This window comes from Erythrolamprus reginae, chromosome 3 (assembly GCF_031021105.1).
Source record: "Erythrolamprus reginae isolate rEryReg1 chromosome 3, rEryReg1.hap1, whole genome shotgun sequence".
NCBI lineage: Eukaryota > Metazoa > Chordata > Lepidosauria > Squamata > Dipsadidae > Erythrolamprus > Erythrolamprus reginae.
The window spans coordinates 39,966,339-40,088,234 of record NC_091952.1 but is presented as its reverse complement, the minus strand read 5'-3'; the positions used below and the strand labels follow the sequence as shown (position 1 = coordinate 40,088,234).

Here is a 121,896-nt window from a genome sequence, read left to right as displayed (position 1 = left end):
ATCCTCATCAAATCCCACTGAGACAACCCAGATTTGGTTGTTATATTTAATTTGTATGACTACCCATTCACCAAGAGCATGATAAAACATTAGAATGACATTTAGACTTATATACCCCTTCACAGTGCTTTGGGCCGGGAGTTTGGCAGCCCTGATCTAAAGCCAGAGTCTTTGAATTCACAGATAATTGCTTGAAGAATTACTATTCAAGATACTGTAGGTAACATGTTCTTCAGCATAATAGCTTCTCGGCTTCAGATATTTTGGGATTGCAATTCTTACTTATTCCAACTTCATGTGCTGGTAATAGAAATGCAATTTCAGCAGGCCTGGAGGGAATTAAATTGGGACATCTACTTTATAAGCACTTATTATTCCTACTCTGACACTGAGTAATACACTGGAGTTATTGAACTCTCCAAAGTTTCTTCCACCTGGAATTCTGAGTTTATTCAAAATTTAAGATTTCACATGGGCTGCTAGATCACTGTCAGTTTAACAATATAAATCCATTTTCTTAACACAATTTTGCAAATCAATGTGGGTTGATTTTTCTTGCAATAGGGGAAAAAAAGTCCCTTTCTACAGTTGGCACATGTATTCTGGAAAGAGATAGGGATGTGTTGATAACTGGACAACCTACTTCTAGCTTTATGTATAACACTTGAGAGCTTAAGATGAAGTATTGTTTGGCTGCCTTATCTCATGAAGAATGACTGCACAGCTGCATCCTAGTCTAATCAGGCAGACCCAAGAAGACAGATGATGGATGTTAATTTAATAGCCATTGATTTTTCTATCTGTCTTAGAACCAGGACGCAGAACAGACGATGTATCTCCTAAAAAGATAACGTTTAATGGCAAACATTAGTGCTACTAAGTTGTAGAACAACAGATTCAATATGGTTGAAAAGAAAAATAATTTGTCAATGACAGAATGTTTCCGGACCAAATAGAAGGGAATAATCTTTTCTGTGCTCCTTAGTAATTTTTGCATAATGTATTAATGGTATATTGTAATCTGTTTTGTAAAATTATGTTTTGTAAGAGTCTTCAATTCTCCTACCTAATCTCAGGATTTTGGAGAACATTCTTTTGACTTGTGGTGGAGATTTGTAATTTATTATTATTGGAGCTGTTGGAGAGTGATGTTATTGTTCCCTAATGGGAGAAAATGTGTCACAATAATTTCTCTTGGATTTAATTACCGTGTGGGAATTCAGGTAGGTGATCACAGTTTGAAAGATGTTTGCGCATGGAAACATAAATATCTATTAACACAATAGATGACACCTATTCAATTCATCAACAAACTATCTTAAATATTGAAGATTGGTTGGAATGAAAATGTTTAGTGCAGATCTTAAGAAGTCAAATGTTTGCCCATCTGTCGTTTTGACCCAAATAGAGAAAATCAATATGTCTTCAAGAGAAATGATTTACAAAAAATAAAATTAAACAAAAAACCCCAACAACTTTCAAGCACATCAGCCTTTATTACAGAATATGAAACAGCATTTTGGGGAGAAGAAATTTCATTAGATTTTTGCTAGCTGCTATTTTCACATGAAGAAATTTAGGAAGATTAATCAGAAGGAACAGATCAAAATTTAGCCAGGAGTATAGAATTGTTTATTAAGAGACAAGGAAAGTGGAGGATACAACTGTGTTTTGATTACTGATTACAAATGCAAAAAAAAAGGTTAAATAATCAGGACTTTATTATTTTTACAAAGCTGTTTTATGTCCTTGAATTACAACTTATTTTGTTTGAAAATGAACAATTTCCCCATTTTTACAGCAGAAACACCCATAGAATATAAAACCATTTACAAATGGCACAGCATCCAAAGTACATTTCTGAGAAAGCAATTTCTTTCTTTCTTTTTTACAATAGCATGCACATTTCTTATTTTTAGCTTTATTTTCTTTATAATAAATAAATATAATAAACTATTTATAATAGTACAGGTAGTGCTTGATTGCACATTACAAAGATCAGGCAGTCTGAGATCATGAGCATATTCCACAAGATTAATCTCTTTCCCAAATGTATCTAGAAATTAAAATTTAAAGCGTGTGCTGGGTGTTTTGTTGGAGACACGTAGCTTTCATCTCAAAAAGATGAAACCGCTTTTAATCTGCACAAGGCCGCTTGCTTGTGAAATTCTTACCAGCTGTTTATTCCTTCAAATTTATAATATTTCATATTATATTTCTTTAAATTTCCAGTTTTATATATCTCAGCTAATATTTGATGTAATTTTGCTAGCAAAAATATGTAATGTAATATTATTCTATTAACATGCTCGGACAGACTGCTCTGTCAGACTATAAAATGAAAGCCTTCCTACATTCAGCCTACATTTTTGCTTTTGTTTTTATTTTATTTATTAAATTTATTTGCTGCCCATTTCCCCAGTGAAACTCTGGGAGGCTTAGAGAGCATAAAAAGATAAAGATAAAAACAGCTAAGATTTTAAACAATTGGGGGGAAACCCAGGAATCAAAAGGTAAACTGGAAAATACAAAGGATTTCAAATAATGGCCTAGAATTCACATCTGGGCTGCAAAACTTCCAGACTAACACTGTGCCAGTGGAATCTACCTTCAAACATCATTACTGAAACTTATTATCTGCTTTGCTTCTGAATTCATACACATTTCAAAATCCAAATTCTGAATTTTGAAACTTGCACAAGCCCAACTATAGCACCCAGTTCGAATCTGGTAAGAGATCTGGAAAAAAGTCAAATTCCAGACAGGAGGCACTATATTAACTGATGGGTCCATTTCTAGTGAATTTCAATGATGTGGGAAGTAGATCCTGCTGTATCTTCTTGTGTTGCCAAAATCACATAATGATGTTTGCCCATTTCAGCCTTTACAATTACCATGCCCAAAAGTTGTAAGTTTGTTCCCTTTGTGCACCAGCACATGTGGCCAAAATTGGTGCATCACTATCATGCTTTAGGGATAGTCTCTTCTTACAGCCAAGAGGGCAAGCAGAGCTATTATACAGGTCTGACTAAAAAGGGCTATCATACAGGTCTGTATGTTAGAATGAAAGGAGGGTATAAATCATGTTCAAGAAAGATGACAAGGCCATCTTGTTTGCATGTCTACCGTAAGAAAGGAAGCATTCCACACTTATACAGAAAAAGAAAACAACATAGCAGATGGTAGGACAAGAATGGGCACCTCTGAATGGAAGGCTGTATTGGAAAGATGGTCCTTGATCCATCACATGCTGGTTGCTTTGAGATAATATTATAGGGAGCTCTCAGTTATTATTCATAATCCACCAGGAAGCTAAAGAAAGAAATGAAAACATGTGCAAAATTTAAAGAGGTGAACCAGTTTACACAAATGTTATAAAACATGATTCTTGACCTCGTAATCTACTTTAGGTTTTAGACTTAAAGTAAGTCGAATCTGCGGAGAGGGGCGGCATACAAATCTAATAAATAATAATAATAATAATAATAATAATAATAATAATAATAATAATACTTATTCCACATACCCCATTTCCCCCAAAATTTAGACATCCCCTGATAATAAGCCCAACCAGGCTTTTGAGCCCATGGCAATAAGGCTTATTTCGGGGTTCAAAAAATATATAAGGGTCTTATTTTGGGGAAAACACAGATAGGTACAATGTGTTAAGTTTAACATAGCTTAATGATTATCTATCTATCTATCTATCTATCTATCTATCTATCTATCTATCTATCTATCTATCTATCTATTGGATTTGTATGCCACCCCTCTCCATAGACTCGGGGCGGCTAACAACAATGATAAAAACAGCATGTAACAATCCAATCCAATACTAAAATAACTAAAAAAACCCTTATTATAAAACCAAACATACATACAAACATACCATGCGTAAATTGTAAAGGCCTAGGGGGAGAGAATATCTCAGTTCCCCCATGCCTGATGGCCGAGGTGGGTTTTAAGAAGCTTACGAAAGGCGAGGAGGGTGGGGGCAATTCTAATCTCTGGGGGGAGTTGGTTCCAAAGGGCCAGGGCCACCACAGAGAAGGCTCTTCCACTGGGTCCCGCCAAGCGACATTGTTTAGTTGACGGGACCCGGAGAAGGCCCACTCTGTGGGACCTAACTGGTCACTGGGATTCGTGCAGCAGAAGGCTGTTTTACAATCTGGCTGTGTTTTTATTTAGTTACTAAATTTATTATTCCGCCCATCTCACCAAAGGTGTAAAATCGCACAATTGTGACCATAGCCTGAAAACATTGCTAATTCTTAAAATATGGGTATCAAACTGAGAATTGTCACAGGGTCGAAACTTGTGTTTTGCTCACCAGAAGAAACAGATAATCAGCTGTCTATTAAGCATTTCCTGGAGAAAAATCTATCTATGTGGTTGCTAAGAATTGACGTGGATTTGATGGGACATAATCAATCATTAAGCATTATCTTACCTGGGAACAGCATAGTGGTCAACAGCTCTGGAGCATCCAAAAGATCAGTAATGGCATGCTGAAATTTCTTACAATTATCTGATTGTAGATGGCTAGAAACAAACAAAAAAGATTTAAAAAGATAAATTAGAACAGAGTGACTTGGGCACTTTCTTCATCTAGGGGCAACAAGTAGCAGGTTTTGTATATTTGAATGTCTGAACTTTGCTAAATTTAACAGGAATCTTTCACAGGCACATCCCCTATTTTGCTCATAAAAATGCAAATCACTTTTTTGGAATTGTACTTGATATAAGTTGTTGATAATTATTTAGGAATCACCTTCTCCAAGATACTACATCTTGCCATAATTCATAGAGGATGAAGGAGGTATCACTGGCCAGTTTATGGGCAGACACACTACAAGCAAAAAAAGAGAAGATGTTAGGAAAAATATTATTACTATATATCATAAACCATGCTGAGTATGTACATAGGATGCCAGTGTCTATCATCAGCTGGCGGTCAGGCTGAGGCCATTTGATTTGGGAACTTAGGCCTGCCATGCTTTATGCTATTCTATTATGCATTTTCTATTGTGGGAAAATGGGAGGGGGTATTGTATGAGGTTGTTAGTGTATAACCATAACAAATTCTTTCTAGCAAGCCAGGGTCATCCTTTGTCTCTAAACCTGCATTGAAGGGGATGGGTGGATTCTGCTAGCATGGTATTGGAAGATTGGACTTGTGGGTGTGGGGGCAAGGACTTGAACTTTCAACTGGGCAGTGAAATCCGGGAAACTTCAGATTCGGGTTTCAACCAGATGTGCCAACATGGCTTTATTAATAAATTGGAACTTTGAGGAATACTTTGACTCAGACTCTGATTTAATTTTGGATGCTATTTGGATGCTATTTGGCTCTTCCATCATAACGTCTCCTCCTTTCATTGGCTCTTAACCTTTCTAATGCTGCAACCCTTAATACAGTTCCTCATGTTGTGGTGACCCCCAACCAGTGAAGGGCTACCAAAATTATTACTACCACACTGTGGGTGTGGCTTATGCAGGATGCCCTGCATTTTCTTTCAACATCTTTCAGTGCAAATTGGGTGCTCTGGGGCGGAGCTCCATTTTTGCTACCCCACTGCGTTCCCCCCCAATCCGTGCAGTAGCCCACCCTGCCACCAACAATAAGTCTAGTGCCAATTTTCCCAACAGAGCTTTAAGCAGGAAGCTCAGAGGGACATACCTACTGTAAACACCTGATTGGTCAGATTGTAAAAATATGTTCCAAGGTGCCAGAATAGAAGCTTTAGTACCTAAGACCATGGGAAATTTGTCTTTTCCCATGGTTTTAGGCAACCCTTGTGGAATAGTCTTTCGATCCCCAAAGGGGTCCTGACCCCTAGGTTGAGTAACCACTGTCCTAAATGATTCATTAAAGAATTTCTTTGACTGCCCTCAAAGAAAAGATCATTATTGTCATTTTTTATTATGTATTATTTTAATTATACAGTATTTCATTATTGATTATTTAAAGAACATGTAATGGTGGAGAACCCCATTAACCTTGGAGCTCCCTTCTTCATCACCACCATTTCAGAATCCAGCCCATGCCAGCCCTCAATTTGTCCTCACTGCAGTTTCCTTTGGAACATTGAACTCCAAGTCTTCTGCTTGAAAACTCACACAGGAGCTGTTTCTCTTTTGCCATAACTGAACCAGAAAGAAATTGATGGCATGGGATGGCATGGAATCACGGGGGCATGAAACTGAAGCAGAGGCATGTCCATGGAGATTCTCAGTCATCCAGGTCATGATACAAATATGTGATAAGCAACAGAATCTGAAATTTGTATCCGAGAGGCTGCCTTTCACGTGCTCTCTAAGAAAATGAATAGATACAATAATATTCCTCATTAAGAGTAATTTATTATTCTGAAACTTAACTTCAGTATGACCCATTAAACAAATGGATCACAGTTGCTATATTTGTCCCAAGACTACTGCTAAAAATGCTACCCAACACATTGCCCCCATCGCCTCTTGTCTCCTGATAATGTTTAGCAATTTTTCTTATAGTGTCCTAGAGACTGGCAGAGAATGGTTACGAGAGAGGTTGATGCCCCTGGGAGACTGGCAAATGTACCTAATAAGGGAAAAGATTGAGGGAACAGAATATGATACTGAGCTGGTGTTTTGTTCAGTATTTTTATGTTGAGCGCAGATGTAACTCTACTGTAGAAGTTAGACATTTTATTTATTTATTCCGTTTGAGTGCTGCTTCACTCCAGCTGTCTCTGGATGGCTCACAGCATACACAAAATGAACCAAAAACAAGCACAGAAAATGCTCAAAATAATCATAAGATAGCAGCCCAACAACAAAGCAAACATCATGCATAATTAATTTTATTTTTATTCACCATTTCCATACGGAGTGAAATTCAGCATTTAATTTAGTTTCTTCAGAATGCATAGAGACTCTGAGTTCCAGAATTTCTTTTGTCCTACAATTGCTAACTGTATTCTGAAAAACCAAATAAACTATAAAGATGGGGCAATATCCCATCAGATTAATTTTCTTCATTTCAATGTGTGTGTGTGTTTAAATGGTACTAAATTGGTTATGTTGGTTATGACCTATAAAGCCCTACATGGCATGGGACCAGAATACCTCCGATACTGCCTTCTGCCGCATGAGCCCCAGCAACTGGTCAGGTCCCACAGACTCGGCCTTCTCCAGGTTCCGTCAACTAGACCAGTGTTTCCCAACCTTGGCCACTTGAAGATATTTAGACTTCAACTCCCAGAATTCCCCAGCCAGCAAATGCTGGCTGGGGAATTCTGGGAGTTGAAGTCCAGATACCTTCAAGTGGCCAAGGTTGGGAAACACTGAACTAGACAATGTCGGTTGGTGGGACCTAGGGGGAGAGCTTTCTCTGTGGGGGCCCTGCCCTCTGAAATCAGCTCCCCCTGGAGATTCATACTGCCCCCACCCTCCTCGCCTTCCGTAGGAGTCTGAAAACTCATTTATGCTGCCAGGCCTAGGGCCATTAGATTCTTGCCCCCTGGCCAATGACTATGCTGAGAGAATGTTGAATGTATGGAATGATTGTTATTTTTATGCTTTTTTTGGAGTTTTAGATTTTTAATTAATTAATTGGATTCAAGATATTGTATATTGTTTATTATATGTTGTGAGCCGCCCTGAGTCCTTGGAGTGGGACAGCATAGAAATTCAATAAATAAATAAACAAACAAACAAATAAGATTGATTCTTCCTTCCTTTTTTTTTTTTTGGAAGGTCACACTCTATTTGCAGCCATATTTCAAGCAGTTAGTGGCATGTTTCAATTGCTAAGCCTACTCCTGAGCAGCTCTTATAATGATAGCACTGGGAAGAACAGGATGGGACTGAACTCAAAACCATATGAGCACACCCTTATGAGCCATATACAGTATTTGTTTTCCAAGTTTTTATTTCAACTACCAGTGTACAGAAGCAAGAGTCCATTTTGTAAAGAGTCTGCCTCTTGTATTTAAGTATGCATCTACTTTATGGAGCTGTTTGCTGGAAAGTGAACTTCATAATATCGGGGTTAGCGTATAAAACAACACTCCATAAGCATAAATAATTTCCTTCAATTACTGAGAATAAAGTAAGTTCATAATGCTGAAGAAAGGCAGCCCTGCTATATTTTTCTAAATACACATCTCATCCAAACAACCTATTAAAAAAATCAGGGTCTTGGAGACTTACTGTAGGCAACTGTTCTGTCCAGTTGTGGTTTCTGTGTAGGTTTGGAGAATTTGGCAAAATACCACTAATCCACTTTCTGCCACTGAGATCTGTCTCTGGGCCACCAAGATGTGCTGCCAAAATGGGAAATGAAAATGAGCCAAAGGAGGGGAAATTTGCAATTTCTATTAATGTGGACTTAGAAATGCTAAAGGCACACCCACTAAAAGTGTGTATTCCTGACCCACATCCAGCCTTACAATCATATTTTATTAGTATCATCTCTGGCTATCAATTGGCCAGCTATTCCACCCTCTCCTTAGAATTCTAATGGAAGACTCAAAAAAGTGGAATCATACAATATATGAATTACTTTATCTATCTAATTCATATATTAATCTCTCTCCCTCCCTCTCCCTCTCTCTCTCCCATCCACCCACCCACGCATCAAACCATCCATCCATCCATCCACCCACCCACCCACCTACCTACCTACCTACCTACCCACCCACCCACCCACCCACCCACCCACCCACCCACCCACCTACCTACCTACCTACCTACCTATCCAGGGGTGGGTTCCACTTACCTTTGCCACTGGTTTGAATCTCTCTGCCCGTGCATGTTTCCCCTCAGGCGATTTCAGTTCTGTGCATGCTCAGTAGCAGGATTCAGCCCGAAACACAGCTGAAGAGCTGATCAGCTGTGCTTCGGGTGAAGAAATAAAGATCAGTATTGACCTTGGGGTGGGTGGGAGGGCTCGTTTTCAAGCAGCAGAAGAGGAAAAGCCTTCCAAACACAGAAAAATTTCCAAACAATTCTTGACAAAAGATGGTGGTGCCGATGGACCAGCACTGACTGCACTGGATCCGTGATGCCATTCTGGTGTCACCAGTGGGTTGCTAACAGTTCGGGTAATCTGGTCCGAACCAGGAGGAACCCACACCACTGTCTGTCTACCTGTCTACCTGTCTACCTGTCTACCTGTCTACCTGTCTACCTGTCTACCTGTCTACCTGTCTACCTGTCTACCTGTCTACCTGTCTACCTGTCTACCTGTCTACCTGTCTACCTGTCTACCTGTCTACCTGTCTACCTGTCTACCTATCTAGCTATCTAGCTATCCATCCATTTAGAGGTGGGTTCCTACCAGTTTGACTGGTTCTATAGAACCATTAATAACTTGGTGGCCTGGATCGCTGGAACTAGCAGTGACCAAGGCCTGCCACACCCCCAAGTTGGTTCTCTCATCTTGTTTTTTGCTTCTGCACATGCACAGAAGCTTTTATTTTAGTACTGCACATGCATGTGCAGTGCACGCATGCCCGCGCAGTGCATCCCTGAGGAAACCAGCAGTAGAAGACTCCAGAACCCACCCTTGCATCTAGTTATCTATCAACACTTCTATCATTATTTCTATTAATACATTTCTAATATACGAATTGGCTTGTTTCTAGTGCTGCCACCACAATCCACAATCGTATAAACACGAAGCACAGTCTGGAAACTCACAGAATCTGTTCCTTTGCAGACCATGTTATATTTCAGAGGTTCCAGCCTTGGATTCTAAGTGTACAAAAATGCAGAATTATTATGAAAGGAAATAAGTTACAGAGTGCTTGAGATATATAATTGATTTCACATAACTATCCTCTTCATTAGGAATTCACAATCATTTCATTATTCCTTATTTCACACTGAATACACTGTACTAGTTTACTGTATTGTAATGTTTATATGCTACTATTGACAAAGAGCTGCATAAATAATTCTGTACTCTGCAAGCAACATTTCTTCATCCATGGTCAATTCTGGCAATCGAAGAAAAAAACCCATTTTGATACAACCTGATTTTAAAATTTCACTCCCAGTTTTCCATAAAACATACAGTACTCCACTTGAGAGATGGGTATTCTTTATGTACAGTATATCTCTTGTAAATCTCAGAAATTATGTCTGAACATACTAGTTTTACACAGATGTTTGAAGCTTCCTTGGTTAATTTTGGTTGCTTTGAGCCTATTTGAAAACTTGAGTTCATGAACATTTCTTTGTCATCTAGCCTTTTGCAGGATTGAAGGTAATTCTTAAAAGTTGATCGAAAGAGGACATTAAATTTTAGTTAATAATAGAAGCTCAGTATAAGGACTAATAAAACTGTCAAGCATCTCTGAGGAATTTTTAGGTTTCACAGTAGTGAGAAAATTTATAACATAAAGCTAGGTAAGTGTTACTAGAGACACTTTTACTGCATTTGATGCTCAAAGGTCTCTTTGGTATATTAAGAGAAAACTAGGACTCAAAAAAATGAGAGAAGAGCATGTTAACTATGTTGTGGGTTATTGAGCTTGTTCAGATCCAATTCCAAACACTTTAAACAATAATAAGTGTAATGGGAAAACGCTTCAAAATAAAGTTTCCACTTTATCCATTTTTATTTGCTAGCCCACCTTACATTCCAGTTTGCCAATAAGTTGTTGAAGCTGGGTAATTTCAGATGGCCATTGGCTATCAAGTTCCACACAAACACCTGAATGTAATGGCAACAGAAAGAAGACTCAGCCAATATCATAAACAAGTACATTTTCCAGCCAAATGATATATAGAAAAAAACCATTATAGTAAGCAGCCAAAACAACTGCTACTACAATGGTGCTACATGGCTATGATCAGGTACCCTACTCTACTAGTTCCAGTTCTCAGATAAAGCACAAGGGCAGCTCCACACTGACCATTAAAAGAGCCCTTCAGTCTTCAAATGATGGCTATCCTATGAAGCTTATGTGTAAACTAGCTTTGATGTTGATTGAATTATTTGCGTATGCCACTGATGGTGAATCTTTATCCCCTTAGGTGCCAAAAGAGCATGCGCGGGCACTATCGCACATGTGCAAGTGCTGACCCCCATAATTCAATGCCTGGGAATGGCGAAAACACCTTCCCCCACTCCCAGAGGCCCTCTGGAGGATGGAAATGGCCTGTTTCCCAACTTCTGGTGGGCCCATTAGGCTCGTGTTTTGCCCTCCCCAGGCTCCAAAGGCTTCCCTAGAGCTGGGGAAAGATAAAAATGCCCTCCCCCACCCCCCTAGAGGCACTCTGGAAAGCAAAAATGCCCTCCCAGAGCCTCTGTGTGAGCCAAAAATCAGCTGGCAAAAATCAGACATGAACGTTGGAGCTGATCTAGGGCAACGGCTCACGTGCCAGCAGATATGGCTCTATGTACCACCTGTGGCACCTGTGCCATAGGTTCGCCATCACTGGTGTAAGCCATTATGTTACTGTTTTTCCTATTCAAATATGTTGAGCCTTTTTTACTTGAATTTTACAGTTAAGGCTCTGCATCAAAGCATGCTCATACTAATGCAAATACAGGAATCAGAATGACGAAACCTGTCAATACCTGTGGTTAGCATCCCAGAATATGGATCTGTAGGGGAATAGCAGATGTTCTTTCGAATTCTTTGGCCACATTTTTTTGTAGAGTGTTGACCAATTAAAGCTTCTGATTTTTTCATATTATTCCTAGGAAACATAACATCAAGACAGTACATACACTAAGAATAGTTTGTCATCTCTGATTCTGCATACACAATTCCTCATTTTTCATTATAACAATACAAAGTGAGAAATAAAAGGCATGACCTAAATATACACATGGGCTAAAATAAGTGGGGTTTTCATTCTTCTTCCTTTGTTTTTAACTGTTTAATTCTCCACTAATGCAAAACATTACTGCGGAAATATTGCCAACTGCAGTTTTACTTCAGGGAGATTGATGAGAGATACTAAGGTCCAATTCTAATGAGATTTGATTTGATTTGATTTGATTTGAATTCATTCATTCATTCATTCATTCATTCATTCATTCATTCATTCATTCATTCATTTATTTATTGGATTTGTATGCCGCCCCTCTTTGTGGACTCAGGGAGGCTTACAACAAACATAGAATATATTCAATTTATCATTCACTCAATAAGTCACTCTAAACACATCCGTTGGTCCGTGGGGGAGAGATCTAATGGCCCAGGCCTGGCGGCAAAGATGAGTTTTCAAACTTTTTCAGAAAGCAAGGAGGGTGGGGCCCCCACAGAGAAGGCTCTTCCCCTAGGCCCCACCAGCCGACATTGTCTGGTTGAGGGGACCCTGAGAAGACCAACTCTGTGGGACCTCACCGGACGCTGGGATTCGTGCGTCAGAAGGTGGTCTCAGAGATAATCTGGTCCTATGCCATGTAGGGCTTTGTAGGTCATAATCAACACTTTGAATTGTGTCCGGAAACCAATCAGCAGCTAGTGCAGTCCACAGAGTGATGTTGAGATATAGGCATGCCTCGGGAGGCCCAATACCATTGGCGCGGCTGCATTTTGGACAATTTGAAGTTTCCGAACACTCTTCAAAGGTAGCTCCATGTAGAGAGCATTGCAGTAGTCGAACCTCGAGGTGATAAGGGCATGAGTGACCATGAGCAAAGACTCCCTGTCTAAATAGGGCCTTAACTGATGCACCAGGTGAACTTGGTCAAACGCCCTCCTCACCACAGCCAAAAGATGGTGTTCTAAGGTCAGCTGTGGATCAAGGAGGATGCCCAAGTTGCGGGCCCTCTCTGAGGGGGACTAATAATCCCCCCCAGGGTGATGGATGGACAGATGGAAGTGTCCTTGACAGGCAGTACTCACAGCCACTCCGTCTTGTCTGGATTGAGATTCTACTTATCTGTTTTCCCCAGCTACAATTAACAAGTTGCACAATTAACCAGGATTCCTATTGGTGATTTACACTCTCTTATAGTGCATTCCAACATTATTGAGTCAATAAAACTACATTAGCAACAAGCTTTACTTCTTCAACAATGCACTCATCTAGAGAATGCCTATTTTGTGAATAGTAAAGAAGCTCACGCAAACAAGCAAACTCCCCCCACCCTAAAATTGGAGATATGGTAGCACTAACCTTTGTAGCTTAGATGAGGAGACTTAGAAAATGATAGAAACTGAATTCAACCCCACTCTTAATTCTTTGGCTTCTCTTTTGCATCTGCTATATTGCCCAGATGGTTGTTTTACCTTTCTCGGCCACTCTGTTCTTCAATAGTATCTGTAGCACACTCTAAAGAGACTTGCAGAGACTGTATCTGGTTCATCGTCTCCCTCAGAAGGAAACGGGTCACAAACTGCTCCATCTTGGAGGAACTCTCATACGCCTGTAGGGGTTAAAGAGGCAGCTGAGTACTAATACATAATTTCTCCCAGGGCTGCTAGAGTAGGGAAAGATAATGTTTTTAGGTCAGTCAGTAGGTACTTTCACAAAATGGCTACCATGCTAGAGGAAGGAAATGTTGATTAATCACAAGCTGCCTGTTAAAATGATTTTAGTCACCACAAAACACCCAAATTCCAGACTGGTGATACTGCACCCTGACAACTCTTCTAGGCTTCCAGTGTGTCCGTTAGACCAATTCCAGCTTGTTTTCTGGATAAATAGCCATACCTCAAAACAGGACTGGGCTACAGCTACTGCCACTCTTATTTTCTCATCTTTGGGGGAACCGACAGACATTTTTGGAAATAAATATGACTTTGATGTTTCACTTGGTAAAATGTTTCTTTTATTTTTGAAAATACAGTGATACCTCGTCTTACAAACGCCTTGTCATACAAACTTTTCGAGATACAAACCCTGGGTTTAAGATTTTTTTGCCTCTTCTTACAAACTATTTTCACCTTACAAACCCACCACCACCACTGGGATGCCCCGCCTCCAGACTTCCGTTGCCAGCGAAGCACCCGTTTTTGCACTGCTGGGATTCCCCTGAGGCTCCCCTCCATGGGAAACCCCACCTCTGGACTTCCGTGTTTTTGTGATGCTGCAGGGGAATCCCAGCAGCACAAAAATGGGTGCTTCAGTGGCAACGGAAGTCCGGAGGTAGGGTTTCCCAGCGAGGGGAGCCTCAGTGAAATCGCAGCATCGTAAAAACACAGAGGTCTGGAGGTGGGGTTTCGAGGACTTCGGTGTTTTTGCACTGCTGGGATTCCCCTGCAGCATCACAAAATCACGGAAGTCCAGAGGTAGGGTTTCCTATGGAGGGGAACCTCAGGGGAATCCCAGTAGCACAAAAACGGGCGCTTCAGCTGGCAAAAGGGGTGAATTTTGGACTTGCACGCATTAATCGCTTTTCCATTGTTTCCTATTGGAAACATTGTTTCGTCTTACAAACTTTTCACCTTAAGAACCTCATCCTGGAACCAATTAAGTTTGTAAGACAAGGTTATCACTGTATAGTCTTTTAACGGCAACCCCCCAAACAAGCAGGTGGAACAGGGCACTTTGGTGGTTTTCACAGAAATGTCAGTAGGTGTATTGGTGCCCACAGGAACTGTGTTGAATATTTCTGTTCGGTGTCTCTGACTCAGCTTCAAAATTCTAGCCTTTAAAAAAAAAAAATAGAACAGACAAGGACATATCCTTCAGTTGACATACATTAAAACATTTCAGCTATTTTTTCCAAGCAAACCAATAATGCTGTCAAGGTTCCAAATAACACTTGAACTAAATCAGGATCTGAGTCAAAGTATTGTTGAATTTCCAATTTATTTCTAGAGCCATGCTGGCAACCACCCCAGGAAACCTGGATTTGAGGTTTCACCCAGTTGAAAGTTAACATCCTTTCCTGCCCCCCACCTTGTCACGTTAGCCATTCAGATTGTGCCAGCATGGCCATCCTTCCTGGTGCATTCCATCCTGGTGGAATGCAATTGAAAGAATGTTTTGTAGTTGCCTCTGTTCCCTTTTGGAATTCACCCCTCCTTATATATATAATGTGGCAAGCTATTAATTTATCACCAACTTCTGCAGCGGCTTGACAAATGCCTTTACCCTTTCTCTTGGAAAATCCTACAGCTGTCTATAGAACACAAATAACATAAATATAGTACATAAATAACAAACAGGATTTAAAAATGGTAGTGTTAAGTATGGGTGTGAAAGAAAGAACGAGACACAGGAACAGTTAAAGCACCTTTTATTCTCCTGGCTGTAGCAATACGAATTGCCGGCAGGCTGCAGTGATGCTTCTCTTATAGGCATCCCTGTAGCCTAGCTGGCCATGAGGTTCATTTTCCCTGCCGCTAGAACAGCTGATCAGGAGCAGCTATACAAATCCATACTACGTATGGCAGTATGTAACAGGTAGACTCCTAACTATTTGCAGCTGGGAAAAGAAGTTTATGTTTTAAAGAGTTTAGGGCAAGAGTTATGCTTGACCCTTGCATATTCAAAAGTACTTATCACATATGAAGCATTGCCTAGTACTTGTGTAAATCCAATGCCCTGAGAATTCAGTTCCTGTATACATCTACTTGGAAATAAGAAGAATACAGTGATACCTCATCTTACAAATGCCTCGTCATACAAACTTTTCGAGATACAAACCTGGGGTTTAAGATTTTTTTGCCTCTTCTTACAAACTATTTTCACCTTACAAACCCACCGCCGCCGCTGGGATGGACCGCCTCCGGACTTCCGTTGCCAGCGAAGCACCCGTTTTTGTGCTGCTGGGATTCCCCTGAGGCTCCCCTCCATGGGAAACCCCACCTTCAGACTTCTGTGTTTTTGTGATGCTGCAAGGGAATCCCAGCAGGGGAATCCCAGCAGCGCAAAAACGGGCGCTTTGCTGGCAACGGAAGTCTGGAGGTGGGGTTTTCCCAGTGAAATCGCAGCATCGCAAAAACACAGAGATCCGGAAGTGGGGTTTCAAGGACTTCGGTGTTTTTGTGATACTGCGATTTCACTGATGCTCCCTTCGCTGGGAAACCCCAACTCCGGACTTCTGTTGCCAGCGAAGCGCTCATTTTTGCGATGCTGGGATTCCCCTGCAGCATCGCAAAAACACAGAAGTCCGGAGGTGGGGTTTCCCATGGAGGGGAGCATCAGGGGAATCCCAGCAGTGCAAAAACGGGTGCTTCAGCTGACAAAAGGAGTGAATTTTGGGCTTGCACGCATTAATCGCTTTTCCATTGATTCCTATGGGAAACATTGTTTCATCTTACAAACTTTTCACCTTAAGAACCTCGTCCTGGAACCAATTAAGTTTGTAAGACAAGGTATCACTGTATATTTAAACTTTTGAAGATTCTACATTTTATATAATTTAGTCTAGATCCAATGTAATTAAATTTCCTTCTTTAAAAATATGTCTTTATATCTTTAGTCAATACAGTTCTATATAGCTATTTTTTTCTCTCTTTTTTGGTTAATTTGATTTCCACTTTTTTCCACATAAAATAAGGCTTATTTATTCCACTCAACAAAGGACCAACAGTTACTCCAAAAGTATTACACTTTTTGTTAGCTTTGTTGCAAAAGACTCCACCTTTGAAATTTTTTGAAAGAAATCTACATGCAGATTTTGTGTGCTATAAACTGTGCTCATATTATAAAGTACCTAAATATAATTTGACAATTTGTTATACTGACTTTTCCTGAAGTTTTCTACTGCAATGAGAAGTTTTCTACTGCACATAAAAGTACTTAACACTGAGCTATGCTATAAGCAAAGAACTATTGCTTTCATGAAGGTTGAAACTAAAGACCTTTTTAATTAACACAATTACAACCTGGGCAATAATATACAGAAAGAGTAGGAAGCTTTTCTGCTGCCCTGATTTCCTCCACTATGAATCAGCAACATAAAATAGTTACAATTTTAATCCATCCAGATAAATTACTATCACGAGCCTAATTCCTATTCTTGGGATTGTTTTTTTTTTAATTAAAATGAATAACATTAGTTGATTAATCTAGAGATTGTTTACATTTCTAATTTAGGAATCTAATTCCTCAATAAATCTTTTGATGTTTTATCTTTCCTAATTCATGAATCTTATAATAGTAATAAATAGACAACAACGTACCCAACTATATTTTTCCTACATGGTTAAACGTTTTATTTGCCATTTTCTATTCATGAAGATACAATATGAATCCTTATGTCTACTTAAATAGAAATAGCAATTGTTTTCAGTTATTAAATGGAATACATATTAATGTAATAGAAATTCACTATATGCTCGAAACTTTAAAGAGTTATATTATGTAAGTCACAGAACATGGGAAAAACGATAAATCACAGGACGGGTTCTTAACTAATAACATTAATTCATCTAAACAAGACCACAATGCATTCATCTCCTAAACTGATATTAATAACTGTGTTCTGGAAAAAGATACTGAGGTAATAATGAGATGTTGCAAGCCAGATCAGAAAGAATGAGACTGTCCTGCAGGAGATTTAGTTTTCAATTTTATCTCTGCCAAAGTATATCTTTTGCTTTGGATTAATCATGAACTATGAGGCATATTCTTCATTTGTAATTTGGTCAGGATCCATAAAGCTACTTAGTTTCTATAACAAAATGGCGGCAAAATGGCTATTGCCTGCAATTACAGTAAGTCAGCCTATACAATAATAACAATAAGGATTGATAGTAATGAATAAAAAGAATAATAGAAAAGAAATAGTTGATAATAACAACAACAACAAGTGCTGCTGATGCTAATTTTCATCATTGTAGTAAAAGGAGTGCAAGTCCAGTCAATGAGCATAGCATATTAAGGAAATTAATGTTCATGAGTCATATTTTCCACCCAAGAAGTAATGCTGACAGAGGATAAAAGGGAAGGGGATTACACCAAAATGTTGAAAAATAGGAATATCGATTGAATTATTATATGATACACAGTAAGGAATCAGTGTTGGTGCATGTTTGCATAGGGAATAATAAAGTATCAAGAGTTTACAAAACAGAAGCAACTGAAAACTGAATTAATGCCAGAAACTCAGACCAAAATGTACATATGGAAAAGAACCTAGAACACCACCAGATAGCCTGATATCCACCGATTGATATTTATCTGGGTGAAAAAGTAGTATAATATCGGTACAGCTTGGAGAAACAGCTGGCAGAGTTGGAGGAGACCATTTTGGAAAGGGAATACAACAGTGTGAAGTGAGTAATACTGTGATTGTGATGTGCAAACCAAGAGGTGATGGGAAAGAGGGACTAAAGTTGCTGAATCTTTGAGAAAATGTTCTTCCAAAGCAGAGGTCTTCAAACTTGGCAATTTTAAGCTTGTGGATTTCAACTCCCAGAATTCTCCAGTCAGCATAGCTGGTTGGAGAATTCTGGGAGTTGAAGTCCACAAATCTTAAAGTTGCCAAGTTTGGGGACCCCTGTTCCAAAAGAGAGAAGCAGCAACACGGGAAGCATGTTTCTTGAGTTTTCATCAAGACCTTCAACCACTATACTATTTCAGCTCTCAATGGCATGGGCTGATAGCATATATCAATCATGCCATCCGCCTATGCAAATGTCTAGAGTAAAAGTAGTTGGCTATGTAAATTGGCTGACCTCCAATTTCATGGCTGCCACTCATGATTGATGACCAGGATCTTTAGAAAACACCACAGTTGAGAATGATAATGAGAAAATGGAAATAACAGTTGGAGCTAACAGAAACCGAGGTTCCAAATTCTTCCACATAACTGTGAGTGAGGAAGAAAAACACTCCACGAATGCTATAAACCAAGAGCATTACTGTATATTAAGTTTTAGAATAAATTAGTGGCAAGGCAGCAACAATCAATTACAGTGTGCTGTAATTAGAATTAAACATTCCCTAAAAATCAGTCACTTATTTAAAGCTACCTTGGTAAGTTTAAGACTTGCAGACTTCAACTCCCAGAATTCTCCAGTCAGCATAGCTAGTTGGAGAGTTATGGGAGTTGAAGTCCGGAAGTCTTATAGTTGCCAAGTTTGGGGACTTCTGCTTTAGAATACTGTACTTGTTTGTAAAGGTTAATTAACTATAAGCAAGCCCAATGCCTGAAACCAAATCTAAATCAAATCTGCCTGCCTGCCTGCCTACTTACCTACCCACCCATTCTGCCATATGAGTTGGCCTTCTCCGGGCCCCATCGACTAAACAGTGTTGTCTGGCGGGCCCCAGGGGAAGAGCCTTCTCTGTGGCAGCCCCGGCCCTCTGGAATCAACTCCCCCCGGAAATTAGAACTGCCCCCAATCTCCTTGCTTTTTGTAAGTTGCTGAAAACCCACCTATGTCACCAGGTATTGGGTAATTGAGGTATCCCCTTGCTAATATGATTTATGTATGGTATGATTGAGTTGCATGGTTATTTTAAAATGTCTTTTTAAGTATTGGATTTGTTACATTGTTTATTATTGTTGTGAACCGCTCCAAGTCTTCAGAGACTCAAAATCTAATAAATTATTATCAATTATTATTATAAATATGAATAAAGAAGATAAGGATCAAATGAATTACGAAATACCAAAAAGTATTCTGAGTTAAGGAATAGTATAGGGTTTCCTGCCTAAGCAGGGGGGTGGACTAAAAGACCTCCAAAGTCCCTTCCAAATTTCTTGTTATTAATTATCATTATTATAAAATGTCAAAGCGCTCTCAATGATTTTTTTTTTAAAGGGGAGGCATTTCCACAAATAAATTTTGCCCCATGTAATTTGTTTGCAGTTCTTCATCAATCATTAGCATTTACTTGTTAATTGTTCTGAACGCCTTTATATTCAGGAGAGCTAGAGGAGGAAGATATCTCTTGATTTATTTAAAGGCAGTGCACTGCCAAGCAGCAAATGGCTAGATCCAGCATACTTCGACTGTGACCACAGGAGCTTTCCGTCCTGCTATTTTTAGCCTTATAAATATGCTAATTGATCTTTTCTTCCACCACCTCTCTGCTTTCAGAATTCTATTTGTTGAAAATAGGATAAACATACTGTACATTCCAGCAATGGATACATAACAATCCCAACTCGCAGAAGCATTTACCAAATTGCTGCTTATTTTTCTCATTGATGGTGGAAAAGAAATGGAGGAGGCCAGGGAAGTTAATGAAAAATAAAAGAAACACAGAAAATGTTTGTTATGTGAATACATATGACAGAATGTGGGTGCCTGGAAAAGTGGTATTTCATTTGAATATTTAATAGGTTGGGGATGGGTGTACAGGCAGGCAAAATAAACCATGGAACAGAAGCAATTTCCAACTTCCTTGTGATTTTCTAATTGGCTTTGCTGCATTGGAAATCACAATCACGTCACCCCATCTCACTGTGATGTTGTAATTGAGAACCAAGCAGTGAGTGCCGAGATCATAACCACGTGATCCTGGGAATGCTGTGATGGCTGGAATTCCAAGTCTGATCATAAATCCCACCCCCACCCCACCCGTTCTACAATGTTATAATTTTAAATGGTTCTGAACAACTGGTCATAATCCAATGACAATCTGCACTATAGATTTTGGTAGGTGGTGTATAGTATCCTAAATCAACTTTTTACATTTTAATGCACAGTTTTGTATGGTGAATACCATACAATCATAATCATAAATGTCTAAAAACTCACTGTTAAATACTTGATAGGCCAACAGATCCATTTGGAGGTGTGTATGTGAGAGGCGGGGGGGTAGAGTCTCTAGCACTACTTAATAATGGCCAGGTTGACTGGAATGCTAAGAATGAAATGTTGCAATATCTTTAGGTTTATAGTTTATCCATTTCTAGTGTATATGATCCATAGCATTAACTCTCTGCCTCTCTGTCCATCTGTCTCTCTCTCTCTCTCTCTCTCTCTCTCTCTCTCTCTCTGTCCCTCTCTCCCTCTTTTGTGTGTGTGTGTGTGTGTGTTTTGCTTCTCTAAAGCAAAATGTTTTGTATGCTTTAGTTAAAAGTACAGTATTACCAGAGAAGAAGCTGCACAAGATTAGGTTAACAACTCTTAATGCTTTTTTGCCAATGTTGCTACAGTGGGCTTTGCCATTTAGATAATTAGAGATGAGTACTCTAAGGTCCTTAACAGAGTCAAAGTTGTCTAAAAGGTCATGTCCACTCAGCTTATATTTTGTGTTTTGATTTTTTTTTTGCCAATGTTAGAGTATTTGTTGATTGAGATTTGAAGTTGTTGGATAACCATTTGTCTGAGGTACTGTAGAGTTTTCTGCCTAAACTGGGGTTGGTTTAGAAGACTTCCATTGTCCCTTCCAACTTTGTTATTCTATTCTGTTTTATATTCTAAAGGTGTTGTTTTTCTAAACTATCCAGTTTTTTGCAGCTGGAACTTTTACCAGCCTCCAGATACTTTGGGACGCTTGTTAGTACGTGGTACATACTGTTAGTTGGGATTGCCATGTCTGTTAAACTGCCTATTGTAGTTAATATATTTACAGTTGTAATACCACTTTAAGGACTTTGGCTGGTTAGCCATAAGAGGGCGCCAGTACTCTCTCCTGACGATGATGCTGGATTGCTCATTCACCTTTTGCCTTTACCTTGAGGGGGGGAGTGTATTTTGCTTAGTGCTTGCTATGTGCGGTTTGTAGATTATTTTGCTTAGTGTTTGCTATGTGTGGTTTGTTGGTTATTTCTACTTTATGTATACAGTGATACCTCATCTTACAAACGCCTCATCATACAAACTTTTCAAGATACAAACCCGGGGTTTAAGATTTTTTTGCCTCTTCTTACAAACTATTTTCACCTTACAAACCCACTGCCGCCGCTGGGATGCCCCACCTCCCGACTTCCGTTGCCAGAGAAGCACCCATTTTTGCACTGCTGGGATCCCCCTGAGGCTCCGCTCCATGGGAAACCCCACCTCCGGACTTTTTGTGATGCTGCAGAGGAATCACAGCAGCACAAAAACGGGTGCTTCGGCTGGCAAAAGGGGTGAATTTTGAGCTTGCACGCATTCATCGCTTTTCCAATGATTCCTATGGGAAACATTGTTTCGTCTTACAAACTTTTCACCTTAAGAACCTCGTCCCGGAACCAATTAGGTTTGTAAGACAAGGTATCACTATATATGTAAATAGTACTTATTCAGCATACTAAGTCTGTGTCATTATTGGCTGTATCACACAGCCACACTCTTCCTTAATCTCTGCTCAGCATATGTCAAAGGTCGGTAGCCTAGCTGCACCGAGACATACCAACAACGCTAATCAAGACTATTATGTTGGGAAGGCCATTTAGCAATGGTGAAATGCTCCTGATTCGATTATGCCTGTCAGTCGTCAGAGAGCCAGATGTGAAGGCAGCACAAGGCTCCACCCACCCACCCACCCACCCACCCACCTAGACACTGCCCTTTGGGTTCTTTTACCCTCTGCACATGCACAAGGCATTCTGTGCATGCACAGAAGGTAAAAGAATCCAAATGATGGCATCTGGGCAAGGGGGTGGAACCTTGCACTGCCTTCGTGGCTGGCTTTCCAATGACTGATAGGCACAACTGAACTGGGAGCATTTCACCCCTGCCATTTAGCATAGTTTACCTAGGATTTGCAGCCATAAAAGTGCTTGGTAATATATATACTTCAACCATTGTAAGATCATCTAGTGAAGTTGCATGACATCATAATTGTTCCTGATGTTAGAGCATCTGGTTCAGGTAGAGCTGGTAGCAACACTGCTACAATTGCTTCCCAAGGAGGAAAGACCACTAATTTGGTGGGATGATGGGAAATAACACCTCCCACAGGAATGTTAAAAGAAATAAGCCTGAAAAGAACACCGACCAAGAAAAAAAAGAAAAAAGAAGGTTTCTCATTTTCCTTAAAAAAGACCAGGCCACTGTAAGTACTAGCCAATCTATTTATTTAGTGTGCTTTGGACTTGTTATTTCTAGTTTTTCATAGCTTCCACACAAGTCTGCCTTTACCTGTATGCCCTACATTTTAGATACATGGATTTCAGTTCCCAAAATTCACCAACCAAGATGTTTGTACTGAGAATTCTGAAAGGCGAAGTCATGCACCTTGAGAAAGCATTGTAACATTGGCCTAATCCAGAGTTAGGCAAAGTTGGCTATTCCATGACTTGTGGACTTCAACTCCCAGAATTCCTGAGCCAATCATGCTAGCTCAGGAATTCTTGGACTTGAAGTCCACATGTCATAGAAAAGCCAACTTTGCCTACCACTGGCCTAATCAGAGCAGAGAATTATCATTGCTGTTGGAAGTGATGCGGGTGGATACTGTGGCTGAGAACTTCTTAGTGATAATCAAAAATCTCCATCAGATATATACTTCATTGTATAGAGGACTACATTTTTCCAAGCTATTTACATTATGCCTACAAGATTTGGGCTTATGACTAATTGATGCATCAGAAATCCAGAATGTTGCAGCCCATGTTTTGTAGCCCAAGTCTGGGTAGATTTTTAATATTTCTAATTGTTTGCACTTGGCTTGTAAGTTTTGTTGCCTTTTGCATTTCATGACTCTTATCTTTTTTAATTTTTTTGAGGCTGACCTTTCTCTTGGAAGTTTCAGTGGAATGGGATATGCAAAATAAATAATTAAGATGTGCATTTATGCTGTATAGAAAATGAGATAATCCCAAATCATTTTTGATTCAACAAAACATCTATACTGTAACGTCTGTAAAACAACTTATCTTTGTCTTGATCAAGGCAATTGGGATGTGGAAGCCATACAATTCACCCTTTCTAAGGCAAGGAGGCACAAGATTGAACAAATAAGCAATATTGTTGCTTATGTTTCCTTTACACCATGTCTGGCATTTCCATTAATTGGAAGCAACGGAGGATTTTTCTCTGTTTTTATAATTATAATTATACTGGAACTCCAAGAGAAAGCCCCCGAGCAAAGCACATTGCTTTTGAAACATCTTCAAAATAGAGGGTTTTGCCTGAGCAATGCAGCCTATTTTACAATGCAACCCTTCCCCAAGTGCAACAAGCTTATTCCTTTAATGAAGGCCCCAAAAGAAACATTGTATATATAGTATATAGCTGGAATACTATCACCTCCATTAACTTTGTTGTTGCTAAGACTTCCTAAGGCCCATTTGACTTCACGTTCTAGGATGTCTGGTTCGAGTTCAGTGACGTGGTTATCATGGATGTTAAGCTCATTCTTCTGTAGTTCTTGTGTGTAATTTTGCCATCTCTTCTTAATGTCTTCTGCCTCTGTTAGGTCCCTGCCACTTTGGTCCCTTATCATGCCAATCTTTGCATGAAAGTTCCCTTCATCTCTCCAATTTTCTTGAAGAGATTTCTGGTCCTCCCTATTGTTTTCTTCTATTTCTTTGCACTGTTCATTTAAAAAGGCATTCTGATCTCTTCTAGCTATTCTCTGTAATTCTGCATTCAATTGGGTGTATCTTTCTCCCCTGCCTTTCACTTCCCTTCTTTCCTATTTGTAAAGCTTCCTCAGACAGCCATTCTTGTGTTTCTTTTTCTTTGGGATGGTTTTAGTTGCTACATCTTATACGAGGGTTGCCCAGAAAGTAATGCACCACAAGAAATGCAAAATTTACACATGCACTCCTGACAATTCCAGCAATCTAAAGTTTTTCATTCGTACCATTACTGTGGGCTGAGGAAAAAAATGTGATGCATTACTTTCTGGGCGACCCTCGTACAATGTTGCGAACCTCCATCCATAATTCTTCAGGCACCCTGTCTATCAGATCTAATTCTTTGAATTGCTTGAATCTAGTTGTCACCTCCACTAAATTGTCAGCAGGGGTATGATTTAATTCATACCTGAGAGGCCTGGTGCTTTCCCCTACTTTCTTCAATTTAAGCCTAAATTTTGTGATGAGAAGCTCATGATCTGAGACACAGTCAGCTCCTGGTTTTGTTTTTACTGATTGTATAGAGCTTCTCCATATTTGGCTGCAGGGCACATAATCAATCTGATTTCCATGTTGATCATCTGGTGATGTCCATGTGTAGAGTTGCCTTTTGGGTGGTTGGAAAATAGTGTTTGCTCTTATCATTGTATTCTCTTGACAAAATCAGCCCGTACCCTGCTTCGTTTTATAGTCCAAGGCCAAATTTGCCTGTTATTCCAGTTATCTTTTTGGTTTCTTACTTTAGCATTCCAATCCCCCATGATGATAAGGGCATCATTTGTGTGTGTGTGTGTTAATTCTATAAGGCGTTGTAGGACTTCGTAGAACCAGTCAACTTCATCCTCTTCAGCGCCAGTGGTTGGGGCATAGAATTGGACTACTGTGCTGTTGAATTGTTTGCCCTGGATTTGAACTGAGATCATTCTGTCATGCCCGTACTGCTTTTCCTACTCTTCTATTGACTATGACGGCTACTCCATTTCTTCTGAGGGACTCTTGCCTGCAGTAGTATACCTGATGGTCACCTGAATTAAATTCACTCATTCCTGTCCATTTTAGTTGATTCCTAAGATGTCGATGTTCAGTCTTTTCATCTCTTGTTTGACCACGTCTGCCTTGCCTTGGTTCATGGATCTTACATTCCAGATTCCTACTTTACAGCATCGGGCTTTCCTTTCACCACCAGATACACCCACAGCTGAGTGTCCTTTTGGCTTTGATCGAGTCACTTCATTTTTTCTGGCCCTACTAGTACTAGCCCAGTAGCATATTGGACACCTTCCGACCTGAGGGGCTCATCTTCCAGCATCATATCTTTTGTTAATGTCCATGGACTCCTCCATGCTAATCTACCCAGGCTTCATGCTCTGGGGAATCCAGAGCATGATACCATGGTCTTTTGAGACTGAAGGATGCCAATGCAACTGTCCATGGGGTTTTCATGGCAAAAATACCATGAAATGGGTTGCCATTTCCTTCTCCACTGGATCAGGTTTTGTCAGAGATGTCTGCTATGACCTGTCCCTCTTGGGTGGCCCTATGCGCCATAGCTCATAGTTTCATTGAGCTATGCAAACCGCTTCGCCACAACAAGGGGCTTTATCTATGGAAACAGTTAAATGACATCTTAATACTTTATACTCATGCTACGGAGAGCTAAAAGAAAAGGTCAGGGATAGATTATATATCCATCCACACATCCATTTGTTAGGGCTAGTGGCTAAAGCATTTGGCTAGAAAACAGGAGCCTGTTAGTTCAAGTTCTTCCTTAGGATAAAAACAGAGAGAGAGAGAAAGAAAGGAAGGACGAAAGAGAGAAAAAGAAAGAAAGAGAGAGAAAGAAAGGAAGAAAGAGACAGAAAGAGAGAGAGACACACACACAGAGAGAGACAGAGAGAGAGAAATAAAAAGAGAGGGGGGAGCAAGAAAGAGAAAGAAAGAAAGCGAAAAACATGCTGGGTGGCATTGGAGCAGCCATTGTTTCTCGGCCTAACCCACCTCACAGGGTTGTTGTTGGGAAAATAGGAGGAGGGAATTTTGATTATGCCTGTTGCCTTGCGTTATTAGTAAAAATGAGGAAGATGAGATATAAAATAAAAAGTAAATTTTAAAAAATTGCTAGGAATTAAAAACACCATGGCCTATAATCAATCAAACTCATGCAATCACATTTTGCCAATTGTTTAAGCCTGTTTTCTTGTATTACATTCCAGTTGGTGGGCCACTGTGTGACACAGAATGCTGGGCTCAATGGGCTTTGGCCTGATTTCATCATGGCTCTTCTTATGTTCTTATGCTCTTATTATCCTGCAATAGAGATTTATGGACTCTTTACCTAGGCTCCCCATTGCAACAAAATGTTTGTCCATCTTTGCATTACAGATTCTGTCATCCTATATCTGCACTGCTTTATTCTTCCTATACATTATTTCATTCTTCCTTTATAAAGCTGTTTTAAACATTTTCCATACATTCCTCATCTCACCACTTCCTCATTTTCTCTGAATCACAGCAGATGGTAGCATTTAGCTTACCTTAATTAATTCCCCAAAAGTTAAATAGAGTTGGATCTGGATTACAGAGATTACATGGAAATCACATGGCTACAAACTATTTGGGAAGTAAAAAATATCCAAGAAAAAGCAATGATAAATCATTTTCCTAAATTAAGAAGAAAACCGTCTGGATCAAATACCAAGTCACCCAGATTAAAGTTCAGTTTAAGGAATCTTTATCTTTTTACTGTGTGTGTGACCAGTAATTAAGTTACTGGTTTAAAATAATGCTAGATGGGATATAAAAATGCCACCCAATTACTAAAATCATATTATAGTGCACACTAATGACTTAAAGAAGGAATTAAATATTGTATGGAATTTTATACAGCAGAAACAATTTCATACTTCACCAAGTCATCTGCTGAAGACAAGCCATGTATACAGGGGTAGGATTCAGCCAGTTCCGACCGGTTTGAATGAACCAGATGTTAATTTTACATCTGGTTCAGCAAACTGGTAGTTGCAAGGATTGGCTGATCCTGCTCACCCCAACCCACCCCTCCCAGGAGTCTCTACGTGGCCCATTTTGGATGCCAGGTAAGTGCAGGGCCTGCATGGAGGCTCTGGGGTGTACTGTATATGTGTGTGAAAAATGGGCCTAGCAGAAGTAGATGTCTGGAAATGGGCCCATTTCCAGCCTCCAGAGGGCCTCCAAAGCCTGGGGGAGCCCATTTTCATGCTCCTGGAGGTTTTGGGAGGGTGAAGAAATGGGTGTCCCGGAAATTCTGGAAAGTCTGGAAATGGGCCTATTTCTGGCCTTCATAAGGCCTCCAGAGTCTGGGGGAGCCCATTTTTGCCCTCTTGGGGGCTCAAGGAAAGCTTAAAGAGGCTGGGGAGGGTGAAAAATGGGCCTACCAGAAGTAGCAGAAGTCCAGAAATGGGCCCACCCAACCACCAGGCAGAGAACTGGTTGCTAAATTTTTCAATCCTACCCCTGCATGTATATGTATAAATACACATTTGCGATCCTGCCGATTACAGATTAATTGGATGCATGTGTAAATAAAAAATCTGTTGGTAAAACAACCAGAATTCAGACATAGATTATAATCTACCTTCTGCCTCCTCTGTCCTAAATCTTCTAATTATTTCTGGTAGATGTTAATCAGAAGAATCAGATGTTAATCAGAATCACCACCACCACCAAAAAAATGTGAAAGTAGCATGTTGGGGGGGGGGGGGGGAAACAGGTTAGACCAGGGGGGGAAAACAGGTTAGACCAGGGGTGTCAAACTCAATTTCATTGCAGGCCGCATCAGGATTGTGTTTGACCACAGGAGGATGGAGTGGGCATGGGCAGGGTGGGTATGGCCAGCTCAACATCACTTATTTCATGGGTGCCTGTGGTACCCCGAGTGCTTTGCCTGTGAAAATGGGCTCCCAAGCTCTGTTTTTGACTGTGAGGGCTTCCTGCAACCCTCTGCCAGCAAAAATGTAGCTTGGGAGGGCTGCCTGAAGCTCTCCGAAGCTCTGTTTTTACTGGCAGAAGCACTGTGGACCAATTTTTCACTGTATCGGGCAGCCTCCCAGGCTAGATCTAAGCACCCTGCAGGCTGGATCTGGCTCATGGGCCTTGAGTTTGACACCCTGGGTTAGACTCTACCTAGTGCAAACAAAGTGTCCAGTCCTAGCTGTAGCACAGGGTTAGAGAGAGGCTCATGACATCTGCGGAAAGAAGGCCACCGTTTATTAGGAAGATTCTGTTTTGCTTACAGGTCAAGGTAGTGCTGCTGCCTCCTCTTGGAAAACTGTCTCATGGTTCAAAAGTCCTCCCCCTGTTCTCCTTTCCCCTGGGAAACAGGGTTAATATTTACAGCCGGCCAGAGCTGAGAGGCTGCCGTGGCGACAAAACCAGCCCCTCATTGCCATTTCCCTCAGCAGCACGACGAGGAGGAGGAGACTGTGAAATGCGGAAGATGCAGAGACTACTCACTTTGTTTTTCTTGCTTGAGTCGGAAAAAACAACCGCAGATGGAGATTCAGCGATTGCCAAGAATAAAATCAAACATTGGTACACCATACATCCAATAGGCATGAGGGGACAACCTGGCCTGTGAACGGACATCTGACGTCACCAAGTCAGTGGCTGGAAATGAAAACCTCCAGAACATGGGAAGGCAATAAACCATCTTGAGCAGCTCCAAACCCTTGTAGTATTTTGTATAATTTTAAAGCAGCGGTCCCCAAACTACGGCCCGCGGGCTGCATGCGGCCCTCTGAGGCCATTTATCCGGCCCATGGGTGAGTGACACAACACAGTGTTCCATCTAATTTTCTATGAATAAAATGCGGTATTTTGTTAGTAACTAATATCAATCATTAAAAAAGTTGCAAAAGTTTTTTTTTCTAATTTTGTCATCCAGTTACATTCATTTTCTTTTAATTAAATTCCCTCCTTAATGTTCCTTCAAAAAGTACACCAATTATATTTCTAATTTATTAACCATTATGCCAAAGTACTTCTTTCTTTCTTTATACATTTTTCTATAAGCCAAGAAAACCTACAATCAGATGTTAACAAAAGAAAATTAAAAACAAAACATAAACATATATGAATTTCAGACTTCTTCCCCCCCCCTCTACATAATACATTCCCATTTTGTTTTTAACTTTAAAATAAGGTATGTGCAGTGTGCATAGGGATTTGTTCAGGGTTTTTTTATAGTCCGGCCCTCCAACAGTCCGAGGGACAGTGAACTGGCCCCCTGTGTAAAAAGTTTGGGGATCCCTGTTTTAAAGGGTAGGGGGGGGGATGCAGGTTTTTTTCATCTCACATGCATAAATTCATGTATTGACTGTTAATAATAAGGTGACATAACTTTCATTGTGGTCACTGATGTACTGCAATATAACAAACAAAAACTGAAAGGGGAGAAAATGGTAAGACTGGTCCTATAATTACAATATTTTTTCTGAGTATAAGACGCACCTAGATTTTAGAGGAAGAAAACAAGGGAAAAAGTATTCTGAACCAAATGCTGTAGTAATATATTATTCAATAAAATACCAGTGTAGCAGAATACTTTTTACAACCATGTACACTTTTTATAAACTTCAAACTTGACAGCTTTAAGACTTGTAGACTTCAATTCCCAGAATTCCTCCTCCAGTCATTCTAGCTCAGGAATGTACAGAATGTACATCAGTACATTTGAAGTACAGTGATCCCTCGATTATCGCGAGGGTTCCGTTCCAAGACCCCTCGCGATAATCGATTTTTCGCGATGTAGGGTTGCGGAAGTAAAAACACCATCTGCGCATGCGCGCCCTTTTTTCATGGCCGTGCATGCGCAGATGGTGGAGTTTGCGTGGGCGGCGGGGAAGACCCAGGGAAGGTTCCTTCGGCCGCCCAGCAGCTGATCTGCTCGGCAGCGCAGCGAGGAGCCGAATCGGGGTTTCCCCTTTGCATGGGCAGCGGGGAAACCCCGATCTTCGTCTGCTCACTGCTGCTGCGGCCGCCCAGCAGCTGATCTGCTTGGCAGCGCAGCAGCAACGAGCAGACGAAGATCGGGGTTTCCCCGCCGCCCACGCAAAGGGGAAACCCCGATTCGGCTCCTCGCTGCGCTGCCAAGCAGATCAGCTGCTGGGCGGCCGAAGGAACCTTCCCTGGGTCTTCCTCGCTGATGCCCCCACTCGCTCGCCCGCCCGCCGCCCGCCCGCCCGCCGCCCGCCGCCCGCCAGCAAGAGGGGGGAGAGGTAGAGAAAGAGAGAGAAGGAAAGAAAGAGATGAGAGAGGGAGGAAGAGAGTGTGAGAGAGGAAGAAGCAAGATAGAGAAAGAGAGAGAGAAAGAAAGATGAGAAAGGAAGGAAGAGAGTGACGTCATCGGGTGGGAAAAATTGCGATATAGCGTTTCGCGAAGAACGAGATCGCGAAAATCGAGGGATCACTGTACAGTACTTCACGAGAAAAGGCTTGCACTCTTCTGTACACAATAGAATTCCTTATACATGGCAACACATGGCAACTCCAAATGCTCTGTCCTACACATCGGCAAAAAGAATCAGAACTTCAAACAGTGTTCCCTCTAATTTTTTTTGGGGGGGGGCGGAAAAGTATAGTGTCTGAGCGGCAGTCCCTTCGGGACTGGGCGGCACAGAAATAATAAATGAATTAATGAATGAATTAATGAATTAATTAATGAATGAACGAACAAACAAACAAACAAACAAACAAACAAACAAATAAATAAAAAACCCATTCTGTTTTGCCTCAGAGAATTTCAAAATAAAATACTGTACTGTGTGTCTATAACAGTGAGCTCATAATAGGGCAACTCTATCAATATCAAAATGCCACTTAAATAGTTGAGCTAGTTTCAAACTAGATTTTGATTTTCTTTCTCTCTTCCTTACTCCCATTCTTTTTCTTTCTCTTTTCCTTACTCTCTTTTTTCTATCTGTTTCTCTCTCTTCCTCTGTCTCTCCTTCCCTCTCACTCTTTCCCTCTTGGCTTCTGGGCAGGTTTGGAAAACTCTGAGTTGATGATGATTTTTAAGTGAGCGATTGCTCACTGCTCAGCTTAGAGGGAACTATGACTTCAAATACAAACTTAATAAACAAATTATCACAGATAATCCCCACTCGGTCAAGGACTTCAGAATACTAATAACTAAAGATCTAAGTGACAAAGCCCACTGTATAACATTCATTGTGGTCACTGATGTACTGCAATATAACAAACAAAAACTGAAAGGGGAGAAAACGGAATCTCTTATTGCAACTACATAGTCATATATTAGAGATATTAAAGATACTAAAGGTTAAATAGATAGAGTACTGATTGAGGTTATTGTTCAAGGGATACATTTTATATGTTCCTCTTTGTTGTAGTGAAGAGGCTTCAATTCAGTTAACACTTTTAGAGATAAACAGCTGGTGATAAAAGCTAGAAAACTCTTGGGAATTATATTTCCTTTAGGTCTCTTCATACTGGATTATATATTGTGTGGTCCTTGGTATTCTCTGAGCTTGGTTGTTTTCTTGCAGATATTTTATTATCAAATTAGGTAGCATCATCAGTGCTAGAAGGGAGTGGGATTTGCTGTCATATACCAGTGGCATGATCTGTCACTGTTGGTGGGAGTGGTCTTAGTATTTCTTTGTCAGTCTGCTATTTACTATAAGCTTTTTTCTCTGCATTGGTAGCTTTTTGATTGAGGTATTTACTTCTTGTTTGTTGGTCTCTTGCTAATCTTGGTATTTGTTGTGAGTGCTCCTTGTCCACCTCTGGTGATGTCAAATTCTGAAGAGGATGAGGCAGGCCCCTCTGGATACCTTGGGCCAGTGGGGTTGCCAGCTGATGCAGAGAGTCAGAATGAGAGGGAACGTGACCTGAGTGAACCCCAGGAACCATCAGAGGGGCCTGATATAACAAGGGGGTCTCAGTGGTCTCCGTCAGAGGATGAAGCAGACATTAGAGTGGACAATCCATTATTAGATGCCAGATATCTGAGATTTCTGAGAAGGCAACAGGGCTTGCATAGTAAAAGGAAATAAGCTTACAGTTTTACCTCTTTGGGGTTTGATGTCACTTTCAGTCAGTATAAAAGCAAAGGGTTTTGGGTAATTGGGTGTGAGGTTTCAACGCCATTCATGGAAGAGGTGTTAGAGTGGGTGGGGGGGAATGCCTGAAAAAGGCTTCAAACGATATGATTCCTTCTTTACAAAAAGACATTCTTTGCTAGACGATGTTTGCCTGAGATTTTGGTGAGCTGTTCTATTTTCTTGTATGATGAATTACCCTATCCTATCACAAAGGAATGCAATTAGACCAAGTTGGCGCCTTTCCCGGACTTTGTTTATGTTTCACCTAAGAGAGAAAAATTACTCCCTTCTGTGTGGCTTTCAGCCTATTTTTGCTTTATGCTGTCTTTTGCTAATAAAGAGTGTGATTTTAATATGAAATAATGGACTTTTCGGTTGGAGGTTTTGCTCCGAGAGGCCGTGCACAGATCAGTATTTGGTCTTCTTGTTTCTCTCTCTCTCTCTCTCTCTCTCTCTCTCTCTCTCTCTCTCTCTCTCTCTCTGTGTGTGTGTCTCTGTCTCTGTCTCTGTCTCTCTGTCTTTCTGTCTCTCTCTCTCTGGCTTTTTAATTGTCTCTTTTGAAATCACTAGGCACTGAGGACTCTATAGTTCAACCCTGAGCTACACATATTCATATCAGATTTCATATTGTCTCATGGGGCAATCAACTATTATTTCTTTCAAAGACAGGATGAGGAGGATCAACAAATAGAGATTAATGCTGGAACCTTTGGGGATGTGACTGCAGGGATCATTGAATGTTTCAAAATATGTAGGTGTGTTTTTTTAAAGTCTCTTTTTGAATTGTTAAAATAGCTATGACTTTTTCCAGGCCCACGTGTTTGGGAAAAAATCAGAGAGTAACAGTTAATGAGTGTTCAAAGTTACAACAGCCACTAAAAAAGTGACCCATAACCATTTTTCATACTTGTGACCATTATAGCATCTCCATAGTCATATGATTTATATTCGGATGCTTGAAAACTGACTCACATGTATGACGGTTGCAGAGTCCTTGGGTCATGTGATCCCCTTTAGCAAGCAAAGTCAATGGGGAAACCATATTCACTTAACAACCATGTCACTAATTTAACAACTACAGTGATTCACTTAACAAATGTGACAAGAAAAGTTGTAAAATTGGGCAAAACTCACTTAACAAATTTCTCACTTAACATTATTAATTTTGGGCTCAATTGTGGGCATAACTCAAGGATTTCCTGTACAAGATCTAATATGTCAATAAATTATCTAAACTAACATACAAATTCACATTTCAACCCATTTTGTGACTAGAGGAGTCTTAGATTTTATAATTACAGCTAGGCAATTTAAAATTGATTTGTAAATTTACATATTCTGGATATATAATTTGTAGTTGTGGGAGACAAAGGAAAGGTGATAATTAAGGTATCATGCCTTACTTGAAATTTTGGAATCCAAAGCATTTTACACCTACTTGGATTAATCCATCTCAGGTATATTAATTCTTTTACAACAGTTCTTACATAAAGCTTTTGATACAGTAGGAGCTGAATCTGAAGATGCCAGTGTGTGTTTTATGATCTAGACCCTGAGCAGAGAATTGGACTTGAAGACCTCCTAGGTCCCTTCCGACTTTGTTATACTGTTACTACCACTGAAAGATTTTTTTTAATAAGCCTGTGGCCTAAACCAGTGTTTCCCAACCTTGGCAACTTGAAGCTATCTGGACTTCAACTCCCAGAATTCCCCAGCCAGCATTCGCTGGCTGGGGAATTCTGGGAGTTGAAGTCCAAATAGCTTCAAGTTGCTAAGGTTGGGAAACACTGGCCTAAACAATAGCCAATGGATTCCATCACCTGACTTTTTTTCCTGTGCTTAAGGCTCAGCCAAGACATTTTGCTGCCTGAGGCACAGTAGAAAATGTTATCTTATTCTTCCCCTAGTTAAGATGCTCATGATCCTAAATTAGGCACACATAGGGACCCTATCTCGAAATATAACTTTCTATTTCTATCAGCAAAAAAACCTAGCACTAAAAATTATTGTAGATCACAATTTGTTGTCCTTCCATGACATTCAATATCTGCCTTTCTAGGCAACTGCCTCAGTCACTTAATTGTAACGCCAGGCCTGATCAATGCTTCTCTATTCATTTTCAATTGTTTTTGCATCTACAGTAATGCCAATTTTACAACACCATACATTTTTCCCTAGAAATCTCCTCACATTACCTAGGGCTTGCTAGTTTCTGAATAAGAGTCTACCTACAAATCTCAGGAAAAATGTTCTTTGTGGGGAAAAAATGGGGAGCAAACTAGTTGGATAAAAATAGCAAACACTTTTGAGTCAGATATCAAACAGAACTAATACTTTTGAGATATGTATGAAGAGAAGGGATATAAGGCATTGTAGAACCTGATTACATCATAAAAGTGAATTCCTGAGGGAAAAAAATCAGTGGAATCTAAGAATTCCTAGCGAGTTTGAATATCATCATTACTCAACTACTGATTCTCAGTTTGACTCTCCCAAGGTTCTCTTACTTAGAGGTTTCCAGAAGTGTTGTTAAAGATTAGTGAGTAGATTTCATGGGTCAGAACAGATTCCGTCCCTTGTCAATTACTACATTACAAATGCTGTGAAAATAGTTGGAGGCTTGAATATTAAGAGGTAATAATATTAACATTATTGAGAGAGAGAGAGAATGAGAGTAAAGAGGTTGGCTGATAATGTGAATACAGTGTTCCCTCGATTTTCGCGGGTTCGAACTTCGCGAAAAATCTATACCACGGTTTTTCAAAAATATTAATTAAAAAATACTTTGCGGGGTTTTTCCCTATACCACGGTTTTTCCCACCCGATGACGTCATATGTCATCGCCAAACTTTCGTCTGCCTTTAATATATTTTTTAATAAACTTTAATAAATAAACATGGTGAGTAATAATCTAAATGGTTGCTAAGGTAATGGGAAATTGCAATTTAGGGGTTTAAAGTGTTAAGGGAAGGCTTGGGATATTGTTCATAGCCAAAAATAGTGTATTTACTTCCACATCTCTACTTCGCGGAAATTCGACTTTCGCGGATGGTCTCGGAACGCATCCCCCACGAAAATCGAGGGAACACTGTATATAAATACATTCAAATAAGGATGGTCTATATTCTAGGCAGATACAATAAAACTCTATTCATGGTCAAAGGTATAATACAATACAAAGGTGTAAATAAGTTTTGGAATCTCTAGGAAACTATGGCTGAGAGCGCTGGAGATCAGGTAGGAGGAACAATTGTTTGTAGAAATCCTAGTTGCCTGTTATGTCTACTTGTATAGCAAAAATGTCAGAAGAGAAGGATTTAGGGGTAGTGATTTCTGACAGTCTCAAAATGAGTGAACAGTGTGGTCGGGCGGTAGGAAAAGCAAGTAGGATGCTTGGCTGCATAGCTAGAGGTATAACAAGCAGGAAGAGGGAGATTGTGATCCCGCTATATAGAGTGCTGGTGAGACCACATTTGGAATACTGTGTTCAGTTCTGGAGACCTCACCTACAAAAAGATATTGACAAAATTGAACGGGTCCAAAGACGGGCTACAAGAATGGTGGAAGGTCTTAAACATAAAATGTATCAGGAAAGACTTAATGAACTCAATCTGTATAATCTGGAGGACAGAAGGAAAAGGGGGGACATGATCGAAACATTTAAATATGTTAAAGGGTTAAATAAGGTTCAGGAGGGAAGTGTTTTTAATAGGAAATTGAACACAAGAACAAGGGGACACAATCTGAGGTTTGTTACGGAAAAGATCAAAAGTAACATGAGAAAATATTATTTTACTGAAAGAGTAGTAGATCCTTGGAACAAACTTCCAGCAGATGTGGTTGGTAAATCCTCAGTAACTGAATTTAAACATGCTTGGGATAAACATATATCCATCGTAAGATAAAATACAGGAACTAGTATAAGGGCAGACTAGATGGACCATGAGGTCTTTTTCTGATGTCAATCTTCTATGTTTCTATGTATATTCCAATGGTTAAATCTCTCCTGAATTTAGATGCTTCTCATTAGACCTTCCTTGGCTTGAAGAAGGTATCAGTTCCAAACAATCTGGTCTCATAATCTAGTTCTCCTGAACTGTTCAGTTTGCCCCATCTCTATATGGTGCCAGTAACCTCCATGTGGATTTAGTAACTGAGGTAAGATTGTTTAAGCCCCACATTAAAACCAGGACTTAAGAAAAAGAGGCCTCGCAGACTTCAGATTCTAATTGTAACTAAACTGTGCAAATAAGATGGCATGCTGTTACACTGCCACAGGACACTTTACTTTTCTGCAAATACCACAAGAGTTTTTATCTCACAAAAAATATCTGGATGGAAATTCAGGAGGCAAGACATATAAGCGAGATGCAATCTACATTTTTGCAAATCTCCTGGGCATCTGGAAAGTAGTATGCAGGATTCTTCTCACAGGTTTCCCTATATATTCTCTGCAAAGCTTAACGTTTTCTAAGAGTATTAAGGACTATGTCATGGGGTACAGTGATATTATATCATGAATATAAAATAAGAGCACATTTCTCTGGATTCCTTGCAGTGTTAGAAAGGCTTCTGTGACATGTCCCTCACTCATAAAGCATTGAATCACTAATTATAAAAAATGTACATTCACTTGAAATATGAATTACTTTTTCAACCAGTGATTTGAATAAACATCCCTTTTTTGTAAACAAAAACTTACATAAAACAGAGGTGGGATTCATCAGGTTCTGACCAGTTCTGAAGAACCGGTAGCAGAAATTTTGAGTAGTTTGGAGAACCAGTAAATACCACCTCTGACTGGCCCCAACCCTATTTGTTTTCTGCCTCCTGAGTCCCAGCTGATTGAGAGGAAATGGGAATTTTGCAGTAACCTTCTCCTGGAGTGGGGAAGGAATTGAGATTTACAGTATCCTTCCCCTGCCACGCCCACAAAGCCACGCCCACAAAGCCATGCCACACCGAAGTCACGCCCACAAAATCTGTAGTAAAAAAAAATGGAATCTCACCACTGACATAAAGGACAAAAAAAACCCCTCAAATTTTGCTAAGAATTATCAATCTTTAAACTAATGGGAATATTACACGTTATGAACAACACTGACAAATATTTTGTCAGTTAATGTTTCTTTGGTCTTTAAAGAAATATATTATTTTGCATTCTAAAACTTTATATGCTATTATATTTGGTCCTGAAATGACATTTATTTATTTATTTATTTATTTATTTATTTATTTATTTATTTATTTATTTATTTATTTATTTATTTATTTATTTATTTATCAGATTTGTATGCCGCCCCTTTCCACAGATTCGGGGCGGCTAACAGCAATAATAATACAATGTAAACAAATCTAATATTTAAGTTAATTTAAAACCCCAATTTAGAAACCAATCATACATACTGACATACCATGCATAAATTTTACAAGCCTAGGGGGAGGGAAAGTCTCAATTCCCCCATGCCTGACGGCAGAGGTGGGCTTTAAGGAGCTTATGAAAGGCAAGGAGGGTGGGGGCAACTCTGATATCTAGGGGGAGTTGGTTCCAAAGGGTCGGGGCCGCCACAGAGAATGCTCTTCCCCTGGGTCCCGCCAAACGATATTGTTTAGTTGACAGGACCCGGAGAAGGCCAACTCTGTGGGACCTAACTATTTTATTTATATCATTTTTACCTCACTTTCCATGTATTTCCAAAGCAGCTTCTGCTTTGTTTATCCAACCACACATAAAAGCAGCCCCAGTGGGGAGAGAGAGAGGCTAGAAACAATTTCCCCCTTTTTCTTCAATGTTGATTATTGAGTTTTTCTTCTGTAAGATTGATCAGATATATTTAGCCTTTACCTGAATGAAATAGTGATTAAAAGCACGGCAGCTACCAGACAATAATTCACTTTTATTTGAGACAATAAATGTATTTTTAAAAGTTTGGCTTCTTTTCCCTTTCTTTTATTTCCCAGTTATTTTCTCACCCAGGAAATAAAAGAGGTGTCATAGTGCAAGATTATGGAGAAAGTTGCACTTGTAGTAGACAATGGCAGCAATTTCTGTCGATCAGGCTTTGCGGGTGAAGAAAAGCCGAGAATTGTGATGAAAACTGCATCTCTTCCTCCCATCTATCATCCTGTCTGTTCTCTCGGTGGTGAAAAATTGCAGACTCAGCCACTAAAGCATGGCATTATAATAGATTGGCAAGCCATGGAGAACTTATGGAGCCATCTCTTTTACTGTGGGTTGCAAGTTTCCACTGAGGACCATCCCATATTGGCAAGTGACTCCCCTTCCTGTCCAACCACCAACAGAGAGAAGATGGCAGAGGTATTTTTTGAAGGGTTTAGTGTCCCAGCTTTGTATGTGGCCAATACAGGATTCCTCTCCCTCTGTTACTGTGGTAGAATAACTGGACTGGCTGTAGAAGCCGGGGCAGGGATTTCCCATGTTACTCCAATATACTCCGGACAAACATGTATGGAAGGCACCTATCGATTGGACGTGGCTGGAAATGGTCTCTGCAAATACATGCATAACTTGCTGCTCAATAGTTCTAACAACGGATACCTTATTAGCACCTTGAACAAAAAGATGGTTACACAACTTAAGAAAAACTACTGCTATGTGTCAATGGACTACAAAAAGGATCTTCAAGAGAAAACTTGCCATAAACCTGTGAGCATTGAGACGCCTGATGGGCACTTGTTAACTATAGACAAAGAGCGCTTTTGCTGCCCAGAGCCATTGTTCAAACCTCATCTGGTCAGCCAAAGCTCTCCAGGGCTGCATCATTTGGTTCTCCAAAGCCTGCAGAAGGTGCCAGATGAGTTCAAAGGAGAAATCATCAACAATGTTGTGTTATCAGGAGGTTCCTCATTATTTCCTGGTTTTCCAGAGAGGATGTGCTTAGAGTTGAATGCTTTATGCCATGGGAGAGAGTATTTTATTAAAATTCTGACTTCCCCCAAAAGAAGTACAGCAGTTTGGCTTGGGGGTTCCTTGGCAGCTTCACTCAGCACTTTCCAAAGCTTGTGGATGAGAAAACAAGACTATCAAGAGCATGGTGCAGCGTATGTGCACAAGAAATTTAAATAGGTTAAGATTATGTTTAGTGATATTCAGACTAATTTTTTAAAATTTTGTATTCTTTTATCTTGTACACTGCCCTGTGTCAACTGGACAAGGGCGGCCTATAAATGCAAATAAATAAATAAATAAAATCATCCCATTCATTAAAATGGAGCTATAGCAAGACATTAATGAGGAAGAGAAAAAGGCCAGAGTTTGTTTTCTATTTGCGATTGTTTTCTCTATTCAACCAAAATACTATTGATTTCAATTCTAAATATGAAGTGGAGAAGAGAGAAATCTATGGACAAAAGTAAGTTTTATGCTATCAATATCCAAAGAAGTACAATTGATTGCAACCTTACTGTGTTAACATATTCTAAAGTCAACTCCTGAAAGTTGAAAAAAGAAGTATCCTGCAAGGAACAAACTATTAGCCCCAAAGCTACCTGAATATAATTATCTTTCATAAAAGCAGGGAAGATCTGTAGTCCTTCAAGAGAAGAATCTAGGTAGCTTCATATTTGAATGGAAGTTCCTCAGATACAAAATGTAAATATTAAATATATAAATTTATAGTGCATTCCCATTATTTTAAAAAGGAAAAATCAATACAATTTTGTGAAATCATACATTGATACAGAACTAATGTGAACTAATATAGATTTAGTTTAGTTTAAATATTTCTTATTATGTAGTAGTTCTAGAGCAGCAATATCGGTTACTGCAATCCACATATGTTGGATTACATTTTTCACAATATCTAGCTATTCTTTAGGCCACTAAACAGCAAGGTTTGGGGAATGCTGTTTTATTCTTTAGACTTTCTGATTCATTCTGTTTGTAGTCTATCCAAAAGTTTGTTTTCAGAACAACAGGATATTTTCATCAAATATCAGATCAAATAAATGATTATAGTACTCAAATGGAAAATACTTTATTCAGATATGACTTTTGGGTCATGCCTGTTTTACAGAGGAATTTCATCAGAAGAAACATTGGGAATCTGTTATTCTTTCCCCTCCAATATATTTTGAGCCTATCTGAAAAAATATTATTGGAATTGTTTCATCTTTTGAGTTCATCTATGATTAAGAGAAGAGGAAGATTGTTAAACAATCAGATAATCAAGGTTTGAATATACAGTATATCACTGTCATTTTTGGAGCAGAATACAATTGTTAGTTAACAATGTTGGCTGAGGAATTCTGGGAATTGAAGTCCCTACCTCATAAAGTTGTCAAGGTTGGAGACCTCTTCTTTAAAGCAGGCCCACCATAGCCTTTTTCATTTCTCAGAAGCTTCTTTAAGAAGACAGCTTCTGAACTCTTAAGACTCTTAAGACTCTTGGGAAAATAGAAACCTAAAAACCTAAAAAAATGAGACTTTAGCCCCTTCTTTGGAAATACAGCCTTCAGCTTCCATTACCAACAAATGCAATGTATGTAAATTATGAACATTTTTCCTACTCCATGTACCAAATAAAAATGCTGTTGGCAATGGATAAAATATTCTGCAGTTTTCTTTCTTATTTTTCCATTACATTATAAATTATGACTCAGTAGCAACATTTAGAGGAATTGTGGAATTTATATCAACAGGTTTGGAAACCACATAGAGTTCTGAATTCATAGGTGGTACATTCTTGTTCCAGATCCATCTGAAAGACCAAATTTGTGGTAAGCTAACATTCTGCAATAGCTCTCCATTTGGATTCCATAACTATACAGCATGTGCTATTGCTGCCAGGTTATTTTTCCCCCCATTGAATAGAAACTATCTGGAATCCACAAATCTATCTTTTTCTATCATTAATAACCCTCTGCAAGCATTCTGAAAGCCATTTTCTCTCTTCTGTTGCCCAATTCATGTTTCTGAAATAAAACTATACCTTAGTAGTTGCGCTTAGGGTTACAAAAAGAAATATGGGCATTTTGTCTATGAGAACAATTTAAAATAGAAAAATGATCCATTTTATATACTTATAAAACTTTGGATATTGGAAAATATTGGCAAAGACTTTTAGCTAATTGTCTTTGTGAAGCCCTGCTCCAGGCTGGAACTGATTAAACAATTTTTCCCCATAATTGAACTCCAGCATACACATTCCCATGAATGCAATAAAGGTTTGGAATATACCTTAGTTTGATGTCCATTACATTGCACCAAGTATATTCAAAGGAAGCTAATTAAACCCATACATAAGAGAAATCTTGTAAATGAACGCACACTTACCAGTTTGGTTTTATCCATAGCTGATAAGACAGCAGTGTTGAGTTGCTCCAGTGCAGACAAAACATGTCTGTATTCTCCAAGATGTTCTGTGAAATAATCTGCAGCCAAAAGAAGGAAAATACTTCTGTTACTGCATTCTGTCACACACACACCCATACCACTTGCAAGTAGTGATGGGCGAACCAAACCCGCACAATTCGGGTCCATACCGAATTTTGTGGTGTTCGGTATGCTGGACACGAACCCGAACTTTTTTTGAAACTTCGGGCAAAGTTCGGGGTCGCGTTCGGCATTTGGAGCTTTGACGTCACCGGCAGGTTGCTAAGGACGCCAAGGTGATCACTTCCTGGATTCCATAGAATCCAGGAAGTGATCACCTTGGCATCCTTAGCAACCTGCCGGTGACGTCAAAGCTCCGCCCCTGGAATCTCTTCATGGGAGGGATTCCCCAGCTCCTTTAAAGGGAGGTCTTCACGTAAAAATAAACATTATTTTTACAAAAAAGGACACCGCAGCGGCACTGCAAGCAAAGGGCGGTCCTTTCATGTAAAAATAAAAATGTTTATTTTTACGTGAAAGGACCGCCCTTTGCTTGCAGTGCTGCTGCGGCATCCTTTTTTGTAAAAATAACGTTTGTTTTTACGTGAAGATTTCCCTTTTAAGGAGCTGGGGAATCCCTCCCATGAAGAGATTCCGGGGCGGAGCCTTGACGTCACCTGCAAGTTGCTAAGGATGCCAAGGTGATCACTTCCTGGATTCTATGGAAGCCAGGAAGTGATCACCTTGGCATCTTTAGCAACCTGCCAGTATACGTGACGTCAAAGCTCCACCCCCGGAATTTCTTGGTGGGATTCCCGGTTCAGGTTCGGGTTCGGGTTCGGCCAAATTTTGCGTAAAGTTTGTCCGAACTTGCCAAACCCTAACACCATTGGGTTCGCCCATCACTACTTACAAGTCCTTCTCAAAAGATTTTAAATACAACCTACAATTTTCTTACTCCATCCTCCCAGCTCAGGAGAATTTGGAGCTTCCAGGGAACATCTTCAGGCAATCAGTGCAATGCTAAATTCAGCCAATAGCTGAGCATGAGAAATGACAGCCAAGGTTCCCTTTGCTTCCCTCTTGCGAGATTTTCCCACGGTCCTGTGCATTAACAAACAATCCATCTTGCTTCATGAAAAAAGAACAAAGAAGTTTTCTCTTCAGCATAGCACAAAGTTATCACAGCGGTTTCAAACTCAAGGACCGGGACCTGCATCTGGCCCGCAGAGTACTTAGACCTGGCCCGTGGGGCCATCCTGGAAACAGCAAAGGATTGGCCTGTGGTGCTTCTGCCAAGGAAAATGGGCTCCTGAGCTCCATTTTGGCAGACTCCTGCAACCCTCTGCCAGTGAAAAAGGAATTTGGGAGTGTTTTCATTGGCAGAGAGCTTGGGCCACTACAGGTGTTTCCAACAGGAGTGATGTTGAGATGGCCATGCCAGCTCGGCTCCCCCAAGGTCAAACACAACCCTGATGCAGCCCTCAATGAAATCAAGTCTGACACCCCTACTCTATGAAGTATGTTTGCCCAACAAATCCTGATAGTAGTAGAGATGCATTTAAGGGTTTCGTTTTTTACATTGGGCTGAGAGAAACACAGCTAGGAGACTCTGTAGTCCATTCTGTGAGAAAACAGAATTTGACTAACAAAGGGTGAATCTGGTTAGAATAAAAGTTTCATCAGGAATTAAGGTACCCAGTGGGAAAAAAATCTCTGGTTTTCACAGCATAGTAATAAGGGAGAGTGTTTCAAATTTTGCAGTGCATTACCGCTGGTTGGCTGCCAACAGTTTGCAACCAGCAGAGCCTTTATAATAAAATGATCATGTAGAAAGGCTCATTAATTCAAAAACAGCATGCCATCTTATCCACATGGTTTTAAAGCAATTTTAAATAGTAAGGTAGCATCTATAGGTAGTCCTTGACTTACACCCACAATCAAGCACAACATTTCTATTGTTAAATAATACATTTGTCAAGTGAGTTTTGCCCTATTTTAGAACCTTTCTTGGCACAATTTTTAAGTAAATCACTGCAATTGTTATTTAGTAATATGTGAATCTGGCTTCCCCATTGACTTTGTGTGAGGCTGAAGCCATCATGTGGAGTTAGAGACTTTGGCCTGTCACAGCAGAATAGTATTAGGGGAACTGGGAGGGGGTGGTTGCATGAGAGGGAAAGTTACTAGCCACAACAAATTCCTTTCTTAGAATCCAAGGTCATCTTTTGTTTTGCTTCAATGGATGTAAAGAGAAGGTCGGTGAAATCCCTGCACTCGGAATGGTCCTTGCGATGAACTTGTGGGTGTGGGTGTCAGGATGGGGGATGAACCTTAACCTGGGTGGGGAAGGAAGTTAGTATCAGGAAGGCAACGGCGTGACCAACATAGCTCTGATAATAAATCGAACCTTGAATCAGAGAATTTGATTGGAATCTGATTTATTTCCCTGATGCTGTTTGGAGTGCTGACACTTTGCTTGTAAGTAGATCACAAAAGGTGATCACATGATCCCAACACACTGCAACCCTCATAAATATGAACCAGTTGCCAAGCATCTGGATTTTGATCATGTGAAACATGGAGATGCTGGGACAATAATAGGTGTGAAAAATAGTCATAACTCATTTTTTGTAACTTGGTGGTCACTAAATGAACTGTTGTAAGTCAAGGACTACCTGTGTTTCATCCCTGGGTATTTCATGGCCTAAAGGCCCCATTCTTCACCTGTCCCACAGTGTTGGCATTGTATTGGCAAGGAGTAGGGAAGCAGCCCTCCATAAAAGTCCCAGTTTTTATCTGGCCCCTTGGGGAAATCAATTGCCCACTCCTGCTCATTTATTCTATACTCTGTGTTTCATGACCACAATCAATTTCTGTGGCATTAGAGAATAATACAGAGCAGGATCATAAATATCAACAAGAGCAAAGTCCTTCACGTAGGTAAAAAAAAAACCTGGACACACATACAGCCTGGGAGGAACCCCTCTCAGCAGTAGCGATGGCGAAAGAGATCTCGGAGTCTTGGTGGATAATCAACTAAACATGAGCCAACAATGTGCAGCAGCAGCCAAAAAAGCCAATAAAATCCTAAGCTGCATCAACAGGGGAATACACTCCAAGACCAGGGAAGTCTTAATACCACTCTACTACGCCACACCTGGAGTACTGTGTTCAGTTCTGATCACCACACTTCAAAAAAGACATTGAAACTCTGGAGAAGGTGCAGAAAATAGCAACCAAAATGATCAGGGGTCTAGAAACCAAGACTTACGAAGAGAGACTGTGGGAACTGGGCATGGATAACCTAGAGAAAAGGAGGGCCAGAGCGGACATGATAGCAGTCTACAGGTATATGAGGGATTGCCACAGAGAGGAGGGGATCACTTTATTCTCCAGGGCACCGAAGGGCCGGATGAGGAACAACGGCTGGAAGCTGACCAAGGAGAGATTCAACCTGGAAATAAGGAAGAACTTCCTGACGGTCAGAACGATCAACCAGTGAAACAACCTACCAGCGGACGTTGTGAACTCCAATACTCTGGACATTTTTAAGAGGAAATTGGACTGCCATTTGGCTAGGATGCTATAGGGTTCCTGCTTAGGCAGGGGGTTGGACTTGATGACCCGCATGGTCCCTTCCAACTCTAACAATAAAAAAAAAAATATGGCACTTTATGAATGTCTAGAAAAGGGGTGTCAAACTTGCATCATCATAGTGGCTCATGTGACATATCACATTTCCACAGTTCACTAAACCGGGTGTGGGTGGGAGTTTGTGGGCTGCAAATTTGATAGCCCTGTTTTAGAATAACTTCCGGAATCTTGGCAGAAATGGTCTAAGCACATGCCTAGAGCACCACACTGGAAGAAAGAACAAGCTTTTGTCCAGTGTGTTATTCTGGGAAGAAAAATAGTTCACATCTAAGAAGTGGGCAAAAAACCCCACCCATATATCAAGGCAAATTAGGAAGTATTATATTCCACAGCAAGAGTAATTACTGAGTACTTACCACACAACTTCTCCGTCTCTAAATTGCTGCAGAAAGACACATAAAAAGGAAAAATATTTGTATGAGATGATTAATAAGAGCTTGAGGAAAACATTTGAATAAAGAAGCGAAATGGAAACTGTCAAATAAGGTTGCTGACTTATCCTCATTTCAAGATTGTAGACACCAGCATTATTTGAGGTCTTTCAAAATATAGTAAGCTTAGGTACTATTCTGTTTAAATCTATAAAAATCTGCAATATATAATTTTAAACGTTGGTCTTATGGAGGTGCAATTCAGACAATATATCTTGCAATTATTACACTATGCTACTACATAATATGGTAAGTCTGAATGGGCCATGGGAAACCCTGTTGCTATGTTTAGAATAGAATAGAATAGAATTTTATTGGCCAAGTGTGATTGGACACACAAGGAATTTGTCTTGGTGCATATGCTCTCAACATACATAAAAGAAAAATATACATTTGTCAAGAATCATGTGGTACAACCTTAATGATTGTTTATTATTTATTTATTTATTTTGTCCAATACACAATGAGGGTTTTAGTGGGTATATATCTATATATCTATATATATATATCAGTACGCTGGGAGGAACCCCTCTCAGCAGTAGCGATGGCGAAAGAGATCTCGGAGTCTTGGTGGATAATCAACTAAACACGAGCCAACAATGTGCAGCAGCAGCCAAAAAAGCCAATAAAATCCTAAGCTGCATCAACAGGGGAATATTTTGTCCAATACACAATGAGGGTTTTAGTGGGTATATATCTATATATCTATATATATATATCAGTACGCTGATGATACCCAGCTTTACATCTCCACCCCATGTCCAGTCAACGAAGCAGTGGAAGTGATGTGCCGGTGCCTGGAGGCTGTTGGGGCCTGGATTGGTGTCAACAGACTCAAACTCAACCCGGATAAGACGGAGTGGCTGTGGGTTTTGCCTCCCAAGGACAATTCCATCTGTCCTTCCATTACCCTGGGGGGGGGAATTATTGACCCCCTCGGAGAGGGTCCGCAACTTGGGCGTCCTCCTCGATCCACAGTTCACATAAGAGAACCATCTTTCAGCTGTGGCGAGGGGGGCGTTTGCCCAGGTTCGCCTGGTGCACCAGTTGCGGCCCTATTTGGACCGGGACTCACTGCTCACAGTCACTCATGCCCTCATCACCTCGAGGTTTGACTACTGTAATGCTCTCTACATGGGGCTACCTTTGAAAAGTGTTCGGAAACTTCAGATCGTGCAGAATGCAGCTACGAGAGCAGTCATGGGCTTACCTAGGTATGCCCATGTTTCACCAACACTCCGCAGTCTGCATTGGTTGCCGATCAATTTCCAGTCACAATTCAAAGTGTTGGTTATGACCTTTAAAGCCCTTCCTGGCACTGGACCAGAATACCTCCGAGACTGCCTGCTGCCGCATGAATCCCAGCAACCGATTAGGTCCCACAGAGTGGGCCTTCTCCCGGTTCCGTCAACTAAAAAATGTCGTTTGGCGGGCCCCAGGGGAAGAGCCTTCTCTGTGGCGGCCCCAACCCTCTGGAACCAACTCCCCCCGGAGATTAGAACTGCCCCTACTCTCCTTGCCTTTCGTAAGCTCCATAAGACCCACCTTTGTCATCAGGCATGGGGGAACTGAGACATCTCCCCCGGGCATATACAATTTATGAATGGTATGTCTGTATGTATGTTTGTTTAGAAAATGGGGTTTTTTAAATATTTTTAAACTGTAATTTAGATTTGTTGTAAATTGTTTCACTTTGTTGTGAGCTGCCCCGAGTCTGCGGAGAGGGGCGGCATACAAATCTAAATAATAAATAAATAATAAATAAATAAATACACATAGTAAAATACATGATGAAGGTTATAGAGGAGATACTCATAGTAAAATATATCTATGAAATAATAGAAAAGAAGATATAGTAATAGAACATATCAATGAAAGAATAGAAGAAGAGATATAGGAATAGAAGAAAGGTATAGGAGATATAGGAGAGCAATAGGACAGGGGACGGAAGGCACTCTAGTGCACTTGTACTCGTCCCTTACTGACCTCTTAGGAATCTGGATAGGTCAACTGTAGATAATCTAAGGGTAAAGTGTTGGGGATTTGGGGATGACACTATGGAGTCCGGTAATGAGTTCCACGCTTCGACAACTCGGTTACTGAAGTCCTATTTTTTACAGTCAAGTTTGGAGCGGTTAATATTAAGTTTAAGTCATAGGGGTCAAATAAGCAATGAAGAAACAATCAATATTAATAAAAATCTTAGGTTACAAGCAACAAGTTACAGTCATACAGTCCTAAGTGGGAGGAAAAGGATGATAGGAATGATGAGAAAAAAACTAGTAGAAATAGAAGTGCAGATTTAGTAAAAGGTCTGACAGTTTTGAGGGAATTATTTGTTTAGTAGAGTGATGGCGTTCGGGAAAAAACTGTTCTGGTGTCTAGTTGTCTTGGTATGCAGTGCTCTGTAGCAACGTTTTGTGGGTAGGAGTTGAAACAGTTTGTGTCCAGGATGCGAGGGGTCAGTAAATATTATCTGACTCAACATTGTCTCTGCCAATCAGAGTTATGGTCTAGAACGGGTTTCCAACCTTGGCAACTTTTAAGACTTGTGGATTTCAACTCCCAGAATTCCTCAACCAGGGAGGGAGGGGGGAGAAGGAAAAGCACAGTCTTTAGGCCATCTTGTTCTAATGTTAATGATTTTCTATCACCAGTTCCTAGTATTTCTGTGTAAATAACATGGGATCAGTAAATAGAGGGGAGATAGGAAGGAAGCATGAGGTTGACTATCATGTTGAAATTCCCTTTTCTAAACATATAGGACAGGTTTTTCTCAGCCTTCTCATGAAAAACTTTGCCTGTAAAACTCATGCTCTGTTGGGAAAATATTTATTCAGAATAAAGTCCATTGAATTTTGTTTTGTTTTGGCTAAATAAGTAAATAGAGCATTCCATACGATACTCTCTGTTTTTTCTCATTTTACATACTATTTCATAGTTCTCTTATAGAAGACAATTCTTTTCTAAGTTTTCAGTGGCCAGATTGTAGGTTTCTCACAATGACACATTTGGCTTTTCGTCCCAGTAATAACCCTGTGCCATCTGTTTCACTGAAAATAGATGCTTCTCATAGACCAATGTTCTTAAAAGGGAAAATGGTGAAAAAGTATATCAGAGAGGTTTTATATTTCAGTGCTTTTGGCATAACAACAACAAGTACTGTAGAAGCCAAGATGGCAACTACTTCTGGCTCACCCGACACTCCAAAATACATCTAAGGACAAGAAAAGAACCCAGATCAGACCCTACAACATTACTGTAACCTAACTTGAAATCTAACAAGGCACAAAACACATGAGAATCGACACTTATTTCCACACCATGGAAGCAGCTAAAAATGTGACCAAAGGATCCACAGCCCCAGGAATCCTTTACCTCCAAAGACCATAATAATGCAGCACCCACCACCCATATATTCAAATACATTTCCAAAATTCTCTGAAGACTCTGTCCAAATCATCCCCTGGAACAGGGAGATAACCTCCTGGAGCAAGCTCTTGGTGTCCCTCCATAATAATTATACAAAACTACAAAACGTTTGCCAGACCCATCCTTGAATAGAGCTCATCTGTCTGGAACCCATACCACATCTCTGACATCAACACCCTTGAAAACGTCCAAAGATATTTCACCAGAAGAGCCCTTCACTCCTCCACTCGAAACAGAATACCCTACGAAAATAGACTAACAATCCTGGGTCTAGGAAGCTTAGAACTACAGCGCCTAAAACACGATTTAAGTATTGCCCACAAGATCATATGCTGCAACGTCCTACTGGTCAATGACTACTTCAACTTCAACCGCAACAACACAAGAGTACGCAACAGATTCAAACTTAATATTAACTGCTCCAAACTTGACTGTAAAAAATATGACTTTAACAATCGAGTTGTCGAAGCGTGGAACTCATTACCGGACTCAAAAGTGTCAGCCCCTAACCCCCAACATTTCTCCCTTAGACTATCCATGATTGACCTCTCCATGTTCCTAAGAGGTCAGTAAGGGGCATACATAAGTGCACTAGTGTGCCTTTCATCCCCTGTCCAATTGTCTTTTCTTTATCTCATATATCATATATATTTTCTTCCTTTCATATATCTTCTCCTCTATTTTTACATATTATCTTTATATATATTACTTCATGTCTATTCTCTTCCATATGTATTGTGTATTGGACAAATGAATAAATAAAAATAAATAAAACATTATATTATATTATATTGTATTGTATTGTATTGTATTGTATTGTATTGTATTGTATTGTATTGTATTGTATTGTATTATATTATATTATATTATATTATATTATATTATATTATATTATATTATATTATATTATATTATATTATATTATATTATATTATATTATATTATATTATATTATATTATATTATATTATATTATATTATATTATATTATATTATATTATATTATATTATATTATATTATATTATATTATATTATATTATATTATATTATGCCGTTCCGAGTCTGCGGAGAGGGGCGGCATACAAATCTAATAAATTATTATTATTATTATTATTATTATTATTATTATTATTATTATTATTATTATTTCACTAAACCTTCCCAGGAGGATTGCCTTCTGCCTACAGAAATGTTATTTTTTATATTATAATAATTAAATGAAATTGCAGTCAAGGTAGGCAGCCCCCCACAGCAATCTGGGTATTAATATGACACGGGAATGTCATAAGGAAGTCAGCACCGTCAACACTCGACAAGCGATATCTCCAGATATCTGGAAACAGTTAATTTAAATAACCATCATTGTGTACTCCAATCACAATTGTACCCTAATATACAGTCTTTATATGATATACACTGAAAATAGGTTAATTGCAGGCCATGGTTACAATCTAATGCACAGCCACCTGAGAGTAAGTCCCTTGAATACTTTGGTTATTGCAAAGAAGGATCGATTCAGTTGTGCTGTTATATTTAGTTTGATTAATGCTTCAGAACATGGAAAGCCACTATGATAAAGGAAATTAAAGTAGGTAGTGGTAGACAGAGATCAAAGTGGATGGTTTCTGGATGGTTTTTCATATGGCTTTTGAATGCACTGTTATTTTTGTAACATTAGATGCTAAGTTTTCAGGATTTTTGACACCATTTTAATAATGGTGGCTTCCTTTCAGCTAAAATCTGTATGTGTGTGAATGACCACAATGCAAAAAAAACATATTTCTTCCTGTTTCCGCAAGGAAGCCAACTGCATTTTTGGACTCACTGAGCCCTTTTTATCTTCTGAATTTGTAACAAACATTAACCAATTAATAATTAAAATGCTGAATAATTTATTGCTAAGGCAAACCTCAAGAAAACCCAAGCTGCTAAGATGCTGTAAAACAGAATGCTGACTGTGTAAGATTGCAGAACAGAAATATTATACTTTAATTGTTCTTTGAGTGATAAATTACAGTAGTATGTTGCTTGTACAAAGTACTTTATGGTATATTAATTCTCTTCAGCCAAATTTTCTGTGGACAACCCTAGAAACAGATACAAAAAGAATGTAATGGCACTAGTCATTTTCAAGTTGTTTTGCCAACATCAAATTGTGCTTCTTTTAACCTCTTGAAGACATGGCAGTATACAGTGGGATAAATGGTACAAATCATTGTTATGATGCTTACGATAATTTAGCATTCATACAAAATATTGCTCAAAATTCTTTAAGGAAATGTAATTCTTTGCTTTTTATTCTTGCATTTCCAAGGAAAGGCTATAAGACTGAATAACATTAACTTGATAAGATCACTGTGAATTGGAGTAAAATATGGACCTTCTAATTTGTAGGATTAGCAGCAATATATACTGCTCAAAAAAATAAAGGGAACACTCAAAGAACACATCCTAGATCTGAATGAATGAAATATTCTGATTGAATACAGTGGTACCTCTACTTAAGAACGCCTCTACTTAAGAACTTTTCTAGATAAGAACCGGGTGTTCAAGATTTTTTTGCCTCTTCTTAAGAACCATTTTCTACTTAAGAACCTGAGCCTGGAAAAATTTCCCAGAAAATTTGAGAGTGGTGCGAAAGCCCAGCTAGTTTCCTTCCATTCCCCATTTAATCCCGGCCATCTCGGGCTTTTCTGGGCTGCCAGAGGAGCCTTTCAATGGCGCTTAAGGAGGCTTTGGCAGTCTATAGCAAACAAAGCATTTTCCTTTCTTTGGGCGCTTGGAGAGAGTATAAACCTCTGCCATCGCCCAGAGAAAAGAAATGCTCCCTTCACTCTTGGCAGCAACTATCCTCCTCCTTCCTCTTTCTCCCTCCCAAATTCCAAGCTTTTATTTCTTTCCTATTGGGTTTGCACACATTATTTGCTTTTACATTGATTCCTATGGGAAAAATTGCTTCTACCTAAGAACCTGGTCATGGAACAAATTAAGTTCTTAAGTAGAGGTACCACTGTACTTTGTTCTGTACAAAGTTGAATGTGCACAACAGCATGTGAAATTGTCAATCAGTGTTGCTTCCTAAGTGGACAGTTTGTTTTCACAGAAGTTTGGTTTACTTGGAGTTATATTGTGTTGTTTAAGTGTTCCCTTTATTTTTTTGAGCAGTGTATTTACCCCCTGCCAAATCTATGGCACGCGTACCAGAGATGGCATGCAGAGCCCTCTCTGTGGGCATGCATGTCATCATCAGCTGCTCTTCTGGGTTCCTTTGCGTGCATGCCAGCTGGCCAGTGCCCATGCACATGACAAAACCTGGAAGAACAGCTAGCTGCAATGCATATGCGCACCGGCCTGCTGCGCTCTTCCAAATTCTGGTGCTTCAGCACATCCTCCAGTTTCAGTACTCGGTGCCAAAATGGTGAACCATCATTGTCCTATACCATCAGGGACCCTGGAAGGATTCCATAACCAAGACAGGAGGCAAACAAACATAACACCTACATCAGTCCACAATAGAGGGTCTCTTCCTGACCCTTGTGTTGTGTAGGGTTTTATTTTTCCTGCTTTGTTTTTTATAGGTAAACTGTCTGTTCAGGCACAAGAAAAAGGGAATAACTTCCCATGCAGTTAAATGGTCTTTTGAGCTGAGGTTTGCAGAAATACTTTTTAGTGTTTAAAGGTAATTTGGAACATTTTTCCAAAGAAAATGAACAATACTTTCATTACGTGTTCCAATAGATGTATTTATTTTTTTTGTATGCTACAGAGAGATAATCAGAAAGAGAGCAGGATTAAGAAATGCAATTAGTTTATTTTGCGATTTGTGCATTGAATTAGTAACACATGAATCTTTGTGGTATTGATTTCATTTATCTCCCGTGCTTCCTCTATGGGATCAAAGAAGATATAATTGTTTCTTCCTTGGAGTTTATCTTCTCACTCAGCATAGGATAATGAGAATGTATACTGTAAATAATCTCAGAAAGCAGTTACCACGGCATAGAACCATCTTATAAATGAATTACCACGGTGTCTGTGGATAACTACAAAACATATATTTACCAACAAATTGCCCAAAAGACAGAGATCTAATTACTGATCAAATGGACACATTTCTAAAAGAAAATATTGATTAACTGGATGCTTATAAAACACAAGTGAGCCCTAGAGATTCTTATAAATAAAAATGATTCTAGAAGCTGATGCTTTGCTCTGCAGGATGCCATCTTCTTATATATTTATTTTTGATTAAAAATTTTAATTAAAAATTAAGTCAGGTAAAAAAATGTGGTGCATATTAATGAAGACTCAGGGGGATTTCAATGAGAACTTGGGATATTTCCTGAGGATCTAATGGGCAGTTCAGCTGAGGAGTTAATCGCTGCCTGGAATGGGTAGTTGGATGGGGCCTTTGTTCATATTGCCCTTGTATGTTCATGGATTGGGTGCACCATTTTATGATGCTTATCTTCCTTTCTACAGGGCTGGTTTTCAGTTGGTGTTGGTTGAGGGGTAGGTAGCTCCCTAGACTCCTCCTCTGGGGTTACTGAGTCATTTTTGACATTCTTGACATGGATCTTGACAGACTTGAAAACTGGGCCCAATCTAATAAAATGAAATTCAATGCAAAGAAAAGTAAAATCCTACACCAAGGTAAGAAAAACCAAAGAAATACATATAAACTGGATGAAACCACACTCAATAGCAGTGACTGCAAGAGGGATCTTGTAGTAGTAGTAGTAGTAGTAGTAATAATAATAATAACAACAACAACAACAATAACAACAACAACGACAGAGTTGGAAGGGACCTTGGGGATCTTCTAGTCCAACCCCCTATTCAGGCAGGAGACCCTACACTACTTCAGACAAATGGGTATCCAACATCTTCTTAAAAACAGTGTTGGAGCATTCACAACTTCTGGAGGCAAGCCATTCCACTGATCAATTGTTCTAACTGTCAGGAAATTTCTCCTTAGTTCTAAGTTGCTTCTCTCCTTGTTTAGTTTGCACCTATTATTTCTTGTTCTACCCTAAGGTGCTTTGAAGAAAGGCCTGACTCCCTCTTCTATGTGTTAACTGCTGAGATATTGGAATACTGCTATCATGTCTCCCCAGCCCTTCTTTTCATTAAACTAGATATACAGTACATAGTTCCTGCAAATGTTCCTCATTGGTTTTAGCCTCGAGTCCACTAATCTTCTTTGTTGCGCTTCTCTGTACTCTTTCTAAAATCTCAACATCTTTTTTACATTCTGGTGGCCAAAACTGAATACAGTATTCCAAGTGTGGCCTTACCAAGGCATTATATGATGGTATTAACACTTCATGTGATCTTGATTCTATCCCTCCATTAATGCAGCCTAGAACTGTATTGGGTTTTTTGGCAGCTGCTGCACACTGCTGGCTCATATTTAAATGGTTGTCCACTAGGACTCCAAAATCCCTCTCACAGTTACTATTGTTGAATGAGATACCACATATTCTGTACCTGTGCATTTTGTTTTTATTGCCTAAATGTAGAACCTTAATTTTTTTCACACTTGAATTTCATTTTGTTTGATAGCACCCAATATTCATGTCTGTCAGGATCCTTCTGTATCTTGAGCCTATCTTCTGGAGAGTTTGCTATTCCTGGCAGTTTGATGTCATCTGCAAATTTGATGAGTGGATGGTGGATAGTGGATGAGGCAGTGCCTGGAGACAGCAGAATAGAAGAGAAAGAACTGGAGAAGCTAACAAAATACAAAGCCCTACAAACAGAAATAGAACGACTATGCCAAAGGCAAACAAGGGGAGTGCCAATAGTAATAGGTGCCCTGGGTGCAATCCCAAAACAACTGGAGCGCCACTTGAAAACCATGGGCATTGACAAATTTGCCATCAGTCAATTGCAGAAGGCAGCTTTACTTGGAATAGCTTCCATCCTGCGACCATATCTGTAACACTGTCAAACATCCAGATTTGCCTATCCCAGGTTCTTGGTATGGATTGGATAGCTAGACAAAATACCTAATCAGTCTGAACATCTGGCTAACTGTGCAATGATTAACAAAAAACAATAATAATAATAATAATAGGAAACTATGCATACACACTTTGGTGGCCCTGGTATCATGTTTCACTATTGAGTAGAACTAAAGAGTATATCTACGAGTCTACGGAGAGGGGCAGCATACAAATCCAATAAATAAATATATCTTCGGCTCTAATCTGATGCAATAACTGCTAAAGAATTCAGACTTTTAAGGGGCTCGGGGCATGCTCTCTAGTACACACTTTAACAACAAATAGAAACATATATATATTCTGGGGCAGATTCAGAATATAAATTGGTATGTTTTCCTACTTGATAAAATCTATTTAGTTAGACTATTCAGTCAGCAATCATCACTGTGGGATTAAAGCAAAGATGGAAGGCATGTTTCTCTGCGGGGGCGTGAATGGAAGGAAATATTATGAATAGGCAGTCTAAAATATTTATCTTCCCAGATGTCAGCCTTTTCCCCAAAGGATTGGAGACACACTGGAAAGTATGAGACTCAGCCTTTCCATAATAATCTCAATGTCACAATTTACTCTTCGGGTCCCATTGTTTATCCAGAGATCTTGCTATGTCTCAAAACAAATCAGCAGTTGGCATTTCTTGAAAGCCAATCTCCTAGCGAAAATGAAACCAGAATGCTATTTTTTCCCCTTATTTTTCATTCATATTACCAACATCATACTGAATTAGAATGTATTCTGTTTGGAGACTCTGCTCTTGTTTATTTATGTATTTGTCAAATTGATATGTTCACCTATTTTGCCAGATGCGACTCTGACTGGTGTACAACCATCAAATGAAACAACAGTATAACAGTCATTATAAAACCAATAAAATATGGGTAATCATTATTAAAAATTAAAATATTATTTAAAAAATTAGAATACTGTATGAAAACTACGAATTGAGAGAGTAAACATAGCACTATAGAGGAGCCACTTTAAAATATCATTGGTTCCCTGGGATTCCCAGGCCTGGTGATATAACCAGATCTTGAAGGACTTCCTGAACGTTAACAATGACAGAATTAACTTTTAGAGGGAGAGAATGACAAATGCTATGAAAATTAGGAGATCCAGACAGTTCAAATAGGTATAAAGATTTATTATAAACTTAAGCTCTCTACAAGAATTTGAACTACTAGCAGTCAAAGAAAATTAGCAGGAGATAAGAGTAGAAGGAAATGAAGGTGGGCTGGACCTAGATCTCTTGTGGGTGCAAAGGAATTCATGACTGAGGATGTGTTTGGCCCCTCCCTCAGGTTCAGCGTCGCCATTTCCTACAGAAGGTCACAGAATGTCTCATCAGGTAGATGTGTGGTAGGTTGAGGTCACCAAGGAAGATAATGGGATGGGGGCAGGAGGTTGCCCAAGTTAGGAGGGAGGTTAGTTTAGTTGCATGGGTAATGTCGTAGTTTGGAGCTCTGTAGCACAGAAGGAAACGGAGTGTAGTGTTGAGGGAAATGTCGCAAACTAGGCTTTCAGGGAGGATGAGATCTTGTGTAACTTGAATGTTTTTTAGGTTGAGTGAGCTTTTGTAGAATATGGCTACACCACCCCCTCTGTGGGAGTCGCGGTCAAACCGGAAGACCAGGTAGTTACTTTGTGTGATGATGGAGTCCGGATATGAAGAGTTCAGCCATGTTTCACAAACAAATATTAAGTCAAATATGTTTGTGTCAAGTAGGATGAGGAATTCAGATAATTTGTTGATTATGCTTCTTGCATTGATTAGTTTACATTTGAGATTGAGTTCGTGGTCAAGGGTGGGATTGGGTTGAGTTGGGTAGAAATTGGATTGGAATGAGGTAGTAAGAGGCGCACTATCATGGCAGAGAGGAGGCATCTCTTGGGGCCCATCAAATGTACATCATTCACTGATGGTAGCATAGTAGGCTTTCTGTGGACCATAAATGGGTTGCCCTTTTTCGTTTCTGAGCCAAAAGTTAGCTGTCCCTGTTTTATTGAGTTCTAAGTTAACTCTTTTTGAGTTAAAATCATTTGTTTAATATGAGAAATGAGGTATAAGTTATATACGTACTCTATCCTTTTTCAAGGCAAGCTATGCGATGTAGCTTGCTCCGTGGGATGTGATGTTTCAGAAAATAAAGCATATTATGTTGGAATTGACACCACTGACAGAAAAATCCAACTCTTAGGTATGCATGGAACACATACTGTTTTGAAAGGCTCACATCCCTATGAGCCATTAAATAGATGCTGAATTTTTAGAGATGTCTATTTCCTTTTTTTCTATTCACTTGAAAAAGTACATTGCTCCTAGGTGCTGTCATGCCAGCTAAATTTAGATCTGAATTATGACAGGCAGATATATTTTTCCCCCATCATCCAGCTTCTCTCAAATTCCTCTGTCATTCCTTTTCATCACTTAAAAAAAATTTCTCTGAGGTCAGGATATCTTAGGATGCTTCCAGATGTTTTTAATGGAGGGGGACACAAATGTGTTCTCTTTGACCTATAATAATATTGGGTTTTTAAAAAATATTTCTTCTTATCACCTATACATTCAAAAGCCACCAGAAAGAGAAAGATGCAATAGCTGCAAAATTATTTCTGAGTGTAACCTTATAAAGTTAACAGAAATGATGTATTTGCACAATGCTGTATATGTTGTGGGAGGAGGGTGCAGTGGGTGGCAGATGATACAAATCAAGGTTCAGATTTTTTTTTAAAGCTCTAAATTGTGTTAAGCTTATTTTGGAATTTCTTGTAGAATGTATAGCTGGTGATAGGAAACTAAATTTTGAAAATCATGTGGATAAAATTTTGTGGTCCAATTGGTGGAGGTTCTGGGGTCACAAAAACAGAATGGGGAGCTGCATTTAACCAGAGGTTACAAGCTGCTTCTCCCTGGCCTGAAGTTATTGGCTTTTAGTAGCTGTATCAGAGGTGGGTTCCTCCCGGTTTGGACCAGTTCTATAGAACCGGTAGTAGCATGGCAGCCTGGGTCACTAGAACTGGACCAGTTCTATAGAACCGGTAGTAGCATGGCAGCCTGGGTCACTAGAACTGGCAGTCACCCAGGCCTGTCACACCTCCAAACTGGCTTAACTTAACTGGAAATGGCTCTCTCAGCAGTGTTTTTAGCTTCTGCGCATGCAAAGAAGTTGGTTTTTGCTTCTGCGCATGCACAGGAGCTGGTTTTTACACAACACGTAATGGAGTGAACTGGCAGCAAAGAAAAGACGAACCCACCCCGAGCTGTATATGAGGTCATCAACAACATTATAGTCTGCAGTGCTCCTGTTCATAATTCATCATCCAAGATGCTCCATTTCCTTTCTTTTCCTATCTGGTTTTTTTTATTACAATTCACATCAGTAGATTGGCATTAGTATTCACTATGTAGCATTAAAACAGGGGGGTTTTTTTATGAATCCCCTCTCTCTTTTTAGTACATTTTAAAGCATTCTCGAATACAGCTCATCTGTCTGGAACCTACACCACATCTCAGACATCAACACTCTCGAAAACGTCCAAAGGTATTTCACCAGAAGAGCCCTTCACTCCTCCACTCGAAACAGAATACCTTACGAAAATAGACTAACTATCCTGGATCTTGAAAGCTTAGAACTGTGGCGCCTAAAACACGATTTAAGTATTGCCCACAAGATCATATGCTGCAACGTCCTTCCGGTCAACGACTACTTCAGCTTCAACAGCAACAACACAAGAGCACGCAACAGATTCAAACTTAATATTAACCGCTCCAAACTTGACTGTAAAAAATATGACTTTAACAATCGAGTTGTCGAAGCGTGGAACTCATTGCCGGACTCAGTGGTGTCAGCCCCCAGCCTCCAACATTTTTCCCTAAGACTCTCCACGATTGACCTCTCCAGGTTCCTAAGAGGCCAGTAAGGGGCGTACATAAGTGCACTGATGTACCTATCGTCCCCTGTCCAATTGTCTTTCCTTATCTCATATATCATATATTTTCTCTCCTTTCCTTCTACTTCTCTTCTTTCTTACTTTCTATCTTTATATATATTACTTAATGTCTATTCTCTTTCATATGTATTGTATATTGGACAAAGAAAAATAAAATTTAAAAAAATTGGGGTTCTTGCACACCTGTTGATATCTCCATCTTGTGCATGGATAATGCCATGTATTCTTTCTTTATGCACATAATAGAATCTGCTATTCTTATAAGGTATCAGGACTACATAATTTCACATCGTCTCATCTTAGCCACCCTGAGTCCTTCGGCATTGGGCGGCGTAGAAGTTGAATGAATGAATGAATAACCCTGTCAATTATTTCAATATTAATTTCATAAGCTGATTCAGATAATTCTTCTTGTAATTTCTTTCATATTACTCAGATTCTTTAAATGCTCTTTCTCAATAGGAATTTCAATAAAGTTTAAGATTTTTTTTAAAAAACTACAGGAATCATAAAAGATGAAAACACTGAAAAGATGAAAAAGATGGTGCTTGCAGAGATATCTAAAAACAACGTAATTTACATCTGACGCCCAGGAAAGTAGCTGTTCCTTCTAATGACTTTCCTGCTAATTATTGCATGATTGAAATAGTGAGTGAATATTTGCTAAACTGACTTGCCAGGACCTGCCTGTTTATTATCAGAGTATAGATGGTTTGAAATCCCTTGACAGCAACCTCCCTTGTATTGCAGGCTGGGGATGATAGAACTTTGACAGTACAAGAATGCTTGAATCCTTAATTCAGAGTGAATTCAGACATGGCATGCATTGTTCATTTCTGAAATAACAGAACAAAATTTTTCAAACTTAGAGAAGTTAAGTTCTCAAGCATAGAGAACTTTCATGTTACCGACATTCTAAAAGACTAAAATAGTGTCTGTAATTCACTAATTCAGCATTTCAAAACCTTTTTATTATTTATTTTCCACATTTCACACATTTTAGTATCTAAAGGTTGCTCCCCTAAACATAAAACCACATATGATATAACCTCCTCCTTATGTTTCATTTTCTTTAAAAATAACAAAAAGGAAAGCAACCATTAATGCATCGAACATCATTATAAGTTGTTTTTAGGTCACTTATCTAAATATACTGCTGATGGCCAATACCATCATAAAAGAGGCATTCATTGAAATGAGAAACCAAGAATGCATCTTTTTCTCATATTCTTAGTCAAAAATCAACAAATATATTTAATTTTTTTGTTTTGTTTTGTTGCTTCACATATGCAGTTGATACCTGGATCAACTAAACATTGAACCAAACATTGAAATTCCACTACATTAGAACTATACAATTAGCTGATGAACATATATTAATATATGCTTTCTAGAACTGACTCCTTGATAGGCTACCAGAAGTGAACTGCTCTAATTCCTGTGATCATTCTGATCATCTGGATATTTGCATCTCAGATCTATTAGCCCTTCCACTTAATAAAGAGAAAAGTCACTGGAACTTAGAGACAGAATTCCAGGCTTAATTTTACAATTTGAAATTAGCTTCCTAAACACAGGAGTGCTGCTGCTGCCAGCCAGTATAGACAAGACTGTATTGGACTTTCAGCGGCTACTAGTCATAATGGCTGGTAATCTTGTAATCTTGTTGCGAATATGAATATATGATGGAGAATTATTCTCTAAAACACTTGAGGGTAGAACAAGAAGCAATGGGTGGAAACTAAACAAGGAGAGAAGCAACTTAGAACTAAAGAGAAATTTTCTGGTAGTTAGAACAATCAATCAGTGGAACAACTTGCCTCCAGAAGTTGTAAATGCTCCAGCAGTGAAAGTTTTTAAGAAGATGTTGGATAACCATTTGTAAGAGAGGTTTAGGGTTTCCTGCCTAGGCAGGGTGGACTAGACTCCAAGATCCCTTCTAACTCTGTTGTTGTTGTTGTTGTTGTTGTTGTTATGATGATGATGATAACGATGACGATGATGATGATGAAGATCATGATCATGATGATAACGATGATCATGATGATGATATTGTCCTGGTTTCTTACAGATGAGCATCTGGCAGTTATAGGACTATATTGGCCTGATCCAATATGGTTTTCCTTATTTGATATTGACTTGGGATGGGCAGTGTTTACTGATTCTTACTGAGTTTTAGTATGATTCAGTAAGAAAGGATAAATACATTTTCTGGTGGGAATTGAATAAAGGCAGCTCAAAAACAGCTTCTGTTCCATGAATCAAAAGCAGAATTTCAGGTTTAAATTACAAGCCTTCATATTTATAGGCATTAGTTAAGGTCATATATGATTGTTCAGCAAAACGACGGCTCTCTTCAGAAGTACTAGCAATTTTTGCTCCCAAAACAGTAACACCTAACCGACCAATTCCAAATAATGTTTGCAATGTATAGACACTAAAGTTAAACGAGTCATTTCTGTGGATGGGCTTTCCATAACAACAGATACCCAAGAGACAAAACTGCTTGTTATTACAGTATAACAGCCAGTAGTTATTTTCTGGGGAGGAAAGCTATGGCAAATCTAGACAGTATACTAAAAACAGAGAGATCACCCTGCCAATAAAAGTGTGTATTGTCAAGGTTATGATTTTCCCAGTTGCAATGTATGGCTGTGAAAATTGGACCATAAAAGGGCTGATTTATCTATCTATCTATCTATCTATCTATCTATCTATCTATCTATCTATCTATTATCTATCTATTTATATATCTATCTATCTATTTATTTGTTTGTTTGTTTGTTTATTAGATTTGTATGCCGCCCCTCTCCGTAGACTCAGGGTGGCTCACAACAACACTCAAACAATTCATGACAAATCTAATAATTTAAAAACATTAAAAGAAAAACCCCATTATTAAAGCAGACATACACACAAACATACCATACATAAATTGTATAGGCCCGTGGGAGATGTCTCAATTCCCCCTTGCCTGATGGCAGAGATGGGTTTTAAAATTTACGAAAGGCAAGGAGGGTGGGGGCAGTTCTAATCTCCGGGGGGAGCTGGTTCCAGAGAGTCTGGGCCGCCACAGAGAAGGCTCTTCCCCTGGGACCCGCCAAACGACATTGTTTAGTCGACGGGACCCGGAGAAGGCCAACTCTGTGGGACCTAATCGGTCGCTGGGATTTGTGCGGCAGAAGGCGGTCCCGGAGATATTCTGGTCCGATGCCATGAAGGGCTTTATAGGTCATAACCAACACTTTGAATTGTGACCGTAAATTGATCGGCAACCAATGCAGACTGCGGAGTGTTGGTGCCTAAGAATCAAGGCCTTTGAATTATGGTGCTGAAGAAGACTCCTGCTAGTCCCTTGGATTGCAAGGCGATCAAGCTAGTCACTCCTAGAGATCAACCCTGATTGTTCTTTAGAAGGTTAGTTCCTGAAGATGAAACTCAAATATTTTGGCCATCAAATGAGAAGGAAGGACTCACTGGAGAAGAGCCTAATGCTGGGAAAAATTGAGGGCAAAAGAAGAAGGGAATGACAGAGAATGAGGTGGCTAGATGGAATCACTGAAGCATGAGCTTGAATGGACTCTGGGGGATGGTAAAGAACAGTTGGACATGACTTCACAACTAACAAGAACAAGAACAACCAGTAAGGCTGATATCAAGGAGATGGTTGAATTCACACTGAATCTGATAATTTACCTGAAACTTATATGGAGAGATATATGGAGACAGCATACCCTACTCTAAAGGCCAGATTTATATTAACACTGCAGAATGTAATAATTGAAGTTTCTCCCAACCATATTTTGCATGAGCTGTTTGATAAGTGATAAAAAACATCTTTTGAGTTGTGCACCTTAAAAATCCAATGAATAAATAAAATGAGAGAGGGGAAGAAGGAAAATTCTTTAGATATTCAAAACAGTCTTTTGTATTCTAGTCAGGCTGTAATTTTTCAGATCTTTGAATTTGAGACATCTCTGGTTTTGGTAATTATACACGTCCTTTTTTTTCTTTGGAGACAGAAGGCTTTGAAAGCTTTTTTAAAATCTACAACAGATTGGATCAGAGACAACAAAAGTGTGCAGTTGAAGCTTGAGAGTTTTTGTAAAAATAATGGAATAAAATGGAACAGAATATTTAAGATTATTCTAAACCAGGTTTTTTCAACATTTCTCAACACACAGAATTCCCCAAAAGGGTATGGCCAGCTGGGAAAAGCTGGGAGTTGAAGTCCACATATCATAAAGTGGCCAAGATTGAGAAACATTGCCCTAAACCAGGGGTAGGCAAAGTTGGCTCTTCTATGACTTGTGGACTTCAACTTCCAGAATTCCTGAGCCAATTATGCTAGCTCAGGAATTCTGGGAGTTGAAGTCCACATGTCATAGAATAGACAACTTTGCCTACCCCTGCCCTAAACCAATCTGGCCTCTCCAGCTTTGTTGGATTAAAGGCCCATCATTCCCAAAAATTTTATAACAGGCCATGAGAAGCGGTAGGAGTGGAGCAAGCATCTCTCTTACCCATGCACAAAAAGAGTGAGAAGGCATGGTTTTTCACTGTTTCAATACTATCATACAAGGACAATCATTAAGTGTTGTACCTCATGATTCTTGACAAATGTGTATTTTCTTTAATGTACACTGAGAGCATATGCGCCAAAGACAAATTCCTTGTGTGTCCAATCACATTTGACTAATGAAGAATTCTATTCTATCTATTCTATTCTACTAACAAACAGGAAGATTGCCATATCATTAAACTATGTATAATCTGGCTGTGAACTGCTACAGTAATATGAGATGTAAGTTTGGTACAGCAACTGCATTTGTTTTGAAATCATGACGGTTGGTAATATATCCAATCATAAATGAACCAGATCAAACAAACAACAAGGAGGGAAAGGGGGAAAGAGAGAATCATAGAAGACAAGGCAATGCCCTTATTGAGAGCTTGACTGTTTCTTTATTAATTATGTAAATATATATTTCATATTGAAAATGTGCTTTTCCCTCCAACTGTGGCTACTGTTTTGTTTTATTTTATTTTATTTTATTTTATTTTATTTTATTTTATTTTATTTTATTTTATTTTATTTTATTTTATTTTATTTTATTTTATTTTATTTTATTTTATTTTATTTTATTTTATTTTATTTTATTTTATTTTATTTTATTTTATTTTATTATTTATTTCATTTCATTTCATTTCATTTCATTTATTTTATTTTATTTTATTTCATTTCATTTCATTTCATTTCATTTCATTTTTTATTTTATTTTATTTTATTTTATTTTTTATTTATTTGTATGTTTTGCTGCCTTGGGTATCCTACTTTTCTTTTCTTTTTTTAATTGATGAGGCTTCTTCAGAGGTAACTGGACTTTCTTGCTATCGTGCATGTGTGAGTGTCCACACCCATAATTCAATGCCTGGGGAAGGCGAAAACAGCTTCCCCCACTCCCCAGAGGCCCTCTGGAAGCTGGAAATTGTCTGTTTCCCAACTTCTGGTGGGTCCAATAGGCTCATGTTTCACTCTTCCGATGCTCCAAAGACTTCCCTGGAGCCAGGGGAGGGTAAAAACCCCTCCCCCATCCCCCTGGAGACTTGCTGGAAGCCAAAAATGCCCTCCCAGAGCCTCTGTGCAAGCCAAAAATCAGCTGGCCAGCACAAACATGCATGTTGGAGCTGGGCTAGGGCAAAGGCTCGTGTGCCAGCAGATATGGCTCCGCGTGCCACCTGTGGGACTCATGCTATAGGTTTGCCATCACTGGACTAGATAGTACACATACATGGAGAAACAAGGCATAAGAAAACAATCACAATTGAGAAGGATCCAAACACAATTTTAAAAACATCAACTGTAAGAATGGGTTAATTTGCCTTCAATCGCTTTATCTTCCAGAGAAATGTGTTTACATTTTTCAATTATTGTCTACAACAAAAGTAAATATACAGTATGTCACAGAAGTGAATACACTCCCTCACATTTTGTAAATATATTTATATATAGAATAGAATAGAATAGAATTTTATTGGCCAAGTGTGATTGGACACACAAGGAATTTGTCTTGGTGCATATGCTCTCAACGTACATAACATAAAATATACATTTGTCAAGAATCATGTGGTACAACACTTAATGATTGTCATAGGGGTCAAATAAGCAATGAAGAAGCAATATTAATAAAAATCTTAGGATATACGCAACAAGTTATAGTCATACAGTCAACATGGGAGGAAATGGGTGATAGGAATGATGAGAAAAACTAGTAGAATAGAAGTGCAGATTTAGTAGAAAGTCTGACAGTGTTGAGGGAATTATTTGTTTAGTAGAGTAATGGCGTTCGGGAAAAAACTGTTCTTGTGTCTAGTTGTCTTGGTGTGCAGTGCTCTGTAGCGACGTTTTGAGGGTAGGAGTTGAAACAATTTGTGTCCAGGATGTGAGGGGTCAGTAAATATTTTACCCGCCCTCTTTTTGACTCGTGCAGTATACAGGTCCTCAATGGAAGGCAGATTGGCAGCAATTGTTTTTTCTGCAATTCTGATTATCCTCTAAAGTCTGTGTCGGTCCTGTTGGGTTGCAGCACCAAACCAGACAGTTATAGAGGTGCAGATGACAGACTCAATGATTCCTCTATAGAACTGAATCAGCAGCTCCTTGGGCAGTTTGAGCTTCCTGAGCTGGCGCAGAAAGAACATTCTTTGTTGTGCTTTTTTTTATGATGTTTTTGATGTTAGGTGACCATTTTAGGTCTTGAGATATGATAGAACCTAGATATTTGAAGGTCTCTACTGTTGATACTGTGTTGTCTAGTATTGTGAGAGGTGGAAGGGTGGAAGGGTTTCTCTTAAAGTCTACCACCATTTCTACGGTTTTGAGTGTGTTCAGTTCTAGATTGTTCTGGTCACACCACAAGGATAGTTGTTCAACTTCCCGTCTGTATGCAGATTCATCATTGTCTCGAATGAGTCCGATCACTGTTGTATCATCTGCAAACTTCAGTAGTTTAACAGATGGATCGTATGAGATGCAGTCATTAGTGTATAGAGAGAAGAGAAGTGGTGAGAGTACACAGCCTTGGGGGGCACCTGTGCTAATTGTACATATATCTGATGTGATTTTTCCTAGCTTCACCTGCTGCTTCCTGTCTGTTAGGAAGCTTGTGATCCACTTACAAGTGTGTTCAGGTACCGCTAGCTGATTTAGTTTGGTTAAGAGAATGTCCGGTACGATGGTATTGAATGCTGAACTGAAGTCCACAAAGAGGACCCTGGCGTAGGTCATTGGAGATTCAAGATGTTGAAGGATGTAGTGTAGAGCCATATTAACAGCATCATCTGTTGATCTATTTGCTCGGTATGCAAATTACAGGGGGTCTAACAGTGGATCCGTGATGGCTTTCAAATGGAACATCACTAGCCTTTCAAAGGTTTTCATAACTACAGATGTTAGAGCAACTGGTCTGTAGTCATTCAGTTCCTTGATGGAGGGCTTCTTTGGCACTGGGATGATAGTCGAGCGTTTGAAGCAGGAAGGAACATAGCACAACTATACAAAGGATATACAAATGATATACAAAGGATATACAAAGGATATAAGTATATCTTTTCATGTGACAACACTGAAGAAATGATATGTGGCTACAATGTAAAGTAGTGAGTATACAGCTTGTATAACAGTGTAAATGTGCAGTCCTCTCAAAATAACACAACTCACAACCATTAATGTATAAACTGGTGGCAATAAAAATGAGTACAACTGTGAATTAGGCAGTTCTTAATTCAAGTCTTACTTCTGCTGTGAACTCAGCAGATGTTACGGGCAATCCATTTTATCTTAAAATCCTCATATGTGATATGGGACATACTGAGGTTGATTAAATCATTTGTTATGCTGTAGCTGTGATGGGTAGAATTATATTGCTTGCATATCCCATAGATAGTTTACATATTTTAATGTGTCCTTGAACAGAAATAGCAAATCTGATTTTGATTCATGGAATGCAGGCATACTGCTGTGAAGTTAACATGCTATTTTACTTACAATCACCCTGGACTACTCTTAAAACAACATTAATTTCCAGGTCCACCTTCCTCAAAATCAGAAGTGCTTCTGTTTTCGCGTAAAACAACCATATAAATTCTTTAGACAAAATGTATTGCAGGTTTACTGAATTATTAAATTGTACCATTATAAATCTGAGAAGAGAAGGTCATTGAGCATAAAACTTGAGTCTAAACCAAAATCAGTTTCTTCAGCATATTTTGGTGAATATACACTGTATTTTGGAATTTTTAAAAGGCAAGTTGAAATAAAACGATGGCAACTAAAATACAATGAAAACATTATGTGAAGCCTGAGATGCAAAATTATCCAGCTCATCACAAAACGCTTGTACACTTGCTAACTACACATCATTGTTTGCTTAAGGATTTTTCTAGCAACTGGAAGCAAACCAGGGAAAAATTTTATCCATAAAATTTACATCTTCTTTCCTTTTCGTAAATGGCAGCTGCTTCTTAGCATTTCAAGTAGGTACCTTGACAATTCTTCTGGGAATGCAAATGATTAAGCCAGGAACTTTTTCCTTGAAAAAAAATCTGTGATCTGCTATAAAGTTATGGCTGTTTCCAAGAAGGTTAAGTTTGGTTAAGTACACATGGCATGTTTTAAAGCTTCTAGCTTATCCATCCCATTACTTACCCTGAATGATGCCTGTCAATATCACTGAACAATTTCCACAATTCCTCAGAGTTGAGGATGCCGTCAGCACAACAGTTCTTAAACTCTTCAAACGACAGCTTCCCGTCATCTACATTTGTATAAAGACGTGGAATAATTATATATAATTATATTTAATAGTGTAAATATGATGATTTTCAACTATATTAAAATGGAACAATTATATCAAAGAATAGTAACTATATTAATGAAAAGGATTATATAAATATGTTAATGAAAAAGATTATATAAGCATGAATTTGTTGTCGATATAAGTTGCTGTATTATAGCCCTAGAGGTACTGTAGTTGTATTGTGCATTTTTTGTATATGTGTCTTTTTTGTTGTTTTTAAATGTAAATAACTCAATTAAAAAAAAATTCAACAAAAGACAATTTTTCTAGCCTTTAACACTAGAGGGAAAACTTTGGAAGCTGTAAAGGTTAGTATAGGATATAATTCTGGGATCTGGGGAAAAATGAATATTCAGATATTCAGATAACTACAGATAGTCCTATGACCATTTGTTTAATGACTTTTCAAAGTTATGACAGCACTGGGATAAAAGTGACTTATGACTGGTTCTTGCACTGACCCAGTTGGTCAGCTGATCAAAATTTGGGTGCTTCGTATTTACAACAGATGTACTATCCCAAAGTCATGTGATCATCATTTGTGATCTTCCCACAAGTCAGTGGGGAAAACCTGGTTTACTTAATGACCACATGATTCACTTAACAATCATGGCCATTGTTACACCAACACTCCACAGTCTGCATTGGTTGCCGATCAGTTTCCGGTCACAATTCAAAGTATTGGTTATGACCTTTAGAGCCCTTCAAGGCATTGGACCAGAATATCTCTGGGATTGCCTTCTGCCGCACGAATCCCAGTGACTGATTAGCTCCCACAGAGTTGGCCTTCTCCGGGTCCCATCGACGAAACAATGTCATCTGGCAGGGCCCAGGGGAAGAGCCTTCTCTGTGGCAGCCCCGACCCTCTGGAACCAACTCCCTCCAGAGATTAGAACTGCCCTCACCCTCCTTGCCTTTCGCAAACTCCTAAAAACCCACCTCTGCCGTCAGGCATGGGGAAATTGATTCCCCCGGGCCATTTCATTTCATGTATGGTTTGTTTGGGATGCATGACTGTTTTTTTATTAACTTTTTTTTTAACTATTAGATTTGTAATATGTATTGTTGTTGTAAGCTGCTCCGAGTCTCCATACAAATCTAATAGATAGATGGATGGATGGATGGATGGATAGATAGATAGATAGATAGATAGATAGATAGATAGATAAATAGATAGATAGATAAGCACAAAATTGGTCATGACTCACTTAATTAATGCATTGCTTGGCAATGAAAGTTGCATTCCAAACTGCAATTGTAAATCAAGGACTACCCGTATTACATTTTCTGGATCACTTTCAGTCAGTTACTGTCTCTTAGCCTAATCTTGTGATGAGAGAAAATTGGGGTGTGAGGAAGAATTGTATCTGTCAGCTTGAGTTTCTTAGAAGAGAGTTGAAATAGAAATGTGGGTTTTTTTCTGTTCTGTTTTTAAAAGGATATTTTAAAGAACTTAGGATTCTAATAGATGACTTGATTGCCCATCTCTAGTCTTTGAAATAGGAAAGGCTGTATAGTGGAATCCCTGGGGTTTTCTGAGCTTAGTTGTTTGCTGACATTTCATTACTTATCCTCACCAACACCCCCTGACTAATACTGGCAGCAGAAGTTACCTATACAAATAGGGGGCAAATTCATAGCACTTGGTGGGTAGTAAAACTTTTACAAGCAAATAACCAAGCTCAGAGAGAGCACAAGTACTTTGCTGCTTTAACCTGAGGTAGCTTTACTCTCTTCTATTCAAAAGGCTGAATAAACAAGCGGCATTGCTTAAAAAACGGTCACGTACTCATTCACTTACCGTTCTTGTCAGCTCTTCGAAAAATCTGAAAAGAAAAACATGTTTTCAGAACAAGGTTTATGGGTAATCCTTCTTTTGTACATGCACATTACTTTGTCTGTGAACCAAAACCCACCCCTTTTGAAGATACAATAGCATCAGCAGAGTAAACCAATTCCATCAATTATGAACAGCACATATAAAGCCAGGAGCCTATGTGTCCTTTTGAAAGAATATTAAAACCTGCTCTGTAGATTAAGAACTGTCTAATCCAAGTCTTGTTTTAGAGGTAGATCTTGAAGTTGCCCATCAGGGCTTAAGCCAACTGACATGGCAATCTGACCATCACTAAGGGGCCAAATTGGCAGTTCAAGAAATTTTGAACATAGAAAAAGTGCTTTTGTCATATCCTGTAATCTATTGGTTACTGCAATTCATTTTACACAGGTCAGTCCTTGATACCATTTGTAATTTACAGTTGATCCAGATTGCAGCAACTTGATTAGTACCAGGTTCAGTAACACTCATACTTTATAAGTTTTTGTGCTCTAGGACTGGGTATTTCCAAGATCATCTTCTCCTAGTAGAACCTGCCTGTCTAGTTAGATTTATTTATTTGTTTATTTGTTTGTTTGTTTGTTTGTTTGTTTGTTCGTTCGTTCGTTCGTTCGTTCATTCATTCATTCATTCATTCATTCATTCATTCATTTATTTATTGTTAGAGTTGAAAGGGACCATGCAGATCATCAATTCCAACCCCCTGCCTGAGCAGGAATCCTAAAGCACCCCAGCCAAATGGCAGTTCTTCCTTACTTCTAGGTTGAATCTCTCCTTGGTCAGCTTCCAGCCGTTGTTCCTCATCCGGCCCTCTGGTGCTCTGGAGAATAGAATGGCCCCCTCCTCTCTGTGGCAACCCCTCATATACTTATATACAGCTATCATGTCCCCTCTGGCCCTCCTTTTCTCTAGGCTATCCATGCCCAGTTCCCGCAATCTCTCTTCGTAAGTCTTGGTTTCAAGTCCCCTAATCATTTTGGTTGCTCTTTTCTGCACCTTCTCCAGAGTTTCAATGTCTCTTTTGAAGTGTGGTGACCAGAACTGGATGCAGTGTGGTCTGACCAGGGCATAGTAGAGTTGTATTAATATTTCCCTGGTCTTGGAGTGTATCCCCCTGTTGATGCAGCTTAGGATAGTGTTGGCTTTTTTGGCCGCTGCTGCACATTGCTGGCTCATGTTTAGTTGATTATCCACCAAGACTCCAAGATCTCTTTTGCAGTCACTACTGCTAAGCGGGGTTTCTCCCAGGCTGTATGTGTGTCTAGTTTTTTTTTTACCAAGGTGAAGGACTTTGCTCTTGTCGATGTTGAACATCATGTTGTTATTGTGGGCCCATAGTGTTAATCTGTTTAGATCTTTTTGTATTTTGAGCCTGTCCTCTAGGGTGTTGCCTACCCCTGCCAGCTTGGTGTCTAGCAAGATCTAGCAAGAAAAGCTAATGCATAAGCCACGCCCACAGTGTGATAATAAAAAATTTGGTAGCCCTTCACTGCCCAAGGGTAAACCTTTTCTAGGGCAAACCCTTCCTTCAGAATAGCATATACACAGAGATCAAGGCAGCCCATTCTTGCTTATGCCCCACACAGTGATTAAGATCTTGCAGTTCTGGAGGGCTTTTCAAGATGATGGGAATTTTTGAATCACTGCTGAAAAAGTAGCACTAGATTATTGAGTTTATGATAAGGAATATATATATATTTTGTCTTGGTCATATTATGTTTTGGATTACTATTGTATTTTAATCCTATTACAATATTGTAATGTGGAGTATTAGGCATTCAGAATCAGTTTTAACAGCAAAAGCATTTAAATCCTAGTAAATAAACAAACAAGTCATTGGAAGGAATGCTCATATTGTGAGCCTATCTGATCTCAATGGATGTATGATTCTACGAAGTAGGAGCTGCAGCAGAGAATTCCAAATTATTTGGAATTACAAATTGTTGTAGAAGAGTTGTATATTCACTACATGAACCTGTGGTCCATATGCTACATTAGATCAGGATCTAATATGTACTGTACTGGATCAGGGACTAATATACAGTATATGCTGCACTGTCTGTAACACAATGATCTTCTACATGGCCAATTTTAATGTGCTATTTCACAAAGTCCTGGAGCTGGAAAAACTTATTTTGATATAAAATTTGCTACTCCTCCCTGGCAATTCCCATCATGCTAAGATATAATGGCTTAGGACCAGTTTACCTAGGCCGGTTAGATCCCACGGAGTTGGCCTTCTCCAGGTCCCATCAGCCAAGCAATGCTGATTGGTGGGGACTAGGGGAAGGGCCTTCTCTGTGGCGGCTCCGGTCCTTTGGAACCAACTCCCCCCAGAGATTCGCACTGCCCCCACTCTCCTGGCCTTTTGAAAGGTTTTAAAAACACACACCTTTGCAAGCAGGCTTGGAGCTGTTCAGCATAGACATTCTGCTCCAGCCATCAGTATGACAGTGATTTGGATGAAGATGGTTGAATGGTTTTAAATTTGGGTTCTTAAGCTTAGTTTTTATGGCTGGATTTCATAATTCTATATTTGTAGTGTTTTTATATGCTATAAGCTGCCTTGAGTTGCTTTAGAGAAGGGCGGCCTAGAAATCCAAATAAATAAATAAAATAAAATAATAAATAAAATAATAACAATAAATGGCACTATCTCTATTTATGCACATGAAGGTAGATTTCCTTTCTATGAGAAATATTAGCAGCTGGTAGAAAATATCACCAATCCCTTTCCTTGACATGGATTGGGCAGGGGCTGGGATGGAAGTGATTTTGTCCTGTAGCTAGACTATATATTGCCACCTACCCAAACTCAGTTTAATTTTCAACAAATGTTTTACTTATTTGAAATTCTAAATAACTTTAAACAAAGCAGATTTGATTTCAAATATATCATAATATATACCATAACTCATTGCCTGACTCCTTGGTGTCATCCCCTAACCCCCAACATTTTACCCTTAGACTATCCAGAGTCAACCTCTCCAGATTCCTAAGAGGTCAGTAAGGGGCGTGCATAAGTGCACCAGCATGCCTTCCATCCCCGGTCCTATTGTCTCTCCTATATTTCTTTATATATCTTTTCTTCTATTCCTATATCTTTTCTTCTATCTTTCATTGATATATTTTATTCCTATAACTTTTTTCTATGCTTTCCTTGATATATTTTACTATGAGTAACCTTCATTATGTTTTGGACTAACTAACTAACTAACTAACTAACTAACTAACTAACTAACTAACTAACTAACTAACTAACTAACTAACTAACCAAATAAATGAATGAATGAATGAATGAATAAATAAATAAATAATAGAAGTTGACCTGCACTAACAGCTATATTTGTCTACCAAATGGAGGGGGAGAATCCTTGAATCTGACAGTGGAAATGCAATTTCACTTCTACGTAAATTCCTTGACCACAAACAAATCAGGAAAACCATCTTAACCCATTTTAAAGATCAACAATTCTATGGTAGCATAGTTCTACAGAGAGATCTGAAGATGTGTGTGAAAAAAGAAACCCCAGATGGCACTTTCAATTTCATAGTTGTGGTCAACTTCGTGACTTTACAACTGTGGTGGCAAAACTATGGCACACAAGCCACAGGTGGCAGGCAAAGCCCTCTCCGCGGGCATGAAAGCTGTCACCCAGCTCACTCCCCTGCACTTGCACGGAGGGCAGGGGGCATCCCCAGGCTCCAGGGGCTTTCCTCAAGCCTCCAGGAGGGCAAAAACGGCTTTTCCCGGGCTTTAGAGGTCTCCGGAGGGTGTGTAAGAAGTGAGAGGGGTCACAGCAGTGATGGGCTCCTACGGGAATGGTCAGGAATGCAGTTCCGGTAGCAAAATTTGGAGCCTCACCCCAGAGCACCCAATTTGAAACAAAATGCATAAGCCACGCCCACAGTGTGGTAGTAAAAAATTGGTAGCCCATCACTGGGCCACACATGTATGTGGGAGGGGGAACACGGGGGTCACTCCTGCATGTGTGGGGGTCATATGGAGATATATTTATTTTATTTATTTATTTTGTCCAATACACAAAGAGGGTTTTAGTGGGTATATATCTATATACACATAGTAAAATACATAATGAAGGTTATAGAGGAGATACTCATAGTAAAATATATTTAAAAAATAATAGAAAATAAGATATAGTAATAGAACATATCAATGAAAGAATAGAAGAGGAGATATAGGAATAGAAGAAAGGTATAGGAGATATAGGAGAGCAATAGGACAGGGGACAGAAGGCACTCTAGTGCACTTGTATTGCTATTGCTGTGAGCCGCCCCGAGTCCGCGGAGAGGGGCGGCATACAAATCTGATTAAACTTAAACTTAAACTTAAACTTGTACTCGCCCCTTACTGACCTCTTTACACACTTTACATTTTGGGTGCCAGCACATGTATGTGCTGTTGCGCATGCACTTTTGGCATGCGACCAGAAAAAAGGTTAACCCTCACTGCTTTATGGCATCCCTTTGTGGAAATACCTACAGTTTTCTTTCCCAGGTGAAAAAAGAGGCAAGCTTCTAACATCCACATTTTCACAATAGACAGTCAATGCCAAATATTGAATTTTCTCTGCAGTTTCCTGTTCTCTGTTGCCAAGAACCAAATTCTTCTGAGCAAAGATACTAAATATTTGAAATGCATACAGTACTGGCCATGCAGTTGTTATCTCCCCAGTATGCAAAAGGATTAGGGTTATAATCTCTGGCACCATAGTGTGTTTCATTGCATGGAAGCTAGCAATGCCTGTAATCCAGGACAGCACAGGACTGTCTTCGGGAGACAAGGGAAGCTGAATGGTGATAACGGTTAAGCATGATATACTGTAAGTACTTAAGTTACATATGTACATATCCATCATGCATACACTTCCCTGCACAAACATTGGCACGTACAGTGAAGACAGGGAATAATAAATAGCAAAACAAGGACATGAAATACATGATATAACAAAAGGCAAGAAAATATTAGTAAGTCTAGTTCCTTCCAATCCCATTCACAATAATAATAATAATAATAATAATAACAACAACAACAAAACAACAACAGCAACAACAACAATAATAAATTTATTGTCATTGTCAATGCAACGAATTGTCATTGGCAATGAAAGTCGTGTGACACTCAGAGACCAGTCCCACCATACATAAAATCAGAAAAGGTAAATTTAAAAATAGAATAAAAAATAGAATAAAATGTCCCACCCACTACAAATTCCCCACCCTGAACCACTCAACCATATACATGACAAACCGAGTAATATTGTCCAACAGTTCACTGATGGTGACCCTTTAGCTCGTTGTTAAGTGCGAGTATAGCTCTGGGATAAAATGCCTTCACATTTATTGATGATTTGATTTGATTTGATTTGATTTGATTTGATTTGATTTGTATGCCCCCTTCTCCCAGGACGCGAGGCAGCTCATAACATGTCAAAACAATATACAGTATACATATCTAAAAATCCAATTAATGTAGCTAAAAAATCTTTAAAAACACTAATAATATTTAAAATCATCCATTCCCATAGCAAGACATACTTACATTTGTTGGCCAGGGGACTAGGGTCTAATAGCCCCAAGCCTGGTGGCACAGATACTGTAGGTCTTTAAACTTTTACAGAAGGTGAGGAGGGTGTGGGCAGTGCAACTCTCTGAAAAGAGCTGATTCCAGAGAGACGGCCCCCCACAGAGAAGGCTTTTCCCCTAGGTCCCGCCAAACAACATTGTCTAGTTCAGTTATTTTCAACCTTTTTTGAGCCGCGGCACATTTTTTACATTTACAAAATCCTGGGGCACACCACTAACCAAAATGACATTCTAACACAGTACGTACTGTATTATACATATAGTTAATAATATAGTTTCTAAATGTATTTATACTCACTTAGTGTGAAACCTGGGCCTGTTTTGATGAAAACAAAAGGGCAGGAATGGTAGAAAGACACACACAAAGCTGTTCCTCAACAGTTCTCAGTCTCTCTCTGTTTTTAGTTTTTATCATATGCACAGCTTGAGAAACTCAGATATGTGGTTGAAAACGGGAACAATCTTTGTTGGCCACAATGGGCAACTCCTTGGCGAGAGATAACCAAAAACTGTCCAAAGGAAAATCAGCAAACTTTAGCTTTAAACCATGATTAGAAATCAGGACCACGGGGAGGAATAGCAGCTTCAACTACTCGCCATGGCCACACACTGACATGTGCTTGCCAGCCCAAGCAGGGACCTTCCTGGGTGTGGATGAGAGGCAGCCTGCTATTGGTTCATCGCCAGTGGTCGGGATGAATCCTAGAAGGTGATTGGTTAGTGAGCTTTCCCTATGCTTCCACTCTTTCTGTCGCTGATAGCTGGAGGGATTGTGAGGGGAATATTTATGTTCGGATGGAGGTGGCTGGCGGTGGGCTGGATAAATGGTCTCCGCGGGCCGTATCCGGCATGCGGGCCATAGTTTAATTTCCCCATGGCACACCTGACCATGTCTCACAGCACACTAGTGTGCTGCGGCACACTGGTTGAAAAACACTGGTCTGGTTGATGGGACCTGGAGAAGGCCGACTCGGTGGGACCTAAATGGTCGCTGGGAGTCATAAGACAGAAGGCGGTCCCAGAGGTTCAATGCCGTATAGGGCTTTAACATGCTTTTCTATCACTGCAAATCATTGTTGCAAATATCAATACAGTATATGCCACTTCTCACTTCTTTCTTTTGGAAAATAGTTTAGCAAGTTCCAAGTATACTAACTGATGAAGAAAAGATAGACATCACAATCTCTGGAACGTTTAAAAAACTACTAAGCTTTTGTCAGCCACTGCTGACTGTGTCAGAGTGTACAATCCCCATTAAAGAGACACTTGCTTTTATGTATGTAATGCTGATCAATTTGGTCATTGCACGCGTAATAGGCCAACACCCTTTCCCCCCTCCTATAATTGACTTCGTTGTTTCTGCCTTATTGAGTTGTTTTCCTCTTGAGGATTCTCATCCATGGAATCCTTCCCAAGCTCTCTCTATGTTTATTGAAATGAGCTCTCTTGAAGTCCAAGACTCTAATTTGACTTCGTTCTACTGCTTGTGTTTGCATAATGTTGAATTCTTCTTGAGAAATATTGTGGCATGCAATATTTTCTTGCTACTTGACCTTACAACGTCACTGTCAGAATCGCAGTCCTCTCAGTGAACAATGAGTTAGCATGTAATACTGCATTCTTTCTAATCAGCTCCTATACAATGTGCATAATATATAACACAATGTACAATGCACAATCTCTCTATGTATTTATGTAACAACTTTCCAGGTATCTTGCTTTTTGTTTGTTTGTTTCTCTTTTTCATATCATATTTCATATGGTCATTGTAAACTTCTTCTGACCATTGAAACATAAATTGGGACATTACAAAGATAGATTGATGAGAGAGAGAGAGACAGAGAGAGAGAAAAAGAGAGCATCTGCAGATATTGCTTGATACACAGTCTTTAATAATAATAATAATTTAATAATTTATTAGATTTGTATGCCGCCCCTCTCCGAGGACTCGGAGCGGCTCACAACAACAATACAACATGTACAAATCTAATATTAAAAAACAATTTAAAACCCTCATTATAAAAAGAAAAACAATCACATAACCTAACAATCCATACATAAAACCATAGTAGCTATGGGTATATTAGTAGCTAGGGGTATATTAATGATTTTCCATCACCAGATCCTAGTATTGCTGTGTGAATAGGATGGGATCAGTAAAGAGATATGCCTATGTTGCTATTGGCAAAAATCTGGAGGTGGGATAAGTTCCTTGAAATATAGCAAAGGGATTTTAAAAAGGCAACAGCTGAGGAATTTGTTTTACTTTGTCCTTCCTTTTTAGCCCTCTTGCCTTTCTTCCACCCATTCACATGGCTGCCCATCTCTCAACAGCAATTCTGTATTTAGAAACAATACAAAATAGAGTTCACCTGTCTGGAACCCGCACTGCATACTAGACATTAATACAACCTAGAGAGTCGAGAAATATTTCACAAGAAGATTCCTTCACTCCTCTGCTCGTAGTAACATACCTTATTGCACCAGACTTGAAATATTGGGATTAGACAATTTACAACTGCATCGCCTCCGATCTGATCTAAATGTAGTTCATAAAATCATATACCAAAATGTCTTGCCTGCTAATGACTACTTCACCTTCAACTGCAGCAACACACAAGCACCTAATAGATTCAAACTAAATGTAAACTGCTCCAAACTCGACTGCAGAAAATACGACTCCAGCAATAGAATGATCAATGCCTGGAATGCAGTACCTGATTCTATGGTTTCTTCCCCAAACCCCAAAAACTTTAACCTTGGACTGTCTACAGTCTACCTCTTCCCCGTTTCTAAGAGGTCTGTTAGGGGCGTGCATAAGTGCACCATTGTGCCTACCGTCCCTGTCCTACTGTCCTACTGCCCTCTTTTATTGTTACTTTTTTACTTATGTTATGTTTATAAAAACTACTATTATCCTATACACATTTGACAAATAAATAAATAACAAATAAATAAAATAATAAACACAGCAACATGGGCAGCAGCTCTATTAGGAGAGGAAGCCAAGGGATTTACAACTTAAGAAAATTATTCACTCCATCCTACAGAAAGACAGTGAGCCTAAGCTTCTGAGTAAATTAAAAGAGCATAAAAACTTCAGAAGAACATAAGAGGGCTGTTAGATTAGATAACCATCTGATCTAGCCACTCTAAGCTGCAAAATTTAGAATGCTCACAAACAGCATTTGAGGGCAATAAACATAATCCATTGCTGCTTCCTAGCAAATTACATTTGAGATAACTTGCTTCTGATAGAATATAGCCATCAAGACTAGATACATCATTTTCAATGAAAACGTTTACTTTGTTTTGAAACCCAATTAAATCAGAGGCTACAAGCAGCACATTAATTAATGCTCTTGGTACTGTGTGTTACATAATGCTTAAATTTTATTCTTTGAAATGTTTCGTGGTTCTAGTACTATTCATGACGGAGTATTTCAGTAGTAGATTTCCTTTCCATTACAAAGAAATAAGTATGTTTTTTCACGTCCATTTAGAATGGCTATGCCCTAGTTCCTCAGGTTTATTATTATGTTGTTACACAGCATGACTCTCGAGGGGATGAAATCTTTTTTTCATTGCTAATTAATCTCGATAAACACTATGTCCAAACAATGGGTGATGCAAGGAATCATTTTCTCTTCTTTTCTCATTCCTGGCAATCAACTCAACACATAGCTGTTTACAACCTTGTGCTTCTTTTCTAGGTTCATTTCCATTCTGTAGATCTTCTGAAACCTGGTTGCTTGTCAACAATTATTATTTACAGCACACCAGCACCTACCAATGCATTTAACAGCCATTTTAATATTAGCTAAACAATACAGTACAAAGGATTATAGAATTGCTTTTCGGTACCCTTTTATTTCTGTGAACAAAAGAATTATAGTGGATTTTGGTCTTCTCTACTGTTGAGCTTGAGATAAATGGAAACAGCACTAGCATTTAAAATAAACGAGGCTATGCAAAGCAGGGGTAAGAGAATAACATGGATACAGCACAAGTTCTTCTCATTGAGTTTGATCTTTTCAAAACATTCCTCTCTTTTGTGAAAATTCAGCTGTGCTTTGCCATTTCACATGTGCCTTGTGTGTGTGGGTAGATAATAAAAGTGTCTACTAACTATTCCATAGCTTTTAAGGGTTATTGTTTGCTTGGGAATTTCTAAGTAGTAGTTTTCTCCCTATCAACTAAAAATGTTAATGTCAACTAACATCTTCCTCAGCGTTCATGTTGCTTACAGTTTTATACTCTTTTACATACACACATTCATTTAAATATACTTTATAATCTTCTAAAATTGCCTGTTGGGTAGCATCTTTTCTGGTCTATTAACTATTTCCCACTTAGCTCAAATTGTTCTAAATACAATTTATATAACCAAATGTTTCCCTGTGTTCATGAATATAACTAATTCCATGATAAATACGATGGCTTCTATATTAGGCAATTGTAACAAATATAGAAAAACTAGCTGGTATAAGTAGTTAGATAAATTTATTTATTTATTATTATTTATTTATTATTTGGATTTGTATGCCGCCCCTCTCCGAAAACTCGGGGCGGCTCACAACAAGCGAAAAGACAATCCAATACATGATCCAATTAATTAAAATATTATAAATTTAAGAAAAACCCCTATACTAACATGCACACACACAAGCATACCATATATAAATTCAACGTGCCCAGGGGGAGATGTTTAGTTTCCCCATGCCTGACGGCAAAGGTGGGTTTTGAGGAGTTTACGGAAGGCAGGAAGAGTAGGGGCAGTTCTGATCTCCGGGGGGAGTTGGTTCCAGAGAGCCGGTGCCGCCACAGAGAAGGCTCTCCCCCTGGGGCCCGCCAACCGACATTGTTTAGTTGACGGGACCCGGAGGAGGCCCACTCTGTGGGACCTAATCGGTCGCTGGGATTCGTGCGGCAGAAGGCGGTCTCGGAGATATTCTGGTCCAGTGCCATGAAGGGCTTTAAAGGTCATAACCAACACTTTGAATTGTGACCGGAAACTGATCGGCAGCCAATGCAGACTGCGGAGTGATGGTGAAACATGGGCATACCTGGGTAAGCCCATGACTGCTCTCGCAGCTGCATTCTGCACGATCTGAAGTTTCCGAACACTTTTCAAAGGTAGCCCCATGTAGAGAGCATTACAGTAGTCGAACCTCGAGGTGATGAGGGCATGAGTGACTGTGAGCAATGAGTCCCGTGCAATTTCACAGTACCTGTCTGTAAATAGCTGTTGGTGTTATTTTATATTTTGCTTCCCGAGAGAAATATTCAATTGCTTATAAATGTATAGAATTATTAAAGCAGCTCTGCAGTACAGAATATTTCTTCAGAGTAAGTCCCTGAAAACAGAAAAGATTCTCATGGCACCTTAAAAACAAACAAATTTATTTTCTCATTACATAGGTATCTCCTATTTAAGTTATCCACAAACTCTCATGAAAATAAGTATGCTAGTCTCTAAACTTCTGTAAGAATCTTCTCTGTTTTTGTTTTTGCAAAGAACTAATATGAAAACATGGCTTGATATCCTTTGAGAGTCTTTTTTACAATCTTAGCAAATTAGGTTAATTTGCTGTGACATTAGTGGCCTTACAACAAGCTCTTCTTTCAATGCTAATGTCATTCCTTTCAAGTGGAACCTCCTCAATATACATTAGGCTAAATGGTATTCTGGATTGCTACCCTAATGCTTGCACTTTGCAGCAAATGTGGCAGTTTTTACAATTGGTGGAACTAATTGCAAAAACTGCAACTAAAATCACTGATACCTGGTTATCATATAGACACGTGATGGTGAATCTATAACATACGTGCCACAAGTGGCACATAAAGCCCTCTCTCCTGACATGTGAGGCGTTGCCCAGCTCAGTTCTACTGCTCATGCATGCTTTCCTTGAGTCTGGGAGGGCAAAAGCGTCCTCCTCCAGGTTCTAGAGGCCATCTGGAAGGGGTGGCGGGAGGTCACATGTACATGTGGGGAGGGGAGCACAGGGGTATAGCTCATGCATGTGCAGGGGTCATGTGGAGGTCATGAACACATGTGGAGGGGCAGAGCATGTAGGGGTGCCACATGCACATTGCTTTATGGGTGCTGGCTCATGCACACGTGTACTGTCGCACGGACACTTTCAGCACACAATGAGAAAAAGGTTAACCATCACTGGCATAGACAGACCATAGCAGTATGGCTGCTTCCTAGCAGGTAAACCCCTACAGGCTACAGTGCGCCTTAATCCAGTGATGGGCTCCTACGGGAACAGTCAGGAGCGCACTTCCGGTAGCAAAATTTGGAGCTCCATCCCAGAGCACCCAATTTGCACTGAAAGATGTTGAAACAAAATGCATAAGAAACACCCACGGTGTGGTAGTAAAAGTTTTGGTAGCCTATCACTGCTGTTCTGGTACAAATCAACTTGTCCAGAGCCAGATAACTCAGCACAATAAGGTATCCCAGATCATTTTATTACAGGCATTCTCACAATAACTCACAGTTATGATGTGATTCTTCTGCAGTATAATCTTTCCCATTGTGCAGGTAAAAAGAGGTTGAATTGACCCGGGCTCTAGGTGTAGCATCTACATGCTGGCTGGCTTAGTGGGTGAAGACAAAGACCCTCTGGAATGTTCTCTCTAATTACCCCTCATCCCGAGTCAGATAGGAATACACAAATGTGGTCACATGTAGAACTACATTACCCAGAGTGCAATTTCACTACATTTCCCCTAATGCAATATCTTAAAGAGACATGCCTAAATACAGTCCAACTATCTCTGTCTATGGGGACAGCACAACTGCCTTAATCCCACTTTAGGTAGGATACACATACAAATCTGCAGTCCTAGAAATCACCCAGCACCTTTTTAACAAGCTGTTACATTATTAAGTACTCACTTGTCATGTTTTCCCTTTGCTGATATATTTCTACGAGGTAGGAAGTTGAAGTGACCCAAAGTTCAAGGCAATGTAATTGAAGGGCTCTTTAGAAAGACATTTCCAAACACAGAAATTCAGTGACTCAATACAATGAGACCTCCATGCTGCCAGCAAAAAAAATACAGTGATACCTCGTCTTATAAACGCCTCATCATACAAACTTTTTGAGATACAAACCCGGGGTTTAAGATTTTTTTGCCTCTTCTTACAAACTATTTTCACCTTACAAACCCACCGCGGCCGCTGGGATGCCGCACCTCCGGACTTCCATTGCCAGTGAAGCACCCGTTTTTGCGCTGCTGGGATTCCCCTGAGGCTCCCCTCCAGCGAGGGGAGCCTCAGTGAAATCACAGCATCGCAAAAACACAGAGGTCTGGAGGTGGCGTTTCGAGGACATCGGTGTTTTTGCGATGCTGTGATTTCACTGATGCTTCCTTCACTGGGAAATCCCACCTCCGGACTTCCGTTGCCAGCAAAGTGCTCATTTTTGCGATGCTGGGATTCCCCTGCAGCATCGCAAAAACACGGAAGTCCGGAGGTGGGGTTTCCCATGGAGGGGAGCCTCAGAAGAATCCAAGCAGCGCAAAAACAGGCACTTTGGCTGGCAAAAGGGGTGAATTTTGGGCTTGCACGCATTAATTGCTTTTCCATTGATTCCTGTGGGAAACATTGTTTCGTCTTACAAACTTTTCACCTTAAGAACCTCATCCCGGAACCAATTAAGTTTGTAAGACAAGGTATCACTGTATAATGGAATCCCACATGATAGAAAACAGGAAACCTGACAAAAAATGTTTCAGGTTCCTGCAGTTTTGTTTTCTTGTGATGCACAATTACTGCTCATCTTTTTTTTCCCTTTCCCCTGCAAGAACAGCTGTTGGTAGGTCTATAATAGTATCTCACAGTGTGCTGGCATTTTGAGTCCCCACTGTGGGGACAGGTAGGGTGCAAGCTGCAGGGGAGATATATTTGTCCCTCCTTTTCTAACCAAAAACTTCACTATTGTACATTGTCTTGTCTAGTTGCTAGACTGCTACACAAAAAGGATGCATTGCAATTGTGTAGGCAGAAAGATTATTTTCCTAGCAAATATTCATCTGTCCTGTGCAGATGCATTATTTTATCATATTTTATTAAACATGAATTGGTTTGACAGTTGTTCTTTCTTTTGCTCCACAGTCTTCAAAATAGTGAGTGTATAAATTATGTTCTGTAATGAGCATCTGAATATTTCATGTCAAGAGCCTAGGTGACTTTCTCTTCTACTTCTGAAAAATCACGGCCTATCTAACTACAGTAATTCTAATTCTTCCACAAAGAGACTATACAGAGAATGATTCTGATATTCATTAATGGGTTGCAAAGAGGAAAGGAAAAGAAAACGAGTATCTGTCTGGAACCCACACCACATTTCGGACATAAATACTTTAGAAAATGTCCAGAGATAGTATCTCTAGATACGAGCTGCTCCACATGCGAGTATTCCAAGATATGAGCCACGAGGGGAGAGAAATTTCTTTTCAAGACCCGAGCTCAAATTCGGGATACGAGCCGAGTGTCCACTAGGTTGCGCAAGAATCCTTGCTTCTGGTTATCTCGCAGGGGAAAAACAAAGTCTAAAGCCATTTGTTCCAGATACGAGTTGTTCAATATACAAGCTCCCTTCTGGAACGAATTAAACTCGTATCTAGAGGTAGCCCCATGCTCTCTACATGGGGCTACCTTTGAAAAGTGTTCGGAAACTTCAGATCGTGCAGAATGCAGCTGCGAGAGCAATTATGGGCTTCTCCAAGTATGCCCATATCACTCCAACACTCCGCAGTCTGCATTGGCTGCCGATCAGTTTCCGGTCACAATTCAAAGTGTTGGTTATGACCTATAAAGCCCTTCATGGCACCGGACCAGAATATCTTCGGGACCGCCTCCTGCCACACGAATCCCAGCGACCGGTTAGGTCCCACAGAGTTGGCCTCCGGGTCCCATCGACTAAACAATGTCGTCTGGCGGGACCCAGGGGAAGAGCCTTCTCTGTGGGGGCCCCGACCCTCTGGAACCAGCTCCCCCCTGAGATTAGGATTACCCCCACCCTCCCTGCCTTTCGTAAACTCCTTAAGACCCACCTTTGCTGTCAGGCATGGGGGAACTAAAACACCTCCCCCTTGCCCATGTTGTTTTGTTGATTGATTGACTGTGTGCCTGTTTTTTATATATACTGTTTTTTATGAGATTATTAATTTAAATTGGAACTGGATGGGTGGGCATTGGATTTGGTATTGTGTACTGTACTGTTTTTTATTATTGTTGTGAGCCGCCCCGAGTTTGCGGAGAGGGGCGGCATATAAATCCAATAAACCTAAACCTAAACCTAAACCTACTACTGTAGAGCCTTCCACTCCTCCACTCGCAACAGAACACCCTACGCAACTAGACTTACAATCCTAGTTTAGAAAGCTTGGAACTGCGTTGTCCTAAATACGACCTAAGCATAGCCCATAAAATCATCTGCTACAATGTCCTTCCTGTCAATGATTTCTTCATCTTCAACCACAACACACGAGAACACAACAAACTTAAAGTAAATGGCTCCAAACTCGACTACAGAAAGTGCAACTTTAGTAAGTGGACAAGGCAATAGGAGTGATGAGTACCTCCACTTATCTGTTGGATCCGTGCCCTCCCTGGCTGGTTTTGGCCACCAGTGGGGTGACACGAGGCTGGCTCCAGGCATTAGTTAATGCACCCTTGAGTGAAGGATCCTTTCCTCAATTGTTAAAGGAAGTGGTTGTGTGATCCCTTCTCAAGAAGCCTTCCTTGGAGCAGCTGAATTAAAGAAATTTCATCCAGTCTCCAACCTACCCTTTGTAGGGAAGGTTGTTGAGCAAGTGGTGGCACTCCAGCTCCTATGGTTATTGGATGAAACAGATTATCTAGACCCCTTTCAATCTGGCTTCAGGCCTGGCTACAGCATAGAAATTGCTTTGGTCATGCTGATGGGTGATCTCTGGCAAGCCTGAGATGTGGGTCACTCTTCAATCTTGGTCCTACGTGACCTCTTAGCTGCTTTCGATACCATTGGCCATGGTAAACAACTGAGTGGTTGTGGATATTGCCTCCTAAAGACTATATCAACTGTCCATCCTTGGCTCTTGGAGGGGAGAAATTGCCCCCCTCGGAATGGGTTCGAAATTTGGGTGTCCTCCTAGACTTACAACTAAAACTAGATCAACATTTGACAGCTAGTGCTAGAGGGACCTTTGCACAAGTTCATCTAGTATTCCAATTGTGACCCTACCTGGATCGAGAGACACTCATCGCAGTCAATCATGCCCTTGTCACCCTACGATTAGATTATTGCAATGCGCTCTATATAAGGCAACCCTCAAAGAGTGCTCGGAGACTACAACTGCTCCAGAATGCAGCTACGTGGGCTGTTGTGGGTGCATCTTGGTACACCCACATTACACCAATCCACGAGTTGCACTGGCTCCCTATTGGTCACTGGGCACAATTCAAGATGTTAGACATTACCTTTCCTACATGCCTTAGTGCCAGGTTATCTTTGAGACCACCTTCAGCCATACAACTCCCAGTGACTGGTGAGCTCCCACAGAGTTGGTCTCCTCTTCCTAAACAGTGTTGGCTGGTAGGAAGACCTTCTCTATGGCTGCCCCAAATCTCTGGAACCACTTATCTCCAAAGGTCAGTACTACCCCCACCCTATTGGTCTTCCAAAAAGCAGTTAAGACCTGGTTTTTCCAGCAGGCCTCGGGCCATTGAGCTCGTGGTTATAATCGACGAGATCTGGCTATGGAATGATATGTATGGGTTTTAATTGTTTAATGCTTAAGATGTTTTTAATGTCCTTTGGGAGCTGGGTGACATATACATTTAATAAATAGATAAATAATCTTTCTAGACCCCCAAGAATCATCTCTAGAAGCATAAATACTTACTGAATGCCCATTACTGCCTGCGGAGCCTCATTTGTCCACAAACAATGAGAAGTGTGGGACCCTTTCTTTGTTACTTTACTTCTGACTGATTTTCAATAGATAATGGACTGGATGTCACAAGGAGGTAGAAAAATCAACAACAAGGAAGCTGTCATTGCATTTCTTAATACAGGCATAAATTCTGACTAGAAAATTATAACTTGCCATTCTATTACCTCCCTTAGAACAAAGTCTGCTTAATAATAGTTATCTCAACTAGAATTGATGTGTAAGAATGGATCACTAAGTGGGTCATTAAGTGACAGCTGAAATCCTCCCTTAAGGAATCAGTATTAGCCCCCCAGCTAAACAATTGAGCATTTGCAAAGAATGACAATATCTTCTAAGAATCAAGTTCTTACAGAACATTTAAAAAAAATTATTCTCATTGCATAAAGCTGCAAGTCTTTCTCATAAAAAATTAAGTTACATTTTGGGACTTTTTAATTTTCTATTTTAAATTTAAATATGAATGATATGGAGAAAAAAAATAATTAGTGATATTCACAATGATGTGAAAGTCTGCATAGTCATCTCCAAGATCAGCCTTTCCATGTTTAAAAAACTTGAACAAAGAGGAAATTGGCATGGAAAATATTTTGTTAAACACTAAAGCAATATAAAATAAAAATGGTATACGGAATGCAGCCAGAATGATATCTGATTACTTTGTTACACATATCCTCCATCTCCTAGGATTTTGTGAGATAAACACAGTTGATTGAAATAGGGTTGAGAATAGAGGTGGAGAGAGGGAGGGGAGGGGAAGAGAGAGAGGGAGAGAAAGAAAAAAGAATGTGAGAGAGTAAGAGGGAAAAAAGATCACGTTATACACACTAATATAGCAGTCTAACACTAGAATTGTAGTGATAGTTTATACAAAGGGCAGTGTTACATCCAGAGTCCCTAGGGCAGTGATGGGGAACCTTTTTTCCCTCAGGTGCCGAAAGAACGTGCGCACATGCTATTGTGCATGAGCAAGTGCCCACACCCATAATTCAATGCCTGGGAAGGTGAAAACAGCTTCCCCTACCCCACAGGGAGCCCTCTGGAAGCCGGAAACGACCTGTTTCCTAACTTCTGGTGGGCCCAGTCGGCTCATGTTTCGCCCTCCCCAGGCACCAAAGACTTCCCTGGAGCTGAGGGAGGGTAAAAAATGCCTCCCCCACCCCCCATAGGCTCTCTGGAGGCCAAAAATGCCCTCCCAGAGCCTGTGTGCAAACCAAAAATCACCTCCAATGCAAGTTGGAGCTGAGCTAGGGCAGATATGGCTCCGTTTGCCCCCTGTGGCACCTGTACCATAGGTTCACCATCACTGTCCTAGGGAGTTGGGCAGCATAAAAATAATACATACATACTTATATGCATGCATGCATGCATACTTTCATAGGATCACCATCAATTTTAGAAAAAGATTATCTCAACTACATAGCTAAATCTATTCATGAGGCACCACTGAGACTGATGATTTGATTTGATTTGATTTGATTTGATTTGATTTGATTTGATTTGATTTGATTTGATTTGATTTGATTTGATTTGATTTGATTTGATTTGATTTGAATGCCACCCCTCTCCATAGACTCAATTGACTGATCCTGTTGTCAATTTCATGGATATCCTCCACAGACTTTTTAATTCCTAACCAAAGTTCTGTAAGTACCAAGTCTCCCAAGAATGATCTTCATATCTTAAATATTCATTTATATTTGCAGAAAGCAAGGTGAAGACAAAGAAAAATAAATGAGAAAGTTTGCTTGCAAAAAAACCCATAAAGCTATCTAGAAATGTCCATGATCAGTGTGCATGAAATAAACTGCCAGCCTAATTTATTGGTCTCCAAGCAAGAAACAAATATAAATACTTCATTTTCCCCTACGTTTTGGGCATGTTGGATGAAAATTATTTGAATATAATCAGACAACTTCTCAGTCACAGAGATTTGTTTCTAAACTCATAAATTTTCCTAAATCTGTCCATCTGGGACAGATGATTGTGAATAGGGAATGAAGGCAAACACATTGGATTTAAATAAAAAAAGAACCATTTTACTTGAATGAAAGTAAAATTCTTTTATTTTTCCAGTCATCCAATCTGACCAAACTTCAAAAGTGAACCTCCATTCTCTATTACTGAAAGACATTTATTTGCATTGTTGTTTTCAGTTATAAATCTCTGCCCTGAACTTCAAAACAGTTCAGAAAAACCTAAAAGCCTTAAGAGCAGTATATTGATTCTAATTGAAACACATCTTTTTAGTGCAAATTCAAAATCTTCAGAACTTCAAAGCAAAGTCCAAAAACATCTAAGGCTGATCTTACAATGTAAAATGATTAGAATATCAATTCCATGCAAAATCATATACCCAAACCTAGTTCCTCTTAAGTTCCTGTACTTTAAGATTTAAAGTGACAGCTTGAGAAATTTCAGCATTCTTACACAAAATGGTATGATTCTCGGGAGCAAAACCCTGACATCTCATAGGATTGCTTGAAACTACTGTATGTGTGAACTTAACCATGAAAAGAGAATAATATTTTTATTTTTATTTATTTGTTTTGTCAAGTACGTATTAGTTGGTAGTATATAAAGATATAACAATGTTTATATAATGGCATCGGGCTAGAACATCTACAGGACCGCCTTCTGCCACACGAATCCCAGCAGACGATTAGGTCGCACAGCGTTGGCCTTCTCTGGGTCCCGTCGTCTAAACAATGTCATCTGGAAGGACCTAGGGGAAGAGCCTTCTCTGCAGCGGCCCCAGCCCTCTGGAATCAACTCCCCCTGGAGATTCGAATTGCCCCCACCCTTCTATCTCCCGCAAGATGTTAAAGACTCACCTATGCCACCAGGCATGGGGGGATTAACTCCCCCCTCTCTTCTGACTATAGCACTTGAGAATGGTCTGACTGTGTCGCATTGATTGTTTTTAATATTAAGGGGTTTTAATTCTACTTTTATTAATTGGATTTGTATTATTGTTTACTGTATTTATTGTTGTTGTGAGCCGCCCCGAGTCTTTGGAGAGGGGCGGCATACAAATCTAATCAATTAAATTACATTAAATAAAATATACATGATACTAATAAGAGAGAAACATTAGGATAGGGGACAGAAGGCACGCTGGTGCACTTATGCACACCCCTTACTGACCTCTTAGTAATTGGAAGAGGTCAACAATGGATAGTCTAAGGGTAAAGTTTTTGGGGTTAGGTAGATGATACTACAGAGTCAGGTAGTGAATTCCATGCATCAACTACTCAGTTACTAAAGTCATATTTCCTGCAGTCAAGTTTGGAGCGGTTTACTTTAAGTTTGTATCTGTTGTGTGCTCATGTGTTGTTGTAGTTGAAGTAGTCGTTGACAGGAAAGATGTGGTAGCAGATGATTTTATGGGCTATGCTTAGGTTGTGTTTAAGGCGATGTAGTTCTAAGCTTTCTAAACCTAGGATTGCAAGTCTTCTGTTGCAAGTGGAGGAGTGAAAATCAGAAAACTTACACTCCTCCATATTCCTCATTTCCTCACCAATTGAATGTTTTTAGTACTTATGTTCCATCTGCACCAGCAAAAAAAAATCCTCTGCAATTTTTTAATATTTATTTAGCACTTGGATAGGAAAGCTCCAGGGAAAACAAGAGTTCTAGATAAAACAGAGAAACCTCAACAACATCCCAGAAGGCAAACACACAGAACTTCTGAGTTATTACTAGGATATTGAACTTAATTTGAAGCAGGCTTTGCTTTATGTATCTTGTTAATGGCCCAGCTAATACTCAAACTGAGTAATGTTGATAAGGCAAGTATCATGGGAAAATAAGGCATACAACCAGCTTGGAAACTTGATAAATTGCCCTGTGTTGTGAATCTATCAATTTCAAACAACAGTCAGATTGCTAAAATCTGGAATTAATTCATTTCATTCTTGGCAGAAGTGGCACTTGTGTGAATACTGACTTCTCATGCAATGTTGCAATTCTTATTCTAGACTCTTAATATTTTTAATTAAAACTACACTTTATATTATAAGATCCATAGAGTCCATCTTCAGTGTCACAGATGTTATAAGATTAATTGGCACTGTAATAATGGTCTCCACCCTATACCTTGGACTTCTGTAACTACAGGGGTAGGTTCTATTTTTTTTACTACTGATTCTGTAGGCGTGGCTTAATTTGTGGGTGTGACTTAGAGCTCAGGTGGGTGTGGTTTTGGGTGGGTGTGGCTTGGTCAAGTGATCAGATGGACGTGTCCATCTTGTAAAATGTGGTGAAACTCACTTAACAATACTCTTGCTTAGCAACCTAAATGTTGATCTTAATTGTCATAAGTCTTCCTTCCTTCCTTCCTTCCTTCCTTCCTTCCTTCCTTCCTTCCTTTATTCCTTTTTCTTTCTTTCTCCTTTCCCTTTCCTTCCCTTTTTTCCATTCTTCTTTCTCTCTCTCTCTCTGTCTTTCTGCCTTCTTTTCTCTGTCTCCCTTCCTCTTTCTCTCTTCTCGGCAGCGGGAGAAGGAAAAAAGTGCTCTGGGATGGCAGTCCAGCCTGGAAGTGATTGGTCCCATCATGTGTCATCTTGGAACTCCATTGCCACCATCGCCACCCCTCTAGCCTTCTCGGCTTTGGGACTGGGATCAGCAAAGAAATGCAATTGAGCAGGGCTGGAGCACAAAGAACAGCGAGGGCAGATGGTGGTTCATCTTCATGTATGGAGACACGGGGAGGGCAGGTGGTCCTTCCCCCAGTGCCCCTCCTCTGTGCAACCTGCTGCTGCTGAGCTGTCTCCTTCACACTGTCCACTTCGTTTGGGGGTGGATGGACTGGAACCTCTGGGCTTCTTTGCTGACTCAGTTGAATGGGGATGAGACCATTCCTCACCTTTGTCCTGCCTGAACATACAGCCACCCACTTGTCTGTCAAGGATCCAATGGCAGCAGCTTCAGGAGATGCTTGCAGTGCGGGTGAAGGCTGGGAGGGGGATGCAACATGCAGAGGGTTGAACCGGCTGCAGTAAGCCAGCAGAGACAGTACCCAGGTCACGGCTGGGAGCATGCTAACCTTGCCCTTCCTGAGTGCTAAACCCTGCCATTGCCTGACTCGCCCCCAGCTCAACCCTGGCTCCTGAGCTAGGAAGCACGGGTCACTCTCTTCTTGCAATGAAGAGACATGCTGAAGTCCCCCCATTTTTGACTCAGAAGATAAATTGCCGGAGACCTCAGACTCACTATCGAGGTCCTACTGAAAGCAGGAGCTGGAAGGGGACCTGTTAAATCAGAGGCTGGAGGCTCGGGAAGGTTAACAGCTCTTTATTTGCATTCAGGAACAGTTGAAGTGACTAGCTCGCTGGTAGAAAGTGACTTGAGAAACAAGAGGCAAAACCTGCACCTTATATACATTGTTACTAGCACAGGGATTGGTGACAATGTTTCAAGACTTCGTGCTGGAGCTTCCTATTGGCTGAGCCCGGAGGCTCCTCATTGGTCGCGCCCAGGCTTCCCATTGGTTGTGCTAGCAGGCTGCTTATTGGGCGCCCTGCTCCAATCAGCTCTCACCTTTATTATACAGCTTGCAAACATAACACCATTTTAAAGTACAAACTTAACAGGACCAGCAGTCGGCAGTTTCCTCTGACTTGGAGATTTAAAGGAGGTGGTAGCAGCTGAAAGCGATAAAAGAGAGTTGGGGAGGGAGGGAGGGAGGAGGAGAGAGAAAGAGAGAGAGAGAACTGAATACTACTTGGTGCGAGTTGTGTGGTTTCTCTCTCCTCGCTGTCTGCCCAGTTTAATGATCTGAGTGGATTAGAGTGGTTGAAGCTATTATCAGATGAGTGCCCAGCATCTCATTTGTAAAAGTGCAAACCAGTTTGAAACTACAACCGGTTGTAGTCTCTCAGAAATATCCAGGCATGACTTCTTGCAAAATTCTTAGCCCATCCCTCTCCTGATTAGCATAGAAGTTATAAAATGTTCAAAAGTATTAACAAAATGAAGTAAGGTTTTCTGGTGAATTTCTTACAAGGATCCTGTTACTAGCATTTCTAAAAGAATGATGATATCTGCAATTACTACAATTGTTGGTTCCTAAATCACTGGCGTTGAATTTGGGTTTTAAAGCTGCAGTGCTTTTCAGGCTTATTTGGGAATTACATGAAGTGGGCATGATGCACCCAGAGCTCCCACTTCTTTGCAACTCTGGGGAGAGAGGAGGTAATGACTGTATTGCCGGCAGCTTTGGGGGCTCCTTCCCTCGTTTCTTCACTTTCTTACCTCTAAGCGGCTATACTGATCTTGTACTTAAAGGCTGCTCTGCACATTTTGATCTTTCTCAGACCTGGAGAAAAGTGACCCATGAAGGGACTAAGCCTGCTGCTCAACTTGGAAACTCAGAGATTTCTTTTCCATCCAGCTGCTGGTGAGATGCCACCTTCCCTGAGCTTCTGCTCGCTCCCACCCACTGCGTCACTGGGAGAAAATCCAGATTTTAAAGCATTTGGCAACTTTAAGGCCTTTGGGGGGAAATGGCCTTAGATCCAAGTGAAATGTTGCCAAACGCCAAAAAAGTGTTTTCCTTTCCTGCTTTCCCGATGAACATTGGAGAGCTGCGCACCCTCCACATCCTCCTTTCCACACAGAGTCGGTCACACGCCCTGTTTTTGAAATCGGGGAGGGGGTTGTGGCACTGCCTGCTGAAAACATCCAGGCAGTGGGCGGGCGGCTTCTGCTCCTGGCTCAGAAGTTTTTGTGCAGAAACAAGCAAAAAATAGCAAAGAAAGAGAGCTGAAAAAAAGATGGCAGTGCATGCACAGTGTTGGAAACTCTGCTTCTGTGCATGCACAGAAGAGAAAACTAAGAAAAAAAGTGAAAAAAAACAATCGAAAAATATTTTTAAAAATTCAAAAGAAATTGTGGTGGCCACGGATCGGCACTGACCAATCTGGTTGATGATTGATTGATTGATTGATTGATTTAATTTGTATGCCGCACTTCTCCGGAGACTCGGGGCGGCTAACAGCAATAATAGACAGCTTATAACAATAATCCAATACTAAAAACCAAACATACATACAGACATACCATGCATAAAATTGTAAAGGCCTAGGGGGAAAGGTATCTCAATTCCCCCATGCCTGGCGGCAGAGGTGGGTTTTAAGTAGCTTACGAAAGGCAAGGAGGGTGGGGACAATTCTAATCTCTGGGGGGAGTTGGTTCCAGAGGGCCGGGGCCGCCACAGAGAAGACTCTTCTCCTGGGTCCCACCAAGCGGCATTGTTTAGTTGATGGGACCCGGAGAAGGCCAACTCTGTGGGACCTAACTGGATTCGTGCAGCAGAAGGCGGTCCCTGAGATAATCTGGTTCGGTGCCATGAAGGGCTTTATAGGTCATAAGCAACACTTTGAATTGTGACCGGAAACTGATCGGCAACCAATGCAGACTGCGGAGTGTTGGTGTAACATGGGCATATTTGAAAAAGCCCATGATTGCTCTCGCAGCTGCATTCTGCACGATCTGAAGTTTCCGAACACTTTTCAAAGGTAGCCCCATGTAGAGAGCATTGTGTCATTGTGATGTCACCAGTGGGTTGCTATCGCTTTGGGTGAACCGGTCCAAACCAGGAGGAATCCACCCTTGTGTAACTCAATATTCTGGTTCCCATTAAAAAAAAATAGACTTCCTCCTTTCTCCCATCCCTATCTGGTTTCCATTTCCTATGATGACTATTTATACCGTCCTTCAACTTTTGTGCCCTTTAACAGCAAAGCCTCTGAATTCTCCATAATTCAATTGCTAAATAGAATGTGTTCATTATATAATGGTACACGGGTTTTTACCAAAACATCAACGTCAAACTACCAGATTAAATCAACTGTGTCTCATTGTTACGAAGAACAGGAAGTTCTGACCCCCATAGTACGTTTTAAGAGCCGAAGATGAAACTGTAAAAACAAGCAACTCCTCTATAGAACAGTCTCTTGGAACATCTGCTTTACCTGTTCCCAACCTGCCCCCGTTCATTACATAAAGAACAGGATGCATTTTATATTCTGGTAATAAAAGGGATAAAATCATCAGATAGAACAGGTCTGCCAGTTCCTTTAAACCCTGGCAACCCTACTACCTCTTCTAAAACTTCCTGCTGCTTAGCAATAACACCTGCTGCCTGCTATAAGCCTGTTTTCTTTTGCAATGCTCGTAGTTCCTTGCAAAGAAACAAGATACATCTAGAGATAACAAATAAGTCCTTCTGGGCACAGTAAGCATCATGCTCACAGTTACGGGAAAAAGTAGAGGAAGTTGCCATAGAAGTAGCCAGGTCACATAGGTTCAAGGATTTGCAAAGGGGGAAAAAAGCAATACTGGCACCTCTCACCACTTTATAAAAGAAGAGGTCTGTCTGTGTGCAAGTGTGAGTTTTCTCTATACAAATCTTCTCTGAAAATCTTAAAAATAAACACTGGGACAACTCTATTGCTGGCCTGCCAAGTTATGAATGAAAAGAAATAATTTTTAGTTATTAACTTATTAATGAAAAGAAGGACTGCCTTAGATTGGTGAGAAGTTCTTTTGCTCTTCTACCTTAACTAAGAAAATGTATTGCTCAGGCTCTGATTTCCAGGGCCCTTCTAGGGAAGAAAATTATGATTGTTTGGACTTTTAAACAGCTTAGTGAAACAACAGTTGTGAAATTAATTCTTTTATGTAAATCTTTTCAGAGCTAACATCATGTGTTTCCAACATTTTTGAGCTGGTGGGCAGAGTTAAAATTTTAAGGATATGTTATAGGTTATGTTCAATGCTACCAATATCCTTTCGGCTAGCAAGTTGTTTTATTTTTACTTTCTTTTGTTAATTGGATTTGTATTATTTTTTACTGTATTTATTGCTGTTGTTAGCCGCCCAAGTCTTTGGAGAGGGGCGGCATACAAATCTAATCAATTAAATTACATTAAATTAAATATACATGATACCAGTAAGAGAGAAACATTAGGATGGGGACAGAAGGCACGCTGGTGCACTTATGCACACCCCTTACTGACCTCTTAGTAATTGGAAGAGGTCAACAATGGATAGTCTAAGGGTAAAGTTTTTGGGGTTAGGTAGATGATACTACAGAGTCAGGTAGTGAGTTCCATGCATCAACTACTCAGTTACTAAAGTCATATTTCCTGCAGTCAAGTTTGGAGCGGTTTACTTTAAGTTTGTATCTGTTGTGTGCTCATGTGTTGTTGTAGTTGAAGTAGTCGTTGACAGGAAGGATGTGGTAGCAGATGATTTTATGGGCTATGCTTAGGTCGTGTTTAAGGTGACGTAATTCTAAGCTTTCTAAACCTAGGATTGTAAGTCTTCTGTTGTGAGTGGAGGAGTGGAAATCAGAAAACTTACACTCCTACATATTCCTCATTTCCTCACCAATTGAATGTTTTAGTACTTATGTTCCATCTGCACCAGCAAAAAAAAAATGTCCTCTACAATTTTTTAATATTTATTTAGCACTTGGATAGGAAAGCTCCAGGGAAAGCAAGTTGTTTTATTTTTACTTTCTTTTGTTGGTTTGCTTTTGGGGGAGAGGGCAGGTGGGCCCATTTTTAAATTATCAGTCATTTTAAAACTGTTATCTAAAAATGGTTTTGTGCTTCTTAAGAACATATCAGAATTCCTATTTCACAAGGTCTGTTTTTCAGGGAAAAAATGAAAATGATGCATTAAGCTGGTATGCAGAAAATGTATAATTTATTTTTCTATGCAGGTTTTATTTTTAAGGTAAGGACCATGCATCTAAATAACACTGTTTGGATAACTGTCACAATAATACTGACATTATTTTTCTTCCCTACCCAAACTGACTTTGCAGATTTTGAAGCAATACAAAAAGCCCACTTTCCTAGGAGCATTGCAAATAGCTACATTTCTTTCAAATCACATACACATAACTATTATTTATGTTCTTCCATTTTGGTATACCATAAATGTGGTAGCTCATTAGTATACAGTACATAAAAGAGATGCAAATTTGATATCTATCATTACTACAGGTAGAATCAAACGTAAATACGGTAACAGTAAAAATGGGGAAATTCTATTTTCATATTAGTCTCCTGACTGTTCTACTGGAGTCTTCTGAAAAATTGATTTACTGGCCCACATTAATAATTTCATGAATACAGTAGTAGGCAAAGAGATTTCATTCATTCCAGAACCTTAGTGGAGGTCTCTGGCTTTGATATTGTTGTGGTTAGCTCTGGCCCAGCTCCTGCCCCAAGGACTGTGGATGTGGGGGAGACATCCACATGCTGCAGGCCTGTTTTGCCCCCAGTGGAATCTGATGATGAAGGCTCTTCTGACCAAGAAGACATGAGTGACAGGGAGGAGGAGAGTGTGGCAGACAGCTCAGAAGGAGATCAATTATCTAGCTCCTCTTTGGATTCAGAACAAGAGTTAATGATACAGCCATGCATGCGGAGAGCGATGCATAGGCAACAACAACTGAGAGATTATTATCAAAGAAAATGAGGCCACCTGTGGTTGGGTGGGGCTGTGGTAATTAGTGAGGCTGCTATAAATAGCAGCGTGTGGGTTTGGCCATTGTGGAGGATTATCTGATCATTGTGTTTCATGACTGCTTTACTGACTTTGACCTTTTGTATGCTGATTTTTCCCCGCTTTGAAACTAAACTAGAGCAAAGTGTGTTTCACTTTGTGAAAGAAGAAGGACTGCGAATTGCCTCACAGCTGCAAGCTAAGTATCACAGAACTGATAAGGGAGTTGTACAAATTGCCAGTTTGTTTGGAGACCAGTGCTCTTTGCTATACCAAAAGAGGGCTTAGTTTAAGTGAATTTTCATTATAAAGAACATTGTTTTGAATTTTCAAAAGTGTGTGTGTCTGAAATTTGTACCTGTGAATTTTTGGGAGGATTCTACCAGAGAACCCGACAGAACAGATATTAGGTAGAATTAGGTTTGCAATTGAAATTTATTTTAACAATTACATAATTTTTGGTTATAAACAGCAAAATCATATCATTAATTATGAGGTGTGTGCATGCGCTATGTGTGTATATATACGCATGTATATAAACATGTACACACATGTATATTTGTAATGTTTGTATGCGTGCAATAGGTTGGGTATGACCTCCCCCCATCTTCATTTAATCTAAAAAGTAGAGTTTACTTTTCTAGAATCTATCTGCTTAAGAAACAAACATAATTTGCATTATAGCAGGGAAATGTTAGCCAAAATTCAAGATGTTCAGTGCTAATTAGCAAAGATAATCATGTAGACTGATTAATTGCAACAAAGTGATGTGCTTCCTTTGTACAAGCTTCATTAACTAGGCCGGAGTCAAGCTGATGCACACTGGTGCAATTGGATAGCACTGGCATTTATCTTCCTGTCAACTCTTCTACCTTTCCCTCTCCTGCTTTACCTAGACTTTATTCTTAACAGATAAAAGTCAGGTTGAGCGCTGATAGCAAAGGCCATGATAGAGTCACGTTGGTCTGTCTTGGAAGGAAGTGCACAGAACCTTTTTTATTTATTTATTTATTTATTTATTTATTTATTACTTACTTACTTACTTACTTACTTACTTACTTACTTACTTACTTACTTACTTACTTACTTACTTACTTACTTATTTATTGGATTTGTATGCCGCCCCTCTCCGGAGACTTGGGGCGGCTAACAACAGTAATAAAAACAGCATGTAAAAATCCAATACGAAAACAACTAAAAAACCCTTATTATAAAACCAAACATACATACAAACATACCATGCATAAAATTGTAAAGGCCTAGGCGGAAATAATATCTCAGTTCCCCCATGCCTGGTGGCAGAGGTGGGTTTTAAGAAGCTTACGAAAGGCAAGGAGGGTGGGGGCAATTCTAATCTCTGGGGGGAGTTGGTTCCAGAGGGCCGGGGCCGCCACAGAGAAGGCTCTTCCCCTGGGTCCCGCCAAACGACATTGTTTAGTTCATGAGACCCGGAGAAGGCCCACTCTGTGGGACCTAACTGGTTGCTGTGATTCGTGCAGCAGAAGGCGGTCCCTGAGATAATCTGGTCCGGTGCCATGAAGGGCTTTATAGGTCATAACCAACACTTTGAATTGTGACCGGAAACTGATCGGCAACCAATGTAGACTGCATTATAGCTCCTTTTTCCTACAAATTCCATAGGATGGTTCCTCTGCCAGCTTCAACTCTATTACCTTTAGAATTTTCCCCTACTCACAGGTTATTTTACGAATCACAATGGTGCAATGGTTAGAATATTGCAGGCTACTTCTGTTGAGTGCTGGCTGCTTGAAATTTGGCAGTTCAAATCTCACCAGACTCAAGGTTGACTCAGCCTTCCATCCTTCTGAGGTGACTCATTGAGTAAAATGAGGACCCAAATTGTTGGGGACAATATAAACTTTGTAAACTGCTTAGAGAGGGCAGTAGAGCACTGTAAAGCAGTATATAAGTCTAGGTGTTATAGATATTAGCTGCAACCTGAGAGCCATGCTCCTTATGAAAAAAGAGCATTTAAAGGTAAAATGATATGGGATGCAACCTCACAAAAATTTCTTTCTAAAATCTGCTCTCAGTCATGAGCTACTCTTGGCTCCAAATTTGTGATTTCCAATAAACATTTGAGTGTCTTTCTATAGACGACAAGTTCCCACACTACATTATATTCTTGATCAGCACTTTGTAGCTGTCCTTTTATATAAAACATTAAGAATGTGACTTGAAACACATTTTAAAAGAAAAGGAGATGCATGCATTAGAGCACCATATTGCAATATGTTTATGTTAAACAAAATATGGTCCCAAACTTGTATTTTTCGGAGTATACAATGCACTTCCCCTCCCCAAAGAAAGGATGAAAATTTGGGTGTGTCTTATACTCAAAATGTAGCGCTCCCCACTCACTAGTCATCACTCTTTGGCCTCTGCCTCTTGGCAATTTGCCTCCTTGCAGCAAACAGCCAATAGCCTGTTTCACTTCAGCACAACCTGATTACCCAAGCAGCTGGAACAGCTTCCTCACTGTCAGCTGTTTCAGACTGCAGAGATTGCTATTTCCTATTATTGCCTCTGTGTGCTCCATTTTCGGCCTCCGCATCCCATTTTTGTCCTCTGCGTGCCCCATTTTGTACCCATTCCAATCCCCGCTGCCCAGAAATGGAGGCTGAAAATGTGGCGGCAATAGGCTATGGCAATCCCTGCAGCCTGAAACAGCTTATTGTGGGGAGGCCAATTCAACCGACCAACTATGTGTGCTAATCAGGCTGTACTGAAGCCGAAACTGAAACAGGCTGCTTGCTGCAAGGAGGCAAATTGCTGGGAGGCAGAGGCAGATTTTTTTGTATGTGTGCTAATTGGGTTGTGCTGAAACTGAAACAGGCTGTTTGATGTTTGTTGCACAGAGGCAAATTATTGAGAGGCAGAGGCAGATTTCCCCCCCTTGTTTTCCTCCCAAAAAAGGGTAGGTGAGTCTTATAAACTGGAGGATTTTATACTCTGAAAAATATGGTAAGTTTAAAAATAAATCTGCCTTCATTCTGTAAAAGGAAAGTAAAAATATGTACAGGTGACTATCTATATTCTAAAAGACAAGAGCTGTGTATTGTGCACGGATTATTATCCTCTAATCTTGATTTTGGATAATATTTTAAAATATTCTTTCAGCAATGGTTTATTTGGGTTGAATATGTGTACATGACAGCGTCCTGAGCCTTCCAGATCACATTCTCAGTATAAGTGAGCATGTATTAATTTGATCAAAACTGGAATATTTAGTTATGGGTTAGTCAAGTACCTCTAGCTAGTACTGTTTCCTCCCAACACTTACATGATTATTCTAGCGCATTATTTTGGAGGATTGAAGCCAGTCAATCTATGCTGCAATTTTCTATGAGTTCTATAACTGCAGTCATTCAAGTCCACTGATTCTCTTTGGGCAAATCCATCTTCTTAGCAGAAATTGATGTCCCACAGATCAAAGCTCTGTTTTCTATTTTCTTCCAGCTTCCCAGGGAAAGATGGCACAAAAATGCTCTTCTATGGAAGCCTTAATAGTTTCATAGATTGCACAAAGCCAGCTAGGGCTCCAAGAAGCTGATTGAACAGGATCCTCAGGAAAACTAATCTTTTGAACTGTCTCTTCTACCTCTAGAGAAATTTGTGCCTCTGAAGCAGCCCTATGTATCCAGACCAATTTCCTTGTCAACTAGGAGTGCATGCATTTTATCTCTTTATATCTGTTGTTGACTCTTTTCCTCCAATTGTTGTATGCAGGAAATAAATCTCCATGGTCTTCAAGAATCCTTTTAAAGCTTTCTCTAGTTTAATTTAAAAACCTTTTGTGTTTCCATATCCCTCTTGTACAAATCCAGTCTTTAGCAAATTCTTCTCTCAGCTCACGGTAGCTATGCAAACAAATTTTTAAAAAGACACTAAAAACACAAGGATCCTAGCCAGGGCTTAAATGTTTTCTTCTGTTTGTCTTTGTACTTCTAATTTCTACAGTGTGTTTAATTTGGTTATACTTGTTATTCTAAAATGTCTCATTGATCTTTCTAATTTAAAAGAAAATACAAATTGTTTCCTAAAGAAATTACTTGAATATATTTGTACAATATACTAAAAATCATAATTGTTATTATTTTAAATATATCCAGTATACCTTCCTGGAAATACTCAGTTATTTCCATTTAACTCAATAGCATGCCTTAATTCATCACTGATGTTTCAGTGTGTTTTCTTAATTTTATTTATTAATGGATTGTTACAATTTTAATTTGTATATGAACTTTTTGTTAGTATACTATGTTTTTGCAAGATCTTTCTATAGCACAGGTAATAAAACTTTGAGATATTGAAATTTTGAATTTGACATAATACTTAAATTAATTTAATTTTTAAATGCCACATATCTTTAAATTCCTGTACATCTTTTTAAATGCTTTCTGTTCCTAAATGCTGCAGCATCTACTATATCAACTGCTACTAATAACCACTACTTTACTTCTGCTTCTAGCCAAGTAAAATAATTTAATGTATTTTACAGGCATATGTCTATGTATTCATGACTTACTTCTATTTAGGTTTGTATAGAATTATAAACTCATTTTCCAATCCTGAAATTTCTAGAATATGAAACAATAGGGAATTTAACTGAATTTTTGTTGCAATGGGATACTACTTTGTGAAATAATTATTATTTATTAAGTAGCTTATTGTACTGTTGTCTCTTTTGTCTGTGGGTGAAAATTATTATTTTAAAAAGAAAAATTATTTTCTTTTTAAAATTGAGTCATTTATTAATTTTCCCCCAATATATATTGCCCAGTATTTATTGTTATAGGTTACTTTTCAATACATTTTATATGAAAGAAGAAACTATTCTATGCATTTTCTCAAAGAGAAATCTGTGTTTAATTTGATAAACTTGCTTCAATGGGTAACAACATTTTTACAACTGATATTTCTTGATTATAAAGTTAAACCAGTTTCTAAAATAGTTTCAGAGTTTCAGGGATTCTAAAATAAAACTGGTAATTCTTTACAGCATTGATACAAATAGAGTAAAATTTCTGACTTCTCAAAATTTTATGAGCTTTGCATTTGTGTAGTTAGACACAAGGCTTTTAGCTATTATCTGTACCCATGGAATCAAACACAAAAACCTGAGAAGATACTGTACTAACAACAGTTTGGAAATAATAATAATGATGATGATGATGATGATGTTGATGATGATGATGATGATAATAATAATAATTTATTAGATTTGTATGCCGCCCCTCTCCGAAGACTCGGGGCAGCTCACAATAACAATAAAACAATACAGATACAAATCCAATAATTAACTAAAACCCATTATCTTAAAAACAATCGATACTACACTATCATAACCAATCATAACTTAATTGTCAGAGAAGGGAATACATTAGTTACTACATGCCTGGCGACATAGAGTCTATGGAGATGGGCAGCATATAAATCTAATTAATAATAATAATAATAATAATAATAATAATAATAATAATAATAATAATAATAATAATATAAAAATAAAAATAATAAATAGGTCTTCAAGCTCTTGTGAAAAGCAAGGAGGGTGGGAGCAGTTCGAATCTCCAGAGGGAGTTGATTCCAGAGGGCCAGGGTCGCCACAGAGAAGGCTCTTCCCCTAGGCCCTGCCAGACAACATTGTTTGGTCGACGGGGCCTGGAGAAGGCCAACTCTGTGGGACCTAATCGGCCTCTGGGATTTATGCGGCAGAAGAATTTTATGAACTTTGCATTTGTGTAGTTAGAATGTCAGAATCACTACATTCTTGTAATTCTGAAAGGTATAATGCTAGATCTTTTCCCTTGGAAAGCAACTCCATTTGCCTACAGGAAGAGTTGGGTAACTCCAAGGTAAATATGCACCAAATTTCAACCCTACATTTATTTATACAGTATAGAAAAATTCCTGTCTTAAGTGTTTGAAACATAATGATTTAACAATATGGTAAAAAATTGAACAACTTAGCTGCAAATGTATTTGTCAAATGTTCACCATATAATTTTTTAAAATATGAGAGCAGAAGAATTTTAAAGCTTACATCTTTTCTCTTGTATTATTAGGAGCTTAAAATTAAACACCTAGCAAAAAGTGTTTTTTTTTTCACCCCCAGGCACAGCTCACCAGGATTCCAACTAATAATTATCACTAACTGATGAAAGAATGAGCTCTTATTTTAACACGTTAACTCTCATCTAAAGTTATATTATGGCATATTAAAGGAAGAGAAAATAGAGGGTGCCATATGTTCTCATCAAATTTATGATATTTTCCTATTAAAGTTTTCTGGTGAAATTTTAACCAGGTTTGGCTAAACATCCACACAATTACAGAATTCTTATTCTGGATGGACTTTTAAATGAATTCATGGAAATTGTAATGAAAGTTGGGATTTTCAGAAATGTCTACTCAATCATGAATGTCAAGGATAAACAGGCTAGGAGAAAAATTTGGGAAAATACAAGTGGACTTTTCTATATCTGGGCTACTCTATTAGGGAGAAAATGTATCAACTGCATAACAGTCTTTTACATCATTATTCATTTTATCATACATGACAACTACAGGTAGTCCTCAATTTACATCCACAATTGAGCCCAAGACGGTTGAGAGTTTTGTCCCATTTTATGACTTTTCTTGCCACAGTTAAGTGAATCACTGTAGTTACTGTTCTGTCTGGGTCACTCCGGAAGCCAATACCAACCCAAAAAGAAAAGCCAGACACACCGATAAAAGGCAAAGGCAGTTTATAAAATTCAAGAAAAACACAGGTAACAGAAAATGTTTTTACAAACAGGAAAACACTGTATCTTCAAATATATCCACGAAGACAAAAGTCCATGCAGCAATACAGGATTCTTGCTGCCAAGACGAGGCTGTAGATAGCAGACCTACACCTCCCACGGGTCTTCCAAACTGCTGGGCCACAAGCCAGGAACAGAGACGCCGAGAACAAAGCAGGACACCGTAACTTCAATTGATAACACTCCACATGGCTTCAAGGGCTTGCCTGCCTTTTAAACCCTGCTAAGGAGGACCACACCCAAGCCCAGCTGTTCCTACTTCAGTGCTGATAATACTGCTTTAATTGCTCCTTTCTCTGATCTGAATGTCTCTGTCGCATGTCAATGACGGCTTGTGCTTCATCACCTAATGACTCCAAGCTACTGGCTGGGGAGAGCCCCCCCCCCCCGGGGCTCTCATGCTGTTCTCCTTCGTCCCATTCCTGACTTTCCTCTCCCCCGTCCGACTACTCAGCCCCCTCCTCTTCGCTGTCATCCTCCTCCGGGCATGGAGCCAGGAGAGACACAGCCGGTCCCTGAGCAGCCTCAGGCTGAACCACAACAAGTTACTAAGTTAAATACATGCCAGATGCCATGTGTCCAAATTTTGATCACACGACTATGGCGATGGTGCAATGGTCGTAAGTATGAAAAATGGTCATAAGTCACTTTATTCAGAGCCATTTTAACTTTGAATGGTCACTTAAAGAATGGTTGTAAGTCGAGGAATACCTGTATTATTTCTATATGTATCCTTTGTAACTTGCAGATTCTGGGCAACTCATAAGCAAAGAAATATCATCAATAATGATGATGATGATGATATACAGAGCACATAACTAAAACACATTACATTATTTTCCCAAATAGTATTTCAGATTTGAAAGCATTGTTCAGAAGAACAATTGTTATTATTTAGTGATTTGTAGTTCAGTTTTTTTAAAATTTATTTTGTTGATTTGTTTTGTCAAGTACGCATTGGTGGTATACAGAGATATAATAATCACATGTTTTTTCAGCAAAAAAACAGGTGATAGATATAATAATATTTATACACATGATACTAGTAAAAGAAAAACAGGAGGACAGGGGATAATAATAATAATAATAATTTATTGGATTTGTATGCCGCCCCTCTCCTTAGACTCGGGGCAGCTAACAACAATGATAAAAACAGCATGTGACAATCCAATAATAAAACAACTAAAAACCCTTATTATAAAACCAAACATACACACAGACATACCATGCATAACTTGTAATGGCCTAGGGGGAAGGAATATCTCAACTCCCCCATGCCTGGCGGTATAAATGAGTCTTGAGTAGTTTACGAAAGACAGGGAGGGTGGGGGAAATTCTAATCTCCGGGGGGAGTTGGTTCCAGAATGCCGGGGCCGCCACAGAGAAGTCTCTTCCCCTGGGGCCCACCAAATGACATTGTGATGGATGCATGTCCCTTTCTGACCTCTTAGGAATCAGTAGAGGTCAAGAGTGGATAGTCCAAGGGCAAAGCGTTTATGTTTGTAGTAATGTACATTTTTATTCTTTCTAAAGTATTGGAATCTTGGAACGAAATTGGGTAAAAGAGGTTGTCCATCTGTCTGCCCGTCACAGGAGTTAAGCCAGAAAGAGAAAGATGGGCTCTGAAAATGGCAAAGGAAGGTGGAGGGGAATCAGGTTGGCAGCTATGAGAAAAACATTCTTATGCATTCCTCTTAAGATTGATGCTGCTATTTCTCCTCTTCCTCTTAGTCACATGATCCAGATTGGGGTGTCCCACCTTGGCCACTTTACGACTTGTGGACTTCAACTTATATTGTTTTTTATTTGTTGTACATAGCCTAGAGTCCGTGAGGAGTTTGGCGGCTTATAAATTTAATAAATTAAATTGAATTCAATCAATTAAATTAACTCCCAGATATCACCACTCAGCCTCTTGTATGTGCCATCATCTTCATGCTAAATTTGTCATCTTATGGACCTCAATTCCCAAAATTTTGTAGCCACCTTTGCCGTGCTGGCTGGGGAATTCTGGGAATTGACATTCACGGATATTTAAGTGGTTGAGATTAGACACCCTTGATCTAGAGTAAAGTGTAGACCAGTGTTTCCCAACCTTGGCAACTTGAAGATATTTGGACTTCAACTCCCAGAATTCCCCAGCCAGCGGATGCTGGCTGGGGAATTCTGGGAGTTGAAGTCCAAATATCTTCAAGTTGTCAAGGTTGGGAAACACTGGCTCTGCCCTTCCCAATGCACACCTACCCACACAGCTTGCATTGATACAGTAAAAGAATAGAGTAAAAACACAAATGCTCATACATTCTAACACTTTGTACGACTATTGTAGGTAAAGATGTTGGAAAGAATTCAGAATCCATATTTTGCGGGCTTTCCTAGTTTGCTATTATAAATCTAGATTAGCATTTGTAACCAAAAAGTGATCTACAAATACTGGGAATCCAGAATCTCAGTGATTTCACATAAAGCACTTTGAACATTTGCAAAGCTTTACAGAGTCTTTATTGCCTTTTTTTGTGCCAGCAATTCTAGGGATGAAATAGCTTACAGAAATGATCATAAAAATGGGCAAGGGGGAAAAAACTGGGCAACATCTGAGATGGAACTTCAAGGCAACACAGATTTGTGTGCCAGAAACCTCCAGAAAGAAAAGAATTTTATTATCTTAATTATCTGCCATGGTTCAGGTAATTCTAGCCTTGGAAATTACAACCTTATAGGCCCTTCTCTCCTTTAAATGGTCTAAAATTTGGCAATCTTTCACAGATAATGAGGGGCATTCTCTCACTGATAATGAAATGTGTTTTATTCTTAAATTAAGTCAGGAAACTTTGTGGAGTAGCACCCTGGACCTTTGCCGTAAACTCCCTGTCTTGCTCATTCTTGCTACATTCTCTTTCTTCATCTTCATTCATATAACATATGATTTATTCCTTGGTTACATTCAGTGACTCCCCAATACACAAACATAATTTGCTACTGATAATTGCATAAGTTTATAGTAATTAGTGCTTCCTCTTCTTGTTTATCTCCTGAAAAAAAAGTTCTCATTTAGCTGATTAAAAACTACTAGGTTAAAAAAAATAAAATGTCTCAATCTAATTGCAGTTTATATCAGGTGGGTAACAAATGCATGTTTATATTATGTCCAGGCAAATGTAACATTTTTCAAAATGCTGCAACATGGCTATGCCTACAAGAAGGGGTCATGCTATCGCCTATAATGCTTTTACCTGGTGGAAACCTGATATTGGATTTCAACTAATCATCTCCAACCAACCTGGCCATTGCAAGAAGATGTTGGGAGTTCTCCAAAACATCTGGATTTTCTACCTTTTATATAACATAACGCCTTATGAATTTACATATTTTGGTTATTGTAATTGCAATCCCACTTGTAAAAAATGTAAATTGAATACTTCATGACTTTCTATCAATGTCCATCCATTTTCTCTTATTAATCACATTTATTAATACTGGGCTACAGCATAAAAGAAAATGCATAAATTTAATTATATTTAACATTTCTATTTTAAAACTAGGGTCTGAAAGAAATATAAATTAGTTTCAGGACAATGGGGAGCAAAAACGAATGGAGCTGAAATATTTCAGGAGGACAGACATAAAAGTCACAGTGCTCTCACAGTCTCATTTTAGGAAGGAAAGCCCTTCTATCAACCACCAGTTACTCAAAATCATAGACTATATTTATAGGAAAGATGGGAACTTAGTTTTTTTTCCTTTTTTCTAATATTCAATTTTTGACTTTCCTGGATTGTAATCTCTGTGTTGTGTATGACAGATATGCATTTCACAGCAAAAGTATAGAATGGAGAGTTTCTAAACAGAAATGTAAGAGTTTTGATTGCTTTTTTTCACAATGCTTAATAAGTTATTTTTTAAAAAAACACAGATTTCTATTGCTACAATATTTAGAAAACTTGAAAGGGAACTATTGGGAAGAAGAACTGCAGGTCAAATATACATATATACAGATACTGTTGACAGTCCAAGCTAAAACCATTCTGGGAACAAAATATTAGAAAGCATGCGCTGTGCAACTACTTACATCGTGAAAAATTGCTAATCCCTTGTCATAGTGCTGCGGGGTCTCTGTGGCTTTCATGCGGTAGGCATGTTTGGCAGAGAGCAAACACATTGTCAGCATCTCTGTACATGCCATCATCTTCGTGCTACAGATTTGTCAACTCTTTCGCACCAACACTGATCTTTCTGATCTCTCTCCTCCTCCAGAAAGTTGCCTGGTTGCCCTCCCTGGATTCGGTGGCGCTTAGCTGCTGAAGCTGCTGTGCAAGAGCTGGAAACAGCAACTCTCTGAACACCGAAGAGATGCTCTTGCCAGCCTCCAGGCAACTTTCAGTGTATGCTTAAAACCCCTCCCCTAGATCGCGCTGATTGGTCAGGATTTCTGACGGGCAAGTTTCCTCTTAGAATCTCATCATCACTCTGGAGCAGCAGACTCAGCAAGAGATTCCTCCTTAGAGAGGAGGAGGATTTAGTGCGAGGATTTGCAGGCCAAGCTTCTGTTTGCTGCAATGGACCTATGCCCACATACACTGCTCAGCTGGAAAAGTATCAAAGAAGAAAAGATTAGGAGAAGGACAATTTATGCAGCAGATATAAATACACTGGATAAAAGAGGAAAAGGACTGAATAGTCTGAGCATAAAAGAAAATTAAGGGTGTTGCACCAAGAGACTCAGAGATACAAAAGGATGACAGAGGCAAGAAGTGGGAAGGGGGGAAATAACAGATGTGGAAACAACTTGTGTTGACGATGCTAATTGCTATGTCTTGAGCAGATACTTCCTAATATGTCTGATAAAGCTATTTGTGCAAAGATCCATTTATGCAGCTGGATTATGTATCCTATTGGCCAAAATGTGCCAAACTTGAGACAGGGAATGGCACATGGGGCATAGCTAGGACTAATGCAGGTTACTTAAATACATGTTTTCTATCCAATAAAACATTATTTGAACTCTTCGACTAACCAAACCCATGGAGAGCAATGGGGTATGCATGTGTTTAATAATAATAATAATAATAATAATAATAATAATAATAATAATTTATTAGATTTGTATGCCGCCCCTCTCCGAAGACTCAGAGCGGCTCACAACAGCAATAAAAAACAGTATAACAATGGGACAAATCTAATAATAAAATATATAAAAACTCCAACAATTAAAAACCATACAACACATACACACAAAACGTGAAATATAATAAGCCTGGGGGAGATGTCTTAGTTCCCCCATGCCTGGCGATATAGGTGGGTCTTGAGTAACTTGCGAAAGACAAGGAGGGTGGGGGCCATTCCAATCTCCAGGGGGAGTTGATTCCAGAGGGTCGGGGCCGCCACAGAGAAGGCTCTTCCCCTTGGGCCCGCCAAACGACATTGTTTGGTCGACGGGACCCGGAGAAGGCCAACTCTGTGGGACCTTATCGGCCGCTGGGATTCGTGGATATATTCATATCCATCTGATTTTTTCTTTTTCTTCTGTCTCATAAGTTACATTTTATTGGTTTATTATATTTTTAGATCATTTTTATCTTTTATGTTGTTTTTTACCCTGAATAAAAAGGATCGTGTCATGAATAGTAATGTGCCCACACATATACCCACACCTCCTATTTTAATCTTAAAAATAGTAAGAAAGGGATTTATTATTTTATTATTTATTTATTAATTGGATTTGTATGCCGCCCCTCTCTGAGGACTCCGGGTGGCTTACATTTCCTACTCAGGATAACCCACAAATGGTTAAACTATCTTGGAACATTCCCAAGATCAGTAGTATAGATAAAATAAAAACAGTCCTTCAAGTCTGCTTAGAAGAATCAAATCGTTTTATTTTGCATTATGCGGTATAGTTCAGTGACGGCGAACCTTTTTTTTCTTGGGTGCCGAAAGAGAGTGTGTGCACGCTATCGTGCATGCGCAAGTGCCCACACCCATAATTCAATGCCTGGGGAGGACGAAAACAGCTTCCCCCAGCCCCCGGAGGTCCTCTGGAGGCCGGAAACATCCTGTTTCCCAACTTCTGGTGGGCCCAGTAAGACTACCAAAAGTTTTACTACCACACTGTGGGCATGGCTTATGCATTTTCTTTCAACATCTTTCAGTGCAAATTGGGTGCTCTGGGGTGGAGCTCCATTTTCGCTACCCCACTGCGTTCCCTCAGTCCAGACAGTAGCCCATCCCTGGACATGCACGAAGACCAGCTGGCTGGTGTGCATGCATGCACTAGAAACCAGAAGACCATGAGTGTGCACCGGACAGCTGGTCTCCAGGTTTCTGGGCCTCCAGCATGTGTGAGGACCATCTCACTAGCATGCGTGTGCTGGAAACCTGAAGACCAGTGGTCTTCGAGTTTCTGGGACTCCAGCATGTGCGCATTCCGGTTTAGGCACTCAATGCCGAAAAGGTTCGCCATCACTGCTATAGCGTGTACCTGCTTTATCTCACATCCAGAATAAAGGCCTTGTTTTTATTATGACAATAGGCCCATTCACTTATTCAGTCCTGTCAATCTTTGAAGGGTTCGGAAATATCACTTAACACAGAATTTGTTAAGTGATACTTCCTAACCCTTAAGAATTTCACTTTCTGATGCAGAGATAATCAATAACGCCAGACGAAAAAAACCCTGAAAAAATTATAGCCTGTGAAGATGCAAAAACCTTAGGGACTATGAGCCTCTGTGTTTGCCAGGAAGTTGTCCTTATAAGGAAACATTTGCTTTTGAGTGAGCTTTGAAGTTCATCCTTGGAGACAATTCCTTCTGAAATACAGTCCAAGTGCTTTTGGTCATCTAAGACTATGAGATAAGTGTGCTGTTTTTATATTCTTTCGTTGCTGAGACTGCCAATAATATATCAAACCAACATAGCACGTCTGAGTGAGCAGAAGTTTTGTTCTTTCTCCAGATTCGTAGCTGAGAATTAATATTTTTATTCAGGGGTGGGTTTTGGATTCTTCTATTGCCAGTTTGCTCAGAGATGTGTCACACGGGCAGAGGCGCACTCGGCGTGCATGCATGCACAGTACTTTAAAAAAGCTTTGCATGTGCAGAAGGGGAAAAAACAAGATGGTGGCACCTACGGCATTGCCAATAGAACCCGCTTGGGATGTGGCAGGCCTGAGTCGCTGCTAGTTTCAGTGACCCAGGCCGCCAAGTTACTAACAGTTTTATAGAACCAATCTGAACTCATAGAAACCCACCTCTGTTTTAATCACATAAAATTGGGCTAAGAGTCAGCAGTGATCAAGAATGCAGATGTGATTCCAGTGAACTGTAGATGGAATTCCAGAATTGAACCTAATTCCTAGTGAGATGGGGTGCGGCCCAATGAAAATTGTAGGCTTAATAGCCATACATAAGGGCTACTTATTATATGACCTTTTCCAACTGCATGATTATTTTACTAATAAGCAAACTTCATTGCTTATCTGACCCCTATGACAATCATTAAGTGTTGTACCACATGATTCTTGATCACTCTACTAAACAAATAATTCCCTCAACACTGTCAGACTTTATATTAAATCTGCACTTCTATTTCTACTAGTTTTTTCTCATCATTCCTATCATCCTTTTCCTCCCACTTAGGACTGTATGACTGCAACTTGTTGCTTGTATCCTAAGATTTTTATTAATATTGATTGTTTCTTCATTGCTTGTTTGACCCCTATGACAATCATTAAGTGTTGTACCACATGATTCTTGACAAATGTATCTTTTTCTTTTATGTACGCTGAGAGCATCTGCATCAAGACAAATTCCTTGTGTGTCCAATCACACTTGCCAATAAAATTCTATTCTATTCTATGTAATGTTACAATTAGCTATAAGAAATTCCTATCTTACCTCAAGGTGGCAAACATATAGTATGTTTTGTTGAGCGAATGGTGATGAATGTTTTTAAATTATATTAGAGCTTTTAAAGTATTTTTAGCCATATTAATTGGATTTTTTGATGTATTTGTTGTGTTGTTTTGATATGTTGTGAGCTGCCCCGAGTCCTCAGAGAGGGGCGGCATACAAATTCAATAAAGAAATAAATAATAAATATATAATACTCCTTTGTCATCCTCTTTTTTCCCCACAACAGCCCTGTGAGGTGGCTTGGGATGGGAGAGAGAGACTGGCCCAAAGTCACCCAGCCAGCTTTCATGCCTGAAGTGAGACTACAACTCAGAGTCACCTGGTTTTGGCTAGCACCTTAACCACTGCAACCAGGGCCACCATCAGGAATTTTGGGGCCCCATACAGCCTAAGTGTCTGGGGCCCCCCTGCCATTTTAAAACTATTTTAAATCGCCAAGCCACTCCATCCCCCGGGGATCATTTCCCGCTTCACGCCAAGCGAGGCGGTCCCATAGGCCAGTGTTTCCCAACCTTGGCAACTTGAAGATATCTGGACTTTAACTCCCAGAATTCCCCAGCCTGCGAATGCCGAGACCTGAGAAGGGCGCGCCTTGCCCACCCTCGCCGGAAGAGCTGCCCATCTAGCAGTCCCGCTGCCCCATTGCCCGGCAGGGGATGATGGGCAAGGGACGCCTCGGGGAAGGAGGGCAGGGCGGGAAGGGAAGGAGGGGGCTGGCGGGGGTTTAGGAAAGGGGAGCCCGCCGGGCACGAGGGAACGCTGGCCGCGCGGGGCTCCAAGGCCAGCCTTGCAGCTCCTCGGCGGGAGGAGCCGAAAGCCACCAGGAGAGGACTGGGCTCAGCAGGAGAAGTGCCGCCCCCCCCCCCCATTATTCAATTTCCCCGGGCCCGTGACACCACTCCCACTAGTACCGGTTTATCGGCGGCCTGTCTACAACAAACTTGGACTCAAATTACTTTCATTTCTCCCTCAGCCTTTTTACAATGTGTCAATTAGTCAAATTCTGGCAGGCTCCTTGTAATATCAATCAAAGTAATGAAGGTGATTTAAACAACTTTAATTATATTTCTGACTGAACAAACAGTACTGACATGATTTAACCAGTAATATAGAGAAAACAAAAATATTTCACCACTAGGGGGCCTGCTGTTACTTACAAATTCCAATAAAACTGGAATATTCAATATTATGCATTTATGTGAGGTCTCTTCAGTACTGATTTCTTTATGTATGCTTTGAGACGCAAAAGTTTAAAAAACTAAATTAGCTAAAAATGAAAAAATAAATTATCTAAACTAACCTGCCATTACTGATTTTTAGTAGTAGGCACACATTCTGTTGCTTTATCCTTTTAAAATATTTTTTAAATGCACAGATTAACTCCACATGTTATAAAAATAGCACCTCTGAAATTTCTCACTAAAATTTGCATTTATACTGCCTTATGTCTTTTATGTTGGAATAATTCATAAGTTTTGTGAAGTTCTATATTCTGTAAATGTAAGGGTTATGAGTAATGATGGGCTCCTCCAGCTATGCCTGGTACGCAGAACTGGTTGAAAAATTTTGGTCAGGTACACAAAAGTGGCCGAATTTTTTTTTTCCCTTCTGGACTCTGGGTATGTTTTTCCTATTGCAGTAAATGAGTTTGAATGTGTATAATTTTAGAAGAGTTGTGTGAGCTCGTGTGTGTTTACATACGCATATAGTTTATATAGTAGATAATGTATATTTTTTGTGTCTCTGTGTGTATGCATACACATATGGCATATATACATAGAATAAAATAGTATATTTTGGATATTCAGTAATAGTAAATAGATAGGGAAATTGTATCTCTTTGAGGCAAGGAGAGGCCAGGCACCCTAACCCTAACCCTTGATCGATCTATCTATCTATCTATCTATCTATCTATCTATCTATCTATCTATCTATCTATCTATCTATCCATCTATCCATCTATCCATCTATCCATCTATCCATCTATCCATTTATTTATTTATTTATTTATTTATTTATTTATTTATTTATTTATTTATTTATTTATTTATTTATTTATTTATTTATTTATTTATTTATTTATTTATTTATTTATTTATTTATTTATTTATTTATTTATTTATTTATTTATTTATTTATTTATTTATTTATTAGATTTGTATGCCGCCCCTCTCCATAGACTCGGGGCGGCTCACAACACAATAAAACAGTTCATAACAAATCTAATAATTTACAATTTAAAATATTTTAAAAAACCCATTATTAAGCAGACATACATACAAACATACCATACATAAATTGTATAGGCCCGGGGGAGATATCTCAGCTCCCCCATGCCTGATGACAAAGGTGGGTTTTGAGGAGTTTACAAAAGGCAAGGAGGGTAGGGGCAGTTCTAATCTCTGGGGGGAGCTGGTTCCAGAGAATCGGGGCTGCCACAGAGAAGGCTCTTCCCCTGGGGCCCGCCAAACGACATTGTTTAGTTGACAGGACCCGGAGAAGGCCCACTCTGTGGGACCTAATCGGTCGCTGGGATTCATGCAGCAGAAGGCGGTCTCGGAGATATTCTGGTCCGATGCCATGAAGGGCTTTATAGGTCATAACCAATACTTTGAATTGTGACCAGAAATTGATCAGCAACCAATGCATACTGCGGAGTGTTGGTGTAACATGGGCATACTTAGGGAAGCCCATGACTGCTCTCGCAACTGCATTCTGCACGACCTGAAGTTTCTGAACACTTTTCAATGTGAGTGACATCAAGTTGGCCACCTTTAACCCAGTCGCAGGATGTTTTAGCCTCCCCCCGGTCACATGAACATCAAGCTACTCCCATCTGGTCACATGGCCAGCAAGCCACAACCACAAAATAAACCACGCCCACAGTGAGTGTAGTAGTAAAAAATTTTTGCAGTCCTTCACTGGTTATGATCTTACTAATCTATTCATTCTACAGTTGGGCTGAACCAAGAGGTCTTTGCAGAAGCTCTCCAAAAATTCTAGATCTTAATCCCACTTTTTTAGTACTATCCATGTTTAAATTCATGTTGAAACATCCCGAAACTGGACATTCTGGAAGTCGTCAAAACTGCCTGAAAGGAAGTCATCATTCCATCACGCCTCCAGATGTTTACAATTTCTTAAGTGCTTGGAATTAAGTGTGTGCTAGGGAAGGCTTTTGCAAAGGTTTACTACTCAGGGATGAATTATCTCTCCAAAATGTCTTTGTTAATTGTCTGCCACTTTATGTGTGGTGTGCTAGCAAAGGAGGGCCATAATATGTAAGGGTAAAGGTTCCCATTGCACATATGTGCTAATCGTTCCCAACTCTAGAGGGTGGTGCTCATCTCTATTTCAAAGCTGAAGAGCCAGCGCTGTCCAAAGATGCCTCCATGGTCATGTGGCCAGCATTACTATTATTATTATTATTATTATTATTATTATTATTATTATTATTTATTAGATTTGTATGCCGCCCCTCTCTGTAGACTCGGGGCCAGTGTTCTCTCTAAATTTTTTTTGGGGTGGGCGGAAAAGTATAGTGTCTGAGCGGCAGTCCCTTCGGGACTGGGCGACACAGAAATAATAATAAAATTTCCCTCTCGGCTTCTGGGCAGGTTTGGAAAACTCTGAGTTGATGATGATTTTTAAGTGAGCGATTGCTCACCTGCTCAGCTTAGAGGGAACTATGCTCGGGGCGGCTCACAGCAATGATAAAAACAATATACAATGACAAATCTAATAGTTAGAATCTAAAATAACAATAATACATTTAAAAAGTCTAAAAAACAAGAAACCCCAATACTGTATATAAAAAACATACATACAGTCATATCATACACACACAAAAATGCTGAAGGCACATGGAACGCTATTATCTTCCCATAAAAGTGGTCCCTATTTTTCTACTTGCATTCTTACATGTTTTTGAATTGCTAGGTTGGCAGAAGGTGGGACAAGTAATGGGAACTCACTCCATTACACGGCGCTGGGGATTCGAACCACCAAACTGCCAACCTTCCTGGTTGACAAGCTCAGCATCTTAGCCGCTGAGCCACTGCATTCCATAATATGTAGGGATAGCCAGCTTCAAGTCCATCCTCAGTCACAGAAGCTCTCTAGGTAACTTTGCGTCTGTCGCTTTCAGTCCAATGTTATCAACTATTTCTCATGTGAGGAAAAAAGGTGGAAGGAATACTATCAATGCTGCCTGCAATTCCTTGAAAAAAGGCAGAATACACCCTAGTAAATCTTTTTTGTTGTAGGGTTTCACACCAAAGTGACTTGGCAGCCTCGGTGTTCTCCATGATGTTTGCCTTATCTCATCTCTAGGCCATGATTGAAACACTGTGATCTTGCTCTTTTCTGCATGGCAAAACTCCAATGTTTTGCTGCAAATGTTTTTAGCACTGTTTTACATAAGGAAGCATGGCTTTTCTAGTGAATTGTTTCCAGGACATTCAGAGTAAATCAGAGGAGTTGGGTTGAGATCGGTCAGTTGTACATTTAAGAACCACTCACATATCACTTAAGTCAGGGCCCCCTGAAGAAAATAATCTTTGCTCAAAGATGGAAAGGGGAAGAAATTCCACAAGAAGAAGATCTAATTAAGAAAATTGTAGAATGCGCTGAAATGGACATGACGACGAGAAGGTTAAAAGATCAAGAAGAAACTGAATATTAAAAATTATAGCACAAGGTTTACAATTGGTTAGAACAAAAGATTAAGAGAAAATAATTAATGGTTAATTAAAAGATAATTACAGAGAATTTTTAAATAAATTGAATAATTTGTAAATTTGTAAAATATAAATAACAGTATATATTATTTTTTAGAAATATTATGTATGATAAAATTTTACTCTGAGCAACTCCTAAAAAGAGCTTGGCAGATAAAAGCCCTTGTATATGTTTTATGTTTGTGTTGTTTTGTGTATGTTAAAAGAAAAAAAATCAGGACAATTCATCATTATGCAAAAGAAAGCAACAAGATGTGCTAATGAAGAAAATGAAGAAAAATTCCTGCACCTAAATAGACATTTTTGTGGTAAGTTGCTACAGATCCCCTGGGAGCTGCTGAAATAGATTTTGTCCAGGTGGCGGCTTATTTTAGGACAATTATGTATTTTCTGGTGTTTCTTTAACAATAAGGAACAGATTATGGATTGCAGTTGATTAAAAAAAATTGGCTGTCAGGAATGAAATTTGGGGCAAAGCAGTTACTATGGTGCTTCATCTTCTTTAATAGCAGATGTGTTCATTATGAAACCTGGATGTGCAAAACTCACTCTCATTTTCTTACCTGCACAAAACGGGAAGAGGGGCTTTGTAGTGTTGCGGCTTGCACAAAAACCTTGAGGTTTTTGATTTCTTGCAGACATGGCTTGGCTTTACTTTTTTAAAAGAAACATTTTTAATCTGGGAGTTGAAGTCCCCAAGTCTTAAAGTTGTCAAGGTTGGAGACCCCTGACTTAAGTGATAGGTGAGTGGCTGCTGAATGTGCAACTCACTGATCTCAACCCAATTCTCCTGATTTACTCTGAATGTCCTGGGAACAATTCTCTAGAAAAGCCGTGCTTCTTTAGGTAAAACAGTCCTAAAAACATTTGGAGCAAAAGAAATGGCAGCGTCCACTTCATCAGTTGCAATCTTGCCAGGAGAGCTGCGCTGACCCATTTTTCCCCCCACAGTCACTTATCCAAAAAAACCCCAACTGGCCCTGATGAGCTCTGCTGATAAAATAAATTAATAAAACACCAACTGGTAACCATTAGTGATTACTTCCAGAAGAATCAAAGCATATATTGCTGACAAGAACTCTCTTTGGGAGAGCAAGCAGAGTCCATCGCATCCAGTTTATTTAGGAAAAGTCTGCTGAGCAGCTTCAGGAACAGTTTGCTCAATGCTCACTGAGAACATCTAATTGACTTTCCATTTTGCTGCAGTGCATTATCTTGGCACAACTTTTTAGAAAGGTATCTTTCAATTACAAGAAACTCCTTTGGTTAGTTCTCTTTGTATCGTTCCCAGGGAATTCCCAGAGCCATGGTGGCTCAGTGGTTAGAATGTGGTACTGCAAGCTACTTCTGCTGATTGCCGGCTGCCAGCAGTTCAGCAGTTCAGATCTCCCTGGCTCAAGGTTGACTCAGCCTTCCATCATTCAGAGGTCAGTAAAACGGGGACCCAAATTGGGGAAATAGGCTGACATTGACAACGTCCTACCGGTCAATGACTACTTCAGCTTCAACCACAACAACACAAGAGCATGCAGCAGATTCAAACTTAATATTAACCGCTCCAAACTTGACTGTAAAACATATGACTTTAACAATCGAGTTGTCAAAGCGTGGAACTCATTACCGGACTCAATAGTGTCAACCCGTAACCCCCAACATTTCTCCCTTAGACTATCCACGATTGACCTCTCCAGGTTCCTAAGAGGTCAGTAAGGGGCGTACATAAGTGCACTAGTGTGCCTTTCATCCCCTGTCCAATTGTCTCTCATTTATCTCATATATCATATATATTTTCTTCCTTTCATATATCGTCTCCTCTATTTTTGCATATTATCTTTATATATATTACTTCATGTCTATTCTCTTCCATATGTATTGTGTATTGGACAAATGAATAAATAAATAAATAAAATAAATAAATTGTAAACCACTTAGAGAGGACTGTAAAGAACTGTGAAGAAGTATCTAAGCCGAAGTGCTATTGTTACAGCAGCCCATCATGCAAACAGGGTAATAACAAGAGTAGTTGCATCTTTTGAATCAGCGTCACTGTTCCTTCTGGGAATTGCACACACAGAAAACAATCTTCCAGACAATCTGCTTGATCATGTTAAGTACCAGTAATGGGTTTTAAATCCCATTGCTATTGATTTGCATGCACACTCGTCCTGCGTGGGTAGAACCTCCCGCTACTGCTACCGTTTGAACTGAGTCAAACCAGGAACAACTCACTGTTGGTTGGTAACTATGTCCACCCAGCTAAAGGCCATCTGCTCAGATAAATTCAGATCGTGCAGAATGCAGCTGCGAGAGCTATTATGGGCTTTCCTAAATATGCCCATGTTACACCAACACTCCGCAGTCTGCATTGGTTGCCGATCAGTTTCCGGTCACAATTCAAAGTGTTGGTTATGACCTACAAAGCCCTTCATGGCACCGGACCAGAATATCTCCGGGACTGCGTTCTGCCGCACGAATCCCAGCGACCAGTTAGGTCTCACAGAGTTGGCCTTCTCCAGGTCCCGTCAACTAAACAATGTTGTTTGGTGGGACCCAGGGGAAGAGCCTTGTCTGTGGCGGCCCCGACCCTTTGGAACCAACTCTCCCCAGATATCAGAGTTGCCCCCACCCTCCTTGCCTTTCGTAAGCTCCTTAAAGTCCACCTCTGTAGTCAGGCATGGGGAATTGAGACTTTCCCTTCCCCCTAGGCTTATAAAATTTATGCATGGTATGTCTGTATGTATGATTGGTTTCTTAAATTGGGGTTTTTAAATTAACTTAAATATTAGATTTGTTTACATTGTCTTATTATTGTTGTTAGCCGCCCCGAGTCTACGGAGAGGGGCGGCATACAAATCTGATAAATAAGTAAGTAAGTAAGTAAGTAAGTAAGTAAGTAAGTAAGTAAGTAAGTAAGTAAATAAATGGAGGAATCAGATGCTCTGATCTGAGCTACTTTTTAATTAACCCATCCTAACTTTATCCTAAGAAGGGCCAAATAGTAACAATTACCTACTGTACACAATATTTCCAGTATCTATCAGGTTCTTATCACTTTTTGCAAACATCTACTAATCTAAGTTCTTTATTGGTATAAGGAATATAGAATAATAACCTGGAACTCACAGGTATGTAAACGTTTTTCTGTGAAGACTATGCACCCATACTGTATGCCTCGGCCACAGTCCTGGGGGTTGAGTTACTAACATTACTAAAATATTTCTTTATAGCATTATTTTCATAAAGTACATATTGCCCATGAATTGCTATATTCCATGGGTCTGTGTACTAAAAACAAAATGTGATAATCTAAAACAATCATCCCCCACAGTGAAAAACTTGCTGCATGCAAATGAGACATGTGTAGGCACTGTTACATGCACAAACCAAAGTGAGAAAATGTATAAATAAGTGGCTCCTGGTTAATATTCAGAATCATCCTGACAATATCCATCAGTATACATAGTACATTGAAAGGTAATTTTTAAAACTGCCATCCCAAAGACATTAGGATTGTATAGAAGTTACAAGGAACAGGTTCTAGTCATCCCAGATCTTCAATTGCTGCCTGAGTAAATTAACAAGGGAAACTTATTATGGGGAGGGTGTGGCCAAACGCCACGGAAAAATGGATGCTCCCCCGCCCTTCGCTGGAGAATCCCAATATCTCTGCTGCTAGGAAGTCCATCTCAATCAGAACTGGACCAGAGCCACCCTGTAGGAGTGGGGGGGAAAGAGAGGCACCTATCGCCAAGCTGGGGGTGGGTGGGTGGCAAACCACGCAGGGAGCCGACAAAGTTAAAATATCATCATCTTCCTAACTGCGACGTCCATGAACGGTTGGATTGATTGTTGAAGATTGAAGTTACCTGGGAAGGAAGACATAAGCACATGCTGGAGAGTGAGAAGAAGGGAGTAAACAGACGCTGGTAGGTATTTTTTTCACTGATAAAAGCCCAATTTAGAAGGAATAAGGTTGGATTAGATAAATAATGATTATAGAATTTTTAAATTCCCTTAATAGAAATACATCTATCTGCTATAAGATATGAGATTGTTTATTCAATCTCATATCTTATAGCAGATAGATGTATTTCTATTAAGGGAATTTATAATATAATTGTTAGAAGTACGCACCAATTGTACAGTTAATGTGTTCACGTACAAAGTTTTTCTGATACAGGATATGAATAATCTATAAATGTGAATAAATGTAAGAACTACAATAATATTGATGATATTGATGGAAAATAAGATACAAGAGAATAATACTATTGTTAACATGAGACCACAGGATAAATTGATAGTTACATTTTGATTTTTTTAAAAAATTAAGTGTTTAGAAATGGTGGGGGAAGCAAAAGATGAGCTAAGATATTAAAGAAGGGGAGAAAGTAATAAGGCCTAAAACTAAGAAGCACAAGAAATAACAATTAGCTTGTAAAATCTAGCTATAGTAACTAATCTGGAACAAAAATTGAATTGTTTGGGGGGTAGACCCAGGAAACAAAACTAGGTAAAAGGGGGTAGCATGAGTTAAAATACATATACAAAAAGTTAAGATTTAAATATAATAGACAGGAGATTTAGAAATAAGAGGTATGATTATAAAGTATAAGATCTAGAGAAGCATCCTAGTCTGTTATGTAACTGTAATAGAATTATCAACTTAGGGAAGGGTTTGGAGGGTCGATGGGAAGTAGGAACGAAGGAGAGAAAGGGGAGAGAGTAGAGGAAGAGTAGGAGAAAGAAGAAGGAAGGAGAAAGGAATGGTAGTAGAATGAGGGAGAAGGAGTAAGAAAGTAGGTAGTAGAGGCAGAACAGCCACCTGAGACAGAAAGAAGGAAGTGGAGAGAAGAAAGACGAATATAGATGAAACAATATAAAGCAAAATTGGAATGTGATCTCGTTTATTGTACTTGAAAAATGATATATGCATATTAAGTTGTGTTGAAGGTTTATGAAGTTGTATGTTGAATGTGGAGAACAATAAAAAAAATATTTTAAAAAAGAGAAATTTATTATGTAAATGAAACTTTGTGGAGACAGCTGATAGTGTATAAATGAAACCCTTTCACTTAAGGTCTGTTCAGAATCTCCAAAAGTGATATCATTGACCAGAGATTCCAGTTTTTTACCACAGCACAATTTTGCACAATATTTACAAAAAATATTAATATATTTGATTTCTGATCCAGAAGAATCTGCAAGGAAGATCCAATATCCAGAGAAGAGGAAAAATGCACATTGCTTTCCCCCCATTATATCTCTTAGGGGATTAAGATCTCCTGCTATTGAAAAATAGCTGTGGCACAGGAAGGTATTGAAAAGGATCACAAGGTTGGAGAAAGAGGATT

At 39.5% G+C, this 121,896-nt stretch overlaps 1 protein-coding gene across 1 annotated transcript; it reads right to left on the bottom strand.

Annotated features, from left to right (window-relative positions):
• Positions 1-2,604: 2,604 nt before the first annotated feature.
• Positions 2,605-108,077, bottom strand: NECAB3 (N-terminal EF-hand calcium binding protein 3). Its single transcript, XM_070748828.1, has 13 exons — positions 107,961-108,077; positions 69,942-69,966; positions 67,990-68,098; positions 45,820-45,845; positions 41,768-41,865; positions 13,239-13,375; positions 11,573-11,694; positions 10,623-10,702; positions 9,685-9,738; positions 8,194-8,306; positions 4,772-4,849; positions 4,451-4,542; positions 2,605-3,312 (listed from the first exon to the last, which is right to left on the bottom strand). The coding sequence occupies exons 1-13, from the start codon at positions 108,075-108,077 to the stop codon at positions 3,284-3,286; spliced, it is 1,080 nt and encodes a 359-aa protein (XP_070604929.1). The 3' UTR covers positions 2,605-3,283.
• Positions 108,078-121,896: the final 13,819 nt, after the last annotated feature.

Bases quoted from the DNA above. Each gene is read 5' to 3' on its own strand.
- NECAB3 (XM_070748828.1), bottom strand. From the start codon at position 108,077: ATGATGGCATGTACAGAGATGCTGACAATGTGTTTGCTCTCTGCCAAA. The intron at 45,846-67,989 runs GTAAGTAATGGG...GTCTTTCTGCAG, and splicing joins ATTGACAGGCATCATTCAGG to CAATTTAGAGACGGAGAAGT. The intron at 13,376-41,767 runs GTAAGTGTGCGT...TAACCCCTACAG, and splicing joins CTATGGATAAAACCAAACTG to GCGTATGAGAGTTCCTCCAA.